The sequence below is a fragment of the Notamacropus eugenii genome, chromosome 4, assembly GCF_028372415.1.
Source record: "Notamacropus eugenii isolate mMacEug1 chromosome 4, mMacEug1.pri_v2, whole genome shotgun sequence".
Taxonomy (NCBI): Eukaryota; Metazoa; Chordata; class Mammalia; order Diprotodontia; family Macropodidae; genus Notamacropus; species Notamacropus eugenii.
Genome location: NC_092875.1, coordinates 23,272,640 through 23,416,818, shown reverse-complemented (window position 1 = coordinate 23,416,818; position 144,179 = coordinate 23,272,640). Strand labels below are relative to the sequence as shown.

Here is a 144,179-nt window from a genome sequence, read left to right as displayed (position 1 = left end):
GAAAGAAACTTTGGGGCAGGTGGGAATAAGGAGAAAGAAGAGAGGAAGAGAAAAAAGAATAGAAAGAGGGAGATCCAAAGGTAACCTTATTCCTCTTTCATTTTACAGATGAGCAAAGTGAGGCCAAGAATGGTTCTGAATGCTAGCTATTATTACCCTTTCCCACCTCAGCCTTTAGGATGATGGAAAGGTCAAACCTACTTAATTCCAGTGCCTTCTGTCAATTATTTCCTACTTCTCCTATATAGGGCTTGCTTTGTATTTATTTGTTTGCATGTTGTCTTCTCCATCAGCTTATAGAAGGGCTAGATGGCTCAGTGGATAGAACACGGGCCCTGAAATAAGAGAACCTGAATTCAAATTTGACCTCAGACACTGACTAGCCATGTGACCCTGGGCAAGTTACTTAATCCTCATTGCCTCAAAAAAAGAGAGGGAGAGGGAGAGAGAGAAGAGGGGAGGGAGTTCAGGGACTTGTCCGAGGTCACGTAGTCAATAAGCAAGGATTCCGGGTGTTAACCTCACGTACAGTGTACATTCAATCCTTACTCAAGGGTAGAATCGATGCCAGAGTAATGAAAGTGAAGGGTGGTAAAGCCAATTTGGCTAAGGGTTGGGTTAAGAGGAGCTGAGATAATTAAGGGCAAAGGGACAGGTTGGAGTTGGGGTGCAGAGGACTGAGAATGCTAAGCTGAGAAGCTGGGAGGAGTGGGATGGCTAGGTCTCCTGGCTGCTCAGAGACCAAGTTGGGCTCAAGACTCAAGCAAAGAAAGATTCCTGAAAAAATTTGACTTAAGATTCCTCAAAAGTAGCTACAGTCCCTTTTGGAGAAAATTTGTCCTGTAAACCCAGTTGGAATTTGCTGCCATGCTCAGGGTTCCCCAAGGGGACATGAGAATGACACACCTTACTGACCCCTCCAAACACATTCACTCACACCTTAAAGATGGTCTTGATGGTAGGATCCAGGACAGGGGAAACAACTCAAAGACCTAGTGTTCTAGGCTTCCTGGCCCCTTCAAGGTTGATGACTCCCCACACAAAAAACATGTACATACTAAGACCCATAGATGCTCTAATCATTCCCATGTATTAGGGCCTTAGAGAATGTCAGAGGTGGGAGGCCCTTAGCAATCACTTGGTCTCCTTGCACAATTGAGGAAACTGAGGTTTAGAGAAGAGACTTGACAATGTCCCACTTTGGGTCAGTGACCAAGCTGGGGCCAGATGGGACACCTGGTAGTTCCCAGGTCAGAGTTTCTGCCGCAGGCTGCCACCTCTCCCTAAACAGCCTGGTTCCATTGTCTTTGCTGCCTTCATGAACTGCATGTGCAAGCAGCTGAGAAGATGAGGGCTGAGGTCTGCCCTAGAAAGACTGGAGGGTGCTAGAAAGCTTGCTGCCTGAAGACCCCAGAAAGTGGGAGTGCGCGCCCTCTGGTGGTCTGCACAGACCAGCACTTGTGATACGAGCTCTCCTCAGGGATAGAGATGATGCCTAAGAGGCATCCAGTCCAAGCCCCCCCCCACCAAGAATCCCCCCTGCGCCATTCTGGTAAGGGGTCATCCAGCCTCTGCTTGGAGTCCTCCCCTGAGAGGCCACCCTCCGCCTTCCAAGGCAGCCCATTCCACTCTGCGATGCCTCTCATTAACAGGGAGGGTTTCCTAACATCTAGCCCCAATTCTTACCCTCATTCACCCATCGCTGCTGGTCTGGTTAAACAGAAAAAGGCTAATACTGTTCCCCTCTCCAACCTGATAATCCTTCAAACCCTCAAAGGCAACTCTCTTTTCCACTCCCCAGTCTTCACTTTCTTCAGCAGATCCTCATAGACTTCCATCCCAAGGCCTTGATCACCTTCCTGGCAAGCTCCTCAATGTCCTTTCCGAATATGGTGCCCAAGCCAGGGTCTGAGCAAGACACAGAGCAGGGAGACTGTCTGTCCCTTAATCCTGGATGCCATGGCTATCTTCGACAGGGACTAGTGTGTCCAACCAGTCTTCCCAAGGCACGAACTCATGTGGCATGAACAGCTTCATCTTGGTGACCCTCTGGGCCTCTCCAGCTTCTGAATATCATTTATAAACTATGGCCCCCAGAATCAAATTCAGTACTCCAGGTTGGGCATAGCCAGGGCAGAGGATGAAATAACTATCACCTTCCTTTCCTAGAAATTAAGTCCTTCTTAATGAGCCTAAGAACCCATGAATTTTGGAGGTGCTGTGTCACAAAACTGACTTCTGTTGTGCTTATGATTGGCTAAACCCTCTCCACGCCACAGATCTTTCTCTGATGAAAGACTGCTGCCTGGTCCTGCCTCTCCCATCTTATACTTACGAAGATGATTTTATTGAACCGAAGCTTTAAAAATATGTATTTTCCCCTAAGTTTCAACTTGTCATTTGAAGTCCCAACTGTCATGGAATATGTTCTATCTCTTCTTCTGCTTTATGTCATCATTCTGTGTTGTTTTCCCCTATTAGGTTGTAAGTTCCTTGAGGACAGGTGCTGGTTTTCTTTTTTTATTTGTATCCCCAGAGCTTAGTATGGTGCCTGGCACAAAGTAGGCACTTTCCAAATGTTTATCAACTGACTGACTCATGGGCAAATTTAACAAGTAAACTTTTATGCAAGGCATTTATTAAAATGTTATACAGCGCTTTTATGTGTTGCCTTCTCCCATTAGAATATAAACTCCTTGAAGAACGGCTAGAGGGGACCAACTCACGGTGAATTCTGCACCCAGAGGCCATGGAATATTGGAGCGAGGGAGATTTCTGTTCCAGAGAGACCTGCAAACCTCTCGCGGGGGGTCCTTCGCGCTGTGGACTGGGTGCCGGGACTGGGAGCAGAGGGCAGCCCTGCAGCGGCCACGACACTGTGAGGAAAAGATCCGAGCGGGCTACGGGGACGGGATCTCCAGCAGCCACGTGGGTGCCTCCACCCACAGAGGGACCTGCAAACCTCTCGCAAAAGGTCCATCGCACTGCAGACGTGGAGCCCAGCCCAGACCTGCAGCGGCCGCGGCTCCGAGAGGTACAGATCCGAGCAGGCTTCAGGGACGGGATCTCCAGCGGCGGCACAAGTCCTGCCACCCACAGGTGACGGGGGTCGGTGAGAGAGTCTCTTTGGCAGGTCGAGAGGGGCGTGGGGTGCCCCCATGGCTCGGGCCCCCCCGGGAGATAGAAACTGAGAGGCGGCTGCAGACAGGGGCTCCCCAAGCGGGCAGGAGCCTGGATCCATTGTGGAAGGTCTGTACATAAACCCCCTGAGGGAACTGAGCCTGAGAGGCGGCCCTGCCCCGACCTGACCACCTGGACTTAATTCTCACACTGAATAGCAGCCTTGCCCCCGCCAAAAGCCCTAAGGTGGGAAGCAGCATTTGAATCTCAGTCCCCAAACGCTGGCTGGGAGGACCAGGAGGCGAGGTGGGTGTGAGGAGAATATTCAGAGGTCAAGTCACTGGCTGGGGAGAATGCCCAGAAAAGGGAAAAGAAATAAAACTATTGAAGGCTACTTTCTTGGAGAACAGACATTTCCTCCCTTCCTTTCTGATGAGGAAGAACAATGCTTACCATCAGGCAAAGACACAGAAATCATCGATTCTGTGTCCCAGCCCACCCAATGGGCTCAGGCCATGGAAGAGCTCAAAAAGAATTTTGAAAATCAAGTTAGAGAGGTGGAGGAAAAACTGGGAAGAGAAATGAGAGGGATGAAAGAGAAGCATGAAAAGCAGATCAGCTCCCTGCTAAAGGGGAACCAAAAAAATGTTGAAGAAATTAACACCTTGAAAACTAGCCTAACTCAATTGGCAAAAGAGGTTCAAAAAGCCAATGAGGAGAAGAATGCTTTCAAAAGCAGAATTAGCCAAATGGAAAAGGAGATTCAAAAGCTCACTGAAGAAAATAGTTCTTTCAAAACTAGAATGGCACAGATGGACGCTAAGGACTTTGTGAGAAAGACAGATATCACAGAACATAGCGAGAAGATTGGAAAAATGGAAGATAATGTGAAATATCTTATTGGAAAAACAACTGACCTGGAAAATAGATCCAGGAGAGACAATGTAAAAATTCTGGGACTACCTGAAAACCATGATCAAAAGAAGAGCCTAGACATCATCTTCCATGAAATTATCAAGGAAAACTGCCCTGAGATTCTAGAACCAGAGGGCAAAATAAATATTCAAGGAATCCGCAGAACACCGCATGAAAGAGATCCAAAAAGAGAAACTCCTAGGAACATTGTGGCCAAATTCCAGAATTCCCAGGTGAAAGAGAAAATATTGCAAGCAGCTAGAAAGAAACAATTCAAATATTGTGGAAATACAATCAGGATAACACAAGATCTAGCACCCTTGACATTAAGGGACCGAAGGGAATGGAATAGGATATTCCAGAAGTCAAAGGAACTAGGACTAAAACCAAGAATCACCTACCCAGCAAAACTGAGTATAATACTTCAGGAGGAAAAATGGTCTTTCAATGAAATAGAGGATTTTCAAATTTTCTTGATGAAAAGACCAGAGCTGAAAAGAAAATTTGACTTTCAAACACAAGAATGAAGAGAACCATGAAAAGGTGAACAGCAAAGAGAAGTCATAAGGGACTTACTAAAGTTGAACTGTTTACATTCCTACATGGAAAGACAATATTTGTAACTCTTGAAACATTTCAGTATCTGGGTACTGGGTGGGAGTACACACACACACACATGCACACACGCACACATACATAGAGACAGAGTGCACAGAGTGAATTGAAGAGGATGGGATCATATCTTAAAAAAAAAATGAAATCAAGCAGTGAGAGAGAAATATTGGGAGGAGAAAGGGAGAAATTGAATGGGGCAAATTATCTCTCATAAAAGAGGCAAGCAAAAGACTTATTAGTGGAGGGATAAAGAGGGGAGGTGAGAGAAAAACATGAGGTCTACTCTCATCACATTCCACTAAAGGAAAGAATAAAATGCACACTCATTTTGATAGGAAAACCTATCTCACAATACAGGAGAGTGGGGGACAAGGGCACAAGCAGGGTCGGGGGGAGGATAGAGGGGAGGGCATGGGGAGGAGAATGCAATCCGAGGTCGACACTCATGGGGAGGGAAAGGATCATAAGAGAATAGAAGTCATGGGGGACAGGATAGGATGGAGGGAAATATAGTTAGTCCTACACAACACAACTAGTATGGAAATCATTTGCAAAACTACACAGATTTGGCCTATATTGAATTGCTTGTCTTCCAAAGGGAAGGGGTGGAGAGGGAGGGAGGTAAAGAAGTTAGAACTCAAAGTGTTAGGATCAACTGTAATGTTCTTACCACTAGGAAATAAGAAATACAGGTTAAGGGGTAAAGAAAGCTATCTGGCCCTACAGGACAAAAGAGAAGACGGAGACAAGGGCAGGGAGGGAGGATAGAGGAGAGAGCAGATTGGTCACAGGGGCAATTAGAATGCTTGGGTTTGGGGGGGGAGGGGAGAAAAGGGGAGAAAATTTGTAACCCAAAATTTTGTGAAAATAAATGTTAAAAGTTAAAAATAAATAAATAAATAAAATGTTATACAGCCAGGGCCAAGTCTACTGGAGGCCTGCTTCCAAATTACCTTTGAATCATTCAAAAATGAATACTCTTCAGGTGTAGTCAGTCAGTAAGAATTTGTTACGCCCTCGTTGTATGCCACGCTTTCCAAAATGATTGCAATATCTCAAAGCTCCACCAACAATGTACCAGCGTACCTATTGTTTCACCACCTTTTCAACATTGTTGCCTTTTATCATCTTTGCTAAATTTCAGGGTGTTTGCCAACAACTTCAGGGTTGCTTTGATTTTCATTTCTCTTATTTTTAGTGGTTGGGAACAGAAATATCAGGAAGCAGATTAAAATGTAATTGGGAAATGGTTAACATAGTAAAGAAAAATTCAATGAACATAGATAATTTGTGGTTTTCTGAATCAATATGCAGCCTCCAAAAGATTTACTTCTGTTTGAAGTGGACACCACCGGTTTTGAGGACGAGTGTTTTATGATATAGCTTGAAGTGTGGAAGTGCTATTACCCCTTCATCTCTATCTTTTTTTCATCATTTCCCTTGATATTTTAGATGTTTTATTTTTCCAAATGAAATTTGTTATTATTTTATCAGGTTCTGTATAGAGTATACCATTCATAATTAGATTGGTATAGCATTGAAAGTGTAGATTAACTTTGGTAGCACTGTCATTTTTATTATATTGGCACAACCTAGCGAGAACTAAATATTCTTTCAGCTACTTAAATTCTTTTTTCTTTAAAGAGCACTTTGTTTAGTTTTATCTATTCTATTGTGTTTTTGTTTTTCCTTTATTTTTTTTATTTTAACTCCTTTCTCTCCCCTACCCAATTAGAAAACAATAAAAACAAATCATTTACAAATAAATGTAGCAATTATTCCACATTAACTGTATCGAGGAGCACTTTGTAATTGAATCTATACAGTTATTTTGTATTCTTTGGTAGGTTGATCCTCAGATATCTTATGAAATTTGTCACTATGTGAAGTGGGTTTCCATTTCTATTATTGCTTCTTGTGTTTTGTTTTTATTATATAGAAATGCTGTTGATCTTTGAGGATTTATTTTGTGGTCTTCAACTTTGCCGAGGCTGTTATTGTCTCAGTATTTTTGTTGATTCCCTGGGATTTTCCAAGTAAAACAGCCTCAGTAAATACGGATAGTTTTATCTCGTCTTTACTCATCTTTATGCCTTTAATTTCTTTCTATTGTCTCACTGCTGTTGATAATATTTCAAATAATAGTAGGGAGAGTATGTATACTTTCTTCATTTCCATATTTATTGGAAAAGGTTCTAGTGTATCCCCATTGCATATGGAGCTTGCTTTCTGTTTTAGAGAGATTTTTATGATATCAAAAAGGGTCCTTCTATGTCTACATTGTGAATTTTGAGGCATCTCTAGGAATGTTCTTCTTTCTATGTTGTAACTTCTCTTAGTACATATACATAGGCATTTTTCTTCATCCTCTTCTTTTTCCAATTAAAATTCTTTTGCTTAAATTGGTAAAGCTCCAAGCAAATGCCTTCTAAGGGGCCTTGATTTGGTATACACTACATCTCTGGCCAGGACCTTGTCACTGCTGGTTTTAAGCCATAGTCCAGAAATCCAAGTTTGATTTTCAGACACCCTCTTCTTATTTGGTATTTTGCTTTCCCCATCTGCCTTTTTTTATCTGTAGCCTTTGCTTCTGATGGGCAATAGTGATAGAAATACCATCTGTGTCCTTAAGGCTTCAGATTCTTACTCAAGACTCATGAGGTGGCATTCAGTTGCAAACTCATCAGTGCTGGAAAAGATTCAAGATCATTGAACAAGATTTTAGAATCAGAAGGATTCCCTAGAGATCTAACTTAACCCTCTCATTTTATAGATGGAGAAACTGAGCCTTGGAAAAGGGAAGTGACTCATCCAAGGGCACATGCTCATAAGAGTCTTGTATTCATGTCTCCTGATTTCTAAGACCTTTGCTTTTTCTTTGAGGATGTACGCAAGTTGTGCTTTGGAAGGATGGATGAGATTTAATAATAATCACTTTATTAATTAATTATTAACATAGTAGTTGAAGTTTTGAAAAGCCTAAGATTTAATTTGATTTGATCTTCACAACAACCCTAGCAAGTAGGTGCCATTATTATCTCCATTTTATTGGGATAGAGAGAAGTTAAAGTGACTTGCCTAGGTATCTGAGGCAGCAATAAGTTTTGCTTAACCAGCAACACTGTATGATGGTTTAATCTGATAGACTTAGCTATTCTCAGCAACTCAATGATCCAAGACAATTCCCAAAAACTCATGGTGGAAAATGCTATCTACATCCAGAGAAAGAACTATGGAGTCTGAATGTATATTGAAGCACATTATTTTCTCTCTTTTCGTTCTCATGGTTTTTCCCTTTTCTGATTCTTCTTCCACAACATGACTAATACGGAAATATGTTTAATGTGATTGTGCATGTATAGCCTCTATCAGATTGCCTGCTTTCTTGGGGAGGGGGGGAGGGCAAAAAAACCTGGAACTCAAAATTGTACAAAAATGAATGTTGAAAACTATTTTTACATGTAATTGGGGAAAACATAAAATGCTATTAAGGGGAAAAATAGGAAAAGATGAGTTTTGGCCTAATCTTGCCAAGAACCAGGCCTCGACTTGACTTCCTGATCATTCAGACACCATGATGTCTGTACTCAGGCCTTCCTGTTCTGCCTCTGTGTTGCTTGGTTCTGAAATAAGTGAATTTTGGCCTGATTTTGTCCCTTCCTGGCCATCTCCTCACCATTAGAATGTAAGCTCATTGGGGGCAAGATGGAGCTGCTTGCCTGGATTTGTATCCCAGTACTTAGCACCTAGTAAGCACTTAATGTTCCATCTATCTGTTCATCCATCTGTCATCTGTCTATTTATCTATTTATCCATTCCCCCATCCATCTATCATATCCATCCATCCATCTATCATCTATCTATCCATCCATTCATCTATCATCTATCTATCTATCTGGGGCAGCTAGATGGTACAGTGGATGGAGCACCAGTGCAGGAGTCAGGAGGACCTGAGTTCAAATCTCACTTCAGACACTTGACACTCACTAGCTGTGTGACCTTGGGCAAGTCACTTAACCCCAATTGCCTCATCTTGGGTCATCTCCAGTCATCCTCATGAATATCTGGTCTCTCGTTCAAAACAAAGTCAAGTGCAAGTCATGTCATCATTTCTCTAATGGCATGGTCTTCTTCAGCAACAAAGGACAAACACACACATCTAGCTATATGCTGAGTATGTATGTATGTACATATTTATGTATGTATGTAGCTAGCTAGCTAGCTACAGTTTCTCTTTAACCTTACAAGTCTGTTTCTTCCCCAAAGAACTCCACTCCCCCTCTCCCTCAAGGGACCTACTCATCTGGTTTCTCATGAGAACACAGTGACTTCATAATGGAAGTGTAATTGGTGAGAAAAATAGGACAAGCCTTTATTGCCACCATTGTACACTCCTGCACATATATACAATCACATATTCCAGTCTAGAAAAAATAAAATGTTTTGATTCCTTCTGTGACCAAGAAGCGATCTTAGATTCTTGAAGATGATGCCAGAAGAGAGAAAACTTTGGCAGGTTCTACAAGGGTCTCAGGAGGAGATGGAATGTTTGTGTCCAAGGACGGGACCAACAAAGTTCAGACTCGCTCCTCTCCAGGCCAGCTGCAAGGTAAAGAGTTTTTCACATCCAGTAACTCTCCAAGAACAACTGCTAAGTTACAGAGAGATTGCAACCAGCATTGGAGGAGGGCATGCTCTTCTCAGAAGAAGCACAGATCCCTAAAGTATTGGGGTAAATAGAAATATCTTCACAAACACATAGATATACACAGGAGAAGCATTTTCTCATTTCCCTGCTCATCATGACCTCCCAAGTTCATAGTGTTCCACTGTTGTGGAACTCAGTTCTCTTAGCAAGGTATTTCCAGGAATGCCTCCTCTCTTTCCCCACACCATACTGGAAATTTCCTTGTCCATTGATCATGTTTAAGAAGTAGAAGCAACCCTAGAGTTTATTTAGTCCAATTCCTCTCTTTTTACATGTGAAAAAACTAAGACCCAAGATAGGGAAGAGATTTGTTGAAGTCTGCTTATCTCCTACAGGAGGTAAGTGGCAATGTCAGAATTTGAACTCAGGTCCTGGAACTCCATATGGTCACCTCTCAGCCTCCTTGGGACCAAGTATTCAGAATTCCTGTGCCCATCTCTCCTGGGCACAGGGCCCACCTTTGTCTGAGAAGAGGCAGGGTGAGTCAGGAGAGTTATGGGAGGAAGCTATGAAGGGTTAGATCATCGCCATCACAGTCCTCCCCGGGGCCTGGGGTAGGCTTTAGAAGCTGGGTCTTGGCACTCGCCGGGCCCCCATTGGCCATGGGTGCTCCCTCACCCTCAGCCATCAGGGAGGAGATGCAGACCATCTCAGTGGGTGAGTAATCCCGAACTGGGTAAGTGTGGCCCTTTTTGGAGAGACGTATGGCCAGGACCACGGTGCAGATCAGGAAGATGGTGGCAATGAGAGCTAAGATAAGGACGGCCAGCAGGCACTGCCTCACTGGGATTTGGTCAGAGAGGAACAGATGGGCAGCGGTGGTCACAGCCACCAGGGCAGTGGTATTGGAGAGGCCGATGAACCCTGTGGCTACCTTGGGCTGGGGAGGATCTGAATGTGCATTGGATGAGGAAAGTGGGGAGAAAGTGGTAGAAAAATTGTGCAGAGGGTGAACTGCAATGAACAAGGCAGAAGCGTTCAGAGAGGAAGCTGGGCTACTGTGGTTAGGTTTGAGCTCTGCTGGGAGGCTGGTGGGTGGTTCCAACATGGTAGCAGAGTGTGTGACCAGCTGCCCCATGGTAGAGGTTACAGTCTCTGTCTTGTCTGTGTCCAAAGTCAAGGTGACCATGGCTGATGGGTCTGTGACTGGTTTCTCTGTGGTAGAGATAGCCACTGTATCTGTGAAGTTATGGAAGACCTGCTGCTCTGGACTTGGGACCTTGGAAGTTGACTCCTCCATGGTAGAGACAACCATTTTTGGCACATCTGTGACCACTTTCTCAGTCGTGAGGTCATGCGTCATCCACTGTGCTGTGGAAGGCAGACCTGAAGTAGGCTCTCTTGGTAGGGGGAGATTCGTGGTTCTATCTGTGGCTTCTGTAGTCAACTCCTCCATGGCCAATTTCCCTTCCACGGCCTCATGTGTCGTGAATTCACCCAAGTCTCCAGTTACAGGTGCACTCATGGTCCCCTGCACTATTCCACTTGTCGTGACTGGTGACAATGTAGTTAAATTCTCTTTCATCAGCTCTGGTGCTGGAGTCTCATAAGTTTCATAATCATCCTCATCCCCAGGGAAAATTGTCTTGGCTCGGTTGTCCAAGGGCTTTATGGCATCTGTTGCTTTACTCTGTATTCCCAGGGTATGGCTGGCTCCTGTGGGCTGCCCATATCCATGAGGCTGGAGGGTCAGGAGGAAGAAGAAAGCTAGTACAGACATGACACCTAAAGAATGAGGAAGAGAAGAGTCAGGGACACTAAGGTCGGACAAGTGGTTTCATTGATTTAGCAGCTCAGTTCAATGACCTGAAGAGGTCGGGGGTAGGGGGGAGGATGAGCCCTAAGGGGCTGTCTACCTCAGAATTCTATGAAAATAGAATCTAGCATCTCCCTAGTGTTTTAAGGTTTATAAAGCACTTTATACACATTATCTCATTGTTTCCTTACCCTAGGAAGCAGGTGCTATTATTATTCCCATTTTACAGATGAAGGAACTGAGGCTTAGAAAGGTGACTTTTCCAAGGTCACACTGCTAGTGTCGGAGGCTGGATTTGAACTCAGGTCACCGTGACTCCAAATCCTATGAACCTATACGTATTCCTGTCCTAGGAACTGAAGAAGATGCTGAGGAGCTGGGAGATGGAGAGGGATACTTTTCCTCTCTTCAGGTATTTGAAGGACCATCATGTGGAAGAGGGAACAGGTTTGTTGTGATTGGCCTTGAAGGACAGAACCAGGAAAATGAAGGAAAGTTGCAGAAAGAAAGAATTTAGTTTAACTGAAGGAAGAATTTTTTGGAGAGACAGTGAGGATACAGATTTGACTAGTGTAGGATATTGGAGGGGCTGGGAAATTGCTTAAATGATATTTTTTGTTGTTCAGTTGTTTCAGTCATGTCTGACTCTTCATGACCCTTTTTGAGGTTTTCTTGGCAAGATACTGGAGTGCTTTGCCATTTCCTTCTCCACCTCATTTTACAGATGAGAAAACTGAGGCAAATAGCGTGAAGTGACTTGCCCAGGGTCACACAGCTAGTAAGTGTCTGAGGCTGCATTTGAACTCAGGTCTTCCTGACTCCAAGCCTGGTGCTCTGTGCCCTCTGATGCCACCTAGCTGCCCTATATCGTTTTTAACAGAGATAATTATATAAAGTCTTTAACACGGGTCAAAAAGTCATAGCTACAAGGAGGGAGAGGTGAGGCCAGATAGCAGTTTGTGTGAAAAAAAATTGAAAGGGTCCCAAGGTTGTGCTGGTAAATATAGAATTCACTTTTAAGTCTAATCTGCAGGGCAGCTAAGTGGCGCCATAGTGCATGGAGCACCAGGCTTGGAGTCAGGAAGACCTGAGTTCAAATCCGGCCTCAGACACTTACTATCTGTGTGACCCTGGGCAAATCATTTAACTCCCATTGCCTCAGCAACAACCAAAAAGTCTGATCTGCATTATTACCATTTCTTCCTTCACTTCCTTAAGTCTAGATAATTAACAAAACAATAAATCAGGTCCTGATTTGATACAACTTAACTGTGGGCTCCCAGTTTGAGCTGGCTTATGCACTTCAGGCTTAATGGACTTCAGGGTCAGTGTAAGGTAATGATGTCTCAGGACATGCAGAAAACTAAAGCAATCTCTGGCTGCATTAAGAGCCACCCAGTGCCAGGTGTGGGGACGCTGTCCTGCTGTGCTCTACACTGATCACGCCACGTTGATAGGGCATTTGTAAACGTTGCATTTGCAACATTGACTTATCAGAGGAAGATGGCCAGACATGGAAGGAGACCAGGAAGTTATCATAAGACAAGTAGTTAAAAGACGCAGACCCCTGATCAATGCAATGGACAGCCAGGACTCCAAAGGTCCAATAACGGGGCATGTTACTGATGCCCAAGAGACAACAGAAGGACTCAAGGTGCAGAATGAGGCAGACATTTTTGGACAACGCCAATGCAGGGTTTAAATTGACTATATTTGTGCAAAAGATTTTCTTTTTCTCTGAAAGGAGGGGAAGGGAAGGGAAAAAGGAGAACTACCAATAATATTGACAAAGAATAAAAATATGGGATAGAAAAGAGGATCCCTGAAGCATTTAAAAGAAAATGCACTTAAGTGAACAGAAAGTTCAGAGAAACACAGACAAGTGGGACAGCTCTGAAAGTAATGTGGAAATATACATACATACATATATAATTCTACGTTATACCTATATAATTCCACATTATATACATATATAATTCCATGTTACTTTCAAAGTGTGTGTGTGTGTGTGTGTGTGTGTGTATACTTGTATATATAAAGCAAGCAGTACATAGTAGAGATTCACAATTAAATACATAATCATTTTTTCTGTTCTACTTTGTATATAGAAATGCTCTTTTTTTCATATTTAAATGAAGAATAAAATAATACTTTTAAAATTAATGTAACCAAGATGTTTTGCTTTGAGAAGTTACGGTCAGTCAACAAAAGCTTATTAAATACTGACTACATGCCAGGTACCATGCTAAGCTCTGCTCTGGGAACATAAAAAAAGGGGGAAAAAAGAGTCCTTGATCTCAAGTAATATTTATTGTAACAAGGGAGAAAACATGTATAAATAAATTGGTATCTCTAAGTTATATACAAGTGGTAGAGTGGATAGAGTGCCAGACCTGGGATCAGAGATATTTATCTTCCTGAGTTCAAATCTGACCTCAGACACTAGCTGTGTGTCCCTGGGCAAGCCACTTAACCTGGTTTGCCTCATTTTCCTCATCTGTAAGATGAGCTGGAAAAGGAAATGGCAGACCACTCCAGTATCCTTACTAGGAAAACCCCAAACTGGGTCATGAAGAGTTGGACATAGCTGAATCAATACGCAAATCATGGGGTGGTTGTGAGGAAATTGTTTTGCAACTCTTTAAAGTATCATTTCAACCCTAAGATGCTATGGTTCATAAAGACGGCTTTGGTGTACTTGCTGGCCTACTTCAAGTCTGCATACAGAACCTTCTGTCTCTTGTCTACTCACATATGGCCATGCCTGGCTGCATTCCATCCTTTTCTTTGTCTAATAGAATCCCAAACTTCCTTTAAGGCTCAGTTCAAGTGACTTAGGATCACAGATCTAGAGGGATCTCAGAGATTATAGAGGGTGGGGAGGACCAGCTCCCTTCATTTTATACTTGAGGAACCTGGGTTTCAGGGACATGAAGCAATTTGTCTGGATCTACACAAGTAATTTGAACCCAGACCCTTAGACTCCAAAGCCAGTCTTGATTCCATTAGTGTTGTTACTATTATTGTTATTGGGGAAGCAGGACAAGGTTCTAGAAGCCCCTGGGAAAGGAACCTCTCAGAAAATTTGGACAAGCCTCTGTTTTTTTCTCCCTAATTCCAGTCTGAGTGGAACAGTGAGAGGGCCTGGGTTCAAATCTCAATTCTGCCAATTGCTACCTGTGTAACCTTGAGAAAATCTTTCTCCCTCTCTGAGCCTCAGTTTTCTCCTCTGTAAAATGAGAAGGTTTGGCTAGATGATATCTGGGGTTCCTTCCAACCCCAAATCTATGATCCTGTGAGCCTTGCAGTCTTGGGCACAGGTCCATGCTGGCCACGTTGGCTCCCTCAATCTGCTCTCCTTGGCCCTGTGGAAGAAAAGAACTAGATCCAGGAGGACCTTGCCCTAACAAAATGTCTCCATGGCAGCAGAAGCACAGAGGGATTGTTTCAGAGGAGAAGCTGACCAGAAATCAGGCCTAGGGTGGAGCTAGGGGCCAGTTACAGGAAGATTGAGTTCAAAACCACTTCCTGGAAACTGGAGGGTGTCATAGGGCATTAGAGCACCCACTGTTTCTCTGGAGGTGTTGTGGCATCTTCACTGAAGCTGAGCATCCTAATTTGGGAAAGAGGTTCCCATGAGACTACCCTCCTGACCTGAGGAGAGGTTGATGGACAGGCCAATACTTAGTAGGAGATGAGGCCTGGAATAGGATAGATTCTTCATCTCCCCCCTCACCACACACACACACACACATGCACACACACACACAAACACAAACACACATATATACACACATATTTCCCATACTCAGGGGCATTCAGCCTGGAGAGTTCAAGAACCTGGCACTCAAAATTCCCCAGGGACACTTCATTTCCACAGGGAACAACATAAAGAGATGGGCAGAAAGCTCTCTTCTGGGAGGGAGCCACCGTGGCCAAGGTAATGATCCATGATCAGAGATAGCAGGGGCTCTAGAATATAGAAGGTCACAGCCATCTATCCATCCAAACAGCTCACTGTCTTCTCATATCTCTCCTTTTAATTCCTTGAGAAGATGGTCTACAATTGGTGTCTCTACTTTCTTTCTTTTTATCTTCTTCTTAACTCTCATCATTCATCAAAAACTGTTCTCTCCAAAGTTATCGAAGATCTCTTAATTGCCAAATCTAACAATCTTTTTGTAATCATCATCTTTCTTGACTTCTCTGCAGTCTTTAATGCTGTCCATCACCCTCTTTCCAGTTTCCTTGATTCTACTATCTCTTGCTTTTCCTCCTACCTATCTGACCACTCTTTTTTAATCTTCTTCACAGGATCTTCATCCAGGAAATGCCCATAACTCGGTCCTGGTGACTCTCCTCTCCCTGTATACTATTTCACTTGTTGATCTTGGTGGATTTGATGATCATATCTAAGCCCATGTTTCTCATATATATAGCCTCTCTCCTCACCTCCGGTCTCATATCTCTAACTACTTACTGAGAATCTCAGACTGAATTCCTATAGACATCTTAAGCTCAACATGTTCAAAACTGAACTCACTATCTTTCCACCCAAATATTCCCCTCTTCTTAACTTCCCTATTATTGTCTAGGACAATGTCATCCTCCCAGTCCCTCAGGCTCAAAACCTAGGTGTCATCATTTCTCATTGTCATAACCAAAGTGTTGCCAAGGCCTTGCAATTTCACCTTTGCAGCATCTCTTGTTCATTTCACCTTTGCAACATCTCTGGTCAATTTCACCTCTGCAGCATCTCTTACCCATTTCACCTCTGCAGTATTTCTTGTCCATTTCACCTTTGCAACATCTTTGTTTGATTTCCAGCATCTCTCAAATACTCATCCTTCTCTCCTCAGACACTGCCCCCACCCTGATGCAGACCCTTATCACCTCACACCTAGATCATTGCAATAGTTTGGGGTGGGGGAAAGGATCTGCCTGCCTCGAGTCTCTCCTCACTCCAATCCGTCCTCTACTCTGTCAAATTAATTTTCCTGAAACACAGTTCTGACCAAGTCAGTCCTCTACTCAATAAGCTTCAGTAGATCCCTATCACCTTCAGAATCAAATATAAAATCCTTCATGTAGCATTCAAAACCCCTCATCACCTGGCTACCTCCCACCTTTCTTGTCTGCTTACATCTTACTCACCTGAGGTACTGTGAGATCCAGTGACAATGGGCACAATGATAGGCTACTTTCTGTTACTCAAACAAAACCCTCCATCATCGTGTTTTGGTGCCGTTTCTCTGGCTATTGCCCAGGCTTAGAACGCTCTCCCTCTTCCTCTCTACCTCCTGGCACCACTGGCTTCCTTCAAGGCTCAACAAAACCTCCACATTCTGTAGGAAACCTTTCCTGGTCCTTTCCATCATTTGAGTACCTTCCCTTTGGGGATTATCTCCAGGTTTTCTTGTCTATATGTTGTTTGCATATAGTTGCTTACATGTTGTCTCCACCATTAGAGTGTGAGCTACTTGAGAGCAGGGACTGTCTTTTATCTTTCTTTGTATCTCTAAGTGCTTGCCAGGCAGCTAAGCAGCACAGTGGACAATGCCCCAGTTCTGGACTTAGGAAGACCCTAGCTCAAATCTGGCTTACTTACTTACTAGGCAAGTCAATGAACCCTATTTACTTCAGTTTCCCCATATATAAAATGAGCTAGAGAAGGAAGGGATGAACCACTCCAGTATTTTTGTCAATAAGACCCTGTAAGTAAGGAGGATTTTCATATCCTTTTAGAGTCAAGTTTCTCAGCATCCATGGTCATGGCAATGTCTAGTTTCCAGGTGTTGGATAATAACTCCTAGAATAGTCTCAAGGATCCTAGATGGCAATTCCTAAAACCGTAGTGAGAGGCAGTCCTACTGAGGCTGTGCTATGAGATCTGGGGGTGACATAATTGATATTTACTATGCTTGTACAGAATGATGATATTGCTAAAGTTAACCTGTCAGCTTAATGTCAGTAAGATGCCTTCTTTGTCTGTTGTCCTATAAAGCAAGTGGCCACTGGTCAGTGAGTGGGGAAACCACAGGGAACCCATAGGGGAATCTGTGTGTGCCTTGACTGGCCCCATCAAGGCTTGAGGGGATTTAGGAGAGTGCATAAATTGTGCCCATCTCAATTAACCCCATTGAGACGTAGGGGTAGTTGCCCCGCCCTTTTCTCTGGTCCCTGTGAGAAGGGTGATTAGGGAATGCTGTAGGAGTTAGTGTTCCTATTCTCAGTAACCCTTCTGAGAAGACTAGACTAGAATAAAGCTGATTATTAACCCCACTGAAGGTGTCTGCCTGTCTGACCAGTTCAAGAGTGAACCTGTTAGAGACTGAAGTCTGAAACCTCCAGTGCCTCCTGGGTGTTATCTGTGAAACAAACCCCAAACGGAGGCATGAAGAGTCAAACACAACTGAAACTACTGAAAACAACACTTAGCATAATGCTTGGCACATAGCAAGGAGCTTAACAAGTACTTGTTAATTGATTGACTGAGTAGGAGGGAACTCAGAACAGAAACTATAAAGCTAGAACTCAGAGCACAGAATGCTACAATTCCGGACACAGAAGTTGAGAGATTTCAAACTTAGAAGGAAACAGTACATAAAATGTCACAACATTAAACATAAAATGTTACAAAATACAACATAGATGTCACAGAATATCACATCTGGGAGGGGTCTTAGATATCCAGTCTCACATTATTAAGGCAACAGAAAGGGCTTATGACTAGCTAGGTGGTGCCATAGCACACAGAGCACTATACCAGGAGTCAGGAATAACTGAGTTCAAATTTAACCTCAGACACTTATTAGCTACATGACCCTGGGCAAGTTCCTTCACTTCTGTTTGTCTCAGTTTCCTCATCTGTAATATGAGGATCATAAGAGCACCTACCTCCCAAGGTTGCTTTAAGAATCAGAAATAATATCTGTAAATCACCTTATAAACTTTAAAACACTCTATAAATGTTAGCTTATTATTTTATAGCAGGCCATAATTTTTATATATAATTTTTATATATTAATTAATTAATATTTTATATATTATTTTGTATCCCAACTCTTGCTTTGTTCTCTCTCCTAAGACAGTGATCCAAGTAAATCCTCTGCTTTCAGTACCCAGGCTCATAAGGGTTGGGAAGGTTAGGGAGTCAGATCAGCTTGTGGTACCAGGAATGGAAGGGTAGAAGTGGGATCCCCAGCCTCTTTGTATAAGTTCAATGTCATAGAAAGAGCCCTGAAAATAAGAGTCAGGAGACATGGGTTCATATTTCAGCTCTTGTACCTTCTGGCTGTGTGACTTTAATCTTACATCTATAAAATGGGGATAATGATCCTTACACTCCTCACCCCCAAAAGGCTGTTGTTGGAAGGGAAATATTTTATCAAACTTAAAAACTTAGATGAATGTGAATCCTTAGAATGACTCTTTCCAATTTGTCTCTCCCTGGGCCTGATTGAAACAGGAAGGGTAGGCCAGTCTAGGATCAATAAAGTACCAAGGAGAGGGTGCCGAAGAGACAAGTCTCTACAGATAACCCTTAGGATTGCAGAAATCATTTCATCCATTCCTACCCCTCTCTTTATTCCATACATAAGGAAACTGAGGCCCGGAGATGCAAAGTGACTTCTCTAAGGTATCTTAAGTCATAACTAACAGAGCTGGGATTCGAACTCTGACTCTAAATCCAGAGTTCTTTTTGCTGTCTGATGCTAACTCCTCAGATATAGTCTGGGTAGCGCATGGAGACATGTGGGCAAATGAGAGCATGGCCAGGAACAGGAAACAAGAGAAAAGGGCTTACTGGAAATCCCAACCTACCACCCTAATCATCCTTCGTCCCCCAGGGTCCTCTAGGAAACAACTTCTGTGTCTCAGTTTCCTTATCTGTAAAATGACTCAATGACTGGACTAGCTCTAAATCTATGTCACCGATAGCACATCCTGCCTCCCTCCACCAGTTGCTAGCCTCCCGCTCCTCCCAAATGCCTAATTTTGGATGTGTCTTGTATATATTTGTAATTTATTTGTCCCCCATTGGGATATAAGCTTGTTAAAGGCAGGGTATGTTTCATGTTTGTCTTGGTATCTCTGGCACCTCAAAATAGGGCCAGGCCTAGAATAAATGCTTGTTGGTTAACTGTTTGTTGATTGATGCACTGATTTAAGGACACCTTTGTTGGTCTTGGACCCTGTCATCTAAATGTTGTGGCTGGGAAAATGGCCTTGGCTTTACTCTGGATCTTGAGGGTCACCCACTCCTGGGATGATGGAGCAGGTTAGGATGGAGTGGACTGTGGCTGCCTAGCCCAGGCCCAAGCTTTCTTCCCATGAGTGTGTGGATCCCCAGACACCATCCTCATCCCCAAGAAGACCTGCAAGGGTTTCAACCGCCACCAGACTGTGACTTCGAGAGAAAATTAGAGGCTTTCTAGAAGTCAGACCATCCAGGCAGCACGGCCCCTTCCGGTGTCTGTGGGTTTCAATCACCCCTGATCAACCTGGCCTGCAGCCAACCATACCAGGCAGAGAGAGGCTGGTGGCAGAGGGCAAGCTTAGGAACGAGCACTTGCGATGGGCTGCCTTGCCGTATCCTGGGAAGAAGCAAGGGGAGTAGATCCACCTTCTTCCAAGGGAGCCATACCACAGGAGGAGTTCTCAAAGAGAGGGTGGGACCTGAGTCCTATAGAGGAAGGAAGGGTGTCCACCCACCAGGAGGGTGCTGAGGGCGTTGCCTGGTATATTCACTGGACACCCCAGCCTATCTCTCAAGGTATCAGAGTCCATTGGGCCATAATAAAATAGAAAATGTCCAGATGGAAAAAATCTTTGAAGTCCTTTGGAACATGGGTTCTTAATTGCGAGTCAGTTAATTTTTAAGGAGTGTGTGAATTTTGATGGAGAGAAAAAATCCATCTTTATTTCACTAGAATTGTTTTCCTTTGTCAGTTTGTGTTTTTTGCATTTAAAAGCACAAGTTTAAGAAGGGGTCCCTAGGTTTCACCTGTACCCAAACTGAGGAGCAAGAGATAGGAGACTTATAGAAAGGAGGGTGCATTGCTAAGGTCTCACAACTAGGAAGGAGCAGAACCCAGACTATTAGGCATTCTACCAATCTGGAAAACTTGAAGGGAGCCAACAGTAGGACAGACTGAGCATGCATGAAGGCAGGGTAGGGACTAGACCTTTGACTTTACTGGTACGGGGAGCTCCCTCTGCCAATGCAGGTTTCTCTGCAGTTTATAACGTCGGGTTTTGTCTGAGGCATTGAGAAATTCAATGACTTCCTCAGGAGGATCACCCAGGAGGATCGTGAGCTCTGATTTCCTGGTTTGGAGGCCAGCGCTCTATCCACTATGACACACTGTATTTTAATACATAAAGCAAAAATCCTTTCCTGTGGCAGCTTGTAAGCTTCCCATGATTAGACTTTTCTCTCCAAGTCTAGTGTTCTGCCCATCGGCTTACCCTGCCTCCTGATCTAGGGGGTATCTTTGTGGAAACAAGGAATGGGGTTCAGCTCCAAGCACTAAACTCAATCTGAAAGTTCACCAGACTAAAGAAAAGGTGGCATCCTCTCCATCATCACAGCAAGACCAAGGTTATCTGGTCCTAAAGGACCCAATGGACCCTGCCGAGGTTTGCTGAGCCTTGGAGATACCTATCTGCAGCATGGAGGCCCAAGGTGTCCTCCCCTCCCCTCTACACATGCCTGGCTTACCGTCTTCAGCAGACCGTGGAAGAGAGACCAGTGGGGTGTCTCTGAACCTCAGACCAGGACAGGTTGCACGCTAACTGCTTCACTGCTGTGGCGACATTCTATGCCCATGGAGACAGAGGGTCCTCGGAGAGATTGGTGGCACTACCTGCCTGAGTTTCTGCTCTCCAGCTCTGTGCGAAAGGAGGAAGCAAGACTGTGGTTGAGGCCATGTGACAGCACCCTCCCATCCCCTCCTTGTTTATCAGACCCTTTGTAGCAGAGCTGAGTAAGACTTGGAAGGGAAGCGAGCAGAGGGGGCAAGGGGTGGGGTGGTGGCAAAGACCTCTGGGGTTTGGAAACACATTGCATGGCTCATCAGCCAAGCTTCCATTTAAGTGGTTGGAGGACCATGAGGGCCAGTTTAGAACCATCAGAGACATGGAGGGGTTGCCTGGTACTGGCCTTCTAAGGAACCCAGTGATGGAGCAGGGAGAAAGAGCTTCATTGTCAAGAGGGCTACGCCCAGTGCTACAGGGTGAGTGAAAATGTTTGCCCCTGTCTCAAAGGGAAGGAGGAATCAGATAAGAAATAGGGTCAAGTTCTCTATTTTAGCTTACAGGAATGAAAAATCAGACCCAGAATCTTCTTTGAGGTTATGCAAAAGTAAGGCAAGATAGAGAATTTTTTTTTTTAAAAAAAAGCTTTTTACATTCATTCATTCATTAAAATAAAAATTTAAACATGTCTACTGTATTAATATTCAGAGACTAGTGATTAAGTATAGCTGTTACTATTTTGTAAATAATGTTTTATTTTTTCCAATTACATGTAAAGATAGTTTTCAACATTCATTTTTAGAAGATTGTGAGTTCCAAATTTTCCTCCTCTCCCTCCCCCCTCCCCAAGACAGCAAGCAATCTGACATAGGTTATACATGTGCAGTCATGGAAACATATTTCCACATTAGTCATGTTGTAAAAGAAGAAATAGAAAAAAGAGAAAAGACACACACACACACACACACACACACAAAGTGAAAATAGTATGCTTCCATCTGCACTCAGACTCCATAGTTCCATCTCTGGATGTGGATAGCATTTTCCATCATGAGTCCTTTGGAATTATCTTGGATCATTACTTTGCTCAGAAGAGCTAAGTCAGTCATAGTTGATCATCACATTACTGTATACAATGTTCTCCTGGTTCTGCTCACTTCACTCAGCAGCAGTTCAAGTAAATCTTTCCAGGTTTTTCTGAAGTCTGCCTGCTCATCGTTTTTATAGCGCAGTAGTATTCCATTACATTCATAAACAGTAACTTGTTTCAGCCATTCCCCAGTGGATGGGCATCCCTTCAATTTTCAACTCTTTGCACCACAAAAAGAGCTGCTATAAATATTTTTGTCCATGTAGATCCTTTCCCCTTTTTTATGATATTGCTGGATCAAAGGGTATGTGCACAGAGTATGCCCTTTGGCTAGTTTCAAATCACTTGCCAGAATGGTTGGATCAGTTCAAGTACTTACTTTTTATTTCAATAAGATCATAAAACACAGAACATTAATGCTGAGAGAGATCTTAGAGAGTATCTGTCAGAGCTTGAGTGTAGAATGTCAGAGCTGGGAGGAACCTTAGAACATGGAATGTCAGAGCTGCAAGGAACCTCAGAATATAGAATGTCAAAGCTCAGAAGGATCTTGGAATGGAAAATTTCAGAGCTGGGATAAAGCCTTAACTCATAGAATATTTGAGTTGGGAGAGATCTTAGAATGTTAGTGATGGAAGCAATCTTAGATTATAGAATTCTATTAAATTCAACAAACATTCATAAATGCGCATGTCTATTTTGTGCTAGGTTCTGTGCTAAGCACTTGGGATACAAAAACAAGCAGGCAAACAAAACTGTGAGTCATAGCACTAGTTTCTCATCTCTGATGTCACAGGTAGTAAGATTCTGGGAACTGACCAGCAGGGCCTGAGCTATATACAAGCATGGGTTATATAGAAGGATCTAGAAAAGAACAGAAGGAAGGAGCCAAAACAGAGACAGCCTATTTCAATAAAGGGTAGCAACCCCCTGTCTTAAAAGAAAGAAAAAGTGAAAGGGCGGGGGGAGAAGGAAGGAAGGAAAGAAGGAAGGCAGGATGGCAGGAAGGAAGGGAAGGAGGGAAGGAAAGGCAGAGGGAGAAAGACAAGAAAGAAAGAAAGAAAGAAAGAAAGAAAGAAAGAAAGAAAGAAAGAAAGAAAGAAAGAAAGAAAGAAGGAAGGAAGGAAGGAAGGAAGGAAGGAAGGAAGGAAGGAAGGAAGGAAGGAAGGAAGGAAGGAAGGAAGGAAGGAAGGAAAGAAAGAAAGAAAGAAAGAAAGAAAGAAAGAAAGAAAGAAAGAAAGAAGGAAGGAAGGAAGGAAGGAAGGAAGGGAGGGAGGGAGGGAGGAAGGAAAGAAAGAAAGAAAGGAAGGAAGGAAGGAAGAAAGAAAGAAAACAGGTAGTGTTTTTTGTTTGTTTCCTTAATACTATGGTAAAAAGTGGTCTCAGCATTAAATACCAAACATATCCTAGACCAGTGATAGCAAAACCTCGAAGCCTGGCTGTGGCAATCCGCACTGGGCCAGCATGGGCAATGGGGGAAAACACAGGCCAATATAAATAGCTCTCAATTAGTAATCCCCCTGCCCTCCTCTATCTTGTCTCCCCAAGTTCTCTCCAAACAAAGAGTGGGGCTTGCCACTGTGTGCCAAGTTGGAGCCCCTAGACAGAAGAGAATGTTTCAGGAAGGGTTTCTTTTGGCCACAGAGCTATAGGGTAAAACGAGGACCCAGTCTAGCTAGGTGTTTGGTCAGAAGGTAGGTGAGTCTCATCCCAGGGGGAAAGTAGCTGTTGGGGCCAACGGTTCCAATGTGCAGAGTCCTAACTAGGAAGGCTTGTGCCAGGGGCAAATTGGTAGGAGTGGGGGTAGGGTTGGAGGAGCAGAGGACTGTCTGTTCCCACATGTCTGTGTACCCTCACAGAGCCTGGCCTATGGCACCCTGGGAAGAAGAAAAGGGGGAAGATGAAGGGAATAAGCATTTCTGTAGCACCTACTATAGACCAGGCAGAGGCAGCAGGTGGCAAAGTAAATAGAGCTCTGGGTCAGGTCAGGAAGACTCGTCTTCTTGAGTTCAAATCTGTGACAATTAAAAGGGTTCGAGAGATGTAGTTTCTGGTAATTTAATTATTTTATTAATAAGGCCAGCACATTATGAATAAAAGGATGATCATTTGGCTTTCTTTTTCTGTCTAATGTAGCATCCAACACTTACTAGCTGTGTGACCTTGGGCAAATCATTTCACCCTGTTTACCTCAGTTTCCTCATCTATAAAATGAAATGGAGAAGGAAATGACAAACCACCCCAATATCTTTCCCAAAAAAAAAAAACCGAACCCAAATGGGGTCACCAAGAGTCAGACATGACTGGAATCACTGAGTAACAGCTACAGAAACCTGCCGGGCACTGTGATAAGCACACAGTGTGTTTTATTAGGGCATTAAGCAAGTCCAAGAGAAGAAGGGATTCAATGGGATGGGACCCTAGGAGCTGTGGCCCGTGGGCCCATGGGCAGGAAGAACATCCCAGGGGAAACTCCTAGAGACCTTGAGCTGATCACCACACTAACTCTAATAACCAGAGGGAAGGGAAGGGCAAAGTTGATTCTGGGAAGGCAGGGACTCCTCTGCCTTTGTCAGACAGAAGAGGGGTAGTGTGGTATAGTATGTAGGGTAGGCAGTAGCTTGATAGCTTTGAAGGCAAAGTCAAAAGGAGTAACTAACTGACCTTCCCTTTCTTGGAGTGGCAGGGGACCACAGGAGTGAAACATTACATACACTGTCAGATCTATAGATGAGTTGATTATTTTTTGCTGAACTGTTTCATCCCCCACCCCAACTCCCAGGGGGGATATGTTTGGAAATAAAGGTCATGTAAAACAAAAGATATCGATAGTTTTTAAAAGATAGGGCTGAGTCAGACGAGAAAATGGCAATTACATCTGTTTAAAAATGAGTGAGTAATTATAAAGCACTTATCACAATTGCCTGGCACATAGTCAGTGCTTAATTAGTGCTTGTACTCTCTGCCCCCTTACCAGGGATCCCAAGCTCCTCAAGGGGAAACATTTGGATACATCTCTGTAGTTTATTAGATCAGAGATCTAGAGCTGGAAAAGACTTCTGAGGCTTCTGAGTCCAATCTTCTCATTTTACAGATAAATAAGCTGAGGCCAAGAAAGAGTAAGTGACTTACTAAGGGACACACAAGGAGTGTCAGAGGCAGGATTGGAACCCAGGTCGTCTGACTTGAGAGCCAGTTCTCTTTCTTCTATACCATGATGCCTCCTGGATACAGAATTAGAGAATCTAGGTTCAAATTCGGACTTTTCTTCTTACAAATCCTGTGATCTTAGGAAGATTGCTACGCTGACCTCAGAAAAAACAGAAGATTGAACCTGGTGAACTCTAAAGTTACTCTTACTCCCCAAACCCTGTAATCCAAACTGGCTCGCTTTGGGAGTCTTATACAATGTTCAGTCATTTCAGACTCTTCATGACCTCCCCCATTTGGGGTTTTCTTGGCAGATATTGGAATGGTTTACTATTTCCTTCTCCAACTCATTTCACAGATGAGAAAACTGAGGTAAACAAGGTGAAGTGACTTGCCCAGGGTCATGCAGCTATTAAGTGTCTGAGGCCAGATTGGAACTCAGGTCTTCTTGGCTTTAGGCCAGCACCCATCCACTGCACCACCTAAATTTGATTTCTGCTTCGCCCACCACCACCACCATGTTTTATAGACATCTGCCCCCTGACCCTTGGTCATATTACCCACTCCCCTTCCCTACTCCACTAAAAAACCTTCATCTTGTTGTTTCCCTGGTGGGTTAACCTCCCTAAGCCTTAGTTTTCTCACCTATTCAGTATCTCTGATCCCTTTGGACTCCTCCAAAACAGAACTCAGACACCAGCTCCAAGTCTTTCCTGACCCTCTCCCCTGATTCTGAATTTACAAAAATAGACAATAATAAGGACAGTCCCTTTCACCCATGCCTTTGTACTTCCAAAGAATTCTCACAACCCTGAGGAGGGAAATTGAGGCTCACAAGGGGTTAAAGTTGCATTCCAGAGCTCATGGCTAAAAGGTGGTGGCAATATGGGGTCCAGAGATGAGGCCCTCCACAGTCTCAGTTCCACACTCCTAGTGCCCTCAACAACTCATGACGAAACCTACAAATGTTGAGACTTGAGGATAGCGTCTTTTTCTGAGTCTGTCGCTCCCCTTTGGGAACGAAGATGTGAGGGGACCAAGCCCACCCCTAGACTTCCCCTTTCGGTCTTCTGCCACTCAGACTGAAACCCATCACATCCTTAGTGAGATCAAACCAGGACATCTTTGAGGTCTAGGTTCTCTCTGAGCATCCCCAGGGTGGCAGGGACAATTCCTGCGAAGGCGGAAGACTGCAGAGAACATCGACTGCAGCTCGGGCTCTGGAAAGAGACTCTGGTTTCTCTCTCTGCCTCTGCCACTTACTCATTGTGTGACTTGGGGTGAGCTGGTGCCTCTGGGAGCTTTCGCTTCCCCCTCTGGAAACTGAGGGGCTGAGGGATGCAGAAGAGAGATTAGCATTTTCATGTAGTGTGAATTATGGATGTGAAAATCTTCATTTTCTTGGATGTTTGCTAAGATAAAAATAAAAAAGAATGAGAAATCCGATGTATAACCTATATCAAAGTGCTTGCCTTTTTAATGGGAGGGGGGGAAGGGAGGAAGGGAGAAAAACTGAAACTCAAAATTTTAAAAACTAATGTTAAAAATTGTTTGTAACTGAGGGAAATAAAATACTAAATAAGATTTCTTTTTTAAGAAAAAAAAGATAAATCCAATCCTAAAGGAAAAAGAAAATTCGAGGCCATAAACCTCTTGAAAATGGTATTATTTCATTTCTATCAGCATATGCAATACCTAGCATTGTACCTAGCACCTGGTAGGATAGGGACCCAGCTTGCAATTTCATTGATTTAAGAAACTCCTTAGGGAGGAAACCCTTCCTGCATGTAGATCAGCACCAATTCTGAAACTCCCCTGGGACTAAGGCTCCGCCCTGGGGCACAGTCTGGTGTAGTCTACGGCTGGAGATGTAGTCTCAGCTGGAGGAAAATTTATTGGAAGCCACCACGGGGTGGGAGTTTCAGTACTATCCTGTCACATACTCCCAGGTGTTTCCTCCTTGTTTCCAATGTCAACTCCCAACCAAGAGATTTGATTTCTGTTTTGCCCCACCTCCCCCACCAAGTTTTACAGGCATCTGCCCATTGTCCCTTGGTCACATTAGCTTCATCCATCCCTACTCCATCACAATAAACTTTAGCTTGTTTCCCTAGAGTATTAACTGCCCTAAGCCTCAGTTTTTTCATCTGTAAAAGAAGGGAACTCTACAACGTTTCAGGTTCAACTCTAGATTTACAATGTGGTACAGTGGCAAGAGGTCTGGATCAGAAGACAAAACCCCTGGGTTCAAACCCCACCTCTGGTGTTTACTACTTGTGAAATATTGGGAAATCCACTAGTCACTTAATGTCTTAGTTGAAGGGAACGTGTTGACCTGAATTCAAAGAGGGCTTTCTCTCCTAGGAGTTCCCTAAACCAATGAAATTACCAGCCTGATGATTTATGTCCTTGGATCTCAATTTCTTTATCTAGAACACAAGGGTTTGTACTCGATAGCCTCTGAAGTTCCTCTCATCTCTAGAAATGGCCTTCTAAGGCAATCTAGAACAATCCTATCAACATCTTTTAAGCATGTGTCAGGCACTGGACTAAGTTCTGGGGATACAAATAATAAAAAGAAGGACAGACTCTGCCTTCAAGGAACTTATGATACAAAGGGGGAAATAAGACGCAAAAGGAGTCAGGAAAGGGATACCAGAAGGTACCTGGCCAAGCAGAGAAGCAGATGCATAGTTGAATGGGCTGAGAGTCCAGTCACTAGGAATAATTTGGTACTCTGCCCACTTGCCCTCCAGTGAGAGGGGAGAAGGGGTTGAGAGAGGAGGTGTTAATAAGGCTTGAGTTAACTGGGTGATAGGGAGATTAGATATGCTGGGTTTATTCTGGGAGGGGCATCTTGCTCTCTAGAGTTGAAACCAGGCAGGATTAAGAAGTGGAGTGAAGAGCGTTCAGAACATCTTCCTAAAATCCACATGCCCACTTGAATTTTACTGACTTTTCAAAATGACTGGATTGGGAGGGATGTTTGAGTTCATCTCAGTCAGCTTTCTATTAGAGAAGAAGAAAGCAAGGCTCAGGGAGAGAGGAAGGAACTTGTCTGAATTCACTCTGCAAGACATAGATAACTGTAGAACTGGAAGCAGAAATCCAGACGAGAGTCTCCCATTATTCAAGTTCCTAGATGAGCTTGTTATGACAGAGATAGCAATGGGAGACTAAGTTCCCCTTTTTAAAAAATCAAATCAAATCGATATTTTTATCTCTGGAGGAACTCCCTCTCTCAATACATATTGGCACGTTCTCAGCCCCTGACTCTTAGAGGGTTGCCTGGCCCACTGAGTGCTTTGTAGTGAACCAGGGTCATCCAGCTAGTACCTATCAAAAAGTGTCACTTGAACCTGGGGTCTTTGTGACTCAGAGGCCAGGGTTAGGCTACCTTGCCTGTCTAGTTCTCATACTACTCAATGACTTCCAATGCCTATGATCACTGGAATTTGGCTGCTGCAGATGGGAAGCTTCGTATCATGATGCGTTTTAATTCATTCATATGAGGGGAAGGCTAAAAGACCATAAGAAAATGTTCAGAAGCAAAAGAACTCAGGCAAGCGGACAGTGTGGGGAGACAGCCAGGTTGATGAGCCGGCCCTGATCTGCTGGTCTTTGGGCTGTGGCCGGAAGAAGGGGCTGGGAGAGCAGTGATGGTTCTCTGAAGAGGCTTCTCTGAAGAGGCTGCCCCAGATTCAGTGCACTCACTTCCACTGAGCTAGCCCTCATCCATCCCAGTCAGTACCAGACACCTGGCTTGCCATCACTTTTACAAGGCAAAGGGCATGTGTTTTAGAGAAAAGGGCATTCTTCCCTGGTATGTTGGGTTGGTTTCCGTCTTTGTGGTGATTGTATTTATATTTCCAGCTATTTATGTATTTCCTGGCAGCTGGGTGGTGTAGTGGTTAGAGGCTAAGCAGGAAGTCAGGAAGATCTAACTTCAAATCTAGCCTCTGCCTTTTACTGGCTGTGTAAATCTTTCAGATCTTGTAATCTGTTCCTGGCTCATTTTTCCCAATTGTAAAATGGGGATAATAATTGTATCCATCTAACAAATGAGATATTTAGGGGTTTTGTTTACTATTCTTTATTTCCCCTCTCCCTGACTCTGCCGTTTTATTATCTTTTTAAAATTTATTTTTTATAAATTCATTTATTTTCAGTTTTCAACATTCACTTCCACAGAATTTTGAATTTCAAATTTTCTCCCTGCCTCCTTCTTCCCCCCACCCCAGGACTATGTGTATTCTGATTATCCCTTCCCCCAATCTGCCCTCCCTTCTATCATCCCCCCTTATTCCCTTCCCTTCTATTTTCCCATAGGGTAGGATAGATTTCTAAACCCTATTGCCTATTCATAATCATTTAATATCATTTTTGGACTTCAATAGGGGCCAAAGCCTGAATTAATCAACCAGACTGCTTTATTTTGCTCAAAAAAATGCCCTTTCCTCTGTCAGCAACTTCAAAGACTTGTTTATAACAGAGTGGTGGGATTCTTCTTATCTTGATACGCAGAGACAGAGAAAAACAGACATCCTAGGATCATAATTTCCAACTAACTCTACCTTGCCAATTGTCTTGTCTCACTGTGTTTACAACTTATACAACTAAGAAAATTCTTTTCTCATGATAAAGTGTATTTAAGCCTGATCATTCTTGTATCAAGCAGTGAGAAGTTTCCTCCTGGCTCCATGATCATGTATCTGTTAGCATCAAGGGAATAAATAATATGTATTTACGTTATCACCTAGCCTGTTTGCCTCTTTGATTGAACTTTCAAGTTGACATGATATATCTTGTTTCCCAGTTGCATGTAAAAACCACTAACATTCACTTTTAAAACTTTGAGTTCCATGTTCTCTCCCTTTTCTCCTCCCCACCCACCCTCATTGAGAAGCCAAGCAATTCAATATAGGTTCATGTGTAATCATGCAAAATACCTCCTTAACAGTCAAGTTGTGAAAGACTGACTATATCTCCCTCTCTTCTGTTTTGCCCTCCATTTATTCTATTCTCTCCTGTCCCTCTCCCAAAGTGTTTGTTTCTGATTACCCCTTCCCTCTTCTGTTGTCCTCTCTTATCCCCTTCCCCCCTGGTTTCCTGTAGGCAAAGATAAACTGCCATACACAATTGAATGTGTATGTTATTCCCTCCTGAAGCCAAATCCAATGAAAGGAAGGCTTACTTATTCCCTCTCATCTTCCCCTTCCCCTGCATTGTAAAAACTCTTTCTTGCCTCTTTTATGTGAGACAGTTTACTATATTCTACCTCTCCCTTTCTCTTTCTCCTAGTACATTGCTGTCAGCTCTTTTCTTTTTTAGAAACCATCCCTTCATATTCAGCTCCCCCTGTGCCCTCTGTCTCTCTGCCTGTCTTTCTCCATATATATATATGTATATATATACATATATATAATACATACATAAATACATACATACACATGTACATGCACACACACACACACATATATATATATATATATATATATGGGATATATTCCCTCCAACTATCCTAATACTGAGAAACATCTGAGTTATAAATATCATATTTCCATGTAGGAATGTCAACAGTTCAACTTTAATAAGTCCTATATGATTCCTCTTTCCTGTTTACCTTTTCTTGATTCTCTTGATTCTTGTGTTTGAAAGTCAAATTTTCTGTTTAGTTCTGTTCTTTTCAACAAGAATGCTTGGAAATTCTCTATTTCATTGAAGTCCTATCTTTTCTCCTGAAGTATTATACTCAGTTTTGCTGGTTTTAATCCTATCTCCTTTGATCTCTTGGAGGCTTTGGATGCAGGAGCTTTGACTTTGTTATCTTCTTCTGACTATATGTTTTGATCTTCCTCATCACCAATGATGGCAGAAAATACCTCTTCACTGAGAAAGTAAGAATCTATAGTCTGTTTCTTTTTCCCCCATTTGCTCATTTCCCCAGCCAATTACTTGACTTTTGAGCTTTGTTAAGTGGAGGGTTCTAGAAGCAGCCTCAACTTCAGCAGTGGCTGTCACTCTGGGGCTGAGGCTGGGGCCAGACAACATTCCCCTCTCAGCCAGGTGAAAGACCCTTCCCACTGACCTTCAAAGTTGTGTTTAGTGTTTGTGGGTTGAGAACTCTGGAGACTGCAGCAGCCACCAGTGATTCAGTCCCCTATGGCCTGCTCCAGCTCTGCCCACACCGAACTGTACTCCACTCCTAACCAGGTGTGATAGACCTTTCCCATTGACTTTCTAGATTGTCTTGGGCTGGAAATTTGCTTCAGTCTATCATTTTGTGGCTTCTGCTGCTCTAGAATTTGTTTAGAGTAATTTTTGCTGGGTTTTTTGAGGAGTTTGTAGAGAGAGCTCTAACAGGTCTGTGCTTCTACTCCACCATCTTGGCTCTGCTGCCTAAAATTTATTTTATTTAACAAATCTGAATTTTGTCCTTTCCCCTCTCCCCTCCTGCACCTATTGAGAAGGCAAGGAAAACAAAATCCCAAATGATATAATATTTGTGAAGTGCTTAGCATAGTGTCTGGCACACAGTAGTCACTTGATAAATGTTGATTGATTAATAAATGCTTGTTGATTCATTGAATATTACAAGCCTGGAGATGTTAGGTATTGGTCTGGGAGGCCAAGCTGAAGCAAATTGGGATCAAAGCATGGGACAGAGGACTTTTCCAGCCTCAGGCAGGAGGAGCAGGTCTTTCCCAGTGCCCAGACTGGAGACAACCCACAGGAGGGATCAATTAAGTTCTCTGGACTGTTCCAAGGCTAGTCATAGGAAGAAATATGGTTCAAAAGCCTTCTAACATTTGTGAAGTACTTCATAAATGTTAGTTTTAATCATCATTGTACATAACACTATTGTGTTATGTGTTGTCAGTTGTGTCTGACTCTTCACGATCCCACCTGGGGTTTTCTCAGCAGACATAATGGGATGGTTTGTCATTTTCTTTTCTAACTCATTTTACAGATGAGGAAATTGAGGCAAACAGAGTGAAGTAACTTGCCCAGGATCACACAGCTAGTAAGTGTCTGAGGTTGGATTTGAACTCAGGTCTTCCTGACTCCAGGTCCAGTAGTCTATCCACTAGCTGCCCCTGCACATGATACAGGATGTACGGAAAGCAGTGGTAAGACTTTTGGGAATGTATTGATTATCTTAGGATCAGGGCTGAACCTTCATATCATTTATTAGTAGAGGAGAGTTCCCTTTACACCTTCCTAGAGAGTTGCCTGAAGGCCTTGAAAAGTGAAATGACTTGCCCAGGGCCTCACAGCCACTGACTCGAACTCAGGTCTTGCTTTTTCTATCCATGACACCACACTGCCTTTCCAGGAGAGCATTCAATTCTTTTTGGCTGTCATATCATACTTCCATCTTGTTTAAACTTGCAGGCCACTAAAAGTCTCAGATCTTTTTTTCATTTGCTTTTATAAGACAATCAACTAACATTTATTAAGTACCTACAATATGGAAACAAAACTAAAACTGAGACAGTCTCTTTCCTCAAGGAGCTTATATTGGACTAGATCACAAGTAGGGAACCTGCGTCCTCGAGGCCACCTGTGTCCCTCTAGGTCCTCAAGTGAAGCCCTACAGTGAAGTTTAGACTCAGTCAAAGGACTGCACTTGAGGATCTAAGGTCACTAGACCCCTGGACTAGATGTTAGAGGCTGAATGTCATGAATTATGTGGGTGGACCTGAGAGTAAGGCTGGCATTTAGAGGGGGAAGTACAGTTCCAGATTCCTTTTCTTTTTTTTAGAAAAAATTTTAACATCCAGATTTATTTTCAAAGGAATGTTTAGGACATAGCCTGTTCCTCAGTTGAAAGCTCTCTTGTACTGCTTTTAAAGAGCAGAAAAATGAAGGTGATGTGGCCTTGGGGAAAGAACGATGAGCTTGAAGTCATGAGAAGTGAATCTGAATCCTAAGCCTTGCCTCTTACTAATGGTGCAACCTTGAGCGAGCATTGTGTCCTTCTCATCTGCAGGTCAGTTTCTGTATCTGTTAAATAAAGATGTTGAATGTTTCAGGAATGAAATTAACAATATATGCCCTCCATCTAACTGAAGGGTGGAGTCATCCATGCTCAGTCCTCCATTTAAAAACCTCCTTCCTCCTTTAGCTTCCTCCATTAGAGTGTAAGGTCCTTGAAGCCAGGCACTGTCCTTTTTAATTTTTTTTTTAAACTTGTGTTTGTATACCCAGTGCCTATCACATAGTAGGCACTTAATAAATGTGGAATGAATGACTGAAGATGGAACAAGAGAAAGAGTCAGATGGCAGCAGAAGTCAACTCTTGTGAGATTCTAAATGGTGAAAGAGTGAGCCAGTGGAGAGAGAACATGACAGAATTTGTGGATAGCCAAGGCTAGTCTGACAACATTGCCCTGAGGATCAATTGCGACCCAGCCAAGATGCTGACTCCTACAAGAAACCAATTCTGTCCAGTGACCACATCACAATCAGAGGTGAACTTGGTGAACTCAATGCTTTATAGCCACCGCATGAAGTTTGATGCCCTTTTGTCAGGGATCAAGGTGGTATAGCAATGATGTCTGTGCCCCTGGATGGAGGGAACTTGTTCTCACTATATCTTCTCACTATATATCTTTTTGTGAAAAGTTAATTGATATTAACATGTCAAATGACACTTGAGCGTTAATCACTGGTAAATGACATAGGGGAAAACACATTGGAATGCAGACTCAAGGCAGTGACGTTAGAAGAAACCCTACACATCCTTGGGATTACCCCTAGAACCCTGAGAGAGATCTAGCCAACTAAGCCCTCTGAAAGATTCAACTCATCAGTGTCACTGGGCGTTGGGATAAGGACTCACAGAGCTTATGTAGAGCTATATATAAGGGAAATTTTCCTTCCATCAAAAAGGGGAGCAGGTTGCCTTGGGAGCAACTTCCAAGTAGGGTTCCCCTTACTGGAGGTTTTCGAATGAAGGATGGCTGACTACATGGAAGGGATGTCCTTGAGGGACCTCTTGTCCAGGTACAGGGCAACTAGATGGCCTCTGAAGTCCTTTTCTTTTTTCTTTTCTTTTCTTTTTTGCAATTGGGGTTAAGGGACTTGCCCAGGGTCACACAGCTAGTAAGTATCTACAGCCAGATTTTGATCTGGTAATTTCCTCTCCCTGGAAAAAAAATCCTTCTCATTGTTTTCCATGGGAAAAAGGTAACCAGTTCTGGTCATGAAATAATTCCACATGACCCACATGAAATAAATAGCAACTGTTGACTTCTCTTTTTCAGATGGGAAGGACTCTTTCTGTTCTGTTACAACATAATAACATTATTGGGCTGAGAAAAAGCTTTCAGAATCTTGCCCCGTAAAAGTGATGCAATTTCCTACAGAAACAGAGCCAGGCTATGTGCCATGTTAATATATTTTACTCAAGAAGCCAACCAATCAACCAGCCAACCAGTATTTATCCAGAGCCTATGGACAGAATGGTTTAAAGAAAATGGAATTAACAGAATGAGGCTGCTTTTAGTGTGACAGTGTGCCAATTCTCAAATACTGGTGATGATTGGTATGTTCCGGGGGGGCGTAGCCAAAGATCTCATTCTGAACCCCCAATCTGTGGCTGCTGGCTTTGTCTATACCTATAAACTCATGAACAGTGGAGAAAAACTAGAATTTTTGCCCAAGACCCCAGTGGAAAAGATCCCTGCAGCCATTGCCCCATTCCACGGCAAGGTATGGATTGGTATGGGAAAACTGCTGTGGGTCTATGACCTTGAGAAAAAGAAGTTGCTTCGCAAATGTGAGAATAAGCACATGGTAAACTATATCTCGGGAATCCAGACAATTAGACACCAGGTCATCGTGTCTGACGTCCAGGAGAGTTTCATCTAGGTCAGATACAAGCGCAACGAAAACCAGCTCATCATCTTTGCTGATGACACCTATCCCTGTTGGGTCACAACAGCCAGCCTCTTGGACTACAATACTGTGGCTGGGGCTGAAAAGTTCGGCAACATTTGTGTGGTGAGGCTCCCACCCAATACTAATGATGAAGTGGACGAAGACCCAACAAGAAACAAGGCCCTGTGGGACAGAGGGCTTCTCAGTGGTGCCTCACAAAAGGCAGGAGTAATCATGAATTATCATGTAGGGGACACAGTGCTTTCCTTACAGAAGACCATGCTGATCCCAGGAGACTCAGGATCCCTTGGCTACACTACCTTGTCAGGCGGGATTGGGATCCTTGTGCCTTTCACATCCCATGAGGGATCATGACTTCTTCCAGCATGTGGAGATGAACCTGCGGTCTGAGCATCCTCCTCTGTGTAAAAGGGACCATCTCAGCTTCCGTTCCTACTACTTTCCTGTGAAGAATGTGATTGACGGTGACCTTTGTGAACAGTTCAGCTCAATGGAACCCAACAAACAGAAGATTGTCTCAGAAGAATTGGACAGGACACTGCTTGAGGTCTCGAAGAACCTAGAAGACGTTCCTACGCGCTATGCCTTCTGAGCCCAACAGGGGCCCTGCCCCAAGCATGTGAAAGACTGTTTTAAAGAGACCTCTGTGGACCTGTAGGTTGTTGTTTACCCCTTCTTCCCTCCTTTTTTTCTTTGTGATCACTTTGCTTTGATTCCATGGGACAGGAGGAAGGGGCAGTTATTAAGATCTTGAAACATTTAAATGGAGAGATGCTTCCATATGCTCTTTCCTGTTATGTGGTATGGCCCTGACCTAGCCTGAGATGTCCCCTTAGTCCCAAACATTCCCTATGTTTGGATTGTCTTTCCCTCCCGACCATGCCCTTCATTTTTGTACACACCCTTCATTTTTAACTGGTTTTCTTGCAAATATAGTTTTGTACAATATTGACTTCAGAAGGGGGTGAATGGGGACTGTTGGGGAGAGCTGAAAGTGGAACTGCTTATATAGTACAAACACCATGAATTGTACCACTCTGGATCATAAGAAATACAAGCCCATTCTTTTTTTAAATAATGGAATTAATCCCTACCCTCAAGAAGTTTACAGTCTTTTAGGGGAAACAACAGTTTTCAGTTTGTGGTTCATAGATCTCGAGCTGGAAGGTGCCCCAGGGGACTCAACCCCACTGTTTTACAATGTCCATATTTTACATCCAATATCCATATTTTGCAGATGAGAAAAATGAGGCCTAAGGAGACTGATGTTTACAATTGTAGACTTAGATTTAAAAGGGACCTCGGAGGCCATCTAATCCACCCTCTCATTTTACAGATGAGCAAACAGACCTAGGAGGATAAAGAGACTTATAGAGTATAAGAAAGAAGGAAATAAACATTTATCAAGTGCCTACCATATGCCAGGCACTTGACAAGCATTATCTCATGTGATCCTCACCACAAGGTGAGGTAGGGGCTATTATTTTATAGTCAAGGAAACTGAGGCAGAGAGAAAGATTAAGTGATTTGTTCAAAGTCATGCAGAATTTGAACTCAGGTCTTCACGATTTCAGGCTGAGTGCTACCTAATTGCCTGTAGACTTAATGTCCTCATTTTACATATAAGGAAACTGGGGCCCAAGGTGGTTAAAAATATCACTGAGGTCGTAAGTGTGGTAAGCATCAGCAGCAAGCTTTGAATCCAGGTCCTCTGACTTCAGAGCTAATGATTTTTTTTGTTATTATACTACCTTTTTTCCCCCTTAATAGTATTTTTTTCAATTACATGGAAAGATAGTTTTCAACATTCATTTTTGTATAATTTTGAGTTCCAAGTTTTTCTCCCTCCTCCCCTTTCCTCGCCCTCTCGAAGACAGCAAGCAATCTAATATACTAGACACGTATAATCATGCTAAACATAATTCCTCATTGGTCATGGTGTGAAAGGAGAATCAGAACAAAAGAGGAAAACCATGAGAAAGAAAGAAAAAGTGAAAATTCTACTGTACTATTACCCTAAAAACTACAAACAAAATCAATTCAAAGTAATTTGACTGTACTGAGGAGGATCAGCTTGTCAGTGTCTAGAATGCCATTAGCTTTCGTGGGCTGTCATATCATACTGTTAACTCACTGAGCATGTGGTTTGCTAAAACCCCCAGATCTTTCTCAAATAAATACTGATTAGTCATATCATACAAAAATATTAGTCATATCAGGCAGCTCGGTGTCAAAATGGATAAAGCACTGGCCCTGAAGTCAGGAAGATTCACCTTCCTGAGTTCTAATCTGGCCTGGGTGACCCTGGGCAAGTCACTTCACCCTGTTTGCCTCAATTTCCTTGTGTGTAAAGCAGAGACAAAAATAACAGTCCCTCCCTCCCAGGGTTGTAGTGAGGATCAAATGAGAAATATTTGTAAAGTGCTTAGCACCATACTTGGTACTCATGCTTGCTCCCTCATTCCCTTCCCCCTCAGTGTTCCCAAACTGTTTTCCATGGCTAAAGCCAAGGTTAATGTTCTCACAGTGATGCTCCATGACTGTATACGATGGGATGCCACCATCTCAGAAGAATCAGAGCCACAGGTGCCCCAAAGGGCAACAAAAGAATGTTGGGTGGTTGTAGGCAGACCATAGATGTGAATAATGGACCCAGACAAAGGGGCAGGAAAGTCATGAAGAAGGTGAATGGCTATCAAGGGAGATGGGCTGGTCTCGTAGCAAGAGGGAGGGATAACAAGATGGTCTGGTTATTGCAAAGGTACCCACAAAATATTGAATGAGGCCAGTTTTCGGTGCAGTGATCAAAGCTCTGGTGGAGGATGTATGGAAGGGCACAGCACAAAAAGGCATGGGTGGAGGAAGTCACCAAGATGACAAAATCATGGATCGATTTGTAAGATCCCAGGTTTAGAACCAGAAGGATCTTGGAGGTCTAGTACAATCTCTTTTTTTCTGGATTATTTCTTTCTGGAGATGCTCTATAGAATCTGCTCCCTTTAGAATGTAAGGTCCTTGAGGACAGGGACTGTTTTTTGCTTGTATTTATACCCCAGTACTTGGGACATAGTAAATGCTTAATGAATTGTTGTCAGCTTGTCATGGATCTTTGTCCTATAGCCTATAGGTCTCTTCTCAGAAACATGTTTTTAAACTCTTAAAGAAAATGCTCAATTTCATTTGGAGATTCATGAAAATAAGGATGTAATTTTCATGCATCTAAGTTCACAGACCTCCTGAAGTCTATGGAACCTAGGTGAAGATCCCCTAGTCTAGTACATCCTCCTCATGGGGACAAATGAGGGACAGAGGAGTGACTTATTGGAAGAAAACAAGATCGATAGCAGGTGTGATATAAATATTTCATTCTCCTTCCCTCCATTCTATATCAGTTTATATAAATCTTCCCATTAGTCTTTAAAATATTCACATGTATCCTAAGCGTCTAGGTGGCACATTGGATAGAGTGTTGGGCATGGAGCTTGGCACAGTACCTGGCACATGAGAGAGTTTACTAAATGTTTGTTCTCTCCCCATTACAACTCTAACACTGCATTGCATTCATGTATCTCTATTTCATTTAGCCATTCTCCATTAGTGTGCCTGTCTTATACGGTCCCTTTAATATTTACTGTTTCCATCTTTTGTCCCCTTTGCCAACTTGTTGGATATGAGGTGAAACCCGAGTTATTTTGATGTCCATTTCTCTTACCATTAATAATTTAGAATAATCTTTTATACAACTGTAAATACTTTGCAATACCTTTGAGAAATATTTGTTCACATTGTTTGAACACTAATTCATGGGGGAATAGTTCTTGGTCTCATAAACTTGGGTTCATTCCCTACGAATCTTGGATATCAGAGATATTTCAATCAAAATTTTTCCCCGTCGATGGCTGTCCTTAGTCTTAGCTACATTGATTTTGTTTGTGCAAAGATTTTTAAATTACATGTAATTAAATGATTCATTTTGTCTTTTCTGATATTCAGGTCACAAATCTTATGATAGTATATGGTGTTAGATGTCAACTAAATCCCAATTTCTGCCAAACTTTTCAGTTTTTCCAGCAGGTCTTTTCAAATAAGGAACTCTTACATAAGAAATTTATGTTCTCAGGTTGGTCAAGTATTGGGTTTTTGAATTTAATTATTTCTTATCCTTCCTTATTTTTGCTGTTTCATTAGCCTAGTTATCCCTTTTTAACGTATACCAAGATTCCTGTTTCATATTAGAATTTGAAGTTTTGGACTGAGTGACAGAATCAAATCATCAAAGGAATAAATTAAGCATGAACAAGTCCTAGACCCTAGACCGAATCAATCAAAGGTGTAGGCCAACTTTTGGGATTGACTGAAAGAATGAGACTACCTTTGGGCACATGTGTATTAGAGCCGACTTTCAGCAATTTGAAACCAAACCTTTGCACCTGTAACAAGAGAGCAGAAAAGGGGGTGGGGCTGATGGATACTCTACTGTCCCCTAACCTTTGACCTTTTGAGCTTAAAAGAGTCAAAAGGTTTGGATTTCCCATGAGAGCTGGTAGCAGCATCCCAGGACCAGCAAGGGCTTAAACTAGATGAACCAAGGAAAAGCAGCTTTAGGAGCACTTATCCCTATGGGGAATTATTAACTTTACAAAGGCATCCAACCTCACAGTTAAGCAAAGCTCCATCTCAGAACTTCATGAGAACTCTGCTAAAGGAGAATCCATTCAATTCAGTATTTTTGTTATGTTTGCCACACATTCTCATCAAACTGGAGCCCTTTCCCCCCTCCCCCTGCACTGTGTGTACAGCTTGGTGTTTATAACACATAACACTTTAATGTTTTCCAAGTGTCTGAAGTAGCCCTGAGAGGGAGCAGCTATTATTATCCCTATTTTACAGATGAGGAAATTGAGGCAGACAAAAGTGTGGCTTGCACAGGGTCACATAGTTTCTAAGTAACTGTGACTAGATTTGAACTCAGGTCTTTTTGATCACTGGGCCCAGCATTCCATCCACTGCACTACCTAGCTGTCTACTTGTGGAAGACTGTCCCAGATTTTTTGAGGGGAATATTTTCAGTTGTTCTTAGTATGTTGTTGCTGTCTAGTCATTTCAATCATGTCTGACTCTTTGTGACCCCATTTGGGGTTTTCTTGGTAAAGATACTGGAATGATTTGCTATTTCCTTCTCCAGCTCATTTGACAGATGAGGAAACTGAGGCCAACAGGGTTAAGTGACTTGGCCAGCATCACACAGCTAGCGTCTGAGGCCAGATTTGAACTCGGGCCTTCCTGACTCCAGGTCTGACACTCTATCTACTGTGACAGTATTACATAAATAAATATCCTTTTGCTCCCTAGAACGCGCACCCAAAGGGGAATCAGGAGTTAGAATATTAGAAACCTCCCTCCCCCTCCTCAAGATAGCCCCTACGACTCCAGGAGAGAAGTAGTCAGTTGCTCTCTGGGGACCCACCTGAAACTATTAGTGAAAGTTAGGGGCATAGGCCCATGGCGGGTATTATACATGCATTTTTTGTCTTTAGTTTAAATGGATTTCCCTTACTACATTCTCTTGGATTTTATGATATAAGTATGCTGGCAATGTTTATGGATTTATTTTATATTCTATTTTATTAAAGCTATTGTCTTGATCAGTTTCTTTTGCAATTCTTTGAGTTTTTCTAAGAAAATTGTTGTCACTTGCAAGGAAGGTTAATTTTATGTCACCTTTGCTGTGGTGATGGTTCTTTGACTCAGGTTTCTTTTAGCTTTTCTAGAATCACATCAAGGAACACGGGAAAGGAAACATACATTGCCAATACCTGAAAAAGTTGTTTTCCCACTGCAAATAACACAGTTCCATTCTAAAGCTGTAGAGAGCATCTCTTGTCATATTTTTAAATGGCCTATGCCTAATGGTTTCATTTTAGTATAAATGTTATACTGTCAAAGGCTTTTATTCTCTTTTGATATAATCATATCTTGAGGTGTTTTCATTTTTAATAGGATTAAATTGCCTTTGAAATGTAAAACCATCCTTAGACCCCTGGTATAAATCCAATTTTGCCATAATAAGTAACACTGGGCGAAACATTCGGGCTTTTTGCTAGGATTTTATTTAAAAATTTTACATCAGTAATTATTAGTGATACTTGTTTGTAGGTTCATTGCTTTATTTCATCCTTCTTTGGTTTGGATATGAAGACTATTATTTATCTCAAAATGTTCCATAAAGCAGCAAAGAGGATGTTAATGCCTCTTCTTTAATTTTATTTCCATTAATAAAATGTGATCAGTTTCTGAACCATTTGACACTGGACTGGAAGCATTGCTGCTCCAAAGGCTTTCATATTTACCATCCTGGGCTATTTAGGGTCCAAGGCAAAATGGTAGTCAAAGCGATGGTGGCATATGCTGCCTGCTCCGTTCTCTCCCTCAGGGTGCCTTGCTGTTTCAGCCATGTGACTTGCCTGTCCCAAGTGGCATCTGGTTGGGATGGCTGGCCCCTTCTCCAATGGAACCCCCCTCCTAGATGATGGTTATGAAGACTGAACTCAAAGCAGAATGGGTAGGTAGTCTGGTTGTCGAGTTTTAAAAACTGTACTCAGTTTATTAAATGGTGGGGAGATAGTGAGTAGAGTAGGTTTTCCAATGTCATTTCAGGAGGTTTTCTGCCTTGTGCGGTCTTTCTCACTTTGCTTGTTGAATTAATCGAATTGGCTTTAGTTAATAGCTGACCCATGATTCTTTTCTTCAGTTTTTGGGTTGAAGAAAACAATTCCTCTGCCATCTGATGACATGACAGCTAACACTGGCAACTAGCTGATTTACGCATAAGCCATGTTCATCAGTTTCTTCGTCTGCATCAAGCTAGATTGCCATGCAGGTCCGTGACCCTGTCATCCTATCTACCTACCTCTATTTCACTCCCTCCCCAATATAACTCTCATATCACTGACAGGTGCAGTGAATAGTGAGCAGGTGACACCATGACCCTGGACAAGTCATTTAACTCTGCCTCAGTTTCCTCATCTGTAAAATGAGCTGGAGAAGGAAATGGCAAGCCCCTCCAGTATCTTTGCCGAGAAAACCCCAAATGGGGTCACAAAGAGCCCAGCAAAGCAGAACAAACTTGTACCTTTATTTAACAGCACAGATCACTGGGGCATCCCACTGCCCCATTGATAATGAACCGTCAATGCCTGTTTCTTGGGTCTGACTGTTCAAACAGTTGGTAGTATTAGAAGTGAGCCCGTTTAACAAGCGCCCAACAGTGAGAAACATGCTCACTTTAAATAAAGAATAATACCTGTTGGGAAATCAGGAAGGTCTTTATTAATCTTTATGTCCATTCCCCCTGAATGAATGGGTAGCCTCCTCCAGTAAGGTTACAGGAAGATTACAGGAAGCCTACAACATGTGCAGGAAGATGGGGCATCTTATACAGTTTTCTGAACTTTGGATCTCCCTAGACACTGTCCCCTGGCCATGTGACTCCATGTTCTCCCCTCTGATAGGCCCTTCTTCACACAGCTCCTTGAGTCTGCGCATTAGTTTCTGACCTCTGACCTGTCCGTGCTAGGAATGTGGACAACATCCCACAGTAGTAAAGACTGTCAAATTCTTTGCTAACATCTAGGCAGATCATATGAGATCACTCAGTGAAAAAATTGAGTCAAGAAAGGAAATCCTGTTAGCCTAGAGCATGTTGTTTTTGAGGAACCCACACTGGCTTTTTGTGATCCAGGCTTTTTTCTACAGCAGGTCAAGAATTTAAGGCAAGTTTATTGACCTGTCATTTGCTCGCTGGTTTTTTTTTTCCTTCTCCCAAAACTTGGGTCATTGACCTCTACTTCTGAGACAGCTCTTAGGTTCTGGTAGCCTTTCAAAGGATATGGACCACAGCACAACAATCCCACTGTCCAGTTTTTCCTTTGGACCTGGTGAGCTGAGCTCATCAAGGCTAGCAAGGTGTTTTCTTAACATCTCCTTATTCACTAGTTAAGTCCTCTCCTTTTCAGACCACTCTCCTTGGCAGAAAATCACCATCACTCTCTGGTTCATGGCATTCAGTGTTTCCTATGAACACTTTGAAATCTACCTTCCTCAAATCTAGGGGACACCCAAACTACGCCTGATTTTTCAATAACAGAATCTCAGATGTAATGATCACTTCCCCTAAGGTTCTTACCATGTCCAAGCAAACAATCTGCTCCTCTCTGTTGGGGAGAACTTCCCCTTGTTAATTCCTATGACCGAATGGTATACATCCTTTAATAATAACAGACATCGGAAACCCCCGCTCAAATGTTGCTACGTTTGGAGTCAGAAGACCAGATTTCAAATTCCCTTGTGCCTCAATTCAACATAACCTTTATTAAGGATCTCCATTGTGAATGTTACTGGAAATACAAAGATCTGAATTTGAGTCCTTGCCTACAGACAGCTCACTTTTTACTGGATGTCACCAAGAGGTGAAATGACCTCTGAGTTTCCTTAGAACTCCTATGAAATACAAGTCTGTGGTTTTCTTATACTTCAACCCTCCCTGGCTCTTTGTATCCTCATCTGCATTATGTTGCTTCTCTTTCAGTAAAATCCAGTGATTCCCTGTCACCTCCAGGAGCAAATAGAAAATCTTTTCTGGCTTTTAAAGCCCTTCCCAACCTGGCCTCCTCCTATCTTCTCACACATTCCTCCTTCCACATAATACTATAGTCCAGTGACATTGGACATTCTGTCTCTTTCCCAGTTTCCCCTAATGCCGGTAACTTATCATCTCCAACATTCCTTTCCACACTATTTGCACAGAGCACTGTCTCTCCCATGAACATTGTGAGCTTCTCAAGAAGAACCATCTTTTGTTTTTTTTGTTGACACTCCCTCACCCCATCAGCACAGTATAGGTGCTTAATAAATGCTTTTTAATAATGCTGAGCACAGTTTGAGGCACACCAAAGGTGTGTAATACATTTATCCATAGAAACAATGCTACATGGGCTTCCAGGTCAACTCACAAAATCCAATTTAATCTAAAGCTAGTTCTATGAAAATTACACATAGGCATAATATATAAAATTGCTTCTAAGGGCTCAAAGCATTATTGAAAATTCCAACTCAGAACGTCAAAAACCCCTTTTCTCTACCCTTCCATTCCCCAAACAGACTTGGTGGGAAGGGAGGTCAGAAATATTAGGGAAGTGTCTCCATTCTGAAGGCACCTTTAAGTCACTATGCCCAGGGGTTCCAGGTTGGACTACAAAAGGCAGTACTCATCAAATATACAGTACATCTATCTGTAAGCCCAGGCGCTGGCAGACAGAAGGTACTATCTCCATGGAATTTGTGTTAGTGCTGAATAGCTTTCAAAGAGATTTCCCACAGACCTTGTGACCCCTTTCCAGCCTGAAGCTTCTCACCAAATACTCTCCTTTACTTGTTCGCATCTATCTGCTGGCTCTTTTTTAATTCTTTTCCTGACTCTTCTGTCAGTCGATCTGGATTCAAATCCTCCCTCCGACACTGCATGACTATAGTTAGGTCACAATCTATGAGCCCATTTCCTTACTTGGAAATTGAGGTAACACCCTTGTAAAGATATACCTCAAAAAGTAGGTGAGAAGCTTAAGCTTTCTGCAAACTTGGGTTACTTTTACACACACACACACACACACACACACACACACACACACACATCAATTATTACCACCTGTGATTCTTATCCTTCCCAGCTATAGCTTAGAGTAGCAAAACCTGTGAGCTAAGTGTGATAATATTCCCTTTTCCTTCTATCCAGTGCTTACTATGTCCTTCTTCTTGGAACATTTGATAACTGAAACATGTTTCCTCTCAACTTCATTGGGCTAAAACCTGATAAATGAAAAGAAGACTTTTGGCATTCCTGTGGAGAGAAGTGGGGGAGTAGTATCTTTTCTTTTAATTTTTTTTTTTATTTGTGAACTTTCCAGACCAAGCTTTTGGCTGTTTTTGTGACAATTCCCTTCTCCATTAACCCACTGTGATTTCTTTAAAACGTAGACTTATGGTTTTGCAAATGTAGGATTTTGCAAACTCAGTATTTAAATCTCTGTTTACTAATTTGTTCAACCTTAAAGACACCTAGGGCAACATGGGATTATGAGTCTGTATAGCCTGGATGAATTTATAAGATTGCAATATGTAAAAGAATTTCTTTTCCTATCTGCTGTCATTTTCATTATAAAGACTTATCAGAAATTCCTTTCTTTGTCCTGGCTTATTTTTCAGAATCCTGAACCTGTGCTTAAGGGTAATACAACCATGAGTTTTCCCTCTATAATTTCTATATTGTGGTAGACTTATTCGGCAGCAGTAATCTTGGTGGGAGATACTTCTGTAACACTAAATTATTCTAGGAAACCTGTCCTTCTGACTGGCCTCCTCTTTCAGCACCAGCCTTCTGAACTGGATCCTTTTTCTCCTCTACAAATTAGGGCAGAGATGGCAACACCATCCCTCTAGCCAATCTTATCTTTTTTTACTCCCTTGCTCAATGGGTAACCCTGCTCTCCCTAGTCCCCCCCGCTAAAATCTGTTACCCTCCCATCCCATTTATTTTACTCTCCCACATACTTCTCTAAGATAGTATCCCAAGGCAATATTTCCTCTCTACCTCCCAAACTGTCGCAGGTAAGTTGAGTGAGTGGGTACTGCTTTTACTGCATGATCTTGGGCACAACACTTTGCTTCTTTGCGTGGGCTCCATTTTCCCCTCTAAAATGTGGTGCAGATTGGCTAAGATGATTTCTAAGAATCCTCCCAGCCTCACATGTGAATCTGTTCTAGGATTTAGGGGCTTTGATTTGGCATGAAATGCACATGGTCATAGGATTTAGAGCTGGAAGGCACCTTAGAAATCACTCCTGCCCCATCCCCCCAATAGTAGAGAGGGATTGGCCTAATAAAAGTAAATGACTTGCCCAAGGTCACACAGGTAATACCAACAATGGGATTTCAGACCCAAGTTCTTTACATTATACCACATGACCTTTTAAGGTAATTTCTCATCCCCAGTTTCAATCTTAACACATTCCTCAAAATTCTTAAGCTTCCAAATGTCTTAGCGCCCAACTGGATTTCAAGGTTCTCTTGCTTACCTACATTTGTCATCTTCCCTCCCAACCAATCTTTGTATTATGTACAAGCCTCACAGCAATGACCTCTTAGGAGCCTCTGGTTCAAAGGGAAGAGCTAGGGACCTTGTGAATTCACCCCTTGGCCCTTACACTTAGGACTTGCGTGATATAATTGGCCTTTGAGGACAAAACAATCTGTGAGTAGTGGTAGCTGCCCCCTGGGAACCCAACTGGCCAGTTCCTGTTGGACAATGTTTTTGGTTTGCTTTTGATGGGATGACCACCCGGACAAATGGCTACATTCCCAAATATCTTCTCAGGAAAATGTTTTCACGTGTGACAGCATTGGTGCCAGAGAGGCCATGAGGGAAGGGTCGGATGTGGGACCAGCCATACGGATTGTGACTGTCATCCTCCCTCTGTCCAGATGGATAATCGTATCCTTATATGTGGGCCTGATTGCTTATACTTCACAAGATATCTTGGGACTTGGGAATTAGGTTTTTTTCCCCTTCCCTATTTAAGTATTCTATCTATCATTTTAAAAAACTGGGACAATTAACTCTTGTCTCATATAGTTTTCATTCAGGATTTCTTGAAACACAGCTCTGGTAAAGCAGGCTTAGACGAAGCCCACTGAGATTCAAATGGAGCTACACGATTGCGCCTTTATACCCAAATCTCTCTGGCTCTCATTGATTGGCCAGTAACCAGCCCCAGCCCAAGCCTCACTTGCTCGTTGGCTTTTGATGGCTCAGAGTGAGTGTGAATAGCAATAGTTTCTATTCTGGACAGGAACTCTGTCTTCCCCTCCCAGATGGATTCTTTGGGGAAGTCAAACTAGGCCATCTTATGTCTCAACTCTTACCTAGCCTTTAGTCACAGAGTTTTCTCTTTAGGTGAATTGGCAATGTGTTTATTTGGTTCCCCATTGACTTCAATGGGAGAGAACATAAAGACTGGGAAGACTTCAAGGGAAGTTTTAAATCACTGAATGGGAGGGTGTTTCCTCAGACAAACAGACCTGGAAAAGGCCAAGACATCCCACTGCATCCAGGGTCATCTCCAATCATCCTGATCTATGACTTGTCACTGGACTGCAATGGCTGGAGGAGAGAGTGAGGCTGGTGACTTTGCTAAGCCTTGTCTCACTTAAATCCAATTCACTTACAAGCCATCACTCCGCTGATGTCACTGGTCCTCTTGACCTGTGTGACCCTGATGGCCCAAGTTATTAGCTCAACTCCCCTCTCTGGGTCTCAGTTTCCTCATCTCAGACCCTCCCCCAAATGAGGGACAACTAGGCAATTCCTGTATTCTCTTCCATCTCTAAGTTGTGTGGGAGCCTATGAATGCTCCTACAGCAACAATTGACTTGGGGGAAAATGCATTGAAAGGGTCATGGGCCTTTATTAAGATACTGTCTGATTAAAGGGCCGATGGAGCTAACAGTTCCTAAAAAGCAAACACAACAAACACTGGTAGAACAGTCTTTTAATAGATGAGGATATTAAACACGGCAAAGGAAGTAAACTTTAAAACATGGAAGTGCTCCCCAGACAAGGTCTGCCTGAACGTCTGCTGGTCATCACGAGAGGCTCCTGGCCTCAGACTCCACTGATTGGCACAGAGCCATTTTGCCACAGAGTCACAAGCGGTATGGCTGGTCCCACTTCTGACCCTTCCCTCATGGCCTCCCTGGCACCAACGCCATCACACATGAAAACATTTTCCTGAGAAGATATTTGAGAACATAGCCATCTGTACGGATAGCCATCCTATCAAAACCAAACCAAAAACAAGTTGGGTGGTGGGGGAAAAGGCATTCTGCCAAGTCCTTTTCTGAGAGATTCCATGGAAAGCAGCATGGGAAAGCTCTGCCCCAGCTAGAGTCACATGGTCCTGCTCTCATCAGATTCTTGTTCAGATCTTGGGAGGTCTAGTCCAAACTCCTCGTTTTCATAGATGAGGAAACTGAGGCCCAAGGTCTGGGGTAGGACATGCACTGCTTCCTGGCCTCATCAGTGGTGTGTTGAGCAGCCTGGGACCCAGTAAAACACACACACACACAGTCTCTCTCTCTCCCTCTGTTGCTTTTCAGGGTGCAGTAACCCCAAGAGAGAAGCTTTAGGAAAACAGAACCGAAAGAGACGCCACAAAATCAAAGTCGGGGCAGGAAATAAACACAGAGACAACCTTGTAATCAATGATTTTATCGTTGAAAATGGAAGCAAATATTTTGACAGAATACTATGGCCGCTCTATAAGAGCCGATCGTGGAATAATTCACTGGTTCTCCTCTGGGCTATCACGGCAGCCACCCCCCTGCCCACCCCCCAGCTTCAGGTATGGACCCTGTTTGTGCCTAGTCAGGTATCCATTCACTTAAATAAGACACAAGCAACAAGCGATGATCGAACGCCTTCTCCTTGCCCTCTCCCCACCACCAGCAGTCAGGTCTGGGCCCCAATCTCACAACAGAAGGTCTTGGAAGACTGCGTGGATGAACCACATACAGCTCTCTGCACCCAAGTCGCTGCAACGACCACTTTTCTTTGACACATTTCTTCATCCACTACCACACAAAAGAGAGAAACACCACATATACAGACGCCCTCGAACTCTGAGGCCAGCCTTCCCAGCTTGCTATAGAGCCAGCCTGGCCAATTCCCATTGTCTTCTTCTGCTCACACCTAGGGCTCTCTTCCACCTACACTAGTGGCCACGGAAGCTCCCTGCGCCATCCCACATCACTTTCCTCATCCAATCCGAGACACTCAGTCCTTCCACAGATGCCTTATGCTACACATGAGACAGATGGTCAGAGCCCAGGCCTCAGCTGTCCCAAGGCTTAGGGAACCTGGTGCTTGCCCTCCTGGGAAAGGCTAAGCATGCCAGCACATATAGGGCTATGTGTAGTAAAGGGGCAGCCCCAGGCATGGGGAGAAGGACTGAAGGAGGGGCCCAACTGGACCCCAGCTACTTGAACACTTGTGGCTTTGTCACAGACCACTCACTTCAACATGCACTAAGCACTGTCTGTCCATGGGTCACAGAAGCTTAATGGAAAGCATGTCTGAAATAGAGAGGGAGGGAGAACAAAATGTGGGGGGAGGGGGGCCCTGAGTACAGTAATTTTGTATGTGTGGACTTCACAAAGGGAAGGGCGCTTTATTAGTGAAAAGACAATCTTTTTTTCCTCTGGCATGGCAACAGAGCAAAACTGGGAAACAAGAGAAAAGGCTAGATTAGGATCCATGCTCTCTCCTTCTGAGGTTCATGTGGCTGGTGCCCCAGCACTGCATGCCCATGTCCTCGTCCTGGGGTATCCACACCTGTTGGGCACTAGTCCCAAGCCTGAAAACATGATGCTTCAAGTAAGAAATGGCCCAGATACCAGCAGCCACGCCAGTTTGGACAGGGCTGCCTCCCCAGGGCTCGAGGCCCAGGACGACCAAATGCCAAGTCCAACCACGTGATGATCAAACTGCTCCACATCTGGAGGAGGAGGAGGGTCAAGGGGGAAGGGGAGAGCCACCAGGCCGGGCAGGGCAGGGCAGGCCAGGCTTCCCTTTGCAAAGTCCTTCCCCTGACTCCCTTCATGCCACAGATGGGGCAGCACAAAGTGGCTACTGCTCTGATTGTTCTAAGATGAATGTTTATATAAAATAATATTTTATCTTCATTTTATAAACATACACAGTGCTGTCCCTTTCAAATTAAGGAAAAATACACACACACAAATACTGCAAAGTAGCAAAATACAGAGGGAAAAAAGCTCCTTTTGGTTTTGGCAAGTTTAAAAAAACAAACTCTAAAGAGCGACGTGGCATCCGTTGGTCCCTACTCTGCAACGACGACAACAAGGAAGATAAAAGAGGCCCGGGCACAACACTGACTCTGAATGGTTTGGTTTCCAAAATTCAGAAGATCTGGAACTTGAAAAGTAGCACTTTTTTTTTTGTTTCCTTGAAGTTCAACAACAGTCATGGAACACTTAAAACATCGGGAAGGCTTTTGATAAAAAGCTCCTCTTTCTAAATGGCGGCTCGCTCCCGTGCCAGCCCTGGGAGCATGGGAGCGTGGCTGGCAGACCTGGCCCCCAGCGCATCCCTCCTCCCTCCCACTCCCCGACTCTTCTGCCTTCACGCGGCAATCTTGGCCATCTGCTGCTCCAGCTTGGAAATGCGCTCATCTTGACTGCAGATCGTGTCTTTGATGGACTTAATCTCTTTGAGGATCTCATCCAACTTGGCTTCGTTTTGCTAAGGAAGGAGACAAAAAGGGAAGCTTGTCAGGGCAACTGACCACAAACAAGTATTAGAAACCCGATCTCATGACTGGGGAGAAGGCCCACTCCTAAAATTCAAGAGAAATAAAATATGGTGCCCTTGACCTTGTGGAAACTGGATGACCACAGGTTAAATCTGTAAAGTTTAGGAGGAAAACATATGCAAGACTGAATTTTTAGAACTCAGGAGTAAATCCCAATCAAGAGCCTGGATTTCTAACAGCAATCCATCCCCAAAACTGGTGGTCAGATGCAGGGACCTAAGCTACACAAGGCATGGCAGAAGTCTTACTTCCACACTAAAGCTCTCCTTCCTACAAGGCCTCCGTGTCACCCAAGGTCTCTTCAGGTCTTCAAGACCAGGACACCAGTGGTCAGGCTTCTCAGCAGGGTGGCTGCAGCCTATCTGCAGGCCCGTCTCAGTGACTGAGCTACCACCAGGAGGGCAGGTCGGGGGGGGGGGGGGCGGGGAGAGGAGAGCAAAGGGCCTGGGGAAAAGAGAGCTCTTGGACAGGAGAAAGGACAGGGACTAGTTGCGGTTGGTCACCTGACTTCCCTCTTTCTCCAGGAGCCTCCTGCTTCTCAGAGCCAGGTGTTACCCCACAGCACGATGCAGAGCAGAGCAGCTATGTGTGAGGGGCTACAGCACTCACTCCTCTCACCCTTTAGGGGGTTTACTCAGCCTGAGAGAAGCACAGCTCCTTTCCGACCTCTCCCAAGCACCAGAACGATTCAGTTTAACAGCGCCAATGCTTTACAAAGACGCCGCTATTTCCGAAGCCGCTAAGAGGTGCCAGACCTGACCCCCAGCGCCTGCCTCTGTTACCCTCATCTATAAAATGAGGGTGCCAGACCTGACAGCCTGCCAAGATCTATGAGAGTGGGGGTGGGGGTGAGGGTGGCCATCAGCAGCATTTCCCCACCCCTGCTTCCCAATTCTCTGTCAGCCACTCCTTCCCACTCACCACAGCACCAACACCGTCAGCCACTCCCTTGGGGGGGCCCATCAGGCTGCCTTTCTTGTTTACTGAGGGCTTGTTGTCCAGCAAGTTCTTCTTGACCACCTTGAGATCACGATTCTTGCCAGGAACATAGCCATGTTTCAGGGAGATGAGGAGCGGGTCAGCATTCTTGCCCTCAAACCATTCCTCTGCCTCCAGTGAGGCCTCGGGTCCTGCAGTGTCTGGATACAGGTCATCCTGGAAAAGGTCGGACTGCAAGAAAGTCAAGCAGGTGAGCTGAGAGGTGAGGCAGGGCAGGCATTCTGACACCCACCACCTAGAAAACAGCCCCCTTACCTTCCTTGGAACAGTCATGATAATGGGCTCACACTTCCTCTCATGGAGTTTGAAGAATCTTCAACGAAAGGAAAAGGAGGACGTTAAAGAAAGGGAGGCTGACACTCCATGTGGAGACCTCGCCAAGCTGGGAGGAGGGAGCTGAAAGTCCAAATCCAAGATCCCTACAAAGCCCTGCAGACACTCAAGCTTTACTGATGTTTATAGGCACAAGTGTTAAGTCAAACCCCCACAGCAATTCATTCATCCTGACCACCAGGGCCACCCTATGGACAGCCTACACTGACCAACAGTTAACAAAGGGTGCAAGGAAATAATGCCTTCATGTGGGATGGCACCACTCTCAGTACTGATGAGGCTAACACCTGTTTGACAAGTGTGTCCCATGCCCAGAAATGTGGTCCTCTTCTGTTAGGCACCCCCCGCTGAATCCCCTCTAGACCTCCCAAGCAGGCAGAGGCTTCTCCGTGCCCACCACTTCCTGCCATTAATATGGAATCAGAGCTCCCAGCCCAAAGCTGCTCTGAGGGGGTCAGGGTCCAGTAGGTCACACCAGGTGATTTCATCAGAAAGATTAAATGGAGCAAGGGTGGCAAGGGTTCAGGCCAGCTGGCCAGAATGGTGGACACTTCTACTGATGGCAGAGCAGCAGAGCCCTCAGCTCATCTCCATGGAGTCTAAATATAGACGTGCTCCCAGCCAGCCTGAGCCACCTCTCTCGCCTTCTACTCCAAGAGCCACCTTTATCAGGTGGGAAAAGCACTTCTTATATGCAACAACCTAGACCTTCTTGTGAGCCCCATTAACAGAGGAGGAAACTGAGGCACATGGCAGGTCACACACCTAGTGTCCAAGGTCAGATTTGAACTTGTGTCCTGCCTCCAAGCCTGGTCCTCTATCCACTGAACCTCTGGCTGAATATGCATCACAGACATCAGTGTCCCTACTTTATCTGATTATAAAAAGGCAGCTGGTGGCACAATGGATAGAGTACCAAGACCCGAGTCTTGATCTCTGTCTGCCTCAGTTTCTTCATCTGTAAAACAGAGAGGAAAACAGCACTGACTTCCCAGAGATAATCTTTGTACCTTGCTTAGCCCAGAGCCCAGCACACGTTAGGTGCTGTGCAAACGCTGGCTAGATGGCAATGAGAAGCCCTAAGGCTGAGGATCACGGCTCACCCCATCATGTATAGTACATTGGGCACATCACTGGGGCTCAATGTCTGGTGAATTCACGCTTGAGAACAGGCTTCTGACCAACGAAGTAAAGCATGACATGGGATTAGCTGAACTTAGACGAGTAAGACCACACACCACTGGACAAGAACTTTGGACCGCAGCGCACAGCAGGAGGGCCATGGCGCCTCGGCAGCCTTACCTGGCAATCTCACATTTGTTGACGTCGAGCCCTCTCTTGGGCATGTACCCCATCCCCCGCTGAGGCTCTTTGCTGCTGAATGTGTTGAGGTAGTGGACATAGGGAGATTCGTCCGTGATCTCAAAATAACGGATGCTGCTGTCACCCTGCACGAAGAAGGCAACAGGTGATCTGACCCAGAGGCAGAGGAGAGCCCAAGACCCAGGTGCAGGCACAGGAAGCTGGCTGCCCCTAGGCCTCCGGAAAAAGGCTCAGAACCAGCACACACTCTGCACCTGCAGGACAGGAAGTCTAGGGCAGGACACATTCCTTAGCTGGTCCCAAGGAAGAAGAATTGTCCTGCCTGGCCACTTAGCCCATGGCTGATGGTGGAGGGACAGCAGAGGCAGACTCTAAGAATCCCATCCTCAGGCAGAGAGATCTCCATTTCTGGAAGTCTTGAAGGTGAGGGCCAGGGGATTTCTGCTCAGGGTGGTACTAAACTGGACCCGCACTGACATTCCTGACAGCAGAGGCTCCAGAATTATCTAAAAAACAATACTTCGGGAAAAATATCCCCCATGTGCTTCAGGTGAGAGAAGAAAGGATACTGTTTTCTTCCACAGGTTGACTTAGCCAGCACATGGAGTGAAATTCTGGGAGTGAATTACCACCATACTACACACGCCATTTGATTCCAAGGCAAGAGTTTTGTACTAGAGTTCAATTTCCATCTGGGGCTTCCAAAATAAAGAGGATGAAATGTCAACGTACAAACAAAAACTCAAAATGGACAGAATATTATCAGACCATTCCAGTTCTGAGAGCCCAAGAGCACAACCAGTAGATCAGCCTTACTTAACTAATGGCAACTTACTTACTTGCATTATCATCCCCATTTTACAGATTTGAAAACTGGAGCTCAGTTTATTTAAAGTGACACAAGTTTAGAAGAGGGACTCCCCTCGCAGGCCTCTAAGCAGCTGATGTAGCTAACCAAAAAGTGATCCAGATAGTGTCGAAGGCAAGAGTGGGCAGTTTGAGAAGGGGAGAAGGGAGCTCCAAACAGACATGAATAAGCCTGCTGAGATCCCAGAGGAGAGGGCTCCATCTTCTCCAGCCCTGTTCCTCAGTCCCTCATCAATCAGTTCCTTGAGGGCAGTGACACTCTTTTATGGCCCAGTGCTCAGTACAGTGCCTGGCAAAACACATTAAAAATCCTATCCCAACAAGTCACTAAGATGTGTGAGAAATAGCTCATCATGGGATGTGAGGCTGGTAAAGTCTGTGGGAGCCAAGTTCAAACAGAGGTACTGAACAATGGGAGCTGCACGTGCCCACAAGCTATTTTCCAAACACAAACAGATGGTGCTTCTGAAGAAATGAAAGCCGATTTCTGTGGCACTCAGTCAATGGAACAGAGACCCATGGTCCCCCATCCACAGACCAGGAGCTACACCAACATCCAGGAATGATCTGCAAAACTGGAAAGAATGAATTTCTTCTGGTTTAAAGAAAAAGAAGAGCCACAGCTCACCCAGAGAGCGCATATGAGTCTTTAGTAACCACAGCTCATATGTCTGTGCAGTTTTAAGGTTTGCAAAATGCTTTGTGTAAATTACCTTACTTGACTATCAAAACCACCCTGGGAAGTAGTGCTATTATTATCCCATTTTACAGATGAAGAGACTGAGGCAGGCAGAAGTGAAATGACTTCCCCATATCTAGTAAGTGTCTGAGGTCGGATTTGAATTTGGAGCTTCCCGACTCCAGGCCCAGGGCTCTCTCCCATTGTAGGGCCATTTCCCTCCTGGCTGTGGGACCCATGCCTCACCCTGGAAGCACCTTCAGTGCCTGGGCCCTCCTCACCCTCTAGCATTCTGGGCCCTTTCTCTCACTTGTTAAGTTTTTTCAGAGAGGAGCTCAGGCCAGCCACTCTTCATTGACTCTCCAGACTTGAGCCCTGGGCCCCATCTGGGTACCTTCATCAGCCCTGCCACCCTTTTGGCTACTCCTCTTCCTGTGTGGCCTTTCTCTGTTAGAACATTAGCTCCTTAAAAGGAGGGCCCCAGAACCCAGTCCAGTGCCTGGCACAGAATAGCTCTCATTAAATACTTCTGGCTTTGTCTGGTCACTGGGGCACCATGAAGAAATCCACACGTGTGTTATTCTCAAGATAAATTTCTGACGCAATTGAAAGAAATGTTAGCAGGAAAGGCAATGGATCCCTATGCTATGTGTGACAGACAGAGCCCTCCCTCTATCCCACTGGGACCATCAGCAGTGAAGAAACATGGGGCACTGCCAACTCTAAGAGATGTGCCTTTAGAACCAACAGGCACCTCCACAACCCTCCTCCTGCCTTTCCCTTAAGATTCTAACTCTCTTCCAAGATGACTCATCTCAGCCACCATGAGCAATCCCTGTGCCCCTCTGTCACTCCCCTCAGCTGAGGGCCCACTTCCTCTGGCCTGCAGCTCAGGGCTCAGCAACCACAATCCACACAGTGCTGCTGGCTACCTTCCCACACAGGTAGATGATGCTGGTGTCAGGGTCATAGAAGGGCAGTAACACGCCATTGCTGGTGTCCATTTCATGAAGGGCGATGGGTTCTTGCATGTTTTTCTGCAAGTAAATGTGAAGAAGGTTAAGAGTTGATATTAAGTGACCATGTTCTTAGCTAGAGAAGACTCTGGTGGAAGCATGAGGGCAGGGTTCTCATGCAGGAAAGGAGTCAGACTGAAACCTGGAGCCCTTTCCCCTTTCCTCAGCCTCAGTTTCTTCATCTGTAAAATGAGTCAGCTGCACTGGACAGCCTTTGAGTTCCTTCTAATTCTATGATCATGTGCATTACAGAGAGCCCAACTTTGACCAGTCACATTGGTGTGAGGTAGTGAGCTCCTCATCACTGAGTCTTCAGGCAAAGGTGAATGAGTATGTTGTCAGAACTAGCAAAAAGGGTCTCATCATTCAGCTAATCCAACATGGTTTTCTCTGCTAGTAAGAGCTAATGGAATAAAGACCAAACAGTGTGTGATGCCAAGGAGTTTGTTTTCCTGGAGATGTTGTGAGGCTGGACCAGGGGACTTAGGAGGTTTCTCATTAAGTCAGTGGTGAGAAGCAGGGCCACTAGTTACTGATGCCACCTACCACATGACTGGACACACACATGCAAAAAGGGTTAGGGATGCCTGAACAAAATGCTAGACCTGGGAATGGTCCTACCGGATTCCAGAGGGCAAGCTGCCGCTCACTCATGCGACTGAAGCCAGTGGTGAAGACGTTGCCGTCTGCCAAAAAGATGGCTCTCATGGGTCGGGCTCCTTCATGGGCCTTTTCTTTCTCCTGAAACACATTCACCAAGAAAAATCACAACACTCCCCCAAACAGCTGCCCTGGGAGAACGTGTGACCAACAGAAGAGGGCTCTGCCAAAGCCCAATTGGCCATAAAAGATGGTGTGATGGCAGAGAGAAATCCAAATCAGCTCTGCTGAGGCAATCTAGCATTCAAAGTCTTGTGAAAGTGGAGCAGCCAAGTTAGAAAAATGGAGACCACCCAACACTGCCCTGGAGCCCCTGGTGGACTTGGGGGAAGGCGTGTGATTGCACCACTGAATTCCTTTCAAAAGGTGGCTCAGTTTACTTTGTTTCCTCTCGTTCAGTGCAACTTAAACAAGAAATGTGGCAAAGATGTTTAATAGTCCACAGTGGAAGGGCTGTGGGAAGATTGGGCAGAAAGTCACACACTGCCGCAAATTAGTCTAGCCACTCTGGAAACAATCTGTGATCACGTCAGAAATGTCACAAGGCCAAGCCCACCCAAGAGGGTCAGAGGCAGAAAGGAAGGGCCCATAGAGAACAGAATGGTCTTAGCAAGTGGTCCTCAATCAGGGAACATCTAAACATACTGGGCTACAGAAAGACAATCAACAGAATATCACCGTGCTGGTAGAGCGAGGCATTCAGAGACCAAGAGCAAGCTTGGGACAAAGTGGTGCAGGACCCCAGGAGGACCACAAACAACACAAGGGCTCAATGAGACCAGATGGACCAGAGCTGGCTTCCGCTGGGGATTTGGAGGGGTGGGTGGGTTTTCCTCCATCAAATAGTTTTCTCTGGGGTGGGGAGTTTCAATTGGGAGGTAGGTTGACTTCATAGGAAATTATTAAAATGCAAAAACAAGACATGAATAAAACCTTCAAAAGACTTTCCTAAACTGTAAGAGAGGAAAGAGCATGCTGAGAGAGTGCCCCAATCAGCAGCACTTTGGATGTCCGTGGTCTGCTTGGCTCTGGAGCAGAGAACCAGGAGGCGTAATTGTATCACAGGACTGAGAGAGGAGAGCTCGGCCATCTCTCAGGCTGGTCTCTGCTTGGATTATGATGATGACTGGTGCTAATGGCTGACATCACTATCCTAGGCAGCTTAGCTGACCTTTTCAAATGGGAAAGTACCAAAGGGAGATTGTTTACTGGGAATTATCCATTAAAAATGGCAAGAAAAAAACAGAAGAGGGGCCTCTACGAAGTCCTGTCTCCAACACTGCACCGGAGTCACAGCCCCCAGTACTCACAGCCACAATCTCCTGCTTCCTGGGATCAATCACCCGGACTTTTTTGTCTTTGGAGGCCGTACATATCAGACTGCCGTTTCTGTTCCAGCTCACGTTATAGATCATGTCTGAGTGCATGTCATCCAGGTTTATGAGGGCCTCCCCTGTCCCCACGTTCCAGATGATGACAGCATTGTCACAACCTGAAGGAAGAAACATCGTCCGCTAAACACCTGACAGAAGCCCTGAGCAGAACAGGAACTGAAGGGGCTGACTGACCAACCCCAGTCTCATCGCCAGGTTCTGTGCCTCCATTTCTCCCACTGTAAAAATGAGTGGTGTGAACTAGATGATGTCTAAGGTCTTTTCCTATCACTTCTAATTCTGTAGTTCTGGCGCAGGGGCTGGACAACTATTTGAAGCCACTCAGTAAAGGGAAAGGGGGTCTCAATCTGTGAAGACACTCCCAAATGAGGCCTGGGATCAGTTATTCCTGAGAAAGAACGCAAGACAAAACCGATGCATCTGATTTTTGATTCGCCATGGACCTTTATCTTTAGAGAGAGGAAGGAGCAGGATGACAGTGGATGAGAGCCTCAAAATTATTCTGTCGGGAAGTTCAACAACAACGCCCCAAGAAAAAAGCAACCCTGAGTTGCCTTGACTGACAAGTATTTGGAGAGTGCTTGAGAACTGTTGTCATTGCGCTCGAGAACCGTTGTCATTGAGCTCAAGGGCAGGAGAATCTGCTGTTGTTGGGATGTAAGTGTGCGTGCCAGCGCAATGACCAGAACATATTCCCTCATCATGCATTTTGCCTGCTTTGTAACACGGTATGAATCAATGTGACCCGCCGAGCCCTGAGCACTGGCCAGCAGCTTCTGCCACTCATCAGAGGGGTTGGAGCTTCAGACCAACACTCACCCACCTGCTCCCAGCCCCCATCTGATCTAGAGGGCCACTAAAAACAGGACCGCGGCTGGAATGCAACCCCATCTCTTCTTTTTAGACCAAGGGTCTAGGTCAAGCCCAGGACAGGCTCCCAAGACTCTCCCATGAACTCTTCATTTCATTCCTCAAAAAAAGGTTAAGCAACATAATACAAAACCTGAAAAGAACAGAAAAGTCCCATCTGAGACTTGGGAAAAAGGGAGTCTGGGTGCCACTGCCTGCTCAGGCCTTGACTGTCCATCTAACTAAAAGCAAATCTCCACAGTTCAATGTTAAAGAGAAGCAATGACCTGGGTTTTCCTGTATGGTCAGGGGCAGCTAGGTGGTGAGGCAGATAGAGCACCAGGCCTGAATTCAAACGTGGCCTCATGCACTTACTACCTGCATGACCCTGGGCAAGTCACTTCACCTCTCCCTGCCTCAGTTTCCTGTTTTACAGCTTCCTGTGAAATAGGGATAACAATAGCCCCAAGCTCCCAGGGGTGTTGTGAAGGTTAAATAAGATCATATCTGTAAGGGTTTAGCGCAGGACCCGGCACATGTAAGTGACATAAAAATGTCAGCAATTATTCTTTTTCAGCATTGGTGAGAATATGCTTTTCTCCTACACTATTTCCCCCCAAAGAGCTCAAAAAATATTCCAACAAAAATTCACATAAGACACTATAGAATCACTGAGGCACCAAGGCTGAAAGAGGTGGTGGTACAAAAGCAGACCCGTGGGGCGGCATGCACACACCCAGGAGCCTTGCTGGGACCGCCTGCCCCTCATTCCTTCCTCATATCAGTCCCAGCATTTTGAACACACATTTGGTACGTCAGTCTGAGTGTGCCGCACTCAGAGAACCCAGGTCTGTCACCTGACACTGTGGCGCCCTCCCTGAGGCCAGGGCGGCCCCTCCTGAGTCAGAGAGGCTGCCCCTCATGCTGCAGGTCCTCTTTCCTCACTTCCACCTCCCAGAATCCCTCTTCTTCTTCAAGATGCATCCTGAATACCACTTTCTACATGAAGCTTTCTTTCTGTTCCCACCTGTTCATGCCCTCCTCTTCTCCCAAACTTTCCTGTACTCCTCCGGGTCTATTCTCTTGGCCATGAACCTTGGCCCTGTGCAGCCTCCTGTTTTGGCAGTGATGGAAGAAGAGACAAGGGGTAGGTGGCCTTGAGAGTGCTAATGACCCACAGCAGCCTAATGTACTATCCTGAACTAAAGGTCTGAACAGAGAGGACAAAGACCAACAAGTAGGGCCCAGGCCAGAAGGGGAGGGAGCCTTCCATCTGCACCTGGAGAACTGCTGGGGGAAAAGGCTTCAGTATCCTGATGCCCACACAGGAAAGCTGGCACAAGGACTGCATGTACCTGCACTGAGCAGAACGTTGCGTGCAGTTGGATGCCATGCCACGATGCCAACTCTCTTGGAATGGCCTTCCAAAATCACCACGGGTTCAGTCAGGGAAAGGGTGAGTCCATTTTCTGGGATCTGCCACACCTGTATAAGGAAAGAAGGAACAGAAAAACTCAGAATGCCACCTCACTTCAGAACATGCCAAGCACAACGGCAAGGCAGCAATATGGCGAGGTTAGTCTTTTCTAAAAAGCCACCATGGTCCTAGAACACCTCAACGAGAAGGCACCAAGGCCTCTTCCTGCTTCATTCCTACTGGGGAGCATTCTGCCCAGCCAAGAGCTCCAGCTCCAAATAACCAAAGCACTAATAAACATATAAGAGGAGCCGGGACTGGGCCCAAACCCCCCTGCTGTGAAGAACACACATCTGCAGGTGACGCTGGGCAGCCTTCCGTAACAGAAACAACAAGACTACGGTGCTTTGCTCTAAAAGGAAAACAAAGACCAAGAAATTGCCTCCCGACTACCAGTAGTGCATTATGGCTCATTTACACCTCAATCAATTAAAAATGTGCCAGGGATACAAAGAAGAAAAAACCAGTCCCTTGGCTCAAGGAGCTTACAATCTGATACTTGAAATCTTGCATCTCCCTGATGCACATCACAGTCCCTATTAATGCCTTGGTTGGGGGGGGGGGAACCTTCACAAACTGCTGTGGCCTGCCTGGTGCTGGGAGAGAAACCCCTGCAGACCTCAAGACAATAGGTATTCCCTGACATACTTAATGAGTTCAGTCCAGCACACAGTAGGCCTGATGAGCCCTAGCTGACCGAATGAACAGACTGGACTGGGGAAATCTCTTAGGCTCATTGCTAGGCAGGCCCAGTCTGCAAGAGCCCAGGGTCACTACCACCACAATGAGGTACCAGGGGTTCACAGAGGAGGAGAATGAGGACCAGTCATTTTTCACAAGGCTCCAGTAACTGCCAGTTGCTCACTCAGTCAGTGAACAAGCTGTCATCCTTCTCTGGCCTACATTTTCCTCACCTCACCCTTCCAAGCTTACTGACCTCCGATTCTGTGGCCTCCAGGAGATTAAAGAAAGAGGTTCTCAGTACCATGACAACTTGGTTTAGACACAAGGAAGACCCTGCTGATAACTAAGGCTGTTCCAAACTGTTCCAAACAGCTGGCCTTGTCTGCAGACAGGTGTAGCAGGTACTCAGATGGGAAGCTTGCTAGGTGTCTCTTCCAGAGCTACTATTGTCTTGTGAACATTACTCTAAAAAGTCTCTCACTCTAAAATGTGGAGAAAGTCTAGAGTTAATGCAATTCCTTACTTTTACAGCTAAATTCTAGTTATGCTGCAAAACAGGTCCCACCTGCCATCTTGACCCAAAGAGTGGGGTTTCTTGTCATTCATTTACAAGACCAACTCTAGTTTCCTTTGACCTCTCCATCTCTTCCCAAACGGCTTCCTGTTGGAGAGCACGTCCCATCAGGAACCTGGGACCTCTGCCATGGCCCCTTCAGTTCTCTCTTCAGTGCCACCAGGCTGGGCAAGCCCTGCAGCATCCCTGCTCCTGCCAGGCTGTTTCCTGGTGCAGCCTCCTTTGTACCAACATGGCACACAATATAAATGTCAGAGCAGCTTCGTACATACTGGATGAACCACTGAGGTGGTTTCAGAAAGCTAGAGCGCCGCCAAGAGGCGGAGGTGGGTCTTCTGATTCCCAATCTTGTGCTCACTCTTACCCAGAAGGCAGCACAGAGCCGTGCCTTCTGAGACTTGGAAGCCCTGGATTCAAATTCTTTGCCAGATGCTTATTAGCTGCATCATCCAGACCTTGTCTGAACAACTGCAGGGGTGTCCAAGTTCATGAGCTCATGAGTGTACCTCCGACAAGACTGCCCTGACCTCCTAGAGACCTTCAGTGTGCATGCTGCTCAGGAGGGCAAGAAGATGTGCACCAGGCTCTGACCAAGACCCCTGTTTGGGGAGAACTGCTCCATCAGACTTGTCATGGGGCTCTTCTGAAGACGCAGGTAAAGTTCAGAAGAGAACAAATGTACAGGCGGCTAGGTAGCAGAGTGAATAGAGCACTGGGCCTGGACTCAAGAAGACCTTAGTTCAAATCTGGCCTCAGACGCTCACTAGCTGTGTGACTCTGGGCAAGTCACTTCACCCTGCTGGCTTCAGTTTCCTCATCTGTAAAATGAGCTGGAGAAGGAAATGGCAAACCCCTCCTATATCTCTGCCAAGAAAATCCCAAACGGGGGCATGAAGAGCTGGCCACGACTGAAGACGACTGAACAAAAGGGCAAGCCAGCACTGGGGCAGCCAGGAAGCCCTTCCTCGACCGTACATCGGCCTCGTCCTGGCGCCCTGTCTCCTCCAGGTGGCAGCAGAGCTACACGCACCCGCAGGGTTCTCCGTGTTTGGGCCAACGTTCTGCAGGCAGCACCCTCACTTTATAAAGGTACAAAGGGCAGATAAACAGGGCTGGGGATCCCCGAGATGCAAGTCTGGAGGCAAAGGCGTGCCCCAGGGACACAAAGGGAGGAAGTAAAAGGACTTTCATTTCAAGTGGGTCCTGAAAGCCTGAGGCAGAGGTCAAAGTCCCTTTGGGGCTGAAAATACTTGTGGTTTACTTAAAAAATAATTCCTTAGCCCAGAAGATTTTAAGGATCAGCTTAGAGAAAGCTGAGTTCTTTGTCTGTAAAATCAGGCTCTTAACCTGGGGTCTAGACCTTGTTATAACCCCTTCTCGGATAAGGGCATTTCAATGTAACTGGTTTCCTTATCTTCTATATTTTATTTTACATATTCAAACACTACTATGAGAAGAGCTCTGCAGGCTTAGGCTGACTATCGAAGGCGTCCATGTCACACAACAGGCTCAGAAGGCCTGTGCTCCCCCACAGAGCAGAGCTCAGGACCCTAGGGCCCAAGTTCTGGACCATACTTCCTTGGGGGTTGAGCCACTCGTTTTGGGAACTCCCTAGTACACATGAGTACTGACAGACCAGAGACACCAGACCATGTCCCAGAAGGCTTCCACCCAGTCAGGCCACATTCCCACCCCCCACCCCCCAAGCCAATTAGGGTCATTCTTCCGGAAGAAGCATGTCAACAGACCAGTCTATATTTTAATCCACCATATAGCTCAGTGACTTGCTTCCCAGATCAAAACTCCATCTCCTGGCTGCTACAATTCATGCTGCTGACCTTTGTCTGAGTCCTCGTCTTCGTGACCCTACTTGGGATTTTCTAGGCAGAGCTATTGGAGTGGTTTGCCATTTCCTTCTCCAGCACATTTGACAGGTGAGAAAACTGAAGCAAAAAGGGTTAAGTGACTTGCCCACAGTCACACAGGTAGTGTCTGGGGCTGGATGTGAATTCAGGTCTTCATGACTCCAGGCCCAGTGCTCTATCCACTGAGCTACCTAGCTGCCCATAGGAAAATGAAATACAAGAATTGGGTCTCTTGGGCTTGGCTCCCATCCTCCGGAGGCCCATCTTAGCTATCACCTCCTTGATGACACCTTCTCAGAATACCTCCCCTCAGCATCCCTCCTGGGATCATCCAAAGCCTCCTCTTGGGTAGAATGAGTAGGAACATACCTGCCCCTTCCTCTGTGTGTCCCTCAAGGGGAGCACTGGACCCAGCAGATGATCTGACAAGGCATAACATCAAACCCTGGGAGGTGGTCAATTCCCTTGAGGAGGTAGGGGTGGAAGCACTTCAAACAGATAAGGATGCCTCCTTGGTGCTCAAGCTGCCAGCAGGAGGACTTAGGGCAAGATATCTCTGGAAGACTGACTTCTCTTCCAAGGCTGCCTATGGAGAAGTTGTAAGGAGGCATAAAAACTGTACAGAACTGATTCAATTGTATGGCATCAAAAACTTTTCTAGCCAACATTTGCAGGAGCATGCAGGGGCCTGGTGCTAAGTTCCTAGCTCGGAGGTGGCTGGCTTTGTGCAATCGAGGAGCCACCAGCCTCATCACCAGCCTTGCCCATCTGAAGGGCCAAGGAGGTGGTCTCTTCGCACTGGCTCCCTCTGCCTATAGTCACTTGTCTCTGCATCCCTGTGCTCAAATTTAATCAGGCTGGAAAAGCTACTGGGGCTTTCTAGAGTAATCAGTACTTAAAATGGGTTATGTTTCTCAAATATACGCTTACAGTTCTGACAGAAATAGTAGAAAAAGAGCTAACAGGGTAAAATCACAGGGGAAGAAAATCTAGAACTTGCTGAATACAACCCCTAACACACAGAGCGATCCCTCCGTGATGGAGTCCCTGGCTTTTTCACCTTTGTCCTCACTGCAGAGCCTCAAACTTCATGGGACAACAGAAAACAAAACACACCATGTGATCTTGGACCACGTACAAGGTGTAACCCCACTTGTGCAGACCACAGGCTGGGCAAATCACTGCTCTGGGCTTGTTCCCTCACCTTCCAAATGGGGACAAGGATCCGTGTGCCCTGGAAGGAAAACATACAGTCAGCTAGAAGTCACAACGACCAGGTGTGCTGACCACAGGTGCTCAAGGACCTATGAAATGGGTGGGAGTTCCCTCCGCACTGACACAGATCACACCTTGACATCTAGACTGGTGGGTTACTCCTGCCTGATGACACATACCTGAAGCCTTTTTAGCCCGGCTAAGTCAATGGGAAGGACATCAATAGTGATTGTTAACAACTGTCCACACCTGTCTTCTAAAGGTTATCTTGCTTGAGAGGGAGGTACTACAGCAGATAAGGAAACTGAGGCAGAGGAATGGAGGATAAACCTGTCTCCCTGCTGGTGAGTCCAGCATTCTACCACTATGTCACATGCTCAATGACTGTTTATTAGCACTTCTGGAGGCCTAATCCTGAGGCCTGAGAGAGGCAGCAGGGGAGGAGGCTGAGAGCGGAAGGGCTCGCTTCTCCAAGCACCACCTTGGGGAAGTACTGGCCATGAAACCAGGGGCAACCACTTACTAAGACTATCAGTGCAGAGAAAGTTGGAAATACCAGGGCCCGGCAAACTGCGGATTTTACATTGTTTAAACAAAAGTTTTATTGTATCTAAAAATGTAAAAACCATTCTTAGATTGTGTCATACAAAAGACAAGGGGAACCCCTTGTTTCCCTTATTCCACCGTGCACCAGGTACACAGTAAGCATTTCATAAATGCTTCCTGACCACAGACTAATGTGATCACAAGCCCAGTCAGTCCCTCTTCCGTATGAAATTGAAGCTGATATTTGTTATTTACTATTGTCTTATTATACATACTGGATTATAAACTCCGTAAGGACAGGAATCTGATCTTCTCTTCATCTCTCTTCTAGAAAGCCTGGGCATGCACAAATCGAACCACAAGCATTTAGACAGGCCAAAGAACGCTGGCTGCAGGCATTCGCTCTTTTGCTCTCCCGCCTTCGGCTTGGACACCAAGCATGTTCAGGATTTCCTCCCCAGCTTGGTTCCAACGTCAAACACATTACTTCAAGTCTTTACTATGGAACATATCTCATTCCAGCTCAAGTCCAAAAGCTTCTGTCTGTTCTACTTTAGTGATGCCCAAGGTAATTAGCCCCAGTAATTTGAGGAGAGTGCAAATGAGGTCAGTCATGGCTCTGATCACCATGTGGGTCTGTCCCAGCTTTATGTCACTGACCTGCACCCACGTCCCATCCTATCTTAAAAAACACATGTGGCAGAATGGGGAGCTGGAAGAAAAAAATCACGGAATAAATCCATTTTTAAAAATCTACCCCCATTTTGGGAAAAATATGATTAAGAAGATGCTCCAGAGACATGGCTGGGGGGGTCACTGCCATGACCTTTATCCACCAGGGTCAGAGGGATAAAGGAGAGAAGGAAATTACTCAAAGCAATACACGAAAAGCTCCACCAGGCTGATCCCTTTTGGCAATGCACGCCTCCTGCCTGCCACTCTCTCCCCTCTCCCTCTCCCTCCTTCTCTCCCAGTCTCATTCTCTCTCTCTCTCTCTCCCTCTCTCTCTCTCCCTCTCTCTCTCTCTCACACACACACACAGAGTCTGGTTTCCTCTCTGAACCTTTCCCCAAAAATTACCTATTGTGAACATACCACTGGATTTTATACTAACCCTCTGACTACCCTTCCAAAAAATGACTAAAATATAAAGTAAGAGAAGCCAAGGAGAAATCTTTAAAGACTGTGGCTCCATTGGAGGAGGAATGAACCACACATGTGCCATCTTGTAGCAGCTGCAGATCAATCCATTAACTTCATAACCTCCCTTCAAAGTGTGAAGAGAAGTCAGTGCATTCTTAAATTAACCAAAAGATTTCTTCCTCCAGAGGGTGGGTCTGTATTTCTGAATTTGGGAAATCAAAGAACCCAATGCTAGACTGGGATTTCCTGGCATCATGACATCCACTAACAAAGAGCCCAGAATAGAAATATCATACATACATTCTGTCCTTCTCTCTCCCCATTCCCACAAATGAATGAAGAATAAAGGAAAATTATTCCCGGAAACAATTTTGAGGATTCTCTTTCAGTCATCAATGTGAACGTTTCCAGGATTGTTCTTATCAAATCATATTGAAGGAAACGTTTTCAAGGTGAAGATAATGAAATATTCAAGTTGACTCAATCAGCATTCACTGGGGGCATTTCCCATGTACACCACATGTACTGTGTGTTGGCCCTTGAAGCACAGGAATTTTCACGGAATCAGATAATGGTAAAACTGAAAGCCATCAGCTACTCTAACCATCCTCATTTTAAACACGAGGAAACTGAGGCCCAGAGAGGGGCAGTGATCTGCTCAAGATCAGAAAGACAGAGGATGAGACAGGCCTAGAAAACGACTGGTGGGATGGGATCTCTGTGACTGCCTGTCTTTTTCTACGAATGGGGAGGCGCAGCACTTTTTGAGAGGAACTGTAGGATTATGGGTGGGATGAGGAAGGATGAAAAGATCTAGAAAAGCTTCTAGGATTGACAGGGAGTGATTAGAGGTGAGAGTAACAGGGATTGCCTGCTAGCAGTGAGGACCCACTTGTGATTCTGTGACACAAATTTGCAGCCAGTTGGCACAGCTTCCTGACTTCTTGAGCTCAATTCAGCAGCCCACAAAACAAGCAAATGTTGGGAATCACCCCAGGCTGAGGCACGGCCGATTATTATTTGATTTCTATGCTTTTCCCACAGCTATCCTCTCAATCGGTCTCTTCCTCCAAAGAAGAGATACTTAGTATAGAGGAAAGAATGGATCATGGAGCCAGGAATTCATCAAAAATCAGATGAATGAGCCAAACCCCGAACCATATACGATTCTCCAGTGGGGGATGGCAGCCCTCACCAGCATCTGGAAGGGCAGAGTTTCTCTTCCAGCTTGGCCCAACTGGGCACTGACTAGCTCTATCTGACCTTCTCTCTTCACAAACCTTTCCTGTAGCCAGCAGAACCCTGCCTTGAAGGACCCGTGTAAAACAGAAGTGGTTTTCCAGAGGGCAGCAGCCTTGGCTGGCATGCCTTCACTGCATGCGAAGTTACCTAAGAAATACTCCATGCAGAAAAATGGATGGACGAGACAGCAAAGGAACTCTTCTGTCTGTGTCCGGCGAGATTTAAACCAATAAGGTCTTACTGAACGACAAGTGTGTGTTCTGTACACACAAAGTGGAGGACGAGGGGACCTCTTCACTGCATTTTGAGTGGGGGGTCATATGTGGACTTGCCAACAACACTGACAAGTGAGTACTCTGAGGATTGGGGTCACCGTTGGTAGATGTGGAAACTGCCCGAGGTCACAGCCCACTGGCTGTAGTGTTTGAGACAAGATGAGAACACAGGGAGGGCTTCCTCACTCCAAGTCCCTAGGATGCATGCATGCCCTCACCCTCAGTTCTTCCAAGACAGCTTTCTGGGCTCTTTATCTATTACTGCCTAAATGATTCCAACAACATTTTTAAAAATTAAAGCAAGCCAAGAAGGAGTTTGCAAAAATGTAAAAGGGGTGACAGATAACCATTTAAGAGTCTTGGAATCACATCTGGCAACTTAGTGTAGCAGAGAGCCCTTGGTGGCTTGAAATATATTGCTAGAACCTATATGTACACACACCTCTAGGAAGCCTGGGGGTATAAGATACCTTCAGGAAAAAAGCAGGGGAAAGTTGGGAAATTTTTATTTAGCTTTTGCACAGAACAAGAAATGGTGAAGCATATAATGACAAATACTAGAAGTCTAGGAATAAGGGGATCTGGACGCCAGCCAGTTGTCTGATACCAGTCATGGTGCCTCGCTGGGCCTCAGTCTCCTCCCCTGTAAAATAAGCAAGTTGGCCAGGGACATCTCTTAGACCTGTTTCAGCTCTTAAAATTCTATGCTTCTATGGGAATTGGGGAACTTTGGACCTAGAGATTTTTTTTATTTTCACTATGCAAGTCTGCTTTACTGAATAAATATTTTCACACTAAACACCACAGTCGTGAAGTGAGGAAACCTCCGTTCAGACCCTGCACATCTTTGGTCATACAAGGAGATGGAGGTGGATGGTTTGTAAAGGCCCTTTCCAGATCAAAGTCCTGGGAACTATGATTTCGGAAGAAAACACATCTACAGCATCAACATATTCTTGAAGAATTGTTCCCATACTGCGTGAAATACACTATTTGGGGAAAGGATGATTTCCCGGGTCCCACAGCAAGTGGGCATCAGCTGTGCACCCCACTCTACAGCGCTCACTTTTCCTCTTCTAGGTATGTTCCCATACTTGGAGAAGGGGATGGGGTAGGAAATCACCCCTCACCCACACTTGGCCCAGTCTGGACTTCAGGCTCAATGTATTCCAAACACTACCCTTTTGTCAAGTCATCAGACTTTAGGGACCCACATAAAAATGAAGGGTTTTAGGAAGAATAAAGTAGGTTTTTTAAAAAAATCCATGCAAAGCCACTCAGCTATAACAGACAATACCCACAAGATAGTGAGAAGAACATAGAACTTTTGCTAGCAATGGAATCTAAGTTCTTCAAGGGCAGATTCACTTCAGTTTCGTCCACTGTGCTTAGGACTGTATCTTGTACACAGTAGGTCCTTTAATAAAGGTATGTCTGATTTGTTGAACAAAAATTTCCCAGCACAACCATCTTTGAATCATCCCTACTCTGAGTGATACTCGAAGATAACACTCAGTATTTCCTTCCCACTTCTTGGGAACATGCCTTAGCCCAATGTTGTCTTCCAGCCACGGAAGATCTCTAAACGTGCTCTCCTGGCATCCTCAAGGCTCCTAGAGGGCTCACTGGCACTACAGCTGTCAGGTGCCAATTTGTGAAAATGAGGATCCCCATACAGTGATCTGCAGGTACATACTCAAATTCGCATTATTCAAAGTTATAATTATGTAAAATATGGCTACTAGTTTCACCTCAAAGGAAATGCGCAGTGCAAACAAGGCACCTATTTCAGAGGCCTCCATGGTTGGCAAGAATGACCTCCAAAGGCCGTAAAATGTTTCAGAATTGGCTTTTCCACTCACCATCACTGTGCAATCCTCCGAACCACTGGCAATGACCTGGTCATTGTGCGGACACCAGTCGATGTCGAGCACAGGTCCTGTGTGGCCACATACCGTTGGGTACGATTTGTCAATTCTACCAGTCTAGAGAGAATACACGGAGAAAAATGTATTACAGACAGAGAAAAAAATGTATTACAGACATCTTTTATTTATTTTGGATTCCCTTCCCATACAGCTGCCCCTCCCCCTTCCCAAACCTGTAAAACTCTCTAATTAAAGAGAATAGACCAGGCTGTGGGAGGGCAGGGGGAATCCTTAGGGCAGGCATGCTGTTTAGATAGGGCAACTGTCAACAGGTGAGCATTTCCAACTCCCACTACTGGCCACTACAATTCTCCCAAAGTCCTCAGTTCATGAGACCTCTGATGAAGACATACTAAAAAGTAGAGGCTGTGCCAGACACCAAATAGTGTCCCCAAAGTTTTTACTTCAGGGATAGTAGCTCTCAGAAGGACTTGGCTCCCAGGGCTCAGGGGAGTACCATTTTACAATGATGGCTGACTGGCCTTTCTAGGGTCAAACAGGGGCCCAAGCCAAAAGCCTCAGAGGCCACATTGTGTCACAACTGTCATTCAACCAAACTGCCTCAGATAATGGCTAACAATGGCAACAGCTCAAGAAATCCAAACTACAAATTGCAAGTATGTGTTTAAAATGAAAAACAACCACAGTATACATATACCAATGGATGTCACCCACAGAAGAGTTCTATTCTGTAACTTACTGAGGGCTGGTGAGGACTTGGGGGTCCTCAATCATTTTTAGACAGTAAAGAGGTTCTGATACCAAAAGGGGGAGGACTGCTGTCCAAGTCCACCAAGGTCCTTTGGGATGTGGAGCCAGCAGCTGTCCTGTGGAATGTCGATGCACCTCCCTGCCCCAACCTCCCCACTCAACTCACACCCTGGCAAATTCAATGAGCTGACAATTCTACACATTTACCTTAAATTGTTGATCAAATCAATTGATTTTAAATGGAAAAAAATTTATCAAATTATTGATAAAACATTTAAAAAAGCACTAAGTCAAGCACAGATCCCTGTGGAACTCCACTGGAGACCTCCTGTCACAGACACTAAACCGTTAACAACTCCTTTTCTGAGTCCGGTATCTAACAAGTTCTGAAATCACCTAACTGTAAAGCAAGACAAAGAACGTAGTTTATATTGAAAGGTTCTGGAAACTGATGTCCCTTTTTCCCTGAACAAGTACAGCAGAAGCTATTTAAAAGCAAAACAAACTAAAATCAGACAAAACCAAGCTTCAATTAGGAGTGAAAAAAAATAGTGCAAGAAAAGTGTCTCTTTCTATTCTTCTAATTCAACCCGCAGAAATGTTGATTAGTCAAGCCAAAGGCTGTGCTAAGAATGTCCTCCAGAGAGAAATGAGCTCCTGCTCCCAATAAAGGAGCATCACCATTTGCATGCACCTCCAAGGGAACTTGGCCCCCGAAGCCAATGCTCTTGTTTTAAGTGCAACATCGACAGGAACACTGTCATCTAAGAGAAGTGATCTTAAGACTGAAACAGCTAATTCTACCCCTTTTTAAATGGATTATAAAGGCTGTTGGTCCCTGAAAGATTATGATGGAGGAAGAGAGCTCTAGTCTTTTCTAAAGGCGGCCGGCAACTATTGAAAATGACCAACTTCTAGTCAGACTATCTTCTGCTGCCCCTACTTTTCCATTTTCCCAATGGAGGGGAACGTGTCAAAACAATGAGAGGCTTTCCTTCTTGGCAATTTATCAAAACCCTTCAACATCTCGCATTGTTCTTCTTTGGACTCTGAAGATAGCTTAACAGCCAGTAATGCTAACAACCTGCATGATGCAATACAAAATCAGGCAGAGAAAGGCTACTCCTCTGTGTCTTCATTTACCAAAAAAACTGCAAGCAAAACAAATCTTTAGTTTCCCAATAGCACTAATATACTTATTTATGAAGATTAATAACGAGCCCTTATGAGAAAAATGAAACTGTAAGAATCAATAGCAAGCATTAAAGGGGGAGAAATGGGGGTGAGAGGCATAGAAGCCATAGTCTAGTGTAAATCAATAGGGATGAAGAGTGCTATCGAGCCTTTCACCCCAGACACCTGCAGTGAAAAGCAAGCAAATGCTTCTCTTTTCTCCCAACACTATTCCAGAGGAATGAGAAGGAACTCTTGTAGGATTAATTTGTCCTAGCCCAGTCCCCCAACGCCATTGCTCCTTCTGGCCATAAGAGCCTGGGAGCTAGACCAGTTGGCCAGCCAGGCTTCTAAGTGTCCCATTCATTCTCCCCTCCACTCCCACCCCACCTCACACCTCCTCCAAATCCTACCTTCAGCACTACAGAAAGATGTAACCAATGAATTCACATTAAGGTATTGATGACATAATACTCCCTACGATTATTTGCATCTTAAAAGAGGCCTGTAATAACCACGCTTAGCCCAAGAAGAACGGAGATGTTCAAGCACAATTTATTCTAACTACCTCAAAGGCTGACTGATTACCTTAAAGTTCTTCCTTCATAGCTAGATACACGGGGTAGGTGGAGTAATTGGGAGGTGAAGGAATGTAAGTTTGAATTAGCATATGAGAAAGGGCAAAGACCAGGCCCAGCTAGCCTATCCACTTCCTGTTAGGGAAATGTATCCTGAACTTGCATATTTATTGTCAAGTCCAGTTAATGAACCATGAAACAGGACAATGAGTTTTTTAAATCCAGAAGAGAAAAAGGGGCCCTTAGTCACAATGGCTTCTTCTAACATTACAAGTGCTTTTAAACCAAGTGGAATTGTTGGAGATTATGACTGGTAAAATTTCTAAAACTTTAATTACAGTTAAAACTTCCATCTACCCCTACCCCTCTCTAATCAATGTATCTTTAAAGTTACAAAAGCAACATAATATATCGAATCAACTTAAAATGGCTGCTTGGAAAGTCTCCCATGCAGAACATGACATGCATGTTCCTAGAACACTCACATATCCACAGAATAAAGAGGAGTCATCTCCCACAAGTCCTTAATTCACAGAGGAACAAAACAAGGTCTTGGGTCTCCTGACTTCCACAAGCCAGTGTGGTCTTTCCATGACGATCCGGCTGGCTGCCTCTCAAACAGAACATTGCACAATTAAATGCAAAATTCAGTTAGCTTCAGACCACTTCCCTTATTCTGCCAACTAGCAGAAGGCCCGGTGTGTTGGAAAGCCCCTGGATGCTGACAAATTTCAGTCCTGTCGAGACCTTGAGCAAAGTATTAAACTTCCTAAAATAAGAAGTGACTGCCCTGGCCTTGCCAATCTCTCCATCCCTTCCCATCCTCAATCCTATTTAACACAAATCTGAAAGCACAAAGTGAGGGCAGGCATGCTTTCTATCCTAGTGGTGCAAATCAATACTGATAATCCTCACCCCTCAAAACATGTTCAGCAACAGCATTGTCTTGAGACACTTAACAACCTAAACTGTACACCAGCTTTCCAATGGAAAAAAATCCGGCCTCCTACCATATTTCCCTGATAAACAATGGATTGTCATCTTAGGAACAAAGAAGGCTGAGTCCCATCTCAGCCAACCGGGGCCATGCACAGATTAGAAACAGAAGCTACTCAATCACTCACAGATCTCTCCAGGAGCCTCCATGAAGCCATCCACAGTCAGCAATCCTTTCCTTCTCACCTTCAATCATCTAAGCCTGCTCAGCCATTCCCAGGCATTGTTCTTTAGCAGTTTCTCTCTCAGCTAGGTAATCTCCAACAAGGGCAAGCCCCACTCGCATCCATTGGCCTTTCTGTATTTCCCAGCGTCCAACATGGCACTCAGTACATCGCTAAGACTTACTGAGGACCTTTGAATAACAGATCAAGAAGAAAAACAGACATAATTAAACTATCAAGTGATGCTGGGTTTCCTTTGGTAAAGGCCTGACAGGTACATGGATGAAATTACTGGAATTACAAAGAGAATCTATCATCAGGTAAAAGTCACCTCTGGGGCATTTCAAAGACAAGAACATCTTACCATAAGGTTTTCTTAAATAAATGTAGCGTGAATGAATGAATGTGTGAATGAAATGACTTTTTTAAATCCCAGTGTTCTCATTCAGGAATGAGCACACATGCAGCACACAAATCCCACTTCTATGATTTTAATGGGGGAACAACCCTGGATCTCCTCTCTGAACTGAATGCTCTGACCTGTGCCACTTCCTGCTGCAAAAGCAGAGAATAAGTCTGCCCCCTTCTCACAACCTGGGGGTCCTGGCTCCCTGAAGCTCTCCCAGTTCAAGTCAAATGTTACAGATCCTTAAGCTTCCCCATCCTGAGAGCTGCAATCATGTGTGGCTAGAGACCAATTCTGTTTCAAAAATCAGTCATTTCTCTCCCAAATCATTTTTTCCACGACGAGCATTGGTCTGGGAGTCAGAAGACATGGGGACAATACCTATACAAACTACCTGACAAGCTTCCAAGATTAGAATCAGAAAATCAAGAGGATGGAAAGGGGTCCCCAAGGCCAATCAATCAGCAAACATACAGTAAGAGTTTACTCTGTGCCAGGCATTTGTTGTACAGATACAAACAGAAATAATCATTGCTCTGGAGGAACTTCTATTCTATAGACATGATATCTACAATTACCACAAGATAACCAACCAGGGTGCAGTGAGGGAAGACAAGAGCAGTGCTCTGTATACAGGATGATGCTTGAGATGTGTCATAAAGGAAGCCTGGGAAGCCAGGTCCAGGGGCAGCCATAGTAAAGGTGCAGACAGAAGATAGAGTGCGGTAGGGGAGGAGCTGGATGGAAGAGGTCTTTAAAGGTCCCATTTTTTATTTAATCTTAGAGGTTACAGGATGTCACTGGATTTTATTGAATTAGAAAAGACACTTTGGTCGCTGAGTGTAGTATGGAATAAAGTGGGAAAGAGACTTAAGGCATGAATACCAACTAAGAGTTCACTGTAATGAGTCTAGACAAGAGGGGATGAGAGTGTGAACTACCTAAGATGGTAGCTGTGTGAGGTGAGGGGAAGGGATCAGACATGAGAGATGCTGTGGAAGTTAAAATGGCAGAGATTTGGTAACTGATTGGATGAACAAGGGGGATGAGGAGAGTGCTGACATTACAAATTGAGGAGACTGAAACAATGGTGGTGTTTCAACAGACATTGGTAAGTTTGGTAGAGAAGTAGACTGAGGATGCGGGGGTCAGGGAATGAGTTCTGTTTTGACATACTGACTCCAAGATGTGGCCAAGTAATCCAGTCTGAATATTCAGTAGTTGGCAATGCAGGGCTGGGGTTAGGAAAGACTTTGTCTGAATGTAGTTACTCCCGAATTCACGAGAGGAAGTGAAGAGAATGGAGGGGAAGCCCTCCAAAAGTGGGAGGGAGCATCCAAGAAGATCCAGGAGCAATCGGGACAGAGAGGAGAACCAGGAGAGAACAGTGCCAGGAAAACCTAGGAGCCTGAAAGAAAAAGGTGGCCAAGAGTCATATACAGTAGACAACAGGTCAGAAGACCTCATCTCAATCCAACTCCTCAGTTTAAAAAGGAAAATTTGCCCAAGATGGCATAGTAGCAAGGAAACGACAGCGTTCAGGTCTTCCAGTCCCAGTAGAAGACTCCTTCCTCTGCTAAAATACATTCAAAGTATTTTGCAAACATGAAGGACTATGAACAAGAGTTATTATTGTTTGGGGAAAGGGGACCATAGAAAATCTCAGGGCCCCAAATTTTACTGGAGGCCTAGATATCTTTTCCTTGGTTAACTCACACCTGTTCCCCTCCTATTAATCGCCAAAGCACTGGGACAAATGCCAAGGTCTAAACTGGAACTGACCGTCTAAACCAGACTGTAAAAGGAAGAAAACCCTCTGCTGCACCCAAGGGTTGGAGGAAAGGCCCAGGAAAAGGGGAGTTAAAAAGTATTGGCAGCTAGCCATCTAAAACACTGAAAGTCCGTAGTTGGAAAGAAGAATATTCAGAGAACAGTTGCTTCCTCTGGCTGTGATGTCCTCATAAACTGTTAAATGAAATGGGAAAAGGAGCATTATATTGTACTAGAAAAACTGTTTCCACTATTTGTTGATGGAGAGATTTCAAAAGCAAGTGGAGGAAAAAAACAGACATAAGATGGATTTGAAATGCAAGCTGAATGCACTCAGTGTTTCATAGAATAACCAATCTGATCATTCCTCCCAAATGCCACTCTCCCCAAGAAAGGAGGGGTCCCTCCCAAAATATCAGCTATATACATGATATTTCTATGATTCTTTACAGTTTTACAGAAGCCACTTTACATGTGGCCTTCTTAATGAAGAACCCATTCTGCAGAAAAGAAAACTGAGGCACAAATTGGTAAGAGAACCAGTAATAACAATGACACTCACTGACATATCAGTAATGCTTGAACCACCTCTCCAAGGTAGATTGTGCAAGTGCAAGGGTGGGTTGGAGATGGAGAAGCAGAGCAGCCCCCCCCCCCCCCCCCCCCCCCCCAGAGCCAGATCCAGATCTAAGATCCCATAACCTGTGTCTCAGACCTTCATTCTGCTACTTTCTACCTATGGTACTTTTCCTCAAATTCCCCCTTTTCAGGACTCAAGTTTCCTAATCTATAAAATGAAGCTCCTTCCCAGCTTGTGTTTCCCATTTTACAGATGTTGAAACAGGCTCCAACCAAATCTAGTACTGTTTCCTTTACACTCTTTGCTATGCTACCTCTCTTTAAGAAATTACATGGTGCAATCAGGACCTGAATGTGCTAATTCGATACAAAATGTTCTATTGCCCAACCTGGCCTTTTCTACCATACCGGGCATCATATTAAGTAAAAAATGGGCACAAAAATGCAGAATTGGGCAAATGAGCAGCTTAGGATCCCTCATGTTAAAGGAAACCACTCTATATGCGCTTAACCTAGGAGTACTAGCATTTCTAGGATATGGATACATGGCTGAAACTAAGGAAACAGCACACATCTCACATAGTGACCGTGACAAATCCTTGTTTATCCCCCAGTAACTCCCAAGGCATCCATAGCTAATTCATGAGATTCCAAAAGGCTACTCTCTGAAACAGACACTGGCACATGTTAAGAGAACCGTGCATCATTGACTTGAAAACTCTACATGGCTAATCATAGCAAGTCCAAAATCAGACTTGGCTTATAAGGAGCATTTACGGAGTGCTTTACAATGGGCTTTTAAATTTTTTTCCCACTAAAAAGTAACTTATTTTGGGGTCATTTACGTAAAGGGTAATTTCATTTTATTTCCAAACCAATCTATTTATTTCATTGAGAAAGCATTCCTTAAACCACTGCATCATCATCATCAACACGACAATCCAACAGCTAGGATTTATACAGCACTTTATTTTTGCCAAGTGCTCTCCATGTGATCTCATTTGACCATCACAACCATCTGACAGGTGCAATTTTGTCATCCCCATTTTACAAACATGAAAACAGAGGTGGAGAGAAGTTGCATGCCTTGCCCAGTATCACTCAGCTAGTAAGGTGTCTAAGGTAGGACGTTAACTCAACTCTCCCTGACTCCACGTCTGGTGCCACCTAGCCACCAAGAGATGATGACTTTCCTATGGTAAATATCAGTAACTATAATTCTGATGGCTCACTTCTACCAAATGCCTTCCTTACCCCAGCTCTCCCACAATTTTATCAAAGGCACTTGATAAGGTAGGCAGCCAAAGAAACATTATCCTCATTTTACAACTGAAGAAAACTGAGGCTCCTAGATCTTCAGTGACTGGCCCAAGGCCACCCAGCTACTAAGCAGCAGATCCAGAAATGGACCTGCAGACCGAGAGCACAGGCGGGGATCCCTCCCTGCTGACCATGGAAAGGAAGCAAGTTTGGTAACAAAGAGGCTGAGATACAGCTTTCAGATTATTCTCAGAAATGTATTTGCACCCATCAAAGTGCTTTCAACATGCAGGTTTATGTAAAGACTCCTGGGAGACAAAACAATTAGGAGTCAAATGACTTCAGTTTCTCTCAAGCCTGTATTTACAGCTGACCTAAAAAGGAAAGGGCTAAGAACCCTACAGGACCAGAGTTGTTTTTAGGAGACAACCAACTGAAATGAGGAGAGTGAGAGCCCAAGCTGCTTTTGCACATGAATGTACAGAAGAGAAGACCTTTCACATCCAGATTCCATATAGGAATCACATTACATAATCTGTCGAAGGTCCTCCAAGATGCTCTAAGCCAGCTGCTACCGAAAGTGCAAACACCCTCTGCAGCAGCATCTAGGACAGATGATACACAGGCGTGGTGGAGATCCTCCACCCAGGCTCAATTTTACTTCTTAGCTAAAAATCACACTCCTTGAAAAAAGTGGCTTCTTTAAGACAGACACAGCTTTAATTTCTGTCTTTACTGCACAGACGCTCCTCCACTGAAAAAGAATATGAAGGAAGCACACCTGGCTTCAAGGCAAGAAATAGCCTAAGAGAAGCTCAAAACTGAATGGAAATGAGGTCAGCAGCACTGGCTTGTAGAAAGGATCAGAGATCCAGCAGCCTGACTGCTGCACTGGTACGCCGCAACCTGATCTCAGGGGGATCGGATCATGCAGCTGCTCAGCCAGGAGACAGAGCGGCCAAACGGGGACTGGAACTGGCTGCACCTGTGGGACCATGGGCAAGGGCCTTCTCGTGTGAGCAAGTGTTTGTATGAGAGAGAGAGAGAGAGAGAGAGAGAGAGAGAGAGAGAGAGAGAGAGAGAGAGAGAGAGAGAGAGAGCATGTGTGTGCATGTGTGTGTGTGCATGATCAAGGAGGACAGGCGTTGGTGGCTGGGATCCCTTCCAGCTCCCAAGCCCAGTGACCACTAAAAGGACAGGAAGATGCAAGTGAACAAAAAGGCATTTATTAAGCACTTGCTGTGTGAAGTGACAGTCCCCACTGACAGAGCAGATGGGCCACGGGGACTTGTGGACCTGCAGGATCTCCTCGGTATTCAAAGTTCTTAAAAACCCAGAAACCAAAAAGAAAACACCCAAACCTCATTGAGCAACTTTCTTAGAGAGGGATACTTTAACAAGCCCAGCAACATGCAAAGTAGCAGGAGCTACAAACACGAAGGCACAAACGTGGCCCTCAAGAGAGAAATAAGACAAACGTGGGAATAAAACATGACCCCAAATATAAAAGGAAAGAGGAGGGCAGTTAAGAGGAGTTGGGTTTACTCTGGAATTGGAGGGCAGGGGAAAAAAGCTCCCCAGATGTAGTCACACCTACAACATGGCACAGAAGCCAAGGAGAGGGCTGCCAGTTCCTGGAAAATGTAGCTGGCCTCACAAAAGTCTGCACCCTTGGCCCCAGGTGCCTGCCCACTAGGCAGTCATTTCTACCACTCCACACCTGTTAGGGCCTTAGCCTCCTCATAACCATGACTACTAAAAACAGACAGTCATCACTTCACACACATTTGCATGACATAAATACAATTTTATGTAAAGAATTATGAAAGAAAGTCTTGTTCCATAAAGTCAGCTATGTTAACTTTCTTGTATAGTTCTATAATCTGTCTCTGCTCCTCTCCTTTGCTCCAGTCCCATCCCAAAGCCCCCCCAAAACCCCATACATTAAATAGTCTTTCATGTGAAAGCAGCAGAATGAACCAGTCAAGCAGGACTTGGCTTGAGAACTCCCAAGCCAACAGGGAAGACCTTTGACTGTTCTGCCCATCCATCCTGTCTTCTGTTGTCATTCCCTCTCATGTCTGTCCCCCTCCCTGGATGTTCCTCCTCCTGGCTCTTCCCCAATCCCTATGTGTCCTCAAAGCACACGCAGGTGCCCTTCCTGCCTCTCTCCTTCCCTCACTTCTTCACATCAATGGGCAAATATGTACATTATATTAAAATCACTTTATTGAGAGGTCTGCAGAATGGCCCACTTACGTAAGGCAAGAACTAGATAGAAATACAGTTTACAATAGAGTTCTTCGCCCCTTAGAATTGTGGAAATGTTTCAACCTCGGATATGATTTTATCAGTGGAAATGATGGCAAAGAATGGCCAGGATCACGTGATGGTGAGGGAGGGACCATGCTGGTGTACCTCAGCGGGCACATAAGCAGACGCAGAACTGGCAGATACAGGAATGATCAGCCAGCTGGCATGACCATGGGGAGGGGTGTGTGTGTGAAGGAAGCAGCAAAGCTAAGGAAGGCGGGCACCATCTTTTTGGAGGCCTCAAGGTGCCAGGTTTCAGCTGCAGGGCAAGTTGAGGCAAGGCTCCAGCTGTTTTCATTCATGTCCATGAATGAGCACAGCCTCCAGCCCCTGGGAACTGCTGCATCTGATCCTGTGCTGAACTGGCAAACTATTTATTTTATACTCCAAAGCCTACAAATATATAGTGACTGTCATTCCCCAAGGATCTCTTCTGCTAGAAGGTCTGCAAGGATCTGCTTTTTGAAATCACTGATGACGTCTTCAGTAACTTACACATGTAGCCACAGAAACTGTCACTGTCCCAAGCCAATCTCCAAGGCAGAACATGAAGATGTTGTGAATATGTTCCTCGAAGAACATGGTGGATCTTCCAAGGGAATGACAGGGAATCCAGGGTGCCCAGTGACCAGCCATGTGGTAGTTCTCCTTTATCCACAGGCTAGTCTGAAAACACTGCCAGATTGTGGGTCAGGCATAATTTATGCTGATCCAATTACAAGTTCCTTCAAGAGAAGAATTTATTGGGCTTTTTCCCTATGCTGAAATCTAGGCAATACATAAACAAAGATTATCAATAAAAGTCTATTTATTCAGTAATAAGGCAAGCCTGGAAAGGGACAGCATTAAAGCTTCTAAGCTCTTTAGCCTGATATTGACCATACAGGAATCCTTGCTCTTGTCTCCTACACAGTTCAGTAACATTTCTGACAAAAGCTTCAAATCCCTTTCCACAGTCCATTTCTGGAGCCAGGCCTTTACAACTCCACTTTCTTCTTCCAGTATTCTTCGAAGTTAGGAGCTGATACCTGAACCTCTCAAAACAGCTTCTAAATGCCAAGTTGTTCCAGTCCTCTCAGGCTTGACTGCTTCTTGGAGAAGGAACAAGTCATCTGTAGTGCTCAACTCCAGAAGTGTGGTCCATTTGGAGAGTCTCCTAACTGGTCATCTATATTGGATCCATGAAAGGAAGATGGATACATTTACTTACAAATTCTGACATTCAGAACAGCCAGAGTCACTGAGGCAGCCCAAATTTCAATTTAACTTTGTTAAAATATACACCAAACTGGGGCCTTTTGTTAAGTATCAACAATAAACCCTTTGCCAGTTTGAGGCCATAAATTGTATAGAATTGTTCAAGCCCTCACAAAGAGAACAGCAAGCCAACATGTGCTGCGGAAATAAGGAGAAAATTTCTGTTCCAGCATAAGGGTTCCATTCACATTGTACCAAGTTCAAAGGAGTCAAAAGGATGTCTATTGAAGTCGATTTTCCTCCTTAGCCAACATCACTATTCATACTGACAAAGGTCATGCTCAACTCCAATAAGACTCTGAGAAGCCGTGAGCTGGCTCTCAGGTCCTGTTCCGAGGAGCCAATGCCACTGAGCATCCCCAAAGTAGCAGCAGAGCAAATCCAGGTTGGCTGCCCAAAGTAGGCCCCCAAAGTAATGCCTTTACAAATGGCAAAATTCTTTGCCCACACTGTCTCATTAGATGCTTCTGAGAGCCTCTGAAGCTGGTGGTGACCCAAGTGCTGATCCTTGAACATCTTTAAGATGAGGGGGAAAGCGGAAGAGAGAGACAGAGACAGAGAAAGAGGAGCAGAGAAAGAGAGAAGGGGATGGGTGGAAGAAGAGAAAGGAAAGCACAGGAAAGAAATCCAGCTGAAGGCTGGATGAGTTGGGTTTGAGTCCTGCGAATCGGAATTCTTGAAGACTCTTCATTCAAAGCCCAAATTCTCTCAGGTCCTACTACATACCCACTTGCCTGTCATCCAGGAATCCCCCTAATTAACTTTCAGAAAGGCACAGCAGCAAGATGAGCACATAACACTGAAACTTCCCCAAGACCATTTATCTACCAAGCTGTAGAGAGGGAGCTGCCATCTGCATCAGTGGAGGGGAGGCATCCCAATAATGAAATCCGAAAACCCTCAAATATTATGAAGACGCTGCTTAGCCCAGGGAGGGGAAGTGGCCCACTGGCAGTGAACTGTGCCAATAAGTGACAAAACTGAGATTAGAACCCACAAATCTAATGTCGTTTCCCCAAGTCCCTGGCACTGTAGCTGAAGAGATTCCCTTGGAATCTGGGCTTGGGAAGCTGTAAAATACATGTTGTAGGAGGACTGGACAACTAAAGAGAAGGGAAGGGAAGAAGGCCCCTCTAAAACCTGCATCCCAGAGCAAAACAGGCAAGGAGGGAAAAGTGGAAGTTTCCTGTGAGAGGCAGGGCAGGCCTGGACAGAGTGTCAGACTAGCCTAAATTCTGGCACTGAGTCACTTCAGCACTGCTATTTCTCTGGGGGGAAATGGGATCAACAGAACTGCAGACAGGTCACAAAGCTCTTAAGGACCAGACAAAGTATGATATTACAAAGTTCACCAGTATGACAACCATTTATCTGAGCTCTCCCTACCCAACTTCACCTAGATGCTACACTGAATAGCACTGCCTAGAAAAAAGTGCTAGTTCCTAACTTCCCTGCTTTAATATGCTTACGAAAAATGAAGGTCTTATTTTCCTGCACGTTGTTTTATTTACACACACACACACACACACACACACACACACACCCATTTCCATATGATGCCTTTGTATCAAGGCCAAACAAAAACAGGGAAACAAAAAAGTAGGAACCTGGTCAAAATAAAATTTCCCTTCCCTCCCAGCACTGGAAGCCAGTTCCTGGCCACACATCTCCAGACTTGAGAGCAAAAACAGGAAATGGAGACAAAGAGTCCGATATGAAGCCAGGAAAAGAAAACAAGCGGCTCTAACAGGCAAGCCTACCATGGCCCGGACACTCAGGGATTTCTCTTGCTGAGAGCACTCCATGAATGAAGAGCTCTTCCCTTCTAGGGTTCGGCAGCCACAAGCCTTAGGGCAAAAACCCACGTGCCTCGACTGAGGAAGGGGAAAGAGAAAAACTCCAAATGCTAAAAAAGAAACTATCCACCTGCTCTAAGGTCTCTTGGAGTTGAAAGGAACCTTGGACACTATTCTCGTCCAAGTCCTTCATTTAGAAGATAATAAAACCATGATCCAGTTCACCTGCCCTGAGCACTAGCTGAGCAGCTCACTAAGCAGCCCAGGGCCCTTTCTGCCACTCCTTAGCACTGTGTCCAACACAAGCCCATCCTTTCATCACTGAACGGAAGAGGAAAAATCACCTTTCCCCAGGACAAGGCAGGAGGGGGGGCTCTGGCCTTCTGGCACAATTTTCTGTTTCCTAAATGAACCAAGCCCTCCTTGAGAGGATGGAAATGCCACCTACCGCTTCCTAGGGCAGCAATTCCAACAAGTTATGGGTGCAAAAAGTCAGCTAAACTCGGCTCTAAAGGTGAGTTTTTTACATTCGGAAACCTGTTCACCCAAGAAATATACCAAGAGTAAGCAAAAATCTTGGTTGGCCGGTGCTTCTGGCACCACTGGACTTCAAAGGCTTTTGCCTCCAGGCACAAACCCATCAGCACACAACTCCATCCAAAGCCAGAAAGAGTTAAGTGTGGCCCTTCTCTTTCCAGTAGACCCCCAGATCTCCCCATCCTTTGGGTCTGGCCAACAGTGGCCAATCAAAGCCATGGGCGGAAACGACTCGGGATGCTGACAGCCTCAGAGCCCTGATGCCCATATAAGGTAAAAACCACTGCCAGAAGCCCGCAGTGCCGAGGGCTGGGAGACAAATCAGGGAAATGCAGGGGGAGGGGGGAGGCAGAAGCCAGCCCCGCCCTCATCCCCATCCCGCAGATCCTAAGGAGCCCGCGGGCACAGAGGTCTGTCCGCCCTCCCGGTGAACCCAGGGATCCGGGTGGGGTAAACAGTGAGGGGAGAAAATGAAAGCCCCTCCCACAGCCCTTCTTATGGTAATGAGGCTGCCACTTACGTCAGGATTCAGAAGTCATTGTTCTGCACCCAGCCCCCTCCTCTTTCTCGGCTCGGCCCCTCGCCTCCCACCCAGGTGCCACCTGCCTACAGGAGCTACAGTGGGGTGGCGGGAGTGTTCCTGCCTGCGGCCCCGCCCGGCGGCCCATCTGCTTCGAGCTCTTACACCTTTCTACAAAGGCCTCTCCATCGGAGTGGAGATCCAGCCTGGGGAATGGGCTGCCCCATTGGGAAAGGAGAATGGTGTGGGGCGACAGAGATGGGATGGGGGTGGGGGTAGGGGGAACGAGAAACCCAGGCTCTAGTGGCCGGCTGCCCTGCATGGACACTTGGAATTGGCACTGACTGCTTTTTGTCAGGGGCTCCCCAAGAACCCCTTCTAACAACAGGTTTTGAATGCAAAAATAAAATACATAGGATTACAAAGAAAACTAATTATTTTGAAATATTTTGTTGTTCTGTGATTCTTTTAGTCGTGTCTGACTCTGTGACCCTTTTTGGGAGATTCTTGACAAAGATATTGGAGTGGTCTGCCATTTCCTTCTCCAGCTCATTTTACAAATGAGGAAACTGAGGCAAACAGGGTGAAGTGATTTGCCCAGGGTCACACAGCTGGTAAATGTCTGAGGCCAGATGTGAACTGATAATGTTTAATATAAAATTTTGGAATAATCTCTTTGTTCTCTCTGAAGTAAACTCAGAGAGTGCCTCTTCCTATGTCAGCAAAAGCCAGCCAAGGCCGACTCTACACTCCTTAAGGAGACCTTTAACCTAAGACACTATATCTTGAATAATGAGACTTTCCTTTGAATCTTATTATCTACAGACATGTACTATGTTATGGCATATTAATGGTAAAGAAAATATAGACATCTTAGGTCGTAATTTCTATTGAACATTGTTTACCCTTTCCTATGTCAGTTATCTGTTTAGGGCAGGAAGCCTGCCAGTCACTAGTGGTGGGGTTTCTTTCCTTATCACCGAGACATATGCTTACCCAGCTTGGAATCCCAAGGCCTGACTAACATTGCTTTGTTAATTGTCCTGTCTTACTGAATTTATGATTTGCTTAATTAGGAGAGTTTCTTTCTCATGGCAAAATGTACTTAAGACAGATGATTTCTGTACTAGGTAGTCAGAGTCACCTCTGACTCCATAGCGCTATGTAACTGTTTTCTTTATGGGGAATTGATTAATTAATTAAATCATAAAATGTATGCATTTAGCCATGTTGCCTTTTCTCTAACCAAGTTTTCAGGTCAACAGAACTCAGGTCTTCCTGACTCCAGGCTCTATCCATTGTGCTACCGAGTTTATTTTCTGAAATACAGCTGTCAGAATACTTTTTTTAAAAGTTCACAGAGTCCAAGGTGAAGGACCCCTGGACTCTCCAGAGGGTCCTGAGGGCCTTTCCAGGTCTTAAAAACAAGTTAAATCCCATAGATTCAGTATCCACTCAACCTGAGCATGCTCAGGTGCATGCACATGCATACATGGGTGTGTGCATGTGTGTGTGTGTGTGTGTGTGTGTGTGTGAGAGAGTGAGAGAGAGAGAGAGAGAGAGAGAGAGAGAGAGAGAGAGAGAGAGAGAAAGAGAGAGAGAGAGAGAGAGAAACAGACAGAAAGAGAGATCATCTCTACAAAATGAGAGTGAGAGCAGCCCCAGGCCCCTGCCTTCTTCACAGGTGTGTGGTGAAGATCAAAGAGCAAAATCAGTGTAAATGAATGAAGGAGAGAATGCTCGAGGAACTGAGCACAGGCAGACTTGACTTAACATCAGGTAGGTCAATGACTGAATCCTGGAAGGTTAGAGCTTAGGGGGGAGTTTCCTGAGGGAGCATAGGATACATATCAGGATCTAGATCAGAAGGCTTGGGTTCTTTCTCATCCAGCGTCTGACACAATCTCAGGCATCCCACTTAAGAAGGCAGCGACTAGATGATTACAAGGGTCTTTAGCACTTGAAAGGTTATAACCCTAAAATTATGAAGCCTTATAGAGATAAATGAAAGGTACATCATTATGGGTGGGTCCTATAACAAAACTACAGGCACAAACGTCCCCACAGAGAACGTTTTCTTGATTTGGTGTCAACCGCAATTCTGCAGGGTAACCGGCCAGGGCAGAGAGGATTCTTGGGGGGGAGCAGGCTGGCCATGAGGCCTGGGAGGCCCCTTTCATCTCTGATCTCTTCCAGGCTGGGGCTGAGCTGCTTTACTGGTCAGCGCCTCCTCTCTGCTTTGGAGCCTGGAAGCCAGAAGGGAGCTGAGCAGCAGCTGAGCTCTCTTCACAGCCCTATTTTTTTTCTCCAATTTTTAAACATTTTTATTTCAAATTTTGAGTCTGAAATTCTGTTCCTATTTCTCTCCCTTCTCCCTGAGACAGTAAGCAATCAGATACGTTACACACACATACACACACGTGCAATTATGTAAAACATTTCCATATTAATCATTTTAAATAGGAAGACTTGAATTAAAAAAAATGAAAGAAAGTGAAAAGCAGCAGTGCTTCAGTCCGTATTCAGACAATGTCAGTCCTTTCTCTGGAGGCAGATAGCGAGCTTCATCATCAGCCCTTTGGGATTGTCTTAGATCGCTGTATTGCGGGGAGAGCGAAGTCATTCAGGTCCTTTGTCGAACAATATTGCTGTCATTGTGCCATAGCCCTAATTACCAGTCAAACAACAATCACCCGTCCACCCCTACTATAACCTCTCCACCTCCAACATCCCAAGCGCAAGAGCCAGAAAAGACACCCTAAGCTTCCACCCATCCCCCAAGGACATCATAAGAGCTGGGAGGAGGAACAGGGCTGAGAGGTGGCACCACAACTTTCTTTCTCCTACCAGATACGGAACACCTATCCATAAGCCACCCAAAAAGCATGTGGACCTACCAACAGGAAATTCAATTTGCAGCACTGTACTAACATCACAATTTTGCAACAGTTCATATAATCGGAATTCAATAGATCAACAAGCATTTGTTAAACCTCTCTTCTGTGTCAGGTACAGCACTAGGCACTGGAAATATCCCAGGAAAAAAAAATCTAGCCTTCATTTTACAGGCAGGAATGTGTCCATGTGGATATGTGTGTATGTATGTAAAAACCTACAAAACAAACACACTACTAAGGGATGGGTAGCATTCCCAAGAGTATTAGGCACAAAAAGGGGGTATATCACAACTTCACAACAAATGTTTAAAATAAAGTCATGTGAAATCAGTCCTGTCCCAAGGGTACAGGATTCACTCTTGTCATCAGGTAAGGCCCTCTGTTTCCTTGTGACATCCCTCACTGGAAGCCTCACCAAGTGTCTGCTGCTATTTTTGAAAAGGGGGGATGTCAGCCATAAGAGGCATCAGATGCCGCCTTAGGTAGGAGGTCACCATACCATCAGGCTCAGAGCTACCTGGGGTGCTGCATTCTCGTCACCAGCCACTGAAAAATTCTGATGAGCAGAAAAGACAGTTTTAAAGAGACCAGTAAAACAGGTTTCAATTATTCTCACAGACAACCTTAAACATAAATGAAGGCAAAGAAGATCCTGACTGCTCTTGACACTGGCACAGATCTGTCTAGAGAACATGTGATGAAGCAACAACTCAAAAGAATAAGGCAGGTGCCAATCCACACCCAAAATCACCAGAAGGGAGCAGCCTGGAAGGAGGTGATTTCTCCCAGATGACTAACAAATTTTCTATCAATGCAATTTAAGAATCTGAACTTATTTCTGTCTCCAATTGTCACATTCCAGGTGGGGGAAAAGGGAAGAAGAAAGCAGAGGCAAAGGAAGGGGCAGTGATGGAAGAACACCAGCCATCCCCCTGCACTTCCAGAGGGGACACTGAAGGTGTGAAAGTATCATTGTGCTATCAGACTGCCTGATCTGTTCTCACTAGCAACTCACACTGGTGAGTCAGTCCTGTATCATCAATGTAGGCTCCCTTCCATACAGGAAGAGACATGTTTCCAGCCAAACAAGGAAGAGTCCAGAGGGGGCTGAAAACCTGTTTGTTCTGCAGAGAATAGGATTCTGCAATTTTAGCACAAAAAAATCCATATTCCAAGAGAAAATGAAATATCTCTCATAGCCAAAACAAAACCACAGATCAGAATAATGGTCAGTAGACTCGTTCAATGAAGCAAAAATATTCGTACAAAACTTTTAGAAGAATGTGCCTAGATCTCTAAGATCCCTTCCCCTTCTAAAACTGTGACCTTCTGTTGACCCAATGGGCAAGAGACAAGTGTATTTCTGTGTATGATGCATGTAAGAAAGTCATTCATTCACAAAGTCTTCTATACTGACCCAAAGAGAAAGGCCTACTTCCATTATTTTGGGTAGGATCTTCTAAAAACTAAGCCCCAAAGTAATACCTTTCTTAGAGCCAGAGGGCATCCCATCCCTTGAGAACCAGTGCCTCATTAACAAAAGGTGTGGGCCTTCCAACAAATCTTCCCAAATCAGACTCCCTTTAAAGAGCAGGCCCATTAATGGGTGGGGAAGATCTTTAATCCCATTAAAGATACAAATACACAGTTTGTAGTTAAAGAAACTTTGGTTTCTGTACTTTACCCCCGGTAAACACTCTGGGTTGATAAAGACAAGATTCAATCAGAGGTACTTGATTATACTAAAACAAAAAAAAAAACAAACAAAGGATCCTACTTTGCTAGCCCTTACAACATATAGGTGCCTCTTCCTTTTTCTTTGACCTCTTCGGGATACAGACCTAGTATTGCTGAATCAAAGGGTATACATACTTTTATAGCCCTTTGGGCACAGTTCTAAATTGTTCTCTAGAGAGGCTGGACCAGTTCACAACTCCACCAACAGTGTCCCAATTTTTCCACATCCCCTCCAGCATTTGTCATTTTCCATTAGTCATGTTATTAGCCAATCAGATAAATATGAGGTGACATCTCAATTGTTTTAATTTGCATTTCTCTAATCAATAATGATCTATAGCATTTTTTCATTTGATTACTGATAGCCTTGATTTCTTCCTCAACAAATATTCCATTAAGTACATTTACTGTGGGCAAGTAAGAGAGAGGGCAGCTATGTAACACTGCAGAACCTTGAGTTCAAGGCCCACCTCTGACGGATATTAGCCACACGGCCATGGACCAGTCACTTAATGCCAGGCAACTTTATCAATATTTCAATATCAACAATATGAATACTATAAGTTATTGATTAATATCAAACGTTGATTATTATTCAACACCAACCATTTGAATATTTTCAATTATCATTATTCATTATCAACAGTATGAATATTATCAATACAATCAATATCAACAATATCTATATTATCCATATACACACACACACACACACACATATAAATAATGGAAACACTAACGACTGGGGGAATCCTAGGTGAGCACAGCTCTGGGAGGCAGAATGTGTAGTTTGGGAAGTAGCAAGGAAACCAGTTGGGCTGAAACTCAGTGCACGTGAAGGGGAGTATCCTGAAACAAGTCTGGAAAGGCAGGCTGGGACCAGAGAAAGACAGTTTTCGATACTAAGCTAAGGAATTTGCATTTTATCTCAGAAAAGATCAGGAACCTTTGAAGATTCTTGAGTCAGGAAAATTGGGGCAGGAGAAAGAGCACTAACCGCTGCAGCTAATAGGGCTTCAGAGAGGGAGAGGCACTGATGCAGACCCTCCAAGACAGTTTCTGAGAGGTAAAGATGAGGAAGGAAAGGAGAGGCGGGATGTGGATGCTAGTTCATAAAGGGCTGGTGAGGAAGCATCATTGCGTTTGGAATAAAGCCTGGGAAGGCCCTTCAATGTCAGACAAAGGGGAGCCACAGAAGGTTTCAGAGTAGGGGAATGGCAATTAGACCCATACTTTAAGAAGACTATTTTGGAAGTTATGTAGGAGGCAGACAGGAATAATGTAGATGTCAATTCGGGGGTTACTGAATTAGAGAGAGGGGAGAAAGGAGGATGGATGCAGAGTGACTGGGAGGCAGGAGGGAAGTCAAGGATGACTGCAAAGTCATGGTCCAAGAAGAAGAAAGACAACACAGAGGAGAGGGCACCGGACCTCACTGGAATCAAGGAGACCCAGCTCCAAATCTTAGCTCAGACACTTGTGGTAAGTCTCTTAACCTCTCTGTGCCACAGTTTCATCATGTGTAAAATGCAGTTGGATCTGAGGGTCTCGATCAGCGATTCTACTATGATCCCACAATGGTGGTCACCTCAAGAGAAATAGGTAAGTTCAGAAAAGGGGCAAGTTGGGAAAGAGCAGAATAATGGATTAAGTTTTGGACACTGCAGGAAGAGCCCCTACCCATCAAGCAATTCACAGTGCATAACAGGCATTCAGGAGAGAACACTTAGATGTTCAGAGGGCAAGGATAACTTCTGATTTTGTCTTGGCATCACACACACACACTCTAAATAAATGGAGTCATCTGCCTAGAGCAGGTGGTCAAGAGATTCAAAATTCATGGAGGTCAGGGAGAATGTCCCTGAGGGACAGCCTTAATATTTAGCAATTAAGGTCATCACTTATTACCCTGAAGGAAGCAGTTTTTGTAAGTTGGTGGGTCCCTAAAGTGGTGGTTTCAGAAGTCAGGCTACAAAGGATTGTAAAGTAAGTGGCTGGTGAGGAAGTAGAGGTAGACAATTCTTCCTAGGAATGTAGCAGTGAAAGGAGAGATACAAGATGAGAACTTAAAAAAAATGGCAGAGACACATGAAGGTTGATTTTTTTTTGGCAGGGGGGAGGGGAAATTATATTGTGGAGAGAAGAACCTGTAGATCTAAGAGATGGCAGAAAAGGAATGGTCAGTGTCCAAACTGCTAGAAGAGAGGGGAGGACACTGGGTAGTAAGGTTAGTATTGGAAGGTAGAGGAGAAGTAGAGGGTTACCACTAAAGGAGGTAGCATTTGGGGTGCGATTTGGAGGTAGAGAGCATGGGTGGCTTCTATTTCCTCCAAGTAGGACGTCTGCTGAGAGATGCCTGGGAGTTGAAGGAGAGAAAAGATCTAGAAAAGCCCCTGGGGTGAAGGTGAGGATGGGGGGTGGGAAGGGTGATAGACTCAATCAAGAAAGTAAATTTTGCTGTATTCACTGAGAGCCAAATTGAGATGAGATCACATGAATTGTGGCAGACTCAGTCATCATGGTAGTGTGATTTCCTCCAGCACCATTTGGCGGCTTGGCAGATGGGCCATCAAAGACACCCATTCAACCTCTCCTCAGCTCTCACTTCTTTGCCATGGTGCAGCCTCTAGTAGCTACAGAGTTCAGTCACATGGGGCATGAGGAGGTAGAAATAATTATGAGTAACATGTTAATATAGTATCATTATCTTAATATATCCAGTAGTAAGTGGCCATTAGACAATAACGAAGTCCAAGTGCCTAAACCATAAGTAAGACAAGCATATTCCTCATACTGACAAGTTTCTGGTCACCACGTTACACCAAAGTTATGGATTCTATACCAACTTACAAAGGGCAAGGGAATGGAAATCATAAAGACTTACTCTCAGGTACTTTGAAAAGGAAAGAATCTGCTCTTTCCAGGTGGGAAAGACCTTAAAGTTCCAGCAGTCAATCCAGACAACAGAAGCACAGAACAATCTCACTGGTTTTTTTAACCACCCCCTACCTGAAGCATGAATTCCCCCTATTATCCATCCCCACCCTGCAATCGAGCTTCCCACCTCTTCATTGACATCAAACGGCCTTCTCCAATGATCCCTTGGTTGCCAAATCTAATGAATGGCCTTTCCTCAGACCTCATCCTTCTTGGCTTCTCTGCACATTCATCACCTTCTTCCCCTGGATCCATTCTCTTGTCTAAGGTTTCATGACAGCATCTCGGGGCTCTCCTCCTATTAGTCTAAGCACTTCTCCTTAGTCTCTTTTGCTCGTTCATCATCTCTGTCACTGCACTATCTGTGATTCAAGTTTTCTCTACAGCTCTCATCCTCTCATCAGAAATACTTGGAAGTCCTCAATTTCATCAAAGGTTCAGTGCCCCATTATAGCATTAAACTCAGTTTTATTGGGTAAATTATTCTTCCCTTACAGTCAAGACCTTGTGATACTGCTACCACTTGGGCAGACTATTGCCATAAATGCTGGTGGGTCTGCCTGCTTCGGTTCTCTCCCTACTCTAATCCATCCTCCATTCAGCCACCAGTGATTTTCCTAAAACACAGGTCCTACACCATGTCACCTCCCTACTCAGTAAACTCCAAAGACTCCCTATCACCTCCAGAATCAAATCCAAAATCTTGTTAGGTGCTCAGAGCCCTTCATGACTTGGCACTTCCTACTTTCCAGCCTTCATACACCTCACTAATGCACCTCACTCCAACTTACACTCTTCAGTCCAGTGACACTGGCCTCCCATGGGGTTCCTCAAACAAGACTCCACCCCTCAGCTCCAGGCATTTTCCGTCTGTCCTCCATGACTACAGCTGTTCTCATCTCTACCTACTTGAGTTCCTTTAAGTCCCAAAAGAAATCCTATTTTTTACAGGAAGGCTTTCCAAACCCCTCTTAATTCTAATGCCTTTTTTCTCTTAGTTATTTACCATTGATCCTGTAGATGGCTTGCTTGTACATAGCTGTTTCTTTAGCTGAGAGCAGGGACTGCCTTCTGCCTCTTTTTTTTTAATCTTCAGGCCCTATCACAGTGCCTAGCACATAGTAGGTGCTTAACAGATTTTTTTACTGACAGTTCACATATCCTTTATCTTCTAGAATATCAAAATCCAAGTTCTCCTCTCCTATGATGTGGTGACTGCTAAATCATGTGTGATCCCTGCCTCTAGTTCTTCAGAGTCTTGAAAACTTTCTTTCGAGCTGCTTGCAATAGTTTTTCTTTGACCTGAAAACTCTGAATTTTGGCTATGATGTTCCCAGGAGCTTTAATTTTGAAATGTCAATCAGGAAATGCCTGGATTCTTTCTATGTTCACTTTGCCCTCTGGTTCTAAAATATCTGACCAGGTTTTTTGTTTTATTTTTTATGATTTCTCAAGACAGTGTCTAAGCTCTTCTTTTCATCATGGCATTCAGACAGTCTAATGCTTTACATTTTTTTCTCCTTGACCTCTTTCCAAGTCAGTTGTTTTATGCTATGGGATATCTTAGATGTTCTTCTATTTTTTTTTCTAAACATTTCTTTTACCTCATAGAGGCACTGCCTTTCTATCTGGTCCTTTCTAATTTTAAGGGATTTTGTTCCTCCTCTGACAAGCTGTTAGTTTTCTTTCCAATTCTTTCTTCCATAGCTCTCCCTTCCAATTTTTTCTTCAAGTGCTCTCATTCTATTTATTTAAAAAATTTTTAAAACTTATTTTACAAAACTCCTGCTTCATTTCTTTCAGGAATTCTGGTTGAGTTTGTGCGTCCAAGCTGTATTTTTTTCCCTGAGACTTCACTTGTACATGTTTTAGAGTCATTCTCTTCTTCTGGAAAAAGACTGCTGGACTCAGCCCCATCAGCCAGCTGGAAAGCTTTGCTGGTTCAGAGTGACAGAAGTGGAGCCTCCCCTTTGGGCTGAGATTTCTGTCTCGGTTATTCCTCTACAGGCTGGGTAACATTCAGGAAGTTGGGCCCTGCTTCGCCATAATGCTACTGCTGTTGCTGCTGGCTTCTGAACTTTCTCCTTCCTCCATTGACAGCTCAAGGCCTCCCTGTTCAGGATGCTAGTCCCTCAGGGAGTGGGTGACAAAGCTGCCAGCATATTCATACCTGCCCTCAACTGCAGTGCCCCAATGAGTCTGGGGGTACCTAGTATGGATTGTGGTCTTTCTATTATCCTGGTACACAGCCTCTCCCTGGGCCCATTCCTGACCCCAGTGCCCAGACTTTGTCTATCTCCCTACAGCCAACTGGGGTAGACAACTGCCTCAACGTGAAGTTTTCCTGTATTTTCCATCAAGATTCAGTCTCGCAAGTTTTCTATACCTGTTTGGAAGCATCTGTGGAGGGGAGTTATTGCACTGCTTTTTAACACTGCCATCTTGGCTCTGCCTTCACTCTCTCTAACTGTGAATGCCTCCAAGGCATTGTCCTGGGCACATTCTCTTGTATCTCTATATCACTTACTTGTTAATCTCCTTGGCTCCTCTGAGTTCAATTAGCATCTCCATGCCAATGATGCCACGTCCAGTCCCTGCTGAGCTCCAATCCTGCAGCACCAATGGCCTGGTCGACTTCTCCACTCTAGCCACTTAACAAACTTTAAGATTTTGCCTGCTGTGCTATAGCACATTAACCTGAGACTACTGAGTGCATGACCAATGGACTGACTTCTTGAAAAATTATCCACGTGAAACACACACAAATGAACGTTATCTGCAAAGACACCCTTCTGGGGGATGAGTTCATGCAGCAAGCCATTACCAAGTCAAACTCGTGAATACTGGAGATGAACTTCTCTAAGAAAGAAGGGCCAATTGGCTAAACTTGGGAAGAAAGATCAAACCTTCAGCTGCTATTCTGAGTTATGTAACTCACTGAAGCCACAGCTCCGAAAAAAATCCGTGTACATGGTGATAGAGCTGGAATTCCCTGTTAACTGGTCATTATTCTCATCTTTCATGACTTCCCCTCTATAATTTCTGTTGTTGTTCAGCTGTTTCAGTCCTGTCTGAGTCTTCCTGACTCCATTTGGGGTATCTTGACAAAGATACTAGAGTGGTTTGCCATTTTCTTCTCCAGCTCACTTTACAGATGAGGAAACTGAGGCCAAGAGAGTGAATTGATTTGTCTGAGGCCAGATTTGAACTCGAGAAGGCTTGGTGCTCTAATCATTGCACCACCTATCTGTGTGACCTGCTATAATAATTTACCATTAAAAAGCCAGGCTTCTAAATGTCACTTGCTTTTCCTGAGAGATAACCCAAACGCAGTCATTAGGAGGCAGTTCTGCTAACAGCAGCATCCAGTTAACCCTTCACTCTTAAAATCTTTCGTGCAGATGCAACATTCAACTCCAGAGCCTCTTTTAGTCAACAATTCACTCAGCAGAAATACACAAGAGCAGATTAGGCCTCAAATCCTGACCACCTCCTCTTCACAGTAGCTAGAGGTGAACAGCCCTAAGAAGCAAAAGCAGCTGTTTGTTCTGGACAGGACAGGACAAGCATCTCATAGATACAACTGCCACAGAAGACATCCAAGATATCTACTAGAAGCAAGAGAACTGGGGACCAAGCAGAATTGGCACATAGGGCCTCAAGTTTTCCTTATCTCCAATAAGCAAGTGGGATTCAATTCACAGAAATTCATTTTATAGTCAAATCTGTTTAGAGGTCTCTTCATCTGTAATTCTATACTTTGGAAGGATCCTTGGAGGCCACCTAGTCCAATCCAGACCTGAAAATGGATTCCCTCTGTAAGAACCCAATGGTTCCCCCAGTCTGCTCCAAGATCACCAGGGTGGGGGAGTCTATCATCTTTCAGAATTAGATCTTTCCATTTCTGGATCACTCTTCTCCCAGTTCTGCCCTCTGGGACAAAAGAGAATGAGGCTTTCTCCATTTTTCCACAGGAGGAACAGCCAGCCCTTCAATGAAATCTATTTTCCTACTTTCAGCACAAATAGCTTGTGATGACTAGATAACAAATTCGTTTTTTTCTTGAGAACCCTAAAATGACGAAGAGATCATTTCCAGACTCTTTTCCCTCACTAATTCTTCCATCCTTCAATATTCTCTCATTGTTTCTGACTCTGGAAGCCAAAATAAATCTTGCTCTGAAATGTTAGCAACTGGCCAGTGGATGCACAAAACCTCTTTCTTGAAGCTACCTTGATTGTATGAAAAGAAGGATAGCAGAGGTCTTCAAAGTGTGGAAGTAAATTTTGATCTGAATAAGCAACAGATAAGGATAAAAATCACAATCTCCAAAACGGTTTTTATTATTTAAGAAACCTATTTTGGCTCTTCTTCTCCAAAAAAGAAGCCCATCAAAAGCACTGTTCTTTTGTCCTCCATGGAACTCCTTAAAAAGATGCTGTAGGGCCTTAGTGAGTCTAACTCAATTTCATTATGTCCAAATGTTTGAGAGACTCTAAGTACAAAAGGAAAACATTTGTGACAAGCAGAAGAGAAGTTAACAAAAGCAGAATATTCCTCGGGCTTGAGTGTTATTTCTATAAAGAGAGATTTGCAACACTAGAACGCTCAACTAACCATTTAATGGTTAGTTCTGTCAGAGGAAATCGAATGGGTCTGCCAAAGGGCATGGAACTTGTCTCAGTACCCAAGTATACCTCCAGGGTTCCCAGCATTCAAACTACTTCAAACGTCATCCCCAAAACTGGACCTGGACTGAAGGGAGAGGACCCAAAGAGCACCTACCTTGTGCAAGGGCAGCACGAGGAATGCCCCGCCCCCACTCGCTTCTACGATGATGGCGACAAATCGGGGGTTGACTGCACAAAAGGAGCTATCCCAGGTGACTCGGGAAACCCGGATGTCATCATAGCACTGGTCATTTTTCACAGCCTGGCCAAACACGTGCCTGAACTTGCTCTGCCGTACCACTCGTCTCATGGTGTCTGTGGAGGAAGAACAGGGGATGCATTGGTCATTCAGCACCCTTGGAGCACCAAGGAAAGGAAAGGAGAGAAGAGAGAGGGGCAGAGGGAAAAGGAAAAAGAGAGGGAAAGAAGAGAAGGGAGGAGGAAGAGGAAAGAAAAGAAGGGAGAGGAGAGGGAGGAGGAGGAAAAGAGGGGAGGACTGAATCTCTCCTCACTCCCACTGTTCAACTTGTCACCTGAACTTCCTTCAGGAGCACATGCAAAGAATAAGCCAGGGAAAGTCATCTAGAAACAAGCATTTTATAAATCAGAATCCAGAAAAATCACCAGCAATACCACCCTAGAGAACATTAAAGAGAGGAAGGAGACCCAGGGGAACCCAAGAACTGAAAGGTGGCGAGGTCTGTGGCTCTCCCCTCCACCACATCCTAAGCCAGCTCTCAGAGAGCCAGGGTTTCTGAGCACCTCCTATATGGGCCTAGTAGTATGCCTGAACTGTCAGAGGACAGAGATGAGCATAACACATGTCCCTGCTCTAAAGAGCTTATGGGTGAGTCAGGAAGATAAAATAAAGCACAAAAGTCTAGATGCAGGGGCTATGGCAGTTCAAAGACTGTGTTGAGAGGCACAGGACTAGAGCCCAACCTTGAACGACTGAACAAAGAGGGGCCTAAATCTTCTGGATTTCACTTCTCTAGCTGCTGGTCAGGCTAGGCTAGGTTAGGATAAAATGAAGAAACAGAATGACATATAGGAGCTGGGCTGATGGGAAATCAAAAACAAAATTAATTTTTTTTTTTAAAACTATGAAATTAAAATTCTCAATCTAATCATTCTCATCTCTCTCTCACTCCCACGAAGGGATAAGGAGAGATATTTGCTTATTGGCAAGAGAAAGTAAAGACAATGGTAGTTTTAAAATGCATACGTATACACTTGGATCCAGGCTCGTTAGGCAGAATTAGGTCTTTGGATTCTCTTCCTCGATGTCTCAGTAGATCGCCATGAACCCACCCCTAAATCAGACCATATACTTCCACCTCAGCCTCAGTGTCTCCATTCAGTCATGTGCAAAAGCAGGCCCTCTCCAGCTTGGGTGTCATGTGGCTGGGCTGCAAGCACAGATACATATGTGGGCAGGGAGCTGAACATCTGTTCTTTTCAGTCCACTCGATACCAGGATTTTATAGCTGCAGCAAGTGGCCACACATTTGAAGTACTTGATAGAGATGACAGAGAGGCTAGGTGACACTGCAATGGATAAAGTGCCAGGCCTGGAGTCAGGAAGACTCAACTTTCTGAGTTCAAACCTGGCCTCAGATACTTCCTAGCTGTGTGACCCTAGGCAAGTCACTTTACTCTGTCTGTCTCAGTTTCCTCATCTATAAAATGAGCTGAAGAAGGAAATGGCAAACCACTCCAGGTTCTCTGCCAAGAAAACTCCAAATGGCATCACAAAAGAGTTGAACACAACTGAAAACAATGAAAAGATGGTAGTCAACTGTAGGCTTAAATATGGTCAAAAATTATGATAATAATAAAATGAAAAATAAATAAAATAACAAAAAGCAGTGCTAAAATCCAGTTAAATAAGTGAAATAGATCAGCTTTCAGGAAACCAAAGTGTGCATGAATCCACACACTCCAACTGCAAGTGTGGCAGAACAAGAGTCAGTTCGGAGCTACTGTGGAGGGGCCTTCCAGGAGAGGCAGGCATGGTCCTGGAGCATCAAAGGAGCGATGTCCTTGGTCCCTTCCAACTTCCACATTCCATGACCTAGACAGCCAAGTGCCCTTAGATTTCATTCCCCTTTTACAACCTTCCACAGGTTTCTCAACTATAGACTTTTAAGTAGAACTGGAGTTCTCTGGCCATCAGCTCCTCCATTAATCAGGTGAGACGCTGGATGACCATTAGCATTTTGTTGAATTTGCTATTTCACAGGGGTTACACCTACCCTCTCCCATCACACAAGATGACAAATGGTAGCTGACACAATGACAAGTCAGAAATGACAGGTCTTCTCCCCCAGGACAGACAGCAAACACACAGGCCAGTTGCCAGTTATCGGTGAGCATCACATGTCAGTGTTCAAAGGGTCCTGTGGTCTCCCTACAGATTCAGTGCAGTCCATAACTAGGGGCACAATAAGGTGGCGTGGGCCACATAAGAACTAACAGAGAATGACAATCACTGAAAAAGTGCATCAGGGGAAAACTCAGAGGAGAAATGGTCCATGCTGAGGAAGGGGTCAACATCCACACAGGAAAGGCAGGCAGACTGGAGCATGATGTACTCTTCGCCAAGCCTGGGAGCACCCCATCTTTGGAGCAGCTGGGTATGAGAATGGAGCACTCTAGTAACTTTTAAGGCAGAAAGAGCTATCCCAAATTGGAAAAGCAATATGGGCATGCATGCAGAGAACAGGAATACTTTCCACTCCCTTTCCTAGGAAGCTGTCCCCCTCAGCCAGTTCAGATTGGAGCCTCCCCATTTTAAAAAACATCCAGTTAGAAATCTTTAGCTGGAAGGGTTGGTTACCAGGAAGATTCCAAAGAGTCCAGTTAAACTCCCCCTAAAGCAGAAGGGTCATGCCATGAACTACTCAAACCTGTTCTCCCAAACTTAAACCCTAATTTTTAAAGAAAGTGCTACAAATAGGAAACAAAATATTCTGAATACAGAAAGCTGGCAGATCTGGGGATGTGACAGAACCATTTCACCCACACCAACTAATGTTCTGGGTAATTACAATAGCGCTCTCAATTTGCAATTTTCCAGGCACTGCCTCAAACTTCCAATTGTCCAATGTGTTCCTTCTATGTCTTTCTATTCAATTTCTGTTTTCTTTTTAGAAAAGAGACTGAAAAAAGGTCGCCCTCATTTTTACCAATTAATTAAAATTAAAAATCCTAATTCAATCTAAAGAATGGTACACAAAGTACATACTAGGGTCGCCTACCCCCACTTTCTGTTCTCTATAGGAATCTTGTACATTAAACACCAGCTGTAGAGATTTACTGGCACCAATTTCCATATCAAAGAGAATGATACTTGGCTTTGGATCAAGGCCATCTTGCTTTGGCTCTTCTCCAGGAAAAAAGGAAAAAAAACAGAAAAGATAAGCAAGTTGTGATAAGACCACTAATGAAAGGTCATTAATATGGTGGTCAAGATAACTAAAACAAAACTGTGTGCTTTTTTTTTTTTTTAAAGGCGCTCTATTATTTAAGGTAATACTGAGAGCCAAGGAGGTGTTTAGTACTGAGTATCCAGGAATTACCAATTTCAAATCAGCAGAGGATTTGTCCCTATGTGGCAGCCAGATAAGTTTTTTTTAATCTAAAAATTTATCACTAGTCTCCTTAGTGATTAGGAACTGTGTATATAAACAAACTGAAAAGGACTAACCATTTTTCACACAATAGGGGTCACTGTCCAAATTACAAAGATCTCTCTGCCTTTATACACTAATATAAACTACTTTTTAGGTGATCTAAGGTCTTCTTGGAATAGCTATTTCTTTTAGGAAGTGTCTCAAGACCTTTTTCACTTCACAGACACCTTACAGCAGGAGATCCAGGAAAGATCATGCTCAAGTACACAGATCCTGGAACCTTAAATATTAATTCTGTCCAACTCACTCCTCAGAGGTCGACAAGAGGGAAACGACTTGCCTGAGGTCACAAAACTGGTGCCCAGCAGAGCTGCCAACTGATTATCTGCACCTCCTAAACCAATCTAAGCACATCTGGATGCTGAGCCCTTACTTCATGAACTTGGTTTGTCTGTTTAAATACCTTGATAACGGCATTTCAATATAGCTGGTTTCCTCTGTAATCCCATGTATTTTACTCTGCACACTGCCAGTCAGAGGTGTTCAGGGCACAGAAAAAAAGGTTAAGAATTATGCTTTAGGAGAACAAATATGAGCAGACACTGGTTTGTCTTCTTTTTAAACGGCACCAAAGAAACTGAGAGCACCTGGATAAATGTCTGTGTATCTAACTTTCTTCTCTACTCCCATCAAGGATCAGAAAAATGGCCACAATTTTGCCAATTTTTCTGTGACAAAAATGCATCCATCTAAAGATTCAAAAAGATGTACTTCTGGGGCTTTGAGAACTTGAAGTGTCTTTATGCCAGAGGAAATGCATCCTGCTAGGAACACATACAGGAAAACCCCTCCACTGATGGCAAAATCCTGCTTGGCATCCACGTGATCATTCCAAGGGTTCAGTTATTCAGAAGCACACAGCAGGCTACAAGGAGTGACTGAGCCAATAGTTACGTTAGGTAAACCCCAAATCGCCTATAGTGGAAAAAATAAATATTGCCTTCTTAAAAGACAAGCCAGATTCAATCATTCGATTATAAAACACTTAAAAAGTACCCAGAGCAAGTGTGCATAAACAGTGATATCACTGAACTGAAAAACCGATCCAAAGACATGGTATGTTATTAAGTCAAGAAACAAAGAACACGACGATGCAGTGTGTTTTCTAATATTTTTAAAGCATTTTCACACAGAGAGCAAAGGACTGGAAGTCACTAAGATCTAGGTTCGATCTCTACCTCAGGCTGTGTGGCCCTCACATCCTCTAACTTCTCCCAGTCTCAGTTTCCCTCTTCTGTAAAATGAGGATAGTGAGATGGGGATACTGGCATTCAAGTGAGTCAACAAATGGCAAATGCTTCGCAAACTTCAATGCTAAGTAAATGTGAAACTGCTATTATTCCATTATCACATCTGAGCTTGGGAACCCTGTCAGGTAGTCAACGTCCTGATCCCCATCATTCAAATAAACTACCACACAGAAGTGCAGTGAAACCCAAGAGTTCTTGGCACCATTGAGCAGAATCAGAGCCAATACATGGAAGTTCCAAGAAGGCAGATTTTTGGCTCAACAAGGAATCACGCTGAATCCCAGAATGTCAGATTTGGAAGACCTCAGGGCCCACAGTGTAACCCATAGCTTAAAAAGAAATCCAATGACAACATTCTAGAGAACTGGCACTGCTTGAAAATGTGAAAAAAGAAAGGAATGGGCATCCCCTCCTTCCAGAGGCAGCTTATTGCACCTGCCCCTGGCTCCGGCTAGACCTTTAGCCTGTGGCGATCACTTGGTGACTAGTAGCTGCAGCTTATTTGTTTACAAAAGCTCCCAGAATAAGTGAGCCTTTCAAGGGAAGGGAACTCATCTTGCACCATCCAGTCAGCCTCATCTGGGCCTTCTGCCCCTTGGACTTGGAAGGCGGAGCCACCAATTCCTCAGGAGTGACTTAGGGGACATTTCTCATTTCCCACCAGGCTGCGCTCATTTTAGATTGATTTCAAGTCTCTTCCTCCACTCCCCTTTCAGTTCTCTTTTGCGTGAGGCCCAGTCTTCCCTGACTGTAAGCTTCCCCCAACCTTAGCACAGTGCCAGGCACAAAGTAGGCATTTATATGTTTATTCCCTCATATTACTCTCTGGGACAAAGCAATTAAACAAGCACTGATTAGGTACCTTAGGTTTACCAATAAGAAAAAGACTGTTCCAGTCCTCAGTGGGAGAAACAAGAGCCAGGACAAACTGGAGAAAATCATCAAAGAGAAGGTTCAGGCTTGAAGGCAACCAGGGAAACAGAACAAATCTAATCCCTTGCTGTACAACCGAACAGTCCTTTCCATATTTAAAGACCTATTTCATGTTCCTCCACCCTTCTCTAAAGAACTCCAGGCCTTCAGCAGGTTTCACTCCATCAGAGACTGCAGACCACTCAAATTCAGCAAGCTTTTTAACTCTATGCACAGGCAGTAGGGAGGCTAAAGACAAAATCCCCAAACCCTGCCCTAGAGGAGGGCTTCAGGAGTAACCTTCCCTCACTTGGTCCACAGGATCACCTTTCCCAAACTGTGGCACTCCAGAAAGCTTTCGCCAGTCAAGAGCTGTACAGTAATGGAGGTGGGAGGGCCAGACCTCCCAGTCTCTGGAGGTGTGGAAGCAGAAGCTGAATGACTCACTACTGATCCCAGGGGATAGAAGTAGGGATTGGAGATTAAAAGTGGGAGGTTGGGCAAAGTGGAGGACTGCCAACGCCTCAAAAAGCTTGGAAGGCAAATCTCCCAAAGCCAGTCAGAAATGTAAATTCATTAAATGTAAACAACCAAGTCAAAGAAAAATTTATTTACAAAGGTGGAATTTTAAACATGTTAAGACTAAATACATTAAGACCATTCTGGGTCACTGGGTGTGGTGGTGCAGGACAGTAATCCCCAACCAGGCAGGCTCAGGGATTGGGGTAGGGGTGAACATGCCCCAGGTCAGAAACAATTTTCAATCCAAACAGCCTGGGGTGCCTTCTCCCTTCCCTTCTCCTCTCCCCCCATCCCCAGCACTTCAGAAAACCCAAACTTAGAAAAAAGAAAAATATTATATAGAATGATAAACTTTCTTTTAAAAATAAACTTTGCTGTTTCTTCCCAATGACCTTCCCCAAAACCCTACCTGGATATGTCTCTATAGTGCAGCAAAACAAATCAAGGCATCCCTCGTGTCTAAAATGGGATTGAGAAAGAAGATGGAGGGAGCCACAGGATGAGTGCATGGTCCTTGTGACCCAATGGTATTCTCTCATGTCAGGAGAAAGAGAGGCAGCCTGCCTTGGCACGTGGAGGTACCTGAAGGCTTAGCAGTGACCAGGAGGGGCAGGTTGCAATCTGAATTGTGGGATGAACTATATACGTTGAGGAGGTCTCATTTATCTGAATATTGGCGGACGTGGTAGTTTCAGTGTGGTATAACTGAAGACACGTTTGCCAGATTTGGACTCAGCTTTTTCAGTACTGGTGTCCATCAGGCCAGTCATTCACCCTCACTGATCCATGATTTCTATGTTTGTTTGAATGGTGATGCTCTTTGGAAAGTGTTTTGTTTTAGAATATAAGAAAATCATCGCTACATTGAGTACACGTTAACCCAGTACACCAAGGTACTGCTACTCAGCAAGACCAACGCCCTTCCAAGCAGCTCAAAGGCAGAAGGAAAGGGCTTGGATGTGGATGTTGGAGAATACCGGTGGCAAAGCCGGTACCCACCATTTGGGGAATGACCAATCAAACTGGCAGATGAATGAGATGTAATTAATACAAACACAAAATGAAGACTGCAAGGAGTTCAAAGTAACTTGGGAGAGCTTGATGAAATGATGCAGTTTAAAGTAAGTAGAACCAAGACAACAGTTTACACTGGGGTTTCCTTATCCTTTGCGGATGGTGGACCCATTAGCCTACTGGGCATTTAGGACACCACCATCATTTTATACTTGAGGAAATCGAGACCCAAAGAGGGTGAACTAATTTACTCAAGTTCACACAGATGGCACATAAGTGGCAAAGTCAGGATTTGAACCCAGGTCCTCTGCCTCCAAATCCAGATCGCTTTCTGCTATTGCCAAATATTACCTCTCTGGGCTTCAAATTTCTCATCTTTAAAATGAGGAGACCAGATCACCAATTAAGTACTTATTAAGCTCCTACTGAGTGCCAGGCTCTGTTAGTCACTGGGTATACAAAGACAAAAATAATTTTAAACTGTCCCTACCCCTTGAAAATCTGGAATACTATCCAGGGAAAACAACACAGATGCACACAAAATATTTAAGACCCTTTCCAATTCTTAAGTTCCTCGATTCAATGACCCCACATTGAGACAACATAGATTAAAGCTCTCCAAAAGGAATAAGCACTAACTCATGATGAATACAGTGAAGCATGGGAAAACTCACATGACCTGATGCAAAATGCAATATGTAGAACCAAGGTAAAAATACATACAGTGACAATGAGATAAATGGGAGAAAAAAAACCTACCAGGACAATGGAAACCATATGTGGCAAAATTCCGATGACCAAACTTGGCCCCAAAGCAGAGATGAGAAGGCATTTCCCCCTACTCACATTCAGAGGCAGGGAATTATGGTTAAAGAACTTGATCACAGCAAGACACTGGGAAGACATTGCTTCATTTTCCCCCAAATTGCTTTTCTCTTCTCTTTTCTTATTCTTTTGTTATAAGAAATGGCTCTCTGGAAGTGAAAGGGAAGATGAACTTGCAGAGCACAGAAAAATAAAAAAAGAATTTTAAAAAAGCATCATAGAAAGTCTATGATTGTAATTATCTTCTTGTGCAAAATGCAAATTTGCACACATACAAAATGTTGGTTCGCACAAAACATATGGATGTTTATTGACACTTAAACATAACAACTATTTACACTAAAATCCTTCCATGTGGTACTGACACATGTGCACTGACTCTACAAATGGCAAAAAGCATAAAAGATTTGGGGGAGAGAATTCGAAAGAAGGAAGCACTCTCATAACTCATCAAGTTACCTGGCATACAGGATGGTCCTAATAAACGGTAAATTCAATAGACCATCTCCTTCAACTTATGAACTATAAAGAAGCCTCCAATTCGCTGCCCAACTTCTCGCCTGACTTCTTCAGTGAAGGAGCTCCCTTAAGAATCCTCAGGGGAGAAACTGATCCAGATGGCTCCAGGGAAAGCTACCAACATCACTGAACCATAGGAAAGGGCTGTGCTGTCTCTTGACAGTAGTGCCTCTCACCCCAGCCCAGCTCAGAGCTTGAACTCTTGATTACACTTCCAAAAAAAAAAAAAAAAAGGCCCCTCAGAGCTCCACATTAATCCCCAAAGAATTCTCACAACAAATGGAGACCTTTCACGGCATGATCAACCCAACAATCTCATTAAACTCATCCCACAACTGGTGGAGAGACACAAGCCCTCTTTCTATACTGATGACCTACTTTCCTTATCAACAGTTCACTGAAGATTACAGTGTATAACTGTACTAGAACTTACAGTTCTCATCACTGTTTGTTTGCCTGGCTCAAAGACAGCTGTTTCTTCGTGACTAAAATTCTAACGACTCTTGGCTAGTCTTTTTTCTACTGTGGAATGAAGTCACTAGGACATTCGGTCAAAGCCCCATAGCTTCCCATCTAGGAATAAGGAGAGTTCCAGGGAAAACTGAGCCAAAAATATAAAAAAAAAAATTCAACCAAAAAAAAAAAAGGAGCTTTAAGTGACTTTATTAATGATCATATCACATGTTCTTGTGCAAGTCACAGAAGTAGAGAAGGCTTCCTTAGGTTTTCTCTGACTCCCCAACCTGCTGCTCCCTTGGAATCAAAGTTCAGACACTTCATCTACTTTAGGCAGGAGGGACCTGAGGTAAAGTGACTCACCTACATTCACAGTTACAAATGGAAAGGAAGAGAGCTAGGTTCGAACTCCAGTCTGGGGACTTCAAACCAAGCCCTTTCCACTACACTACTTGTATTCTTGGTTTCTCTTCCTTACTTCTTTTGTCTGCAGTCACATCCAGAAAAAATGCTCCCAATTGTGGAAGCAACTTTGAAACTCCTATTCTAGTCTTAATTAGCAAGTGCAAATTCAAGTAAACCACTCAATTTAGCTGGTCCCAGACTACAGGCCAAGATGATCTTCTCCCATCCAGGAGTCCACCAAGGCCAGCTGGTCATCCCTGCTGGTTCTACTACAACCAGGAATCAAGCATTCATTAGGCATCCTCTAGGTGCCAGGTCTGGAGGCAAGCAAAGAAGAGAAACAAAAGGGAAACAGTATTTACTCTCAAGGGGCTTATATTCTAACAAGGGAGGTAACAACTGGACCAGACACTCAGTAGGTGCTTAATGAAATGTTTACTAACAAAAGAGCAGGTAGAGATGAGTGAACCTGTGTATAGAAACCATCCTGAAGCAGGCCAGTATCGGTGACCACAGAGATCATGGGCAAAGGGGCCCAGGAAGTGAAGAGCCCAGAGCCCTAAATGCCAGGAGTTTACATTTGATCCTGGAGCCAAAAAGAGGCCACTGCAGTTTGCTGACAGGGAATACTAGAGTTGCATTTCAGAAAAATCAATATGGGAGTAAAGGATGGATGGATGAAAGGAACGAGGCTTTAAGCAGGTTGTTGGTGGTGGTAGTGGTTGTTGTCCAGTGTCTGACTCGGTGATCAGGGATTTCATGGCAAAGATACTGGAATGATTCACCATTTCCTTCTGCAGCTCATTTTACAGAAGAGGAAACTGAGATAAACAGGATTAAGTGACTTGCCCAGGGTCACGTAGCCAGGAAGTGTCTAAAGGCACTTTCCACACTGCACCGGGAGGGAGGTCTGATCAAATAGGAGGTGAAAGCAATAGAGTAAATAAAAGGGAAAGAGGACCAGAGGGCCTGAACTTCTGACTCTGGGCTCAGTCATTAAATCACTACATCCATTGTTCCTGGAAAGGGCAGTTCAGCTGACTGACTGCCAGAAGGATCAACTCATCATCCCTGTGACCGTGACTCACCAAGAGTCCCTTCCCTTACCATACTCTTATATCGATATATGTGTGGTCTCCCCCCTCCACTGCCCATCAGAATATTAAACTGGGGGGAGGGAGGAATGAGGGAGAGGAGAGGTGGGAGGAGAAAGAGGAAGAGGACATCTCAATAAAACATTTTTAAATTTTAAACATACATTGAGGAGAAAAGAAAAAGGAGACAGACAAGCAGGAGCATTGATACTACTGATAAATAATAATACTTTATACAACAATATACAAGATATCCTTTATAATAATATACAATATATACTTTATAGAGTATAATGTATACTTTAAAAACCAACAAGCTAACTGGATGTCTCAATAAATCTGATTTATATTTTCATTGAAAAACCTGCCTTCTGGACATTGTATGTGAAAATGTCCCTATGTTTATGTTAATCAAGTCGAGAATAACAAAATAAAAATGTTTTTGAATGTAAGCTTCCTGTGAGCAGGTAGTGTCACACCTCCATACTGGCATCCCCAGCCTCCGCAGTGCCTAGCACATGAGTGCTTAACAGAGGCTCATTCATTCAGTCACTCTTCACTCTCCTTCACCAAGGTCCTTCTCTAGCTCCCTTCACCCACTCCCAAGGCTTCAATCATCCTTTCCATGAGGATTCCTAATGGCCCTCCAGAGCTCATGACCAATACTGCCCACAGCCTGCTTGGCATCAGCCCTCCAGTATCCAGAGCAAGAGGTCACACAGGTCCAAAGTGGAAAGCCTCATTTCAGTTCACAAAATCTCCTCCCAACTTCCCCATCTCTTTGATGGGGCCACCAGCCCCTTAAGCTAACTCCCCCCTTTTCCTCACCTTCCTTATCCTGTCAATTCTACTTCCAGGATTATTTCTCAGGGATCAAGTGAAAGAGAGTTCAAACAAATTCTGCCCCTGGCATTTTGGGTCAAGCCCCATCCTTTTCTGGATCACTTCTAGACCCCACTTAGCTCCAAATATGGATCTGAATGTGGGGTGGGCACAGCAACAGTTGCTTCTGCTTATCTGTCTGTTTTTCTTTGTTACAGGGAAGGTTGACAGTGGCTGGTGTCCAGAAATGGCTGCCATGAAGACCAAAGGCATCGACAGAATTCTAACAGGAAATAAGGACTAAATTAAGCAGATGATGTTGGGCTTAGGAAAGCATGTTGCAGTTGAGGCAGCCATTCCCTTCCTATTCCACTGCGGGCCCACACAACTCACTCTCCAACACTGGGCTCTGTCCCTCTGGGGTCTATCAGAGTCTGGACAAGAACCTGCTCCCCACCACAACAGCCTCCCCTCAGTCTGGAAAGCTCATTGGCCGGCAGGGACATGAACTCATCTAGTCATCCCGAGACCAAGCTTAATGAACATCCATCCTAGACATCCTGAAGCACCTGGCCACTGCCTACCCCTTGCTCTGGGCTCAGTAAATCAATACCCCAGTCCTGACTCTGGAAATTGCATGACAGTGGACAGTCCAATAGACCCAGTCATTATCCCTGTGACTTTCCAGAACAAAACTCTGCTCCCTGTACCTATCTCCCTCCTGCATATTACTGTTCCCTCCCGTTAAAATGTAATCTCCCTGTGGGCAGGAATTACTTCCCTCCCTTTTGTCTTTGTACTCCCAGGGCTTGCCATAGGCCTGGATACATCACTGAGGAGATTCGCTGGCATTCCCCAGTTTGATACAATCAGGGCAATGTCAACAGCAAACAGGAATCATTGGGGAACCTGACATCTGAGCTCTTTCCTCACCCTTTCCCACTAGCCCCATTGGTGTACACTTGGGCAAGCCTGCTGTTGTCATCCCCAGAATGGACAGATGAATGTCTCTTTCAAGGTCCATCTTGGGGACCACTTTTTCCATAAAGCTTTGTCCATTTAATTAGCGAGTAATTCTGCTTCCTGGAATGTCCTTAAATCTCTGCTGAACCTCTCTCTGGTGCCCTTGTCACATACGAGATGTTCACAATAACCATCTGTATACATTCTGATTCCTTTACTAAATTCAAAGCAACCAGAGAACAGAGGACTAGGTTATTTTTCATCTCTGTGCTCCCAAGCTGGTATAGTCCTTTGCAAGTTGAATAAAACTGAATTTTAGAGCTGGAAAGGACCTCTGCAAGTACCTAATCCAGGTGTCAAACTTCATAGGATTGGTGGCACATAAGGAATGCATATTGACTTAGAAAAATCACATATTAACATGATCTATATCCTGTTGGATTTTTATTTATTTCGTTAAATATTTCCAGGCCAGTGTTCTTGCACTCTACCCCACTTTACCTAGTGACAGCTAGCACTCAATTACATAAGTGCTAATTAAATCAAGAATAAAAAGTATTCCACTTAGAGCCACAAAATCTGGACTGGAGTCCTAGCTCTGCAATTTCACAAGTAAACTTAGGAAAATTGCTTCACTGCTCTAAGGCTCGGTTTCCTCAACTGCAAAATGGGCATAACACTCCTAACTCCTATCCCACGGGATGGCTGTGAGGAAAGCTCTACAGAATGGTAGCTGGTGTTTGTCCTTTGTTCTTGAAGAGGATGGTGACATCATTGAGGTGACCATGACATGCAAGTATGAGAGAGGGCTGTGCAAAGACCCAGCCTCACCCTCTCCTCCAGAGCCATCTGGGTCCAGGGGCCAGATATACATCAGGATGACTGGAGACAGCCCAGGGTGCAGTGGGAGACTTTGGCTTTGTTAAGCTTAGATTTTTAGCAGCCCTCAGCCTATTCACCAGCTTAGGAAAGACTAGCCCACTGCAGCACTAACATGAATGAGAGACCAAAGGGAGGTTTTCCTTATTAAATAAGCAAGAACTCCTGCTCTTCAAATCTAAGCTCATGGGAAGGAACGCAGACCATTCTGACAGACTCATTTGAAAACAAAAGCATGCATGTACATACATATGCACACACACATATATGCACACATGGGTTATGTAACATACATATAAAGGTACCTGATGCCTTTCACTAAGTTTTCCAAGTATTATCTTATCAGTTTACATTCCCTTTTGTTTACAAGGGACTTAAAAACTTCAAGAATATAACTTGTTGCTGGGGGAGACTAGAGTTTATTACCAAATAAATACGTTACCACTCCCCAAAACCTGATAGGGGCTAGCTCTGCTTTTTTACAAGGAAAACATCACCCAGTTTCACCAAAGAAGCTGCCTCCTCCTGGAGAAAACCAGAAAAAAAACAACCACCACCAACGGCAGGTCACCTTATGGGGAGGGAGGGAGGATTCCCACTGGAAGAGCAACTGAATCTTAAATCCCACTTTGTTACAACGGCAGCCCTGACCACCCCCCAACCCCATTTTCTTTTTCATTTTGAGTCAAGACCAAAAAAGACAATTTCAGCACCACAATTTCCCAGTTAAAACTAACTGGACTGGGCAGCACTAACCAAAAAAAGAAAATTGACTCTACCACCAAATAAAGCCAGTGGTTTCAGGCTGAAAAGATTCTGAATGGAGCCCAAATATTAAGCCTGGGGTGCTGCATACCTACAAATTATCCCGCACAACAACAATGGAGGATCTTACGGAAGGTATAGCTAAATAATGTACTTACCAATTAGTGCCCAAAGCTTTCCAAACATTATTGTTGTACAGAGACACACATAGAAGCACAAAACTTCAGAGCTTTGCTGGAACATGGGACAGCATGGAGTCCAACCCATTCACAGGGAACATGGAAGGGGCCTTGAGATCATCTCATCCAACCCCTTGATTTTAGAGATGAGGTAAGTGCAGGAGCCCCTGAGGGGTTAAGTCCAGGTCCCAAGGGGCAGAGATGGTATTGGCCTCAGGTCAAAGACTCCAAATTCAGAATTCTAAGGACATTTAGAGGTGCCATGGCCTCTCATAGTAACAAAGCGATGTGATAGTGACAACCAGATTTCCCTGGCTCCAACTTCAATGTCCTCCCAAATATAATCTACTCCCTGCCAAAGGAGATTCTCTCATAGATTAAAAAAAAGCCAGGAGGTTTCCTGAAAACAGCATTGCCTCCCTCTCACCTTCCCATCAGGAGGTGTCCTACTTCTTAACTGTGTGGACAAAAGAGGCTTTACCTGGAAATCTCCTCAGTTCCCTTTCCGACACAGAGGTGTGCAGGTTTAGACTGCAAGGACATTGGAGATCATCATTTTAGAGATGAGGAAACTGGGGGCCCAAGGGTCAAGTGACTTGGCCAATGTCAAAATCCAAGCTTGCATTTGAACCCAGGTCCTCTGGAGCTCAGGGGCACAACAGGGTGAGTTTAAATCCAGCCTTACCCCCTTACTTAGCTGTGTGACACTGGGCAAGTCACTTCATTTCAGCTTCCTCTTTGGTAAAATGGTCATGATGATAGTAGCCCCTACCTCCCAGGTTTACTGTGAGGATCAAATGAGATAATCTGTGTGAAGCTCTTCGCAAAGGTATCAATGCTGGCAAAGATACCAATGGTTGTCTGGCTCCAAATATGTAACTATGAGACCTCACCATGCTGCCTCCTACCTTTGGTGAAATGGGAATAACATATCCTAGGTTTATCCCCGATATCCCTTTGTAAAAGTCCTGATTCCTTCAATAACCAATAAAGTCAAAAAACACTCAAGGACTTGAAAGTGGTAGAACTGCCACAGGAATAACCTATGAAGATTTTAAAACATTTTTAGAAAATGTTGCTGAGCTTTTAAGAGCTCATGACCTAATGGGTCTCCCCCTAGTCTGTGTCCTGGTTCCTCCTTTCTCTCCTGAGCTCAGTCAGTCCCTCAAGACTGCTTTTTGTGTATCTCAAACTCAATATATCCAATAAAGAACTTGTTATCCCCACCCCACCACCCCCAACACTCTGCTCTATCCTACTTTCTTATTCCTTTAATAGATATATCACCCTGCCAGCTGCCCAATCCTGGTGGCCTTCTTGCCCACCATCTCCCAGAGTTGCCCCCTTCTCTGGATGCACAGAGCTTTCATCTGCTCTGAAAAGTCCTCACCTTATGCCCAGCCTACTGAAGCAGCTTTCTACCTGGTCCACCTGCTTCATCTCTCTCCCCACTCCAGTCCACCCTCCACTCAGCTGCCAAAGTGCTCTACCTAAAGCCAGGTCTGATCCCATCACTCCTTAAATATGATCAATTCCAGTGGTTCCCAAATGCCTCCAGTCCACACTGGCCCCACCTTCCTCGAGGTCACAAGTTCCCCACTCCCCCCCTCTATACTTTCCTTACTACACATTCTGTATTATACTCTATAATAAATACAGCTACTACACAGGCCAGCTTGCTGCTCCTCACACAAAGCCCTCCCACTCCTTCCACTTTTCACTGCTGTACCCCAGGCTGAGTGTGCTCTCTCCCTTTCACTCCAGTTCCCAGCAATCCCATCTTCAGGAGCTTTTCCCAGTCTTCCTCACTCCACCCCACACTTCACCCCACCCTGCCCTGCCCCTTTCTATTTTATTTACTTTGGACCCATTTTATAAGGATTTAGTTAAGTACAAAGTCATCTTCCCCTTTAACTGGGAGTTCTTGAGAGCAGGGGCAAGGACTGTGTTTTCGCCTCTTTTTGTGCCTTTTGTACTCTTTTTGGGCCACTTAGCCCAGTGGCCAGCACACAGCAAGCACTTACTAAATGCTTGCTGACCAGTGGCTGGATAAATGTTTCTCATTACAGCTCTCCAAAGATTTCCATGGAGCGGCCCCCTCCTCCATTGCCCAACTCTACTCAATACATTGTAGTAAAAGCCTACTCTCAGTATGTGAATTTTTGAATCCAAGTAGAAGGCTGTCAGTTTGCCTCTAAGCTGCATCTTATGAACTTCAAAGATTGACAATTTCAGTCCTGAAGGAGCTTTAGAGATCATCTAAATCCATTCTCTCCTCTGAGGCCAGAGTTAAGTGACTTGTCCAAAGTCCCAGTGGAGGCAGGGATTTGAATTCAGGTCCTATAACTAACTCCAAATCTAGTAGTCTAGTCTGTCAAGGTATTTTTGGATCCTGTCTTTTATGCAATTTGATAGTTATATGTCCTAGTTTAGAGTCATCTGCAAAGTTGAAAATCATACCATCTATACCTTTAAACAAATCACAGCTAAAAATGGTGAGCTGTACAGCAAAGAGAACAGATCTGCTGGAGACACTCTAAGTTGGCAACAAACCACTAAAAACTATTCTCTGAGTCTAGCCAATCACTTCCAAATCAATTGACTAGTTTGTCTAGACCACATCTCTTCACCTTTCACAATACCTCATCATGAAGACTTTGTCTAATGCTCTGCTAAAATCTCAGTAAACTCTGTCTATAATAGAACTTGCCTTGGATTCCCAGTTTGTATCCTACCAACAAGCGCCATGTTGTAAATCTGAAGGCTTTGAGCTTCCTTGACACTAGGAGAGCTCCTGGGGATCATCTCCTTCTCCAGAGTTTCAGTACCCTTTCAAGTGCTCATTCTTAAAATTCTGTCAAGGATTCAAGTCAAGCTCACTTGTCGATATAGTTTGCTCACTCTAATTTTCTTCCTTTAAAAAAAAACAAAAGCTAGACTCTGGCCCATTTCCAGGGGTGCCATATACCTCCCTAGGATCTTTCAGCATCAGTAACCAGTTCTTTCAGGACCTCCAGGATACATGTGATTCCTCTGGGCTGGGTGACCTGGACTCACTAAGAACATCGAGGTTCTCTTACTACCTCTGTGCTTATGCCATTTTCATTCTGTCCTTTTCAGCCCAAAGGTCATTCATTCTCCTTGGCAGAAAAAAAACAAGCAAAATCAGAAATGAGAAGCTCCACCTTCCCAACCATCACCCAATCACCCAATTTATCACATCGTTAATCCTCCTTTCTTCCAATAAAATAAAATTTTTCCAAAGTTAAAAACCACAATCACCTTTTTGTTATTCACTCTGGGAACAGGTGTTCCTAACACTCTCCCACCAAGGTGTTTCAGGATTCAGAGAGGTGCCTGCCTGTTTCCACATCCTCCACAAATCATTTAAAATCTCCATAGGATGGTGAGTTCTCTGAGCATCGACATCCATCTTTGGACAACTGTTTTTCTTCACTGTAACTGAAATAAGACTACAAGCTTGGTGGGAGCCAACTGCAGAGAGGTTTTAGATGCAAGTGTGGAATGGGTGTATTTTATCCTAGACACAAAAGGGAGCCACTGATGATTTGTGAGTAGGGAGAGAGGGTGATATGGGGTCAGATCTGTGTTTTAGGAATAATAAGTTGACAGCTGTGTGAGGATGGATTACAGAGAAGATACAGAAAACAGGAGGCTTTGTAAGAGCTCAGACAAGAGAGAAAGAGAGTCTAAAATAGGGTGGAGGCTGTGAGGGGAGAACAGGAGACAGATGGGAATAGAAAAGGCAGAATGGGCAAGATTTTGAAGACTGGATATGGAGTCAAGGGTCAACAATAAGGGGACATTGGGGAATGGTTGGGATGACTCCAAGTTAGGAAACAGAGGTGTGTGGAAGCACTTTGACACCTTCAAAGAAACAGTGGGGGGTTGTTTTAGGGGGAAAGGGACAGGGATAAAACTGGATTTGTATGGGGTATGTTGAGGTTTTACGTGCATAAGGGATGGACATTCAGATGGAAATGTCCAGTAGGTAGTTGGTAATAAGGACTGGAGTTCAGGTTGGAGTTTAGGGCTGAAGACTTTGATTTTGAGACATTTATACTGGAGCTACGAGTGGGTGATATCACCAAGGGAGAAAGTGCAGAGCTAGAAGAGCCCCAGAGACAGAGGTTGGGGTTGCCCATCCTTACCAAAACCAGCAAAAGAGACTGAGGAGTGCGCTGAAAGGCAGGAGGAGAACCAAGACATAGTCTGGCTCATGGAAGCCCAAACACTGAGTTTGGCAGGGAAGGCCGCCTCCGTCTACCAAGAATCATTTCCAGGATTGTGCCCCTTTGGGCAAAATGCCACCTCCCCTGTTCTGTTCACGTAACAAATCCTACCCAGACCTTAAGGCTCAAGTTAGGCTACTCTCTCTCTATGCAGATTTACTTGAAAACTCCAGTCTACCCATACTGAATACTCCTTTTCCTGGATTCCTTTGCCATGATAAAATGCAAAGAGCACAGGATTTTAGTCAGAAGATCTATGTTCAAATCCTGGCTCTGCCACTCATATGTGTGATGGACAAATTGTTTATTTAACCTCTCTGGGGCCTCAATTTCCCAACTCAAATGGACAGAACCAAAAATAGAAGCCAAGGATCCTAATATAATACTTTTTCACGCTGTCTCCCTAGTTTGATTTTCTTTGTTGTGTTCTCTTTTGGGCTACATGCTATTCTGATTTCATCTGGAAGGTTCCTGAGGACAGGAACTTGCTGTCTACAGCCTGAAACAGAGCTAATCATACAGGACTAGTAAGACAGGAGTTGCTGCCTCTGTTCATTTAACTGGGGGGAGGGAGGGGGTTTAAAAGTGTAGGTGATCCTATCACACCACTCAATTTTGTATGTACCTGGGAACAAGAGTGAGACGGTAGCTATGAATCTACTGTTGGCTTGTCTCTGCTGTCTGGGGTCTGGTGAACACCTCTCCTGGCAGAGTGTAATTCCAAACTCCTCTTCGCCATGCCCACAGGCAGTGGGTTTCCCCTGCTTAGGCTTGTAGTGCTAAGGAGAGCAGCAGCCTTACTTGGTCTTCCTGCTCAGACACAAGTCCTCAGCTGCATTCAGTCCCTAATATTTCCCAGTGCCTTTTGTCTCACGGCGAAGCAGGAAGAAAGAATTAAATGGTGGTGAGATCACCTTCTAATATAAACATGCTTACTGCATGAAGAGCTTTCAAGGGTATCTCTCCCTAAACATCAGTTTTCCTGCTATCTAAGTCTTTCCTTGGTTTTGTTTTCTTTTACTTCAGGCAAAGTCCCTGCCCCCCTCCCCCTTTCTCTTCATCAACAGTTTAGCAGGGCATAGAAAAAAATAAAATTTACATCCATTTGTTTCCATAGCCACCATAACAGACCAGCTATAAACTGCCTTCTCTTAAAGATACAGAAACACAGAATTTGAGAGTTGGAAAGGACATTGTGGCCATCTGGACCAACCTAGACAAAAAGAAAATCACCATTATATACACCAACCGGCAGTCCAAGCTCTATGAGAAGAACACCAATGAGGGGAACCCTGTCCCTCTCAAAGCTGCCCCTGACATGGTTGGTAGAGCTCCAATGACAAGAAACTCTTCCTGACCTCCAGCCTAAAGTAGCCTCTTTGGGGGTTTCCACAGCCCTGCCCACCCCCACCCCCCAAATTACACACACACACACACACACACACACACACACACACACACACACACACACACACACTCTTCCACAAGGCATTCTTTTAGATATGTGAAGAGAATCCTCTCCCAGCTCAGCATCCCCAGGCCCTACAACCAACTCTCCTCCTTGACGTGGACACAAGGCACAAGGCTCTTCACTATCCTGGTCACCCTCCCCTGGACAGAGTCCCAAACTGAACATGACACTATAGAAGAATGATCAAAGCGGAGGCTCAGCACCATCACCCTGCTCACAGCCTCTCTCAAAACAAAGACTCCCACATGGGGTTTTTTCAGACTACTGACTAGTTACACTCCCCCATATTAGACTTGTGAAGCTGATACTTTGTAACTTAAGACTTGACATTTACTTCTCTTAAATTTCACCTTACGAGATTGAGCCCAATGTTCCAGGCCATTAAGATACTCTTGGATCCTGACTGTTGGGGATATCCCTACATGAGCTGGCTCCACCCCAAACCCCAGTTACCAGATGCTGCCCTTTAAGGGATCCTGGAGGGTAATTCTGACTCTACGTGATTTTCACCTTTCAATTTTAGAAACTAATCCCTCTACAGAATGTGACTACACTCTAACCGAATGGTCTTATCACCATGTATGTCTAACAATCTAATCAACCACAGGATACAAATTATACAAATGATATCACCTGCAACAGTAGGAGAAAGACCTTTCCCAAAAGTGGAATTTCATCTCATGCCTCATCAATAGGCTGGTAACTCAGGTGTTTACAGAAAGCAAGGAAACGGGACACAATCTAATGTGTTATATACTATTTTGAAGACAATCTAGAAAGGTTGCTCCAAATATGAGAAGTTACACTATCAAGACAGGCAATTTGCAAGATTATATTCTCTCTTTAATAAAGACACTGTTTCACATGAAGTAAAATATTCAAAGAAACAATACAAATGCTTTATTTTTAGCTTAGTTTTAAACTAAGAAAGCCTGAGGCCTTTCAAGGTTCCCGTAAACTATCATTGGAATAAACTAACCTATCAAAGCATTTACTTTGCAATACAGATTCAAGTGTAGGGCATATTATGAAGTTAGGAAACAAACTAAGTAAGTAGCTTCCTAAAGAATCAGTACGTCATACATATCAATACTTTAATGTTTCAAATGTTGTATTAAGTTTCTATTAAGTTAAAAAGTCAAGACAGGGAATACCATCCACTCTGTTCTCAAGACAAACACCAAGGGAAAATGACTATCTTCTTGACCCCTGCAGGTTTAAAAAAAACCAAACCACCAATGTCACCAAAACATTCTCTGTGACTTTCCAGCCAAGACAGTGGTCTGAACAGAGGAAGACAACAACCCCCTCCATATCCCAGTCCTACATATCTACTCCAGCAAAAACATGAAATTTGTACCAGACCAATTAATAACCCATTTTTAAAAAACTACAATAACTCTAAAGAGCCTGAATTACACAAGCAATAGCACAGATCAGAGAGACAAGGGCTATACAGACACATGTAACCTACAAGGCTCCATGTTTGAGACCAGTGAGAGGAGGAACCTTAGAAAGACACAAGCAAATCAGAAAGCAAACCAAGACAGCCCAGGCCCTCATGCTCCAAGAACAAACAGTGGAGGACCCTGAATATCTAACATGTTCAACTGCAAAAATCCAGGAAGTGGAGGCCAGTACAGAACACAGAAGACTCAGAGTGAAGGCACAGGACAAGGCAGAACTTGGCCCTAGCACAGAGCCCAAATTACCAAGATAAGTAGGTCGAAGAATGTGCAAGCCTATTTCAGAGAATCCTGAATAAAAGGAATATGAAGTGATGCAAAGTGAAAGAAGCAGAACCAGAACAATAACCTAAACAAAGAAAACAGTGTACAGAAGAACTTGTAAGGACTTCAGAATTCTGATCAATGAAATGATCAAGCCCAGCTCCTGAGGACATCTGTAACCCATCTGTGAGGAAAGAACAGGTAAATGGGACTGCTGAGCTACCATCACCAGTGAATCTTTGAGGATCATGGAAAACATGAGAGGTGAGGCGTGACTGGGGAAGAGACTAGAGTCTGCAAAGCACAGGACAGTGAGTTTAATGACGATTCCAGAAAAATTCTGGGATGGCCAAGGAGAGCCTAGAGAACAAATGTGAAAGGAAGCAGTGGTCCCAAAGAGTCACCATGGCATCTCGCAAGATGAAGTCCTATCAGGTTAACTTCACTCCCTTTTGGATAATTACTGCCCAGTAATGGGGTACTGACAGTTCGCCTAGATCTTTGATAAGTCTTCCATGTGATTCTTATGGAGAAGATGGAGCTGTATGACAGACGACAGTACAATCTGATGGATTCATGGTTTCCAGGTCTGAATGCCAGACTCAAGAGGTCAAGTTGAGTCAAAGAGTACCTTCTATGTTCCAGGAACTATGCTAAGGGCTGAGGATATGAAGGAAAGCCAAGACAGTCCCTGTCCTCAAGCAGCTCATAGTCCAGGGGTAGAGAACCTGCAGCCCCATGTGGCCTTCTTGGGTGTGGCCTTTGGACTGAGTCCAAGTTTTACAGAACAAATCCTTTCATTATGGGATTTAAGGATAATTTTATTAAGGGATGTGAAGTTTGGATTCAGTCAAAGGGCCCCACTTGAGGACTGTGTTCTCGAGGTTGCAAGTTCCCCACCCCTGTATAGTCTAATGGGAAAGACAACATGCAAAGGACTGTACCAAGGAGATACAGATAGGGCAGCTGGGAAGGCAATAAGAAAGGCTGGGGAAAACAACACTTACAGAAGATAGGACTTTTGCTGACACTTGAAGGAAGTCAGAAGGGGGAGATGAGGAGGAAAAATCTTCCAGGTATGAGGAACACCAGGGAAAACGCACAATAAGTGGAGATGGAATGTCTTCCTCCAGTAATTGCAAGCAGGCAAGTGTCACTGAAACCCAGGGTACATGGAAGGCAATAAAGTGTAAGGCTGGAAAGGTAAGAAGCACTTTAAAAGCCAAACTGGGGATTTTGTATTCGATCCAGGAGACAGGAGGGAACTACTAGAGTAGACTGAAAAGGAAGATGATCCTGCATTTTAGAAGATAAATCTGACAGCTGAGTGAAGAATGGAACTGATGAGGATCTGGAAGATGTTCTCCAGTAGGCAGAGTAGTCCTCCAGTAGGCCTCAGGGATCTGAGGGGTTTGTATACCCTAAGTTCAATGAGCCAAGAGGATGGCATGACATCCAAGAAAATGAAACACATTTGTAGGTTACATCAAGATAAATAGAGCTTCCAAGAATATGGTAGTGATTACACTGTCTTCTGCCTGGGTCAGATCACATCTGGAGTATTAAATTCAGTCGTGGGTGGCAAGCTTTGGGGAGGACATTGATAAGCTGCAGTGTTCTGGGAAGAGCAACCAGAGTAGGAAAGGTTTCCACTGAAAGATGTTTACCTGGAGATGGGAAGAATGGGGAGAGAGTGAGAAGAGGAGAAACATGACAACTGTCTTTAATGTTTGAAGGATTGATATGGGAAAAAGGAATGGTCTCAGAGGACCAGACTAAGGGGAATGAATGGAAGCTGCAAAAAAGCAAATATAGGCTTAATTTAAGGAAAAAAAATCTTCCGTTAGGCCTACTTGTAAGCAGTGAGGGGCAGCCTAAAGAGCCCTGGTACCCCCTTCAGCGGCAACCTATGTTTGGAAGCACAGTCGTAGACAGAATTCTTCTCTAGGTATAGGTTGACATAAACAGCTTCTAAAGTCCCTTCTAATGCTAAAATTCTTAGTCTGAGAAAGATGGAGAAAACAAGGAAAAGTGAGACTAAGAAGTAGGACTGAGGTTTTGTTCAGGGCAGGACCCACTGCACATGACCTCTACATGGAAATGATCATCTAGATCATCTAGAGGACGGATGAGAAGAGTTAAGTAATTTGGGAACAAGAAACTTTTGGAGGAGTCTGGCAGACAGGAGGACACAAAGACATATGGGATGGTTAAGAAACATAGAAACTTGGCCTGTTTCAAAATTCTGTCTAAGACCAGCCAGGTATCCAGCAAAGAAGGCTGAAGCCCTCAGAGGCCTCATGTACTGAATGAGCGTCAGGATCCCAAATTACACTAATTCACAAAAAACAGCTGAACAGCATTTTCTTGGCAAAGCCCTCCGCAATCTGGCATCAGCCTGACTTTCCCACCTAACTTCTTGTTTCAACCCTTTATATATTCCACACTGGGACTAAAGCAAACTACTTACCCTGCCCTCCCAGATAGAGCCTTTTCCCTTTGCCTGCTGCTTCACTTCAGAGCTATGCCCTATAAGGCTTTCCTAAATCTAATCCAAGGGTGGGGAACCTTGGGCCTGGAGGTCACATGTGGCCTTTGAGGTCCTCAAGTTTGGCCTTTTAACCAAGTCCAAGTTTTATGGAACAAAATCCTTCTATTAAGGGGGTTTGTTCTGTGAGGTTCACATGAAATCACTCATGGTCCCCTTCCTTCACTCGGCATGGCCCTTCTCTGGTAATATTCTCATGCTCTTACTCTGGGATACTTTATGAAACATCTATGTTTTTGGCTCCATGAAGGGTTGTATTTCAACTTCCTCTCTCCCCTATCTAAAGATACAATGTTGATGGATGTTTCAGAATTCAAGTTCGTGACAGATTTCAGCCACATTAGTAGTAAAGTCGATTTCTGTGGCCTGGCCTAGCCTACCCTACCTGCCATCGGTAACATTGTTTCAAAAGGAAAAGGAATTCTAAAATCCCCAGCCATGGATGTAAGAAACTGGTGGTTAGAATCCATCTACAAGCGGAGGGGCAGCACTGTCCAAGTTGCCTACTAAATAGTGATTGCATCTGGCTTCTAAACCGTCCACCTTTACTGAAGAATCATGTGGTTCATACATCTTCTACCAAGTCAGCATATCATTTCATTCCACCAACTTTATAATTTAACTCTGCAAATAGATTTAAAACTTCTTTATTTGTAGCCTTATGGATCAGCAAATTGACAGTCTTAGGAAAAACCCAAAGTCACTATGGATCTGTTTAAAACAACCACCACCACCGATGACTTTATCTCCACTACTTTCCAGAAAGGGATGAGGAAGTTGTGGGCCATGAGGAGGAAGGGAAATGAAGTCAGTTTTTAAAATGCAAAAGGGGCCAATGATGGAGAAATACTACTACTATGCATGCTGCATGTAGAAAGGGGCCCTGCGATCCAGAACCACTGTGCATATCCAAAGTAGCCAATGCATTATCTCATTAAATACCACCTGAAAAAGATAAGCCAGCACCAAGAAGCTCTACACTTTCTCTTGTTGGCCAAGAAAAAAATAATATGCCAACGGCAAGGGAAAGATACCATGATTAACCACAAAATGAATACAACATGGAGCCTGCTACATCAGCAGACTGCATGCTGTCTTGGGGAGGGAGGAACATTTTAGAATTCAAAATCTTATAAAAGTTAATCTCAAGTTAATTTAACATCTAAAAATAACCGATCAATTAAAAAAACACAAAAACAACATGGAGTTGTCCCCCTGCTTACTAAATGTCTGACAACTTTTGTATGCATGATACCCCTATAAAATGTTATGGTAGCATCAGATATATTTTTAAATTAATAAGTTGCTTCCCATTCTTTTAAATTCCTGAGAACGAAAGGAATTGGGATCTTTGTTAAGCGAGAATGTCTGATGATCATGCAGAGGAATGTAAGTGTTTTTTATCTTACCATGAAGCAAACAGTGAAAGAATTTTTACTTTACAAAAATTATTAGCAAGCATACTACCTTCTCCTTCTCTATAGGGGAAATGAAAAACTCATTTTAGAAATTAAGAATCATTTAAACTCTCAGCTAAAATAACAAACTTCTGTCTCACATGGGGTTGGTTTTGGTTTTTTTGGGTTTTGTGGAGAGGAGCCTGCTGGAAGAGAGGAAGCATGGATTGTTTCTAGCTACTCCTAGGACCTCAAGTGAAAAAAACCCTCCCAGTAACATTTTGCTTTCCTGTATCTAAATCTGTGTTTATAGTTGTTCAGAATAATTCCAGACCTGGAAATATCCATTCGGTTTCAAGCTGGTGAAAGACTCTCAATCAAAAGTGCTCATGTGCACTGTCTACCACATCTTGTTTGAGTCCCTAGAGTCACCCTGATCCAGCTTTGAACCAATTACCATCTTTTTCTAATGTCTAGTGGTTTTAATTATGTCTGTTATAACTGCTACAGTTTGTCAGAACTGGACTTTAACTGCTCTCATCTGATTTTTTATGTTTTCTTCTTATCAATACTACACAGTACTGTCAGTTCTGAGCACTCAAAACAGGATCTATTCAGAAGAAACCCAAGAATCATCTATATCTCAAAGCTTAGCAGGTCCTTAAGAGAATACAGGAATATTATTAGTCCTTTAAGTAACCAATGGGCTACAGCTGTTACCAGTGTTGGTGTGTGGTCAGACTATGGAATTAAGAAAATACTTCATTAAAACTAATATGATGTATCTGTGTATCCAAACACCTATAAGAGAAAAATCCACGTAAAACAGGTCTTAGCTCAATGTAAGAATTTCTGAAATAACCCCTATCTTCAGAATAAACAACCTATAATCTATCTTCAGAATAACCTATCTTCAGAATTTCAACAAATTCCTCGACAATCTGAATCCAAAATTAGAATCCAATACAAAAGTTGAGTCATTTTCTAAAAATTACAGTTGATCAACTGAAAGAAAAGAAGGAAAGCATGTGGATCGGGAATGTTCTGAGGAGGGGGAAGGTCAATGACTAAAAAGAGAATATAAATGGAAATTCAAACTGCATGTGATGAAACAGTGGAGAAATAGAAATGAATTGACACAATCTGCAAACAGTGTGGCATATTTTAAGTTCACTAAGTGTCAGGGCCAACAGGAGACCTGCCCTCTACTCAAGGCATGCCCCAGCCTAGTTGTGTGACCTTAAGCAAGCAGAAGCTTTGGGCCCTCAGTTTCCTTGTCTATAAAATAAAAAGGCTAGATCAGAGTATCTCATTCCATGTTAACATTCTAGGATTCCAAACCTTCACTTAAAAAAAATGTGATATAACACGAGTCATTATGCAAAAAGTAAAATGTATTTAGCCCACCCCGCCCCCCAAAGTTTATTTTATGTTTGTACTCATGCTTTTGGTTGTAAAACGGTGTATCCACCCCTTCCCACTGAGGCTTCTTATTCCTCTGAATTCACAAAAGATGTGAATGTAAAACCTAATATCACTCCCAGCCAGCCTGCATTTCCACAGGATTAAAATAGGCTTTAGACCAAGCTTCTGCCCAAAGATGAGAACCACAAGTGCAGCTATCTCTCAACATTGCCACTTCCTATCAAACCACTGTAGCGTCCATCTTTGGCCTTGATCTTAAAATGCACGTCCATTCTCAGGCGGAGACATTTGTCCGTAAGAAAAACCTTTTTCCTTTGCGCCTATCAACAGAGGGCAGACAAACTTAATATTCTCTCATTTCCCACATTTCTCTTTCCCTTGTATTAAAGGGTCTTTTCCCTCCTCTCTCCTATATAATCTTCTAGGTATTCAACTTCAGTTCTGACAGAAGGAGCGTTAAGACCTCATGGTTCTGGCTTTAACAAGTTCTTAGCATCAGAAAAAAGACACCTTTCCCTTGTGCAGGTAACACCTTTGCTATCATCTAATTTTTCAGCTATAAAATGAACAGGCGTTGGACTGAGATGACCCTCTCAGTTCTAAAGGTCTATCATCATGATGCTATAAAAACTGGCATTTACAGAAGGCTTCATACATGAAATGCATGATCTATCATTAGTTCCTCACCACAACCTTGGGAGGCAAGATATTATGATCCTTACTTGACAGATGAAGAAACTGAGGCTCAGGAAGGTGTCATGTTTGCTTCTGGACAAATTTTAGGCAGGGGGAAGACTGTTCAGTGGACGGGCACTAGGATGCTGAAGGGCCTCAAGTCCATGCTATGTAAGGACTGGCTTAAGAAACCTAGAGCAGGGGGTCAGCAAGCTGGGGGAGGGCAGGCCCACACCAAATTCAGCCCCAAGAGAGCAACGGACAAGAGCTACAAAGAGACAAATTCATATTTGATGTAAACAAAACTAGAATGAGTTATCATGGGAAACAATGTGCTGCTACCCCTCACTGGAGATCTTTAAGCAATGGCTGGATGGTGTTCACAAGTCCCCTGTAGAGAGAGAGGATTCTTTTTCAGGTTCCAGTTGGTTTAAATCAGATTCTTAGCCACTGTGGTGTCATGGAAGCCTGGCAAAACCTACCGACCCCTCTCTCAAAATAAGGTTTTTAAATGCATAAAAGGAAGTACATAAGAGTACAAAGGAAACAAATCATATTGAAATAATTTTCAAAATATTTTTAAAGAATAATGTTTAAGAACTCCTTGTCTAGAGAGCCTCTAAAGTTCCTCCCAAATCAAAGCTGGGGATGGACCCACAGATACCTCTCTAGGACATATCAAAAGCAGAATTCAAACCCAGGACTCATCTAACCCCACTGTCTCCATAAAAATGATTATAATCAAAATGTGAACCTTCATCAGAAAAAGAAACTTTATAAAAACACCAAGAATTAATTCACTGGGTCCAATTTGTCAAAATGATGCTGATTGCACTAGGTATCCAATCACTTTAATGGAAAGGAACCAGAAGAAGAAAACGTGCCTCCAAAGAAACCAAATGGTTTCTCAGAATTTACAGAAAATATGTTCTGGGCAAAAGAACTTTTCTCAAATGATTTCAAAATAGGCAACATAAAAAGTAACACAAAACAAAGCAAAACACTAAAGATGGCTTTGAAATTACCAGAGAAAAAGACTGAGCTAATCCTCCTCCTCCCCCCAAAAAAGAGAAAACATGTGCCAGCAAAACCCAATTTCTGTTCACTATTGCTTGTGAAAAGATCCTGAGATAAGACCAGGTGTCAGTCCAAACGTCAGAACTGCCTCTTTAGTCACTGAAATGTACCACACACACTCAACGTATTCCCAGGGAATGTGCCCTAATACAGGCTACAAGCCAGTCATTACTGTTGATAAAGTGAAAAACACCTCGACAAATCAGATTTCCTGCCCTAGGGAAAACGCTTACCATGTTTGGTTTTTTACATCTGAATGATTTTTTCCAAGTGCTGGGTTTGGCTGGGGAGGTGGAAGGCAAAAATAGGATGAAAACTGGGCCCAGTACCTAAGCTACTTCAACCTTAAGAAAGAAGGGTAGCTTATTCATTCATTAGTAATAGTCAGTGACGTCCACTTCCCTCAGGGTACAGATCCTGCTCTCATCTGAGGCACAGCATTAAAAAGAACCAATCTGAAGCCTCCTCTAACCCTAATGAAGTTCACATTTGGATTTTGATGTCAAAGGGTTGATGAGGCTGTGATTTAAGGTTGAAACAATTTCTAACCAAAGTACAAAGTGAGCCCTGGAAAAGGAAATATGGAATCATGCACCCTCCCTGTTAAGGATCTGAACTGAACTAGGGCAAGGAAAATCCTGGGAGATGCTATTACTTAACCTCCAAGGTACTAGGAGGTGCTGAAATATTCATAAAGATATTCATGGTTTTCATCTATAAAATACTTCTTAGGTTTAAAAGGTTCTGTTCACAAGTATGAGACAGCATTCTTAAACGGAGGGAGTGGCATATGTTGAGGTCACCAAATAGGATCGAAAGGTTTTTTCAGGCTCTGAAACAAATTCATGTTCACATGATAAATTGGGGATTGGGGGGGAGGCAAAACTGTCCAAAAAGCCACACATATATTTTAAATGTTAAGTAATTAGCATGTAGTAAACTATCAAATAATATCTTTTACATTCCTTGCTATAGAACTAGGAACTGATCATTTATCCTTCCTTTTGAGCATTCCATTTCATTGGCATTATAGTGAATCTCCACCTCATGCTTGGAGCAGGTCCCAGAAGTGACAGATGCAGTAAGCATGAAGATTTAACAAAAAAAAAAAAAATCCAATAGTGTTGGAAAGGCTGTTTGCTAAAAAAGAATCTGATCTGAAATTATAAGGGAATAAACATAAATGCTGATTAAAGCAATCAGCATACAATTTAACAAATGATTATTAAAAATTGAATATTATGTACAGTATTTCTACAATTGATTAAAATCCAAAACGCCTTTCTTTACTTCGAGCCATCAAAAATACACACATCCCACAAGAACCCATTCTGAATTTTATTAACAAATGTGGATATCTGACCGTTAAACCACTCTAAAAAAATCTGTAAAAAAATGTCTAGGACAAAATACTTCAGTTAAATTTGCAATCCAATCGAATTAACTTTCATTTTGCTCACCCATATTCTCATAACCGCCGGAATCAGGGCCAAAGGCTACAACACAGAGAATGAAACCTTTCCTTACACTTTCTTTTGAAATAGGTCTGTGAATTGTCAAAAATCCACCTTCCACCCCTTTTAGTTTTATGGTGAATGTAGATGAATATAGAATGCATGTACTACAACCAAACAGAGGACACAAAGCAACTGCCTATACTTAATCATTTTCCCCTCTATTATATTAGATGTTGGTGTCAGGAGAGTGAGTGATCTGCTGGGTGAGCACAATGAAATTCATTCTTGGAGTGCCGAAGATTTCTGCCATTACAGATTTAGAGAAGCCGAATGTGGTCTCAGGCATGAAGTCTACACCATAAAAGGATCTGATTTATATACATATATATATACATATATATATATATATGTATATATATATATATAACTACAAACCTTAGTAAATATCCTTACCCTGTATCCGGGTAAAAGAAAAAAACAACAAAACTTAATTCTGATTTTTAAAAAATTGTACAGAAAAAAAGGGAGTTTTGCCTAATTGTCCTAAAGGATGAGTAAAGAGAACCCCTCCCAATTTGCTTTCAACTAAGACTGAGTATTTAATATGCTGGGCACTTCCATATACTACAAGAAATGGGTGGCCTACAGTAAGGCCAAATACAGGGTGTGTGTGTGTGTGTGTGTGTGTGTGTGTGTGTGTGTGTGTGTGTGTGTGTGTGTGTGTGTGTGTGTGTGTGTGTGTGTGTGTGTGTGTGTGTGTGTGTGTGTGTGTGTGTGTGTGTGTGTGTGTCTGTGTGTGTGTGTGTGTGTGTGTGTGTGTGTGTGTGTGTGTGTGTGAATGTTCCCCACCAAGATGCAGCAGTACACTCAGCAGGGTTTCCTTTCCCAGGGCTCCAAAGCCTCCCAAAAGGACCACAAGGGGCTGAGGCCTGGAAAGGCCCCCTTTGCTTCTGGGGTTCTGCTGAGCCTGTCAGGTTGCTTCCCTGAACAAATTCAAATCACTGAAGCTAGGAAGAGAAATGAGGAGATAGGGAGGGACCGAGAGGAGGGCAGTAGCGGCAATGGATATTAACAGAGGGATGAAGAGAGAATGGGGATAAGTAGAAGGGGAAGAAAGGAAAGAGGGGGGAGAGGGGAGAAGAAAGGGAAGGAAAGGAGACGGGAAAGGAGGAAGAGTTAAAGGGAGAGAGAAGGGAAAGGAAGGGGAGATAGGGAAAGGGCAAAGGGGAGGGAGAGGGGAAAAGGGAGGGCAGGAAGGAAAAGGGAAGGGGGAGGAAGCAGGAAAAGGAAGAAAGAGGAGAGGAAGGGAAGGGGGAGGGGAAAGGGGAGAGGAAGGCGAAGGGAAGAGGACGGAGCAGGGAAGAGGGGAAAGAAAAAGGGAAGGGAGGAGAAAAAAGGGAAGGGGGAAAGAGGCATGGGAGGGGGAAGGGAGCATGGGGAGGGGCAGGGGGGAGTGAGTGAGAGGACCTTCCCCCCTGGCAGGGGAGGGGCACAAAGGGGGGGAAGGGGCAGAAGCGCCGAGCAGGGGCAGGGGGCCAGCCCGGCCTCGCCCGGCTCCCGGGACGCAGAGCCCCACCTGCGCCCACCCCCAGCAGCAACCTCGGCCCCGCCCAGGCCCGGCTCCCCGACTCCGGCCTCCCCACAGCCCGCGCAGCTCACCTGCCTAGAGGTGCCCGCGCCAGGAGCCCGAGGCGCCGCCGCCCAAGTCCCGCAAGCTCCGCAGCAGCCCAGCGAGCGTCCAACCGCTGCCGCCTCCCGCCTGGCACTGAGCTCGGCGAGGCGCGCGGGGGAGCGCGCGGCCCGGGGGCGGGGCCCAGCGCCGGGCAGGCCCCGCCCACGGAGAGGGGCGAGGCCGCGCAGAGCCTGCTCAAGCCCCGCCTCCTCCCTCCCCAACCCCAAAGGGCCACCGCCCTAGCCGAGGGTGGCCCTGCCCAGAGGTGGGGACAGGACGGAACCGCGCCTGCTCTAGCCCGGCCCCTGGATCTCAGGGTGGGGAGGCTTCAGGCCCCGCCCCCTCTGCCTCCCCAGGCGTTGCAAATGATAGTGCGCATGCGCTCCGCCTACTCCCAGTCTCCCCTTCCTCCCTCAGGACTAAGCCAAGCCCGGCACCATGGAGCTCCGCCCACTCCCCCCGAAACTCACTAGCCGACCTCATTCCGCTTTTACTGTCTTCTCAGAGCTCCGCCCCCTGCCTCAACAAAACTCCTCCCACTGCACCCTCAGCCCCGCCTCCTGAGCCGAGGAGCGGCCTGGGGCTTCTGGGGGGGCCCCACCACCTGCGCTTGGACCCTGGCTTATCCCGCCTCCCTCTCTTCTTTCTCATCCCAGGTACACTGAGTGCTCCCCAAAGCTCCTCCCTAGTCAGTGGGAAACAAGCACACCTGGAAAGAAGTCAGGACTCCTCATGAGAGGCCACGAGTTCGAATGCTGCCTTTGCTACTAGAGGCAGCTGCATGGGGCGGTAGATAGCGCTCTGGACCTGTGAGATCACCTGAGATCAGATGTGACCTCAGGTACTTTACGGTGTGACCTCTCCCAGCCTCAGTTTCCCCATCTGTAAAATGAGGAAAATAAGCCAAAGTTGTCCAGAGGAACAAGAGATCTTATTCTTTTTTTTCCTCTCCAGGCAATAAGGTTTAAGTGACTTGCCCAGGGTTACACAGCTTGTAGGTGTCAAGTGTCTGAGACTGGCTTTGAACGCAGGTCCGCTGTACCACCTTAGCTGCCCCAACAAAAGAAATTTTTAAGACGTTTTATTATTGTGTAATCTTGAGCAAGTTAAGTAAGCCTGTTTTCCTTCCTTATAAAATAAATTCTGACTGCCGTAGTCTTGTCTGGTGGTAACCAAATTTACCTCCCTGAATCTCAATTCCTTTTTCTGTAAAACAATGGGACCGGATGAAATGATTTCTCCAATGTCCTGTCCAGCTCTAAATCTATCATCCAAATGGCACCACGCTATCTTGCTAAGTGGTAGCCAGGGGCAAGGCATCTTTACTTTTCTGAGCCTTAGCTTCTCATTCTGTAAATGCAAAGGGGAGTGGACTAGATCAGAGGGGTCAAACTCAACCCAAATAAAGTGTAATTATTAGTGTGAGAGCTCCTTGAGGTTGGTGCAGAGGATTTTTTTTTTCCTTTCTTTGTATCCTCAGCGTTTAGCATGGTGCCTGGCATATTGTAATTGACGAATAAATGCTTGTTGATTGACTGACCCTATGATGCTAAGACAAGATGATTTCTAAGGTCCCTTTTATCTCTGATACTTAAAAATTCTCTAATTCTACAATTCCCCTCTTTGAAACTAGAAAAGAGTAGATTTGGTTTGGTTATGCTCCCTTTCTGCTAGGTCTTCAGAGCAGGGGCACAGTTTCACCTACCAGGAATTATGGTAAAGAGTGGATTATCATTGTTGAGCTTGCAGTCAGGAAAACCTCAGTTTGAATCTCATCTACAATGCTGTCTGATCATGCATACAAAAAAACTTACTATTTTGAACCTCAGTTTCCTCATCTGTAAAAAGGGGCCATCCCAAGACCCCACATCACAGGGTTGGAGTGAGGTTAGGAGGGATGTTACATCCAAGGTATTTGACAAACATTAAGGGGCCTCATTGATCTTCAGCAATGAAGGGTGAACACACAAGGGACCTCATAAAAGTCAGTTATTATTAAGAAAGCTTGTTCTGGTCTGGCAGAGCCTGCTATCCCACATCTAATCATTAATTAAAGTAGGGCCTCTTACCCTGCTTTGTGTCACAGTCCCCTTTGCAGCAGCCAGTCTGGTGAAGTCTATGGAACCCTTCTCAGAATCATGTTTTTAAATGCACAAAATAAAATATTGAGGATCACAGAGGACACCAACATATTAAAAATATTGAAAAAAGTTATGAAAAGTTTAGTAAATGCTTATTGACTGACTTCTCTCCCACCTGATTGTGAGCTCTTTCAGGACAGGAACTGGCTTTTGCCTTGCTTTGTATCCTCAGTGCCTGGCACACAGTAGGCATTTAATAAATTCTTACTGACAGCTCTCCCACTAGGCTGTGAGCTGCTTCAGGACAGGACCTGACTTTTTGCCTTGCCTTGTATCCCCACTGCCTGGCACACAGTAGGCACTTAATAAATGCTTACTGACTGTCTGTTCCAGGCTACCTGCTTCACATTTATGGCAGTGATATTTGAGAGGTTCAGCTGGATGTTTTCACTCCTACTTTTAGGACCTAAGTGTCGTTTCTGGTGATTTACTCCTTGCCCTGGCGGCTGCCCAAGGATCAGTGAGTGCCACCTCATCAGCTGGTCAGCTGAGTGGTTGCTTACTTACAGAGAGAGCAGAAAGAGATTGCACAACCAGCCACAACAGAGGAAATAGCACCCAGGCGTACTGGCTGGCTCTGCTGGAACCAGGAGGAAAGAGACATTTGGGAGAAGCACATGGGCGCCAGTTGGCATGGAGGCCCTGGAGGGCATCCGACTTGCCCCTCTCTTTCTCTGTAAGCTGGAGAGTGTAGGACAAGCAAGTCAGATGCTCTAACCAGACAGAAGCTCCAGCAGCCTGAACTGGAAATAGGCAGAATGAAGAATCCCTGAAACTGACATGCATGCAAAGAAATGGGGAATTCTCACCTCCATCCCCAGCTGACTTTTCGCAAAGCCCCCAGCTCCCTTTCTCTAGAAAAGAGAGCTAGCAACCCCAATTTGCCATGAGTAACCTGGAAAAAGGAGTGAATTAATCCTACTGAAATATTTAAGAAAACCATATAAATTAGAGGGGTCCGCAAGCCCCCAATATGAAAACAGGCACCCCCAAAGTCAAGTACTTGTAAGGCTGGAGCTGGAGACTCTCAGGGGAAAATGAACATGCACTCTCAGGAGTATTGATTTTTACACATCTCTCTGATACAGCAGGCCCTGGGCATGGGCCATAGTGGATAACCCAGTGAACAATTTATAGGCAGGTAAGGATGGTTGCCTCAAGAAAATTTAAAAAAAAAAGAAGAAAAAACCTTCCACCAGCCCTTTCTAGCCTGTAGATTAAAGGCGATTCAATTCAGTTTAACCAGGCATTGTGCTAGTTCCAGTCTCCAGGAAGCTTACATCTGCCTAAGTGGGAAAAACATAAACAGATAATAATATTAGCTAGCATTTACATAGCACTTTAAGATTTGCAAAATATCTTACATGGATTATCTCCTTTGATCCTCATAGCAACCCTGTGGAGTAGAAGCTCTTCTTTCCTAAATTTTATAGATGAGATAACTAAACCTCTGAGAAGCTAAGTGACTTAATAAAGTATCTGGAGCAAGATTTCAACTCCAATCTTCCAAACTCCTCCAAATCCAGCTTTCTTTTTCTTGCAGCTACCTTTTTCTCTAAAAGATAAGAGGGGTCAATCCTCTGACTTCTAGGTTAGAAATTTCCTTCTCTAAAGCAATGCTGTGGAACCAATAAATATCCCACTGGAGGCCAGAGTAAAGTCCAACTAGTATTGCCCCCAGGCCAGGGTCTTGGTGGCCAGGAGACCATGCCCATTTGGCATGCATGTCTGTTCACCTCATAGAATTCCTGCCTCTTACTACCAATACCAAAAAACAACCTAGAAAAGAAGAAGGAGGAGCCAGTTCTGAGAGAAAAGGAGAATCGGACCTGATGGGATTATGAAGATAGCATCTATTCCCTTCCCCCCACATCTTCCCCATTCCTTTCCCAATTTCAGGCACTCACCTGGGACAATATTCCTCCACAAAACACCTTCCAAAACTTTCCTGTGGCCCTGTTTCAGTGGGACAAAAGGAGATCCTGGAGCTTCCTTTCAGAAGCATAACAAGCTGTGTTGACTTCTATCACACAATTTCTACTTGTCTCAGTCTCCTCACTTTCCTCATCTCCAAAATCGGAGGGCTCCCAATGTTCCTTCTAGTTAGGCTTTTATGATCCTTCTGCCTGGGCCTACACCTGAAGAGGGGTGCTTTTTTCCCTCCCTAACACCTGATGCAGAGCCCAAAAAGGAAAGCCAGCCAGAGTCAGGGTTAAGGCATTGGCATCACTCCAAAAGAAGAGCCCACTAAAATCTAAGGTGTTCAATAAATGCCAATAAGAAAAATGACACCCCTAGATAAACTCAGCAGAAGCCCTGCCAGGTGGCACTCAAGTTTGGATCCATCTTGGCAAAGAAGAGGGTTTTCTCATACATGTATCAACCATCATTGGGCTCATAAACCATTGACCCAGAGTCTGTGTCTGGCTTGGCCAGAGCTCAGGACACCCAAGTCAGCCAATTCCTCTCCCCTGTGAACATCCAGACAACTCACAAACAGGAAACAGAAGACACGAAACAGATCAGAACCACCAAGAACCTTCTAATCAATGCAGTGAACGCCATGTACTTTGGGCAACAGAAGCTCTAATTCACAAGGCCCTCAGACCTTGCCAACATGGCAGCAAAAAGACAGAAAGGGAAATGTCCATCGATTCCCCAGTGGTGTTGTCCCATCAGTAACAAAAAGCCACGTACTACATAAAAAACAGCTGGGTGTTTGGGTGAATGTTTCCATTTTCATCTGGAAGTAGGATTGGTGTGGAGACATTCTGTGTGGAGACGTTCTGGACTTGCAGTCAGGAAAAAAAATGGAAATTTAGACTGGATGTCCTGGGGAAAATTCCCTAACAATTTTGCTATGGTTCAGTTGTTTGTCAGTCATATCTGACTCTTCATGACCCCATTTTGGGGGGTTTCTTGGCAAAGATACTAGAGTGGTTGGTCATTTCCTTCTCCATTTCATTTGATAGATGAGGAAGCTGAGGCAGATGGGGTGAAATGACTTGCCCAGGGTCACACAGCTAGGAAGTGTCTGAGGCCAGATTTGAATTCATGAAATCCTCCTGACTCTGCACTATGGCACTACCTAGTTTGAGTTGTCCAAAAGGGTCAGGGCTGCCTCAAGAAATAATAGGTTCCCTCTCATTGGAAATATTCAACAAGGAGCTGGATATACTTGTCAGGTACGTGACAGTGGGGGCTTCTGTGTGTGTAAGGTGGACCCAATGGCCCCTGGAGGACCTTTGAGCTACCCAATTTGGTGATTCTGTGAAAGGCTCCAATCCCTCCCTCTGCAGGAAACCTTTCCCTCAACCGCTGCCTCCAATTAATTCCTGCATAAATCTTTTTAAAATTTATTACTTACTTTTATTATATTTTTAATTATTTTTTTAAAGTTGTTGAATTCTAAATTCTCTTCCTCCCTCCAGCCCCTCCCCCATCCATCAAAAGGCAAACAACATGTGAAATCATACTGCATGGACCTTGCATAATTACATAATTATTTACATGTTGTCTTCCCTTGGTTGCACAATGGATGGATTGCTGGGCTTGGAGTCAGAAAAAGCTGAATTCAACTGCTCCTTCAGATACTTTACTAGCTGGGTAACTCTGGGCAAGTCACTTCACCTCTATCTACCTCAGGTTTCTCAACTGTAAGATGGGGATAATTACAGCACCTACCTTTCAGAGGTTTCCTGAGGATCAAATGAATTAGTGCCTGGCACATGGTAGGTGATTAATAAACATTCCCTTAACCCTTCCCACTTAGAACGTGGTCTTGGTTACTCCTCTATAAAAAACAAAGATGGCCTCTCTGGTCCCTTCTGATTCTAAATATAGGACCTTAAAATGAAGCTGCTTGAAGATAGGAATTTTAAAAAAATTTTTAAATTAATTTAAATTAATTAATTAAAATTAAATTTTAAAAGAGGTAGCTAGGTGGACAATGGGTAGAACGCCAGCTCTGGAGTCAGAAGGACCTGAGTTCAAATGCGATCTCAGACACTTAATACTTATTAGATGTGTGATCCTGGGCAAGTCACTTAACCCCAATTGCCCTGCAAAAAGAAAAACTAAATTAACAACAGGAACTATCTTTTGTCTTTCTTTGTGTTCCCAGAACTTAGCACAGCCTCTGGCACCTAGTATTGTTCATGAACTGACTACTTGTCAGGGATGTTTTTTTCTGGGTCAGGTTTGGATAAGATGGAGGCTGAGGTGCCAACCAAAGCTCAGTTTCTGTGATCCTGTGACATCTGGCTTCTGTTCTTGGGTCTGTCACCATTTAGCTGTACGATCTTAGGTAATTCACTCTCCTCTCTTGGTCTCAGTTTGCCCCTCAGTAAAATGAGAGAGGAGGAGGATAGAGGGGAGAACACTGAAGGGACTAGTTAGGTTCCTTTGCTGTTTTAACCACTCACTGACCTGCATCTTCTATCAGCACTCAGGCAGAGGCTTGGTCAAAATTTACCAACCTTCTCTCCAGAAAGGAAAAATGGACCATCATCTACTTTCAAGTTTCATCTGCAATATTAATACTTTCTTAAGTCTTAACAATCAGCAAAAACAATAACTCAAGCACTGATCTGTAGTATTTACTGACCTCCAAGAGGTAAATGCTCACAATGAGAAATCTGGAATCAGACTGCATGACCTTTGATAAGTCACCTGACTGGGTCTCCGCTTCCTCATGAGTATGACTTGAGAGTTGGACTAATAATCATAGCTAGCAACTATAAAACACTTTAAAGGTCTGCAAAGTACTTTATGAATATTATATCACAATCTTCACAAAAAAACCCTGGGCTACAAGTACTATTATTATCCCCATTTTATAGAGGAGCAACTGGAGGCAGACAGATGACGTGATTTGCCCATAGTCACACAACTCGAAAGGATCAGAGACAGGATTTGAATTCAAGTCTTTCTCCTTGAGGCCAGGACCATTGTGCGAGCCACTGACCCACCTCTAAGGTCTCTTCTAGCTCAAAATCTATGACCCCTGGCACTCCAGAGGCAGCACTCATTCCTCTGCATCACACTAGGTTCAGAGGAGTCAAACTTGCCCAAACAGCCAGAATGTGGCAGAGGGGAAATGTGAATCCAGATCTTCCCTAACTCCAAGTTGATCCCTCTTTCCAACCCACTAGATTTCCCTTTTCTGGGATAATATAGCTCCAGGTTTACTTTCCTGTTATTCCCTCCCCCCCTCCTAGAGTATCCCACAAAAGGATGAATTTGAAGCACACTAAGATTTCTGGGACACTCCAGAGAGTCCTCCAGGCCCTTCTATCAACACAGAGGCATTGCTTGTAACAAAGAATAAAAAGGTGAGAAAAAGGAAGGAAGTGCTACAAAACTCAGTCACACGCTCAGGTCTTGCTGTTTGTGAGCTATTGTTAAGCACCCACTGTCCTCCACCTCTGCAAAGAGGAGGGAACAAGGTGGATTTCTCATCTCTGCCTCAGGGTCAAGCTTGGGTCATTATCATTACCCATCATTCAGTTTTCAGATTTCATGGCTGTTACTGATGCTTCACTTTCCAAAGCCAAATATTGATTTCACATTCACTCTCTCTTTTTTTTTGTAAATCTGACCTGATCTAAAGCACTTGGACTGAGGGATATGATCTCTCCTTTACCTCCATCAGAGAGAGGAAGGACTGGTTTGGTTAGCTCTAGATTAAGCAATCGCACCAAAGGAGGATCGGGCTCCCAAATACCTCAAGTTCTGCAAAGTCCCTGAATCTGGGAATGGCATTGGGGCACTTCCCAGTGGGGAAACCGAGTGTCCAAAGTTGTCACCCTCATAAGTGTCATTTGAGGAGGAAAGGAAATGTGATGGCCATCTGACCCAACCCCAGCGTTTTTATTTTGTTTTGTTTTGGTTTTGGCCAAAGTTATGATTTTTTTCAGAGGGTGGAATTCCCAGTATGGAATCTCTCTCTACCATGCAAGGCAGAAACTTCTCTGAACCTTGAGGTTGCTGTTTGTTCTTTGTTCTCAGAGTACCATGACGTCAGGGAGGTGATTGCCTTGACTTGCAAGTGAATCGGGTTTAAGTGAAGCAGAACTATGCAAAGTCACCAACTTCACTTTCTCCTACAGAACCATCCAAGTCCAGTGGCCAGATGTTGATCAGGACGACTGGAGATGGCCCCAGATTAGAGCCCTGAAGATGCACGTGGGAATGTTTAATTTCTTTTTCTTTGGATCCCCAGCACCTAGCACAGAGTTTGGCACATAGTAGGTGCTTAATAAAAGAGTATTGACTTGAACTTAATTAGAAGGCTGCCTTGGGGGACAAGCATGTGGCTTTTGAGCAATGGGAGACAACCAGGACTCCAACCCCAGTAGTGTTCCTGACCCTAAGACTGACCTTCTGTCCTTCACTCTCTGTGGCTTCCAGGTTTATGCCTGTGGCCACTTACTACTTGTATGAACCTGACCAAGTCACTCTCTGGGCCTCGATTTCCTCATTTGTAAATGAGGGAGGGGGGTTAGAGGAGAAGACCTTTAAACCTCCTCTTCCCATGCCCTTTCCAGCCCTGGCTTTCAGAACGGTAATCAGATTATCGGCACTGGCAATTCTGGTATGGGCCAACATCTTATCACTTGCCCTACTATCCCAATCACCTTCTTTCTGGCTTCTCTCTCCAAAACACCCCTCCCAAGCCAGCACTCTCCTCTGTGGATTGAACCCCGCTCTTAGAACAGAAGTGTCAGGCACATAGCTTCTTCCTTCCCTCCTTTCTTCCTTCCTTCCATTGGAGCAAAGAGGGCCTTAGAACAGGGGGTGTCAGGGCTGGGAGGGGCCTTAGAACAGGGGTGTCAGGGTTGGGAGGGGCCTTAGAACAGGGGGTGTCAGGGCTGGGAGGGGCCTTAGAACAAGGGATGTCAGAGCTGGGAGGGGCCTTAGAACAAGGGATGTCAGAGCTGGGAGGGGCCTTAGAACAAGGGATGTCAGAGCTGGGAGGGGCCTTAGAACAAGGGATGTCAGAGCTGGGAGGGGCCTTAGAACAAGGGATGTCAGAGCTGGGAGGGGCCTTAGAACAGGGGGTGCCAGGGCTGGGAGGGGCCTTAGAACAGGGGTGTCAGGGTTAGGAGGGGCCTTAGAACAGGGGGTGTCAGGGCTGGGAGGGGCCTTAGAACAAGGGATGTCAGAGCTGGGAGGGGCCTTAGAACAAGGGATGTCAGAGCTGGGAGGGGCCTTAGAACAGGGGGTGCCAGGGCTGGGAGGGGCCTTAGAACAGGGGTGTCAGGGTTAAGAGGGGCCTTAGAACAGGGGGTGTCAGGGCTGGGAGGAACTTTAGAACAGGGGGTGTCAGAGCTGGGAGGGGCCTTAGAACAGGGGTGTCAGGGTTAGGAGGGGCCTTAGAACAGGGGGTGTCAGGGCTGGGAGGGGCCTTAGAACAAGGGATGTCAGAGCTGGGAGGGGCCTTAGAACAAGGGATGTCAGAGCTGGGAGGGGCCTTAGAACAGGGGGTGCCAGGGCTGGGAGGGGCCTTAGAACAGGGGTGTCAGGGTTAAGAGGGGCCTTAGAACAGGGGGTGTCAGGGCTGGGAGGGGCCTTAGAACAGGGGGTGTCAGGGCTGGGAGGAACTTTAGAACAAGGGATGTCAGAGCTGGAAGGGGCCTTAGAACAAGGGATGTCAGAGCTGGGAGGGGCCTTAGAACAGGGGGTGCCAGGGCTGGGAGGAACTTTAGAACAGGGGGTGTCAGGGCTGGAAGGGGCCTTAGAACAAGGGGTGTCAGAGCTGGAAGGGGCCTTAGAACAAGGGATGTCAGAGCTGGGAGGGGCCTTAGAACAAGGGATGTCAGAGCTGGGAGGGGCCTTAGAACAGGGGGTGCCAGGGCTGGGAGGGACCTTCAGGATGAGGTTGGCCAATCCCTCATTTGACAGGGAATCTTTTCTATTGCTTCATTTGCTTCTCCATCCATCATCCAGAACCCCTCCCTCTTCCAAAGCCATGGGGTCCCTGCTCTTTCTTTTAGGATGTAACCTAACAGAATTGCTCTAGCCCAAGCAATCATGTAACTTTCATGAGGTCCTGAGGATGCTTTCATCCATTATTCCACAGGGGACTTGCCTGTAGTCTTGCCATACAATGAGTGGTAGAACTGGACCTTGAACTCTGGGCCTTCCAATCCAGGCCCATGGCTACATTTCTTCTCCCTCCTACCAGTGCACGGTGAGGAAGGAGGGAACAGGTTCCTTCCATCAGGCTCTGGATACCAACTGAAGGACCTCCAAGACCATTGAGGCCAACTGGGTCCTTTGCCTTTCTGCTCCCTCAGAGAGCTGGTTTCATCTACCTGTGTATCCCAGTCATCTAGCACAGAGTTCTGCCTACAAGATGCCTTTAACAACTGTTCTTAGAAGGGGAGGCAGTATAGTGTGTAGAGAAGCAAGGCACTGGCCTTGAGAGCTGGAAAAATCTGAGTGCTTCAGATGTTTACTACCTGTGTGACTGTGGGCTCAGTTAACCACTCTGGGCCTCAGTTTCTGAATCTGTAAAATGAGAAGGGGGGATGTCAGATTCAATGGTCACTAAGGTCTCTTCCAGCCCTAAGTCTATGACCCTATGAATGAGGCACCATCTGTTTGCAGGAAACTGACTTTCACTGGTCTCCCACCCCCATCCCGTCAGCCGCCATTCATTCCCCTTGAGTGTTCATTATTCAGGGATGGAGGAAAATATAATTCTCCAAGCTACCCAAGGCCCACATCTGCTCCTTGTTCCCAGAGGCTTCCATTGCTGACAGTGTTTTTCATGTATGCAAATACAGACTCGGCTTCAAAGGGGATTAAGCGGCTCTGGGGATGAAAACAGGGTGGAATTACAAACCCAAACACCCAAGGCAGGTGAGAAGGCAGGCTCAAAAGCACCCAGCCCTCCCTCTGACTGCATCAGATGTTCCTAGGATGCAAGGCCTTAGGTCTGATAGCAAGAAAGAGAAAAAGAAGGGAGGGGAGGGGGAGAGAGAGAGAGAGACAGAGAGAGAGAGAGACAGAGAGAGAGAGACAGAGAGAGAGAGAGACAGAGAGAGAGAGGGAGAGGGAGAAGGAGGGAGGGAGAGAAGGAGAGGGAGGCTTTAGAAATAGAGTAAAGGATGTTTGAGACATGAAAGGAAACATGGGATCTTAAGAGAACAGAAACAAAACACCAAACTAACAACAACAAAAAAAAAACCTCACAAAAATGTTGGAGCAGGCAGAGGTTTTAGAACATAGACAGAAGGGAAAAAAACAAAACTTAAAACACAGGATGTCAGCTCTGGGAAGGGCCTCAGAACAGGGAACGGTAGAGCTGGGAAGGGCCTTAGAACAAGGGATGGCAAGGCCAGAGGGCCTTAGCATGTAGACTCAAATAACAATGCAAGTTGACTTTGGAGACAGAGGACCTGAATTCCATTGTCACTTCTGAGGTTTACTGCTAGTGAGATCTTGGATAAATCGTTTAAATTCCCCATACCGCAATACCAGTTTCTTGATTTGGATTGGAATGTAACTCAATTAATTATTCCTCCCCTCCCACTTTAAATGAATTACTTTGTTAGATAAGAACGCTTCTTGATGGAATCCATCAATCAGAAACCAGGGGGGATTGGGGCCTGTGCACCTCCTTTATTTGTAAGACTTTCTTACAATAATTAGCTTGTTTGAAGCCTAATGGTCCCACAGCTTTTGGAAGTTTGATTTTACTTTCTTTGAAAACATTTTTTGAAATTCAGTTTTTCAGTGAAAACCCACCTCTCCCAACCCGCTGAAAAAGAAAAGCCAGTCCCACTACAAACACGTACAATTAAGTAAAACAAATTCCCACTTTAATTAACCATGTCCCCTAAAAATGTTTCAAGGTGTATCGTCTTTCTGTCTAGAGGTAGATGGCATGCTTTATCATTTACAAACAGTCTATTTACATACAAAATTATAAGTTCAAACAATATGACTACTAGCCCTGAAACAGGAACAGTTCTAGGTCACAAGGGTAGGGAATCTGCCTCTTCAAGGCCACATGTGGCCTTCTAGGTCCTTGGGTACAGTCCTTTGACTGAGTCCAAGTTTCACAGAACACATCCTTTTATTAAGGGGATTTGTTCTGTGAAGTTTGGATTGGGCTGAGGGGCCTCGGACCTCACATGTACAGGTTCCCCCACTCCTGGCTAGGACACAGGCACGAAGTTGGGCCCTCTGCTTTATTTGTATTTACATCTATTTCTAGCTGACCTTGTGGTTGAGGACAAATTCAGATTACTGGAGAGGTCTGGTGTCTGCAGGAAGCTGGAAAGGAACTGTCCCCTTCCTCAGAGCTCTCCTCAGCTTGAGCTCCTAAGTGGTAAACCCTCCTGGTTATCCCTCTTCCATCCTACAGATCCCATAATACTCTTTCTCTTCCCTGGCTGCCTCCTGGGTTGCAGATTCATTCTAGCTCAGCTCTATATTATTCTACTCCTCAGGTTCTAGGCTCTAGAACCTGAGAAGGAACAGGATAATCTAGAATCTAGAGCCTTTACATTTTCATCGGATTCTGGGATCGTTCCACCTTTTTAGAGAACTTCCTTAGGATGTACAACTCTCCCATGTCTACCTCCTTGATATAAGGAGGTGGACCTGTTTACACTCAGTTGAGATTGACTGGTTCGATCAGAGTGTTCTTACTTAAAGAAAATAGTTTCTTTTGGGAGGGACAAAAGTGGGGATGGTCAATGGAGCCTTTCCTTTTGAGATCACTGTCAGCATGGTATCTGTGGGTGCTCTAATAAAACCAGGTATTCACTAGGAACTCAGGATGTAGTTACAAAAGTGTAACAGCTCAAAATCCTCAAGTAGGCTACATATTTACTAGGATAAAAGAGGCCTTATCAGAGAGAATGATCAAGCTGTGAGAGGCCTGAGAAGAGGGATATCAGGGATGGGTATGTTCTTTGCACAGGGAATGTCAGAGCTGGGAGGACCCTTAGAACAGGGAATGTCAGGGCTGGGAGGCCTTAGAACAAGAGATGCCAGGGCTGAGAGGGACCTTGGAACAGGGGATGTCAGGGCTGGGAGGCAGGTTACAGGTCACGTGCTCCAGTACCTTCCTATTATTTCTTTGGAAGCTGAGATCAGGGCAGTCATATTCCTTGTTTCTGGTCAAATAGGAAGTTAAGCATCGGAGACAAGACTGGTTTAGAACTCATTGTCTGATGCAAAAATCAGCTTGCTTTCTGCTACACTCGCATATTATCTTAAGACTGAATTGAGATTGTAGGAAGGATTCAAATGCACCTGCTTTCGGAAAATTAATTTGGAGAATTCCTCAGTGACTTGAGCAGCCCCTGGTGAATCTCCAGGAAGTCATTCCCAGCTGGTACCTGGGGACATGTTGGCTACCATTCAGCCAGGCCTCTATTTGCATCTGATCTGTTGTCCAGTTTAATGCAATCACCGGAGCTGGTCTCACACCAGTTTTCCAGGAGTCTAATGGCTTTTTTCATCCATTATACTTGAATCTCTTTAAGGACGAAGACTCCTTCTCTCTCTCTCCTCCTCCCCTCTCCCTGTCTCCATCTTTCTTGGTTTCTCCTTCTCTGTCCATCTGTCTCTCCTCCACTTACTTTCTCTTTTTCTGTCTCTTTTTCTCTATCTCTCTTTCTCTGTCTTCATTTCTGTCTCTTTCTCATTGTCTCCCTCTGTCTTTCAGCTTTGTAGCCCCAGCATTAGGAGATAAAAGACCTTCAATAAATACTTCTTTCTTCATCAGCTAATCCAAAGTCAGAGTGGGGAAAAACTCCAAAGTGAGCTAACCTCTAAATCTGACCAGGAGAGGAAAGAGAGAGAAGTGGGGGCCCCAGGCTTCCACCTCTGAGGGTCCTAGTCCCAGAAAAGAATGAGAAGAAATCAGAGATTTCTGATCCAAACGAGAAAGCATTATTAATTTGTCCATCCTTTCCCCACAATTAGGTAGAGTGGGGCTACCACTCTACCTAATTTTGGTCCTGAGTTCAAATCCCAGTACAGTTAATTACCTCCTGTGTAAGTAACCTCAGGCTCCTAGTTTGACCTCTTCTGGCCTCTGTTTTCTTTACCAGAAAAAGCGGAGTGCGGTTGTTCAAACCTCTTTGGTCTCCTGGACACTTCCCCTTCCCCCCAAGATGGCATTCTGGTGAAACTGATGGACTCCTCATAATGTTTTTCAATCCATAAAATACATGAGACGACAAAAGATAGCCATTACATTGAAATACAGTTGTCACAATATTTTTAAAATCCAGTCCACAGACCCCAGGTTAAGAACCCCAGCTTTAACGAATGGGCAAATAACATCCCTCCCCTCTCTCTGGCTTCGAGGACAGGACCCAGTCCTACACAGAGCGCTGAGTCGGGGTTTAGAACCCCTGGCCACAGGATCTCTGGAGGTCCCTTCCTGCCCTAAAGCCAATGATTTTTCTCTTCTTGCCCCTTAGCTCCTCCCTCCGTACGCCCGGTTGTAACCCCTCCCTGCCGACCACTCTTTCAGTCACTCTGCGACCTCTCACCTTTCCGGGCTACGGGTGCAGAAGGTGGGCGAGCTGTAGGGGCCTCAAAGGTTTTCTTCATGTCCAGCACTTTGATTGGCTTGTCATCTGTCCCGGACTGGCGAAGGGACATCGATGTGGTCCGCTCGTCCTCGGTCCCGACCAGGAGAGAGGGCATCGATGTGACCCGCTTGTCCTCCGTCCGGATCAGTAGAGAGGGCATCGATGTGACCCGCTTGTCCTCCGTCCGGATCAGTAGAGAGGGCATCGATGTGACCCGCTTGTCCTCCGTCCGGATCAGGAGAGAGGGCATCGATGCGACCCGCTTGTCCTCGGTCCCGATGAGGAGAGAGGACATCGATGTGACCCGCTTGTCCTCCGTCCGGATTAGGAGAGGGAGCGTCTCTGTGACCGGTTTGTTCTTAGTCTGGACCAAGGGAGGTAGTGTCGATGTGACCCACTCATCCTCAGTGGGAACTTTGGGAGAGAGCGTCGGTGTGACTCCCTTGTCCCCAGTCTGGACCAGAGGCTGCTGTGGGGCCACTTCTGGTTGACTCTCGGGGGCCCGGATCACGGAGGAGGTCACGGAGATCTGCAACCGTCGGGGCTCTGGAGTCCAGTTTCCTGCTAGGGCGCACGGCAGGCGGCTCACCTGCCTGCCACCGTCTGGCGCCCCGTCGGAGGAGCTGCTCCCCTGGCGGCTCAGGCAGCCCCGGGCACTGCTCACCACTGGGCCCGCCGGTCCGTGGGTCGCTGCCAGGCTGTGCACATGGAGCTCGCTCTCCTCCCGGATGTACACGACGGGCCCCCGCCGGGACTCCCCTCTGAAGTTCAGAGGCCGGCTCAGCCACAGAGTCTCTCTGGAGACCTGCAGGAGACTGGAGGCTTCGGGGGATCCTTCGTCCAGCTTAGAGCCCTCCCGAGTCCTATTGCACTGGGCGCCCCCCCCGGGGGGCCAGACGGAGGTCTGCATGAGGTGGCGAGGGGTAGGTAGGTGGGAGGCACCCGCTCTTTCCTGCCTTAGGCTCCAGCAGGAGGGTACCGAGACCCTCCAGTCAAGGCCAAACTCTTCTGGTCGACGCCCCGAAGTCGCGCATCCCCCCGAGAGGGCGGGGCCAGGGAGCTGTAGCCCGAACCCCCTCCCTCTCTACTCTTAGACTCGGTCCCCCTGGCGCCCGACGAAGCCCTGGAGCTTTGGGTGCTTCCAGGGGGGAGGGGTAGCTGCGGAGCTCCAGTTGGACCATCTGCTGCCCCTTGGGCGGAGGAGGGAGAAGAGGAGGAGTAAGGAGGGAGAGGGAGGCCCCTCCTAGCAGCAGCCACAGCAGCTGGGTTCCCGGAGGGGGAGTGTGAAGTGAGGAGCGGCGGCTCCCTGCGAGACGCGGGATTTGGGTCCCAGCCAGAACGAGGAAAGGAGGGTGGGAAATGAGGGGTGACATCCACAAGGCAGGTGTAATCGACGGGACCTCCCCCCACCCCGGGTTCCAAGCACCAGGAGAGCAGGGATCGCTAATCAGAACGTGTGTGGCAACCCTGTGAAGCGGTCTGGGGCTACGGGATCTGTAGATCAACCTGGGGGGGGGGGGGTCGGAGAAGGGTGCTCTGGTCTCCCCTCCCCCTGCCTCGCGAACGCCGCGGCTTTTCGTGCTCAGCAGAGCCTCGGCTCAGGGCCTTTTATGGTGTGCGAGGTGTCCTTGGCTT

General features: G+C 44.6%; 2 protein-coding genes and 1 pseudogene across 4 annotated transcripts; 1 reads left to right on the top strand and 2 right to left on the bottom strand.

Moving 5' to 3' along the window:
• Nucleotides 1-9,138: 9,138 nt before the first annotated feature.
• Nucleotides 9,139-20,996, bottom strand: SELPLG (selectin P ligand). Its single transcript, XM_072600206.1, has 2 exons — nt 20,839-20,996; nt 9,139-11,083 (listed from the first exon to the last, which is right to left on the bottom strand). The coding sequence occupies exon 2, from the start codon at nt 11,076-11,078 to the stop codon at nt 9,852-9,854; it is 1,227 nt and encodes a 408-aa protein (XP_072456307.1). The 5' UTR covers nt 11,079-11,083; nt 20,839-20,996; the 3' UTR covers nt 9,139-9,851.
• Nucleotides 20,997-32,216: 11,220 nt separating this feature from the next.
• LOC140502165 (splicing factor 3B subunit 3-like) lies at nt 32,217-40,608 on the top strand (annotated as a pseudogene).
• Nucleotides 40,609-48,324: 7,716 nt separating this feature from the next.
• On the bottom strand, nt 48,325-143,624 carry CORO1C (coronin 1C). 3 transcript variants are annotated; one of them, XM_072600204.1, is made up of 12 exons: nt 142,503-143,624; nt 95,948-96,147; nt 69,466-69,588; nt 64,387-64,416; nt 59,938-60,067; nt 57,650-57,831; nt 56,301-56,420; nt 55,596-55,700; nt 53,097-53,242; nt 51,717-51,774; nt 51,384-51,632; nt 48,325-50,392 (listed from the first exon to the last, which is right to left on the bottom strand). In XM_072600204.1, exons 1-12 carry the CDS (start codon nt 143,452-143,454, stop codon nt 50,273-50,275), a joined length of 2,415 nt encoding a protein of 804 aa, XP_072456305.1. In that variant the 5' UTR covers nt 143,455-143,624; the 3' UTR covers nt 48,325-50,272. The 3 variants fall into 3 exon arrangements, with proteins under 3 accessions (XP_072456305.1, XP_072456304.1, XP_072456306.1); XM_072600203.1 differs by lacking the exon at nt 64,387-64,416 and having other exon boundaries at nt 142,503-143,511; XM_072600205.1 differs by lacking the exons at nt 64,387-64,416; nt 142,503-143,624 and adding an exon at nt 127,825-127,943.
• Nucleotides 143,625-144,179: the final 555 nt, after the last annotated feature.

Excerpts from the sequence above, each read along its gene's own strand:
- CORO1C (XM_072600204.1), bottom strand. The coding sequence starts at position 143,454 with ATGCAGACCTCCGTCTGGCCCCCCGGGGGGGGCGCCCAGTGCAATAGG. Across the intron at positions 60,068-64,386 it reads TCCTTGTCCCCATTTGGAAG|GTGTGGCAGATCCCAGAAAA; the intron begins GTGAGGGAACAA and ends TTCCTTATACAG. Across the intron at positions 50,393-51,383 it reads CTGACGGTGTTGGTGCTGTG|CAAAACGAAGCCAAGTTGGA; the intron begins GTGAGTGGGAAG and ends CTCCTTCCTTAG.
- SELPLG (XM_072600206.1), bottom strand. The coding sequence starts at position 11,078 with ATGTCTGTACTAGCTTTCTTCTTCCTCCTGACCCTCCAGCCTCATGGA.